The sequence below is a fragment of the Typha latifolia genome, chromosome 2 (assembly GCF_019914945.1).
Source record: "Typha latifolia isolate L0001 chromosome 2, TyphaL0001v2, whole genome shotgun sequence".
Taxonomy (NCBI): Eukaryota; Viridiplantae; Streptophyta; class Magnoliopsida; order Poales; family Typhaceae; genus Typha; species Typha latifolia.
The window spans coordinates 5,091,755-5,193,842 of NC_133087.1; the positions used below are offsets into that span (position 1 = coordinate 5,091,755).

Genomic DNA, 102,088 nt, shown 5'->3' on the forward strand with positions numbered 1-102,088 from the left:
ATTTTAAAAAAATAGTTCACTAATAAAATATTATTAATTTTAGATGAAAAAATCTAATGGTTATAATCTGACGTAAGTTAAATGGAGAATCTGCTCTAAAAAAGCTTGGAATTTCTTTTTCTTTTTTTAAAAAGTTGGACAATATGGAGACTATTGGGTGGAGTTCTCTCATGAGGATGACCATTTCAACTAGAACTTGAATTCCCTGTTTGGGATCACCAAATCGGTGGATTTTAACTGTTCTGAAATTCTAATCTTTTCAAATATGTAGTTTAGAACCACAAAGTGATGAAATTTTAATTAATATCATTGGATTTGAATGGATTTCAATGTATATAGTAAAAGTCCGGTAATTTGAGATCAAATATTAATGGAATTTATTTTGCCATCTAATTTGACTCTTCCAATCTCAAAAATAACACTTAATTATTTTAGATAAACTATTTCAAACATCTAAAGTCATTTTCAAATCAAATTAATTAAATTCCATCCATCACCTGAATTTTTTTTGTTCTTTTCTAGGATCCACTTTTGAGGACTTCCAACTAGGAGAGGAAATAGTTTTCTTGCAACAGTCCTTGGCCTGGAGGCCTGTGAATGTGATTGATGCTAGATATATTGTTGATTTGTGCGGAAGCTTATGTGATTGTAGTCTATTTTTATGAGAAGAGTTTAGTGATAGATTCCTGTTTTGGTTGGTTGGTTTTATATGAGACATTTATGTGAGTTCATAGATTATCTACTCTTGGTATTTGATTTTGAGTTGGATCTAATAATCTCCGGTGAGTTTTTCCCTAAAGGCCTAAAGGAGATATTTTTGCACAAATTTTGTATTTCTTTTTATTCTTTATCTTTTTATGTAATTTTGCTCCTATCATGCAACATCTAACTTATTGCGCTGAGAGATTAGTCCTCCTTAAATACAATGCCACTATGTTCAATACTCGTCTTTAACATAAAATGAGGAGACCTTCTCATTCTTCCCTTCTATGCTTCTCTCTGTGCCGCCATCATTAGTATTCTCCTTCTTCTCCCTCTCCTTGTAAGAGGTCTTCCTCTCTTTTGCTCCTTCTCTTCTTCCCTCTTTCTCTCTAGTTGGCCGGAGTTCGACAATGGGTGGGTGCTTGAGCAAATCCCCACCGTTAAGGCCACTAATTCGGCTGCTTAGGGCTCCTGGCCCAACTAGTAATTATTACCACATACATTAGGGCCATAGGCCCAGTTTTGCATATTACTAATATACTATAGCCCAAAGTCTCACAAATAGCAGTGACTTACCCTTTCGATCTATCGTCTAATCCAACATTAAAAAAAAAATCCTTTCTATTCCCCAATAATAATTCATTCATGTTAACACAGGCCTGCTCTCCTCCCTCCCCATCATTCTTGGATACATTGCTACATGAGTGTGTTATTATACGGGTTGTTGCTTCGAGCTCTCTTGTGCATGTATTCTTTTGTGCCCATTGAACTTAATGCCATGTCACTTTTTTACTTTTATTTAATGTGTGTTATATCCAAAATTATGGGAGCTTGTCCATTAGGTCATCACCCTACCTCCCCTCCCTTATTTGTTGTTGAGCATTATACTTGTACTTAAAACATTTTCCTTTCTTTTGTTATGATGTTATTGAGTGAAAAAGAAAAAGAAAAGACTAATCTTATGTTCTTTAGCAACGGCAAGCAATTGATATAAATATATATATATATATATATATATAAGCAAGTTTATGTAAATCGAATCATCTAAAAACAAGAGTCAAAAGAATAAGAACATTTTTAAGAACCAATACCCGCTCATGACTACAAAAGGACCAAACTAATTCAATCCTCGGTCAAGCTTGGCTACTACCAAGAAGAACATCCTTGTACGGAGTAGCGACGGGAGGTGTGGCGGCGCCGGCCGCCGCCGTACTCTCCTCCTCGTTCCTCCTACTCCTGCTGCCTTCCAAGATCAGGGGAACTTGGCCTTCCCTTTCTATTTCTAACCTCTCCTGTGCTCTTCCTCGGAGCTTCTCGAGCTGCGTGCCATCCATTTGCTGCATCTTGAATACCTTAACCAGATTCAAAAATCCTCCTACAAAGAATAGGAGGCTTCCTGACAGACAAAACCAAGCCCAATTCTTCCCCTGCATGGACTTACATTTGAATTAGTCACATCATTACAAGTATAATCAGCAACAAAGTTTAAGACAATGGACCAAGCATCGTAGGTTCCTACTAACCCTTCGTCTATAGCTGTAAATGATATAATAAAAATCAATTAAAAGATGTCTGAATTCAATAAATTGAGGCTCTAGTACAATAATACAACCAATTAGGCTACTATGTATCATGTTGACTTACTAGTATCTTGATGCTAGAATGGGCCGACCCATAGATATCGATCCTATTATGAATTCCAGCAACCAAGAAGAGCAAGCTGCCCATTAGCAATGGGATCTGCACACTCTTTTGTAGGATCTGTACATGACCATTGGCACTCTCGTAGATCTGGCACACATTGTGGATCGACCCAACTAGCCATAACACTGGTCCTGCGATCATCAGGTTGAGCCCATGCTTCTCCAATCTGTAACGATATCCTCTCTCCATCTGCAACATCCAAAGTGAAATAACTATAAGACTATAAGATACATTAATTATAATATGTAGAAGTAAGCGTATCCAAACCTGGATCTCGAAGAAGAGGATGGCAACAAATGTGAGAACAGTCCCAACGCTCTGCACGACCGGAACGGCGAACTCGACGAGTGCAAGCTGGGCGTCGAACTCGACCAAGGCCAAGCAGTAGTCCACCGCAGCCAAGTGGGCGAAGAGGTCATGAACGTTCACAACTAGAAGTAATAGCAATCCTATCAGCACAAGGGCGAGGCCAGACTTCTCGTGTAGATGGATAGGCGAGAGCTGAGCTGCAAAGCCACCGATTAGGAGAATGGAGGCCAAGAGGTAGAGGCCGGAGTTGATGTACTCCCACCTATTACGAGCTGGGTATGGGCCATAACTACGAGCTTCTCGAGCAGTGGCAAGCTTAACCATGGTGTATATGGAAGGATTAGACGATGGATCTTTGAGAGATGGAGAGGGATTTGGATTGCTGAGAGGAAGTAATTGAAGGGAAAAAGGAGAGAGAGAGCGAGAAGAGAGGTGGGGGACAGTGGCGTGGCAGGTAGAGAGGGAGAAGTGGGGAGAGAGGGAGAGAGAAGGGGAAGTGTGGGGGTCGCTACGTGGCTACGTGCATGGGTATCCAGGTAGTATACCAGTATCTGATATATGGCTGTGGTTTTTTTTCTTTGTATTTTTTTACGATCCCAGAAATATAATAAACAGTTAAGAATTAAACATTTTCTCAAAGCTTTAATATATAGATTTAGTCTAATTCTATGTGTACTTATAAATATATGTGTACGTGTGTATATATGACTTAACTGACTCAAAAGTGATTCTACTCTTAATGGAACCCGTAGATGTAGCTTGATCGAAAGTAGTTTTAAGTGATTTAAACAAATTGCCACTGGAATAGGTGGGTTAAAAGAACTCATATTATATTATAGTGTTATTGTTTCAAATTTTATGACACTAAAATTTTTGAAGGAAAAGAAAATATACTATCTTCCACGGTTATAAAAATTTCCTTTAAAATCAAAAGCTAAACACGGGAGAAAGTTAGAAGGAAATGATCCAGTCCAAGTACAATCATAATCTATAACTTTATCTTTTAGCAAGTTAATTAGCAATGCAATTAACCCCTCTAAAGATATAAATAATTTTATAATTTTAAAAATTGCTAGTTAGTATTTCTATATCATCAATAAGAACATGAACTGTTCAAAAAATCTTTAGCTTTGCTTTTAAGCAATTCACCGGTAGGAGAGAGAGTCAGATCGACGATAATATTGAAGATGCTCTCGTTTTGAAAGAAGGATAGTGTCTTATGAGCTTTTGTAATTAATAACAATAGATAGAAGTCACACCTTAACCTTGCATAGTTAAGCTATCGAAATAGAAAATCAGCCCCTTTGATCTCATCATTGTTGATTGACGAAGGATCCATTAGTTTTAGCTTTAAATCAACTTGGGGATGGTGGTTGTGACACTGATTTAATTACCCTTTTATTAACTTATCTTAAATAGCCCTCTAAATTATAAAGCCTAATGAGTCATAATCTTGCACATCCTACATTTCTATAATTTATACATAGGGCCGGAGCTTCAAAATTCTTACATTTTACCACTAGGATACCATCTTAATGAGGACTGTAAAAAGGTCATGGCATAGAAAATTTTGGTATGACTTTTTTTTAAGTAAACAATAAAATCGATGCCATGAGTTTGAATCCCCCCACCGACATTAGGGATACTAACTATTTCGTGGATTTTTCATATGAATATTATATGCATATTATTTGGGTTCATTAAACCCATATTATCCATCTCTTACTCGTATTTCTCCTTTCTTTCTCTCGCCTATTTCAACTTGTATGCACCCTTATTGGAGAGCACACCACACATCCTCAACTATGAATATTCTCCAACGAGGTTTTCCCCTAAGGTTCTTAATACTTGCAAGTTAAGATGAGACGGGGACGAAGAGATGAGAGATGCTAAAAAGAAAGGAACACAAGTAATTAAGATGAAAAATGGATGAGGGAGGGGAGATAGTGGTCCATAGAAGAGGAAAGAGAAAAGTGAGTTAGGTTGAGGGTGGAGTTAGGAGATAGAGGAGGGGTGGAGTTGATCATTGGGCCTAACTTGTCTAAGCCCAGTAAATTTTAATCAGGCTAAGTCAAGCTCGAGATCGTGTTGGGCCCGACGCAAAAGCCCTCCTATGGCTCGGTCTATTATGCCCATCTATTTTTATATATTTTTTAGTTTCATATTAGATATTTAATTTATTAGTAACTACTATATAAGTATGTTCATATGAAAGTTAAGTAAATTATTTTCATAGAGACCTATTATGCCCAGCTCTATAAGATAGACCTTTTTTTTCAAACCTAGCCTCCTACGTTAGTGAGCGATAATATACTATAATATTTTAGCCCGGCCCGAGTCAAGTGATTACTAGGCCGAGCTATAAAAAAATATTTAAGCTCGGTTGGCCCAAAAAACCCAGACCGGAGTAACATTCTTGGCATGGGTTATAAACATATACTTAAATCCAATTGGCTCGAAAAGCGGTGCTGGGTAACACGTGACTTTATTTGAATGAGTTGCTTAGTCTATAGTTAATTTAATTTATTTACATAGTAATTATGGATTATAAAAATTATAATATGGTATCTTTGATGTATTAGATCTATATTGAATGATAAACATCACAAGATACGATAAAAATGATAATAAAATAAAATATATTAGTATTTTTTTATCAATTAAAAAAAAGTACTATTCTTTGTCCGCAACTGGATCAAATATCATGCCAATGTACTGCAAAAGAGCTATCACTAGTAATCCCAAGCTTTTCTAGCGACTACTAGAAAATTTGAAGCCACAAATCTTCACCCGGAAATGTCTAACATCACACTATAAGACACTCCTCTACAACTATTCTATTATTTACGATGTACTCTTTTTTTCTTCTAATGAATTGCTAATGTACTTCAAGAAAGGCTGCGGTACGTACTACCTAAAATAAAAATAAAAACCCAAATCTTCTACCCATCGCAAGGAAATTTTGAAGCCACATAAAGTTTCTAAGCCTTAGCTACAAGAAAAATATGGCCTTCATAAACTACAAGCCTTAGGAACCATTTCCATCCGCAAAAAGACCATCTCATCCTGCTGATCAACTTGTCGAGCTCCCAGTTGCTCCTACCCCCACCCTCTTTCCACGCAATCCTATTGAAAAGCTTCAAGAATCCACGGAACCCAGTCGAAACCAATGTCTCTCCATTGATTTCTTGAAGACCCAACTCCCATTTCTTGTAGAATTATGCCATGGAGGTCCTTAATGCAGCAGGCGTGACTCCAGTCGCACTCCACAAGGCCACCTTCTCCTCTGAGAGGAGAACAGAACCCAGAAAGCTCTTTCCTTTCCGGTTCCCGAGGCCTTCTACTTCCAGCGTGCAAGTTCCGGCCTTCGCTGCTCTCTCCTCGGCTCTTGCTCTTGCTAATGGTGCCCTGGCCAAGGCTTTAACCTATGAGGAAGCTCTGGAGCAAAGTGCAAGCGGTGATTACTCATCGGAAGGCTCTCTGGACTTCGATATCGGGCAGTTCTTTGATGGGTTCGTGAAATTTGCATTGGAGAATCCTCTGGTCGTCGGCGGAGGGGCTGCGGTGGCGGTAGTTCCTCTACTTCTATCTCAAATTCTACAAAAGCCGAAGCCTTGGGGAGCTGGCTCTGCGAGAAATGCTTACGCCAAGTTATCTGAGGATGCCGAGGCCCAATTGCTTGATATAAGAGAAGGGAGGGACTTTAAGGAGGTGGGTAGCCCGGATGTTCGATCATTGAAGAAGAAGGCGGTTTCTATTACCTATAGAGGGGACGACAAGCAAGGGTTCTTAAAGAAACTTGCTCTGAAGTTTAAGGATCCTGGGAGTACTACATTGTTCATTCTTGACAAGTAAGTACCTGAGATGGTTGTCATTGAATCACAATTCATTTGATTCCTTTCTGTCCTTGTGAGATAAAATAGACTAGGGTAGATAATTCATAAACTGCAATTTAACAAAGTTAATGCCTTGTTCTAAGAATGTTCTTTCTTGCACAATTTTCCAAGAGTGGGAACTTCTTCTTTTTCTTTTCTTACAGTGGATCTACATTTTTGCAGCGTAACGAGACATTTGGGTTGATATAAGCAATGCATACCAATTTTAGGTAGTGTTATTATGTGCATTGTAGTGTGTAAATTTGTCAAAGCATCCAAAAGTTCTAGGAATTTAAATTGCCGTGGCAAAATATTGTTACCTAGTATTCCTGAAAACTGAACAAATATCTTTTGATTATGAATCAAGTTAAATCACCAACTCTTGTCTTTCCTGTTATTTCCACTTCCAATACATTTCAGCATTTGCATATAATTCTCTGTTGTTTCTTTAACAATATAATGGCAGTAAGCATATTTCTCCATCCAAACATTTACTAGCTATAACCTTGACTTTTCTGATACACTTTAAGTGCTAGTGCACATGAAATCCTTTACCGACAGTTTTATTCTAAATTCATTATGATGATAAAACAGGTTTGATGGAAACTCTGAATTTGTCGCTGAACTCGTCACCGCCAATGGTTTCAAGGGTGCTTTTGCTATCAAGGATGGTGCAGAGGGAACTCGAGGATGGATGGTCCTTATTTCATAGTGCTTCTTTTAGTGTGTGATTTACACGCTTCATTCAATTTATGACCTACCGAAATCTTACTATGCGAAGTTATTCCTTTGCAGAATAGTGGGCTTCCTTGGTCTCCACCTAAGAAGGCTCTGAATGTTGATGGTTTAAAGGATGTAATTACAGGCACATTTGGAGTAAGTTTGCCTGGTGTTGTTCTTAGTTCAGTTCATTTATCTGATTTTCTATATTAGAGCTTCTCATCTTCCAATTCTTTTTGAAACCATTAATATACTATTTCTTTTGTATTTGTTTTTCTCACCTATTTATGTTCAACAAATAATGTATATATTAATATTAAACATTTAGCTTTGAAATCCGAAATGTGTGCTTGGTAATGTGATATTTTATTATGTCATTACCCACATAGTAATTAATTATCTATTTACAGGAGAGTTCAGATGGTTTGCCTGTTACACTTGGATTAGCAGCAGCTGCTGGTTTAAGTATATTTGCATTTGCAGAGGTAATTAGCAATTTCCATACTGATATTGTAGGTAACAGCAGGAACTATTTAGACACTGTGATCCACTAATACAAAAGTCTGATGCAGATAGAGACTGTGCTCCAGCTTCTAGGATCGGCAGCTATTATTCAGCTAGTCACAAAAAAAGTCTTGTTTGCTGAAGTTAGTATCTGACACTCTGTGAATGAAATCCTCTATTTCCTCAGCAGTAGTTAGTAATGAGCAGTGATCCTCTAATTATGATTTCTTACTCCTGTTTATTCTGCTGGCAGGATCGAAAGGTAACTCTCCAACAGGTCGATGAGTTCTTGAACAACAAGATTGCTCCTAAAGAACTTGTTGATGAGATAAAGGTATTTCTCTTCTTGTTGTTATGAGGCCATCCGAATTAACCCTTCTGCTTTTACAGATGAATCACATGTTCTGATCAATTAAGTCGCACCAGCAATCTGTGGACTGGAACTATATACTTATATACTAATTGCTACATGACATATACAAGCTGATCTGTTAATTTTTGAACTGTGTCGTCATTTTCCAATATTGTTTAGCATTTCTTGGAAAGAAATTATGTCACATCAGTAATATTTGATCATAGCAGCTGAGGGATGAAAATCTATCTAAATTAAGCTATTAATTTTTTTATACTAGACTAGAATTGCATGTGCATGTTCTTTAGATATCAAATAGATTTGGCAAAGGGTAATACATCTTTTTCTGCTGTAGTGGTTAACTGATATGTTGATAAATTAACTTTAGATGATTGGCAAGGCTTTCCTACCTGCACCTAGTAGTGTCAAGACTCTACCAGCCCCAGCAGAAGGAAAGTCAGATGCTTCTACGCTCTCTGCACCAGTACAGAAAGCTGATGTGGTACTTGAAACTAAACCTGACCTGAAAGAGGAGAAAGTCGCCGATCCTCCTGCACAAGTCAATTCAGTTCCCAAAACAGAAGTCAGCAATGGAATACCCAGAGCTCTTTCGCCTTTCCCTTATGTAAGCCTCAGCCCTATTCCGCAACTTTACATCCTTATGTTCCCATTCAGCCTATTTATCTTCTTATTGAAGCCATATGCATCTTTATCTGAGATAGAGAGTACAAACTGCTCGTCATAATAATAAAGACACTTCATTGGCTTGCACAAATTTTTTTCCAGGTTAAGCATTTCTGAATGTAAATTATTAAACACACCCAAATTTGATGACAAATAGAAGAAAGACAAGAAAAAGAAACTGCAAATTTGTTTTAAATTGGTAGAAGGATCTTTTGTCATCTCATATTTTGCAATAGGAATAAGAGAAACAAGGAATTTCAGTTTAGTGTTAGAAATAAAGAATTGCCATCTTTATTTATTACAGATTTTTTGCTTGCACTTTCTAGTTTCTTGCTTTTTTATAATGCTGCAATTTTTCATTAAATTTTGTTTTCTCTTACTATTTGTGCATTCATTTATCTGTGCAGTATCCAGATTTTAAACCTCCATCCTCCCCTTCTCCATCACCACCATAGACACTTTCCTGCACCACGCAGAACTTGCTGGCTTGTCATTCTTGCACTGGGGTGCCAAGTAGGATGCCATTCAGCCGCATTTGCACAAGAAGAGTATGAGAATGCCAGAAAATACTGATATTTTTACAAGAGATGGTCTCTTCAAATCTGTAGAACTTACAGGTCTTCTGTATTTGAGTAAATTCTAGTGTGACTATATATTTTGTTTCTCTGCCAGGATTGGAACTCTGATTCATTTTTTCCCTACATTTTGATCATGTAAATCTGGAATTCACATCAATAAAGCTCTGCACTTGCACTTCTTTGTTTGTTCCATCAGCATATATGAATCTGAATACAAAACACTTACTAGCTACATTTAATTTCATCTAACACGATTACGTAGTTCATCACTGGTTGTCATCTGTGCCAAGTGCGTTCTTTTTTTATGGAAAGGGAAGGATCTAAGTTCAGCTCTAAACTTCAAGATTTTGTTCAGTAACATGAATCTCAATCCACTCTTCTCCAAATCCATTCTATTGTGTTGTTCATGAGATTACTTTCTTTCCCTGTAGATGCAGTACAGAACCAATTGAAGGAGACCTATGGGGCTACCAAGGAGATTGGGTGCCTGCAAACAAAGAAACAAGATCATTAGTGCCATAAATGTTGTCTCTCATGTTTACGGTGCATAAATTTAGATTACAAACTGCGAGGAATAGATCCCTCTCCAGAAGTCCATATGCCATCCACAGAGAGCTGGTTAAGAAGGAGAAGAAAGATAAGTAGAATGGCATGAACTCCACGCTTTTGGTCTTTATCACTCGCTTCTGCGATTTTAGGGCATCAGTTGGAAGAAGTTCTTAGTCATACACATATATTCATACTCAGAGCTAATGTTGTTAAGAAAGGACAATGTTCTTAACCACAAGGACATGAGAAAAGAACCCACCACAGCTACTAATGGAGAACTGTACATGGATATAGAGGCCACTAAGCCAATGCTGCCAACAAATACTTTGCGTTGATGATGATCATGCAACGCAGTGCTTGAGACAAGTGCAGTTGTACTGAACACTACTAATGCTGCCGCCATCATCAGAATAACTAACTTCTGCACCAGATGAGGGAAATAACAAATTGATAGTGATAACTATTCAGCTTAGCAAACAAATCAGAGTTCTTTCTTTTTCATTAAAAACGATGCTATTCATGTGTACTTCAAATTGGAGGCTTCATGATAATTGCAGGTGAAACTAAAGTGATGATCAATATTGCAAGTCAGTGGAAAATGTCATTAGGATATATCAATTGATATGAATGGCTAAAAAAGATTCCATATAGAACACACAATTTGAATTTGTTGATACTGAATGTACTCTTCATAAATATGCTTATCCTATCAAGTCTACTAGTTTTGAATACTTAGTTTGCGACAGGCTGATCAAAATTCCCAGACAAAACTATTTTCTGTGTTCAATCTATTCGTTAGGTTGATGCTTGTTGCTTAATTTTTGAAATGTCTTTCTTTCTGTAGTGTTCTTTTCAGTGCTAACTACATGAAGGCATTTACAGAAATATAGCAGAAGGCTAAAAGGTAAAATAGCAAGCTTGCCTTTTGTACTGGCAGTGCAAACGATATGTATATGCCAATGAATGAGGTCTCAAGAAGTATCCCTAAGCCATTGATGGTAACTACAGGAAGGTTTTCCCATTGGCAGCTTACTACTGGCAGACCATACCAGGTATACAAGAGGCAATTTAATAGAGCTACGGCGTAAGGAATGCAAGAGAATTCTTCTGTGCTTCCCTTCTTTATCACCCTTTTGAAAGTTAATCTGAGGAAGAATATTGTAAATGGTAATTTGGTTATATGATCAAAGCTTTCTACTTATTGCAGGAGAAAAACTAAAAAAGAAGAAGAAAGGATGAGTACATGGGTGCTGCATAAAGGAGCAAAGAAGCTGCATTTCCTGCAAAATCATTCAGGTAACTAACTATCAGAAGAAAAAAAAAAATGTTCTAATTTGTACTCTTTTTCTACAAAATGCAGAAGAGAAAATTACCCATTATTCCTACGATTATATGAATAGTATCAACCATCCTTTTTTTCCTCAAGAATGCTTCTTTCGCCTGGTATAATGCTGCATGAGTTACATGATATGATGCTATTTATAGTGGCCACAGAGTGGATTAGTAAAATGTAAGAGAATGAGAATTTAGTTGCAGTAGCATGATCAGCAGCATATGGTTTCATACAACCAGGAAGATCTTTAAATTAATATAGTTGGAGATCCACTTAGTGCCCTCTTCCTATTAAATAATACACATTTTCTAAGCATGCCAAGAATATTTCTCTTTAAGTGTTTTAGGTTCTTCTTTTGTTTGCAACTTGTTACATATGACTTCCACTAAAACAAAAGTTCCACTGTTTTCAACCGAGATAACCATGAAAACCCTTTAATCTATTGTTAAGTCTCATTGATTCTGCTGGAAGACTAGATTACAGATATGAATTGTGGGTCCTAATCTATTAAGAAATTGTTCTAAGTGGATGTATGATGTTGGTAGGACATGATAAAACTATTGAGATGTAAAGAGTTGGGTTGGTAGAGGTTAGTGATTGGGAAAACCATGAAAGTAGAGATGAAAAGGGAAGTAACCTATCTAATTTATTTGGTTATCCATGAAATCCATGTGAACAAGTAAACTGCCCTTAACATGAATTTCATCTGCCACATCTACATTATCACCAACTGTTAAGTACTTGAAATGCATAGGATTAGAAAGGTAGATTGTCCTTTTCGCATGATCATTTACTTAACTTGGGGTTTTGGTCAAGCTTGATAAGAATCTAATTAGTTAGATACGTATTGTTATTACCATCAACATAAATCTCTTCCTTGTATTTCTTTTATCCTCTTATGGTGAGCAGTGGATCTTAGAGTCACGTTATGTAATTACATCAAACTTTATGCATTATTTAACTAAATGACAAAGTCGTCAGTGACTTTTTATCCTCCACTTTGGCATCTACAAGTGAAAAGTTCTCCAAAATTGGACCTACTTTTCAAATACCAACCTATCAAAACAACCTTGGTAAAGTTCTTTAAAAGATCTAAGAGCCAATAAAATATTTATTTGGATCCACATCACACCACTAACTCAAGCAAATTCCATCTTAGTTAATTAGAAATGCTGAGACTGCAGGCAATCTTCTTTAGGAATAAAATGATATCCATAGGTGGTAAAATTTAGTGGATACCTCTTTGACTTTTCCACAAAAGAACTCTACTTTCTTCATTTCTAAACCCAACAAATAGAATTCTTAAAAAAAATATTATAATTTTTCATATCAGATGAAAAGAGCTAATATTAATATAAACTATTTTATTGTTTAGTTGAATGCTAATATAAAAAGTAACAGTTACATTTAATGTAATATAGCTTTGATATTAAAGTAACAAAATATAGTAAATTTGCATTGATAATTTATGAAATTTTAAATCAAATGATGAAAAATATCATTGATTTGATATAAAATAGTAGTAATTAGGTGTTGTCTAATTTAACGACAAAATAATAATTTTAGATTTTTATTAAACTAATTTTTAAAAGTTGTAGTATACTATAAAATAAGTTAAGTTATTATTTAATTATCACACCAGAATAAGCTTACTATTCGGCCTTTGCCAGAATTGGTTTTCTATTATCTTAGACATGCATGCTATCTCCTAATTTTCTTTAATTTCAACTTACTTTTTGTATTTTAAACTTAAAACATTTAACTCGTGTGTATGTGTATATATATATAGTCAACACTAAATTGCAACCGTTATGATGATTTTAGACCAATTTGGATAAGAGTTAGATGAAAAAATTAGGTACACCTCCTGTCAACTGAGATAGGATTGCTCATAGAGATGCATGCCTACAGCCTACAGCCTACCTCAAAATTTAGACAGAGAACGGACAAAATCTCTATCCCAATTGCACATCACTGCCTAAAGACATTACAAGAAACAAAAAGACTAATCTCACCAAAAAAAAAAAATTAAAATTAAAATAAAAGAAAGAAAGAAAGAAAGAAAGAAAGAGTGGGTTGATCTTTTATCCAGATAACTGATGAGCTTGATGTCATTTCTTCTTCTTCTTCTCAGTAAAACCTTCTCCATTTCTCATTATCCAAAACCTCTCTATTTCCTCTGGCTTCCGCCCTGGGATGCGTCCTGCAATTAATGCCCACCTGAGAAGGAACACATAGTTCATATGAATTCCTTTGTGTTCAACTGCATAGGAGTAGTAATAAATACTTGCAATCTAATGCCACCTCTATCTGTTTTCCCAGGTGGAAACACTCGTAGTTGATCAAGGGATTTCTTTTATTTGCATATAACTTGTTTTTTGGGGTAGAAATAGCAATAGTAAAAGACAACAAAGTCGTTGTGATTTTCTAACGAGAATATTAGTATATTTTCTAAGTTTTTAAGTCAAATAGTTATCGTAGTTAAGAAGACAATAGAAACACTACCGGTGATTTATTTATTTTTACAATGGAATAAGTTTTCATGTGAATGTAATTCCTAAATAGCCCAGATCATAGAAACATGATATTTTTAACTTATGTTAAATTAAATTTAACTAAAACCGAACTTAGATTTTGAAGAGGACTATTTTGACTTGAAAAAGTATTTTAAATAGTGCAAAAGCTATATTATCTAATGTCGTAGTACGAACGAAAAAAAACACTCTAAACCTTAATATGTTTATTAACTTTAACCACAACCTATTTAGAATTTCCATGAACATTTTCTGTTAAAATTAATCACACTGGCAATTTAAAAAAAGTCAAAAGTTTTGGCGGTAATAAGCATATTATGAAAAAAAAAAAATAGTAACAATTATATATAAAAAATAATAATTACACTTAGCTCCTAAACATTTTTACTAAACTCAAAAAAATAGATATATAAAATAATAACTATATAGAATCTCTAAACTAAGAAATTTTTTCAGAACAAAAGATTTTATGTGGTGAAGAAAAAAAAATCACTGTGGATGTATACTAAAACAAGCGATAGCTAGATCACGGGTCTAGATATACTTAACTCACAAAAAAAAAAAAGAACATTAAAAAAACACTATCAGTTTAGGTGTTCTCCTAAACCACTACTACTTACCTCACTTAACCATCGTTAAGAAACGTGTTAAGCTTATCCGAGGTACTTAAACAGAGGTAGATAATGATAATTACCTGTCACCAACTAGCCGATACATTCTATAGATGAGGTCTTCTTCTTGCTCTGTCATGTTAATGATCTCCCATTCGATGCTACTAACCTCTTCTGCACATCATGCAACACATGGTTAATTAAAAAACCACAAATTAGAGATTAACAAAACACTAAAAACTCCTCTAAACTCAATTAAGAAGGTAGCCTTAGCCTCCCATACCTTCGGAGTCATAGCCGCATAACTTGCGGTGTTTCCTCCTCGGCTCTTCCATATGTATCACAAAGAGCCCTGGGAGAGAGGGAGAGAGGGAGAGAGGGAGAGAGGGAGAGAGGGAGAGAGGGAGAGGGAGGAAGACGAGTTTGATAGAGAGAAGAAGGGTTAAGTGGGAGTTAAGGAAAGAGGAAGGGAGGAAATGGGATTTAAAGAGGCAAGTTTGGTGGGAAGTGAAAAGTCGTATAAAAGAACGGCAGGTGAAGAGAGAGGGTAGACCAGAAGCCAAAGCCTGAAGGTCTGACGAGTTGTTTCGAGTTCCGGACCCAAAGGCAGACTGACTCTCTTGGAAGTATATCCAAACGCCAACAAAACCCACCACTTATACGAACCAACCGATCAAGTCCACCCCCGGATGCACCAACTGCCTCCATCCTTGGTCCCTTTGCAGAAAAACCCCTATATAATAGCATCCTTTTACTAAAAATATCAAAAAAGCCCGTGAGAATTAATGTTTTTTAAATTTCGAAAGATACCCTCACCTTCTTATTATGCACAGGGCACAGGGCACAGGGCACAGGGCACAGGGCACAGGGCACAGGGCATAAGGCCCCCCCCCTTTCTAAGTGGGGGGGCCTATTTTTCAATTAACATATGATTTAGTTTTACGAAGAATATTCTTGGTGGATACATTCTCATTTAAGGAGATGACTCAAACGAATTTTTGCCCTAAAAATATTCTCTCTCTCTCTCTCTCTCTCTCTACGTACTCTAAGTGCACGAGATTTGAGATAGAGAGAGAGAGAGAGCGCGCGAATTTTAGTGGTCGTACGTTCATATATTGGTGTGTCTGAAGACAGACACTGTAAGGTGCACGAGATTTTTTAGGTGACGGACATTTCTATAGGTAGCTAACCATGAGACCAGGATTTTTCCTATGCCATCTCTTTTTTAAGGTTAGCAACGTTGGAAAGAATAATGAAAAAAAAAAAAAAATTTTAAAGAAAGGTGGCGGTCAACGGTCAACGGTCAACGGTCAACAGTCTTTTATTGAGGCCCGGTTTGCTTTTTGAGTTTAGGGAAACTGAGAAACTCTTAAATTAGTTTAGTAATTAAATATTTTTTTATATCTCTGATTAAATTAAGACTAACTAATTAAGTTTAGAACTTAGTCTCAAACTCCATAATTTTTTTTTTATTGATGACATGTCTCTCAAGGTAAGGTAGGGTGAGACTTTTTATAAGATAGAAGTCTAGAATTCAGTGAGTAAAGGAGAGGTTTTATAAAATAAAAATAAAAAAAAACTATTTGGAAGTGTTAGATATGTGAAGAATAAAAACTCAGTAGACATTTCGAGTCAGAATTCCAAGTGTTAGATAAATCATTTTCTGAGGAAGTAAAACCGGTCGTATGGCCGATAAATCCCTCGACTCAAGTGGCCTTTAATGAGATTTTATTAATATTTTGGAGATCTGATTAAGTCAGTGAGATTATTTGAACCTTGGTACGATGGAAGTATAAAACTTTATTGTTCGAACTATGTTATGATTTGTCTAATCCTCAAAAAGCTAGATGCTGAGAAGATCGGTGAATATAGGCTTATAAATCTCATTAGTTGTTGTAGCTTCAAAATTTTAAATGAAGGGTTTAACAAACAAGTATAATGTAATAGTGTGATTGATAAAAAAACTGGCATTGCTTGTACTGTTTTTATTACAAATACATACATCTTGGACTGTATAGCTACTGCTCATGAAGTGTCATTTCATGCCAAGAAATGGAAAAGAGAAAGGCTGATGTTAAAATTAGACTTTGAGAAGACTTATGATAATGTTTGATAAGATTATCTTACTGAAACGTTAAGGGGGTGAGAAGGCTATCTTTTCTAGCTCTATTGCTCTAAATTTTAATGGAAACTTAGAAAACTATTTTAAACGCAGAAAAGGCTTGCGGTGAGTCGACACAAACATGCACCTTTTCTATTTGTTATTCCAACCGATAGGTTTAAAACAATGCTGGAGAAAGCTAAACATAATGGTCTAATTGCTGGGCCAAGTGATGATATTCTAAATGGAAGCCAATAATCAATTTTACAATATGAAGATGATACATTATTGGGCTATCCTCAAATATCTGTTCTATTGTTTTAACATATTTCAAGTCTGAGGATTAACTTTAATAAGATTTCTCTAGTGTATCTTGGGAGTATTGCATAAAAAATAAAATGCAAGTGGTGATGATATCATTTAAATTTGTAAGAAATGAATGTGGAAACTTAGGGAAGAGAGGCGTGAGAGGGCATTCACCTACCCACATATTCTTCTAAAACTTAATGTTTTTACATCACCCACATTTTACAATCGTCAGATCTAATGGAGTGCCCCATTTGAAAGATCCCTCTCTAGAAAGGTGATATTTAATAATTGAAACTCGATCTCTCTTTTTTTAATCTCTATAGTATCTTCTGCACACAATGTCTGTCTAGATTCTTTTATTAAAAGAGAGAAGTTTCCATCACTACTCTGCGAAAAGAGCTAATCTTTTGTTGCATATTTTCCTTGCACTTGAATACAGAAAAATCTTTCTTTCAGTAAATTTTTGCGAAAATAAAAGCATTGATATTTTGTAGGAAATTCTATATCTAAAGATGCACCTCTCGCTAAATTTTTGTTATTATATGATATATCCAGAGCCTCATATCTGGAGCAAATTGCTTTATCTTATAGTCTGTATATCTATCTTATAGTATTCATTTTTTTTTTTCACTAGATTTACAGTATCATCATAATAAATTAAATTATTTTCATATAGTAAGGTTGTAATCAAATTTTCAATAAGCAAATTGCTTTATCCTCATCACATCTAAATTTTATAAATCTGTATCTTAATTTAATTATTTTTACGCTCAGTCAGAGAAGTACCTTCCTTAGACTGGAAATGAATGAAAAAGTTTCTTCATTCAGATAAAATAGAGAGATTAGCACAAACAGAAAGAGAAAATACAATATCTATGTAGTTTGGTGATTAGCCTACATAACAGATGGTGCAAGGATTAATCCACTAAGAAGTTTCAAAGTTAAACGAGATTATAAATCCCAAATCTCTCTCTCCCTCTCTCTCTCTCTCCCTCTACCCCTTTTAATAAACAAAAGCAACAAAGAACACAGATGTCTGCTTCGATGAGAATGATTCACACGAGGCTTCTGGCTGCCGTACGTGCTAAGCTTATTATTAATCCCATTTCCTAATTGGGTTAGTCTTTTATAACGGTATCTCGGTAATCTAATAGGTCTAGTATCTAATAAGATTTAATCCAATAAAGAAAAGAACTAATCCAACTTAGGACTAGAAATTTTTATGTGTTTGGTTGATGAGAAGCGGTGAAAGAAAAAATTGTGAAAGTTTTTAGTAAATGTACTTCTAATAAGTAATTATAACTTATTAGTGTTTAGTAAATATTAAAATTATTTATTAAAATGAGTAGTTATTATAACTAATGATAATATTAATTAATATAAAAAGGTGGAAAGTATAATTATCTATTCTTAGAATAGAAAGTGAAACGAGACAAGTTTGTGATTTTCGAGAAGTAAATAGTTTTTTACTCTATTTTTTGAATCCAAACACTACGGTGAACTTTACAAACAAATTATCACTTTTTTTCTTTATTTTTTATTAATTAAGTTATATCGCAACGCCTTAATATTATTATCTAATTAAATATAAATGTATACTCAATATATTTTTAATGGATCCTTGCTTTTGTTATATATAATACACCAATATAAATGACAAAAAATATGGATAAGATGGGTCTTGATGAAAAAAAATCTCGATGAGATTTGGACTCATGAACTCCGTCTGGTAGGGATCAAAGCCAGTTTGGAGAGATGTCTCGTCAAGCTATATTTAATCACTATTTTTTATGTAGCAAAGGGCACCACCAATATACCAACTACTGGTATGTGGCTCAAATTTAGTACCGATGAGTCGAGAAAATTAAGGGGCTGAATTTATGGTTCGGCAATTTAATTGTTCTCCTATCTACTCATACCTCAATACTAGTAACTGAAGCAACGATTGTGCACAAGGCTCTCACCTTCTTTTAGAATAAGAATTTTCTCAATGTTATCGTTAAAACTAATTCGTTCTTGCTGGTCAACTGCTTAGCAGTAGGGTCAAAGACTCCTTAAACCGTTTAGGTCCTTATTGATGATATAAAATCCTAACTAGCAATTTTTAAAATTGTAAAATTATTCATGTCCTTAGAGAGGCCAATCGGACTGCTGACTGACTTACTAACTAAGGTAGAACTATAGGTTATAATTGCACCTGGACTAGGTCTTTTTCTTCTGATCTTTTATAATCTTTAGCTTCTGGTTCTAATGAAGCTTTTTGTAGAAGTTAATAAGTATCTCTCATAAAGAAAAATACATATTCTCTCATCTTCTCTCGGAATGGAACACCTCCAGTCAAATCAAAGAATGAAAAAGAATAACCTAAACAATAGATACAGCGACAAATCAATATTCATTGATTCATTAAATTAGTATCAATTTGATATTTACGTAGCAAAGGATCCCATCAATATACCAACTATTGCCCATTAATTTTCTTCCAATGCAGAACACGTCCGATTAGTATCATACAAAGAAATAAAATCGACACTACTCTTAGGGATTAAACAAAAAGGAGTGTCACATAAAGGGAGTTACGTACGTACTAATGCATGGTGTCATGCTCTGAGTCAATTACTTGGAGTAAAAAGCAAATCAAACTCCTGATCAGTTGCCTAGTTGAAGCTCGTGATATATGGACTATATATAATGCCCATGTACACACTGGGCTCAATTCAGGTCTGGATAAGTAGATATAAATGCCTCTCACAATATTCTCCTCGATTCTGCAGCATTATTCATTACATATAACTTTATTGTGAAAAGGCTGAGATAGCTGTCAGGAATTAATGTTGCTGATGCTGTGCCTGCAAGTATGTTTACGAGAAGGTCTGCTGGATTTCTTGTACGAGTTCTTCCAGACTTATTTTGCACTCTATTCCTATCTGTGAAACAAATGAAAGAAAACAAATAGTCTTAATCATATGAATATCGACACTAATAAAAATAAAGTAGTTGTTGATAAACATATAAGAAAATAAATAGTCTTAATCATATGAATAACCAAATACAAGACGATACCGAAGAATGGCATAATTGATGTACCTTCTGATCGTGTTGAATACGATCAAAGTATAAGAAGCAAGCTTCCAGGAAGACCATCAGTCTCAACATGCAATATTCTCAAGTACCATCACATGTTTCATAGGAAAAAAAAGTACCAGCACATGATATAAGTACTTTTTGGTAGGTGAGATTTCTGATTAATTCTAGTTGCATGTAACAAGTTCATTGAACAGCACAAGTTCTCATTATAATTAATTAATGTCAAGTATCTGAGATTTAAAAGGGTATAGACTTTACCACTAAATAATTTTCCAAGTGCATGAGTACATAGCTGCCAATCAAGGGATTTGTGAAGCTAGAATGTAGTAAAATCCAGGGACTTTTACATAATAGATATTTCACACTTCAAAATTCTCGAGAGAATAATATATTAGTTATTTATTAATGTTTGTTAACTTTAATAATAATCTGTTAGAAATATTTAATTAAAAACTAATCTAATGACACTTCTAAAGAGCCACAAAATTTTAACACCAATTATGATATTTTTAAAGAATGTAATGATAATTATTACACTTTGAATATTTTCAGTTCAATTATGTAAGGAAAACCCTAAAATCTATACTTCATATATATTCTTCTTATATTATTCTGCCGCGAGAAAAGCTAGGTTTATCGAGCTCGCCTTGTTTAAACCCTTAATATAGTAACTTTGTGAATGCTATTTCCTGCTAGAATCTAGTAGGTATTTGAGTCTAGTGTTCATAACTGTAAGGGAAAAAGAATGAAAAGAATCATAGAAGAGAAGTAACAGCAGAAAGAATCCAGAGAGAAAAAAAGGAGAAGATAGGTATGTTATATACCTTAATGGTGAAGCAGTACATCATAGTATCGTCAACAGTATTGATGCTCAGATGAAGTATTTCCAGGTCAAGTTTTTCAAGAACAGCAGCCATCTTCACAACTTGGCCAGCGGTGCGATTCGACACGGTCTCCAATACGACGTTCGACCCAGAGAACTTCACCTTCACATCTAATGGCGACTTGGAATTATCCATGGAAGTAGAGGATTCAAGAGAAGTTGTCATTGTGGGATACAAGTGACTTTGATGCATCATTCTTGGCTTGTAAGGGCTCCTTTGCTGTGGAGTTCTTGGGCTAATTGGCGAAGTAGTCAGTCTTGGACTCAAAGGTAGTGGCTTTGGGCTCAGTGGTGGTCTAGGACTACTCGATGCTGCAGCTCTTGGGCTAAGTACTTCGCTATAAGCTTTTCTTTGCTTCTTGGCCTCTAATGACTGTAGAACTTGTTGCAACTCCTTGATGTAATCAACTACTCCTCCTATGATGGATGCTTGATCTCCCTGAAAGCAAACAAGCCATTTAGAAGATTGAAATCAACGAACTAATTCAATAAGCCTATAAACCATATAATCAAATATGTAATCCAAGTGTTTGACGAAATGCCCTACTCGTTTGACGTAAAAGTTTGGCATCAGTGAGCGTAGCACCACAAGATGCTCGTTCATTTGCTTCCTCCGGCTGCGCTCCACCGCGATGTGTGTCGTCTTGTTGTGCTGCCCTAACACCGCTCGTTCCGACGAAGCCGAGCACTTGGTCTTCTTTCGCTGTCGGCCGTCGTCTTCGCCGGGCTCATGATCGATCTCACGAGTCCTCTTGATCCCTAGGTGTGCAGGTGTGGCATCTTCCCATGATTCCAAGAGGGTGAAGAGATCATCTTGAGAGGTGGGTCGGCTCAAATTTGACGGTCTAAAATGTGGGTTCTCGAAGAGGATCGATAGGCCGTCTCCTCCCATGTTACTAGAAAAACTAAGAGTAAGTTGCTAAACTTCTAGCTGTATAGCGAAAGGATAGTAAAAATTAAGTGAGAAGGAGTAAGGAGAGGAGAGAAGAAAACGACCGTTGGAGCTCATGAAACGAGCAGATAGATAGATAGATAGATAGATAGATAGCTCATGAAGACTTGGCGATGAATATTATATTATTTTGGGGCCTTCGCGTCGGCGCCGATGCTTAAATGGCGAGAGTTCTTGCCACCGCACACGTGGCGTTTCCGGCTGACAAAATAACGAACATTATTTGGCACACAATGTAGAAATTTAATAATGGTTTTTTAATGTCCTCCGCAATCCCTTATTTATATATATACTATTCACTTTATGTAGAGTATCTCTTAAAATATTTGTTTCTGCATATATGCCTATGAAAACTAAACAACAATTACATTTTAAATCTATTTAATAGTTAAAAAGATTAAAAAAAACTCAATCTTTTTTAATGATTGTTCAAAAATAAACAATATGCTTTCAAGGGTATTTAGGTAAATGGCAAATTTGTAGATGTATATATAAGCAAATAAGTAGCTTTTATTACATTTTTTGACACTTTTTTTTTTTAAAAGTCCGTAAATTGATCATATCATTCAATTCAGACAACCGATTATAAGTGACACAAAGAAAGTGACACAAAGAGATAAAAAGAGAAATATGACAAAAGCCTAAGGAATAAGCTCTATACTTGGCTGTATTACAAACTGAACAATAATTAAAGTAGGTATCTAAGTAAGCACTCAAGTATAATAATACAGAGGAGATAGAGCAAACGCTCTAGAAGCAAGTCTCCCGCTTTTAGAGTTTAGTGATTTTAACAACAAATCACTTAGAAGACCCTATTTGAGAAATCTTGATAAACTAATAAGAACTTAAAGCAAAGAAAAAGAAAGGAAAAAAATGGAGAGTGGTGGAGGGTAGTTGATATGCCTAATACATCATTGATACAACCTCTTAGGGTAATTAATCTTAGAAAAAGAAAACAACCCTAATGCGGCAAAACCATGGCAAATCTAGGCCACCGACGAAGCTTGAAGCGGGGTTGCAGAGTTGGAGGAGGCATAGTGGAACTAGAAGCTGCAGAGCAAGAAACAGTGGAGCAAGAAGCAACGTGGCTAATTAGAAGGCAAAGCGGCAAGCTGGAAGCAGGGTAGAAGCAGCTATTACGAGTGGGGAGAGGCCAGGATCCGACGAGATCCACAATACTCGGCCCAGTCCATGGCAACAAGGAGGGCTGAGGGGGGGATCAAGGCCATATCAACGATGCTAGGCTTCGGCAGTGGTGACGCGAACGACCAGCGAGGGATTCAAGGTGAGAAGGTTGTCTGCAAGTGGTGGAAACGGGGGCGAAAAGGGGTAGGGTGAGAGAGGGAAGAAGAGAGAAAGAGCGGAGGGGAGCTAGCAAACCACTTTAAAGGGAGAGAATAGTTCTCCTCTCCGCGTAGCGCTTAGCTAAGTGGAGGGGAGAGGAGATACACTGACGGTGACGATGGAGAAGCCCTCTTGGTGAGAGGAGAAGCCCACAAAAGGAGAGAGAACCACTCTTCCTTTCGCCTAGGTGGAGGGGAGAGGAGATAAAGGCCATGGGAGGCGACGGAGATTTGACGAGGGAAGAGGAAAGCACCAAACCCTAGCAGAAGACTCTGCTAAAGCCGACGCTCCTTTAAACTATCACTTTTATCATTTCACTCTTCAAATGAAGTACCTAAGTGTATTACTAAAACTCTCCATTAATATTCTATTAGTGTAGAAACCACTAATAGAGAAGATGGAAGAATACAAAAGGAAGACAAAAATATTTTTATCTATTGATTTAGTTACTTAAATTTTTTTAATTATTTCTTAAGGAATTTTTTAAATAAAATACTAACTGAGGGTGCTTAATGATACCCTGAGGTGTTCATTACAAATTCTATGAAATACGAGCAAGATCCTATTGCAAATAGTGGAAATAGAGGGTTTAACTTTCAAAACCGCTTAAATTGTAGGGTAGTATATGCAAATATGTATGTATCTCCCTAACACCTCTGCTTCTCATTTAAAGTGATCAGCCGTCATCTTCCAACGCAACTTCGTCCGGTCCCTCCTCTCCCCCTCCATTGAATTTGACATTAACGTATCTCAACTACTATGATGGCTTCTCCGTATCATTGTCGTGAATAATTATAAAAGATGCCGGTACCTTCGTTCTCGCCAATGGCTCATACGATCCTGACAACTTAATTGCTATAATATCTCCGGATCCATGCATGGAAAATAATCAATAGGGTCATGCATTTTATAGGAGTTTCAGGACAGCAACTAGCTAGATTCTTTTAAAAAAAATATTTCTCAATGACCTCGTGGCATTGAGAATATCATAGGATTATGCAGGTTTAAAGGTAAAAAAAGAAGAAGAAAAAACTGATTGATTGAGCATATCATAGGGTTTATCTTTGGTCAAATTAATGAACTGCAACTGTGATACCGATTGTTGACAAGGGAGTTTAATATTGGTTCAAAAAGAATCCTAAAGAGATTCTAACTTCAATTAATCTGTCAGCTTAATAAGAAGAACAATTCAAACTAGCCTAAAACCTAATCAATAACAGCGACCACTTGTTTGTAACGTATAATGCTAGCATTAATTGACATGCATTTGTAATGTACAGCATTATATATTTTCTCATGGGCCTCATTAATATCACTCGGTGAGCAAGACGTTATTGATGTCATCCCCAAGGCATTAAATGGCACCACGAAAGAGGTATGAGTATTAGTGTATGTCACAGAGGGAGAGAGATAAGCTATGAATCTTAGAGACAAGGCCCATCGAATACAAACACAGACAGGTTCTGAATTCTGAATCCCACCTTAAATGGGAAGAAGAGAAGGGAAGAGAGATTGGATCAATGAGTAGGGAATTGTGCGTCTGTGGATCTTGGATTCATAGGGCCCTCCTAAACTTGATGGCTGCCTGCTGGTTTTCGCTGCTTTGAGTGGTTGCTCTGTTCTCTCATATGTATATTGCTGAGTGTTCCTTGTCTTCTCTCTCTTAGATCTTTATTTTTTTTAATAGATTATAAACTCAATAGAATAATTACAAGACAAAGAGTTTAGTCTTTCTCGATATATAAATAATAATTTAAATTTTAGGTATATTAAAAAATACTTTTCCTTTTAAATTTACGAATCCAACTCCTCATTCTTCGGGTAGATTTGTTAGAAGAACTGGCCTCTGTTTTTTTGTAACCCTAAAAGTTAATTTCTAATATAATTTTTTTTCTAAATATATAAGGAGGTGATTAAAAATAAATGAATAATACTAGTAAAAAGGAGCAAATTTGCAAATATCCAAAACGTAGGTGGCGTATTGCGAAAAAAGAAATAGTCTAGCAGAGAGAAACAAATGGGACATAGGGGGCCACGACCCCCTCGCTCAGAGCTTTTATTATTTTAAGTCGGCCAACCTTTTTTTTTCACGTGTTTAATTAACTTTAACATTTTAATATGAGTCTAGATAATAAAAAAAAAAAAAAAGCTGAGTAGAACAATAATTATCAAAAATAAAAATAAGTAATTAATCCAGTCTGCCACTTATATAAATAATTAAAATATTAAAAAAATACTAAGTATGTGAAAAAAATTATAAGGCTTAATTACACTTTACTCCTATGTACTTTGCCCCAGCATCATTATTTTCCTATATTAAAAAAGTGTATAAATATCAAAAGACGCCATTAATAAATATCTTAAAATTATATTTTTATTTTTCTGTAGTTTGAGAAAATATTAGGTTTTATAAGATAATAAATTAAAATTTATCTATCTACTCTTAGACAGTATTGATTGGAGATTATAAGAATAATTCTTAATTCACAATGAAAAACACTACTCTTTCTACTTAGAAGCTACTTGAGAAAAGATGGGACCAAGAAGTTTAGAGCTTAGGAGAAGAAGATGGCTTAGGAAAGAACAGGGCAAGGCTTTCTTTAAGTTCACTCTTAGGAATGAGAACTTTAAAAGAGTAATTTAGTCTATACGAGAATAACTTATCATTCACGTTTTTGGCACGCGATTTTTAATTCACGGAAGGCTAATAAATTGATTTAATTATAGTTTTTTAAAAATTTAAAAAGTTATTTGTATGCTTTTATAATACAAGGTTAGTCAGCAAAATAGTATTTGGTCAAAGTGCAGATGATAAAATATAATTAAGATAAAATTTAATCGTGTTGATCTAATTAATGATTTATATTTAAAAATAATTGAATCAACTTCTTTAAACCAAACTACTAAATTTCTTATCTAATTTAAAATTCTCGTATAACTCGCTGACGCTACTATTAATTTGATAACTCACCTAGTCTATTATTTAAATTTTAAAGTGTACTAAACTCGTAATAAAAATTGAGGAGGGCTAATTTGGTCAAAAGATCCCCATCTCTCTCAATAAACATGGTAGGAATAAGTGAGGTGGGGTCTATATTATTATATTCCAAAACCTGAGCCAGGCCTGTCCTTTGATTTGACAAGCCATCATGTACTTGTGAAAGTAATTTAATGCAATTAAGAGGCATTCCCAGTGAGCTATTATTCACTTATTCAGGGTCTGTACAATAGTTCTTGAGCAAACTAGACATCCTTATTTTATTCCTTTTATTTTCCTATTTACAGTGGAATATAATTCGAAATTTCAATATGAAACTTATTGCATTCCGTACCATCAGCAAATTTAATGATATAAGATGCTGATTCAATGACTTATATAATAATTTTAAGTTGTTTAAAGTATTAGGATTTTTTTTTAATATATAAGCTAATCTTTTATTCCATTTTATATTTAAAAGTCGATGAATTAGAAAATTTAACTTCTAAGATTTAGTAATTTTCTTTCGTTTTTAAATTTTTATATAAATTATTGACGGAGAATAACTTATATTTAAAGTCGACAAAACACACGTAAAAAATAGCAGCAGACTTAAAATAGTCAAATCAAACAAGTTATTTAACTTTGTAATTGTCATCCAAACGTTTAGACAATCTATATTCATCAAGTCCTAAATCATGACTATTATACAGTTAAATTAAAATTAAATATACCACCTAAATAAGAATATTGATGAGGGTGTTAAGGTGTGGAGACGAATCAGACTCATCTCAGTTGGTAATTCGAATAATCCTTCTAGACGTTTGAACGAAACCTAATGTAGTATATTTTTGGATAAGTTTACTGTACCAAGTGTTCCAACAGGCATCTAGACATTCAAATAATGAAAATTCCAGAGAATTAATAAATATGTTCAAATGGAGTACTTTGATTTCCAGATAGCTGTCGTTCTAGAATTGTTTGAGGGGGATTAGAACATTCTAAGGACGTTCAAATCCTAACGAGTTATTTTAGGTTTTCTTGAAAGACCTATATAAGGTTTGCATCGTATCTCTAAGGTGGTGTATTTGTGTAGAAATATTGTAAAAGACCTGGAGAGTTTGTAGAGAGAGAGAAAAGAGACGAAGAATACCAAGTTGTTAGCTTGGGTTGAAAGAGTTCTACTAGTACTCATCACATTCACATTTATTATTGTTATTGCTATGTACGTAGTACATTTTACTCATCTGGGGAATTTACAAGGACACTACAGAGTCTACAGATGCCTTTGATCATGCCTTGAGTGAGTAGAACAAGCCCTGGCTCATTAATCTTTTATTAGATTTCTTTTGTTTTCAAGTAGTTAATAAACCAACGGCCCAATAAAACTTTGGCCCATACAAATCGCATTGACATACAATGCCACCATTATTTACAAAGTTTCCTTCGTTATAGTACTCTACAAAAGCCACAGCGTTACAAACCAAACATTATAACATTTGAAGTTTAATAACCCAATTCACATATTAACTTCTACCAGAGTTTACTTGAGAGAGACGATAGAGATGGCTTAACAAAACCACTCTGAAAGTATATATATCCTATTAACCCCACATCCTATGTACGTAAAACTTTCATACTCGGATCCATCTCAAGCTACTTTGGCCCCCACCAACTACTCCAACCCGGAGGAACCGGCACCATTTACGTAACTCTAATAGCTACAATTCAAACTCCCCTCATTTGAAGCAACCCCACCACCATAGCCAACTAATCTAATGGAGAACTCCACTCCCAATCGCATCACAACACAACCTTGAGCTGCACCACGGTGTTGGAGCTCGTAAACCGCTCCGACACGGTCCTCCTCACGACCGAGCTAATCTCCGGTGAGCCCTTTTCCGATGCCTCCGGTATCGAAGATAGACCACCCAAACTCGTACATGCACCATAGCCATACCCACCGATGTTGTGATCACTGATATAAGGTGGAAATGACTTGGCACGCTTAGGCTTTAAGCGTAACATCATGTGTAAGAGTCTGTGCAGTGCACTGGATAGTTTGGAGCGCTTCTTTGCGGCGTCGGAATAAGTCGGCAGAGACGGCTCGGATAAATGAGGCATGGATAGAGATCTCGTAGAGGCGATAGCGGAGTCGAGCTGGCTCTCGAAGGAGTCGAGCTCGAAGGAGTCGTAGAGAGAGCTACCGCAGTCCCATATAAGGGTGTTCTTTTGGACGGGATTGAAATCTTTCTGCATGCTGACTTATTCCTGCACAGATTAAGAATAGAGAAGAATAGAAAGGATGAGAGGAGAGGAAGAGAAGTATATGGGTGGGTGTAGTAGAAGAAGCTTTACAAGTGGACGGATGCGAGTTAAGACGCGTTTGTAATGGTAAAGAAGCATCACGACGATTGCACCACCACCGTTGAAATAGTGGCTAGCTAGTGTGGAAAGGAAGGCGATAGGATGAGTTGAAATGGTGAATGTATTTATTAGGGTTACACCTACTTGTTTGGTGGTTGAGTGGATAAGTTCGTTAGTTGTTGGTTTTAGATCTAAAAAGAATTGGAGGTTGTAACTACTTGAACACGTTGACTAATATTTTTTTGTGATCATTTTTTTTTTGTTGAAAAGCTGGCTATATTAGACTGACCTATTCGCCCGCGGGGATCACGGCCTCCTCCAAAACGAGGTTACATAATTCCACGGGGATAGAGTCCGTCGGCCCCACCCGAGCGGCCCCCAGACCCCACTTACCACATTTGGCCGCCCAGTCGGCCACTTTATTCCCTTCTCGCCTTACATGTCTCAGGCGACAACTTACAAAAGAGCTGAGTAATGCGCTGCACTCAGCAACTAAACCCCTAATTTCCCAAGGGCAACTGACTCTATTCTGCATGATCCTAACTAATTCTAATGAGTCGGATTCAACTTCCACCTTGGTGTAGCCTGCCGCAAGTCACAGTCCCAACCGGAGGGCGTGCCCCTCGGTTCGTAGCGGCGACTCACCCACAGATGGTTCCCATGCTGCTGCGACCAGGGTACCGTCTGCAGCCCTTATTACCGCTCCCGCCCCTCCGAGACGATCCTTCCCGGAGAATGCACCATCCACATTGACCTTGATCCACCCTTCCGCTGGGTGTGTCCACCTTGCCTCCTGCAGCCTCACAAGAGTGGACCTTGGGCGCCCTTCCTTTGCATAGTCCTTAGCAAGTTGGACAGCTCTCCGGACTAGCATGTCAACGTGCATCTCGGCGCCGCCAAAAACCCTAGCATTTCGCAGCTTCCACAGCAACCACAACGTGGACGCTATTTTTGCCTTGCATTCCTCGTTTTCCTTCAGATCAGCGGACCATGACTTGGTGATCCAGTCTGATGTCAGCGTGGATGGCCACTCGTCACCCCATCCTTGGCTTGTTGCCAGCGTTCGCCAGATTTCTTAAGGGTGTTGACCAGCTGTTCTGCATCCGGGTTACGTGCAAACAGAGTGTTCCACTGGTTGCAGGAATCCGATCCAGCCACATCCCTAACGGTGGATGTTTTGATCGCCAATTACCAAGCAGTTGTAGGAAATTCCTGCACTAGGGACTGCAGAAAATATGCACCCTGTTTCATACAATGTGTTGCTTGAGTTTAAGTAGCTAGCTATTTTCATACAATGTGTTGCTTGAGTTTAAGTGAGCCAGCTGCACCTGGAGGTCGACTCCCGGGAGCTCGCAGAATTCCTGCGAAGAGAGAAGAGCCCTCCGTGGTGTATTAGGAACATCACTGATGAATGCCATAGCCTGCTTAGGGAGTGTAGGGAGTGGAATGTATTAAATGTATTCAGAGAGGCAAATAGGGCGGCCGACTAGGCAGCTAACCGGGGGAAGGTGGCAGGGTCCTCAGGTGGGTTGGACCTGGCTAGGTCGTTTCCCTCAAATCTTTGTAACATTTTGGGCCCGGACAACCCGGGCTAGCTTGCTAGCTCAGGTCGGGCCAGCTGAATGAAGCTTGCTAATTTCAAAAAAAAAAAAAAAAAAAAAAAGCTAGCTATTTGCAAGTGGGTGAACAAGGATAAGTCGGAGCTATTCTTGCCGGGTTGGCTACGGTAAGATTTGGTGGAGCATATGTGCGCCACCCTCGGGCTTAGAAGTTGTTGTACACTTACCCAGGTGTGCAAATCTCAGGCCGGCATATCAGAGTAGATGAACATTGAGGGCCGGTGGAACGTGTTAGCAAGAAACTAGGGGGTGGAAATGCAACTTTTTGTTCATGGTCGGCAGGCTAATATTGATAAAGTCCACCCTAGTCACTATCCCGATCTACTGGATGGGTGTACATGACTCTCGGGCATTGAGGCTATCTCCAAATTAGACAAGAATTTTCTATGGAGCAATGAGAAGGGACGCCTCCACCTCCTAAGCTAGGACGTGCTCACCAGTCGTACTAAGTAGGGTGGTCTAGGGGTTTAAAGGCCGAAGGTGACTCGCACTACTCTCATGGGGAAGCTTGTTCTCAGGGTACTCAATGGTAATGGAACCCATGTGGGTGAGGATCCTAAGAAGCAAGTATGAGATTTTGGATCCCTGGTACACCAACAGCTCGTGGATGTGGAGGACCCTTAGTAGAGCTACGAACTGCATGAAATTGGGCTGTAGAAAATTGGTAAGAGATCGACGGCCGGACCACGCGTGCTTCTACTGAGCCATGGGTCTCCTCAATACCTTGGTGAATGCAGCCTAGAGAAATCCATCCGACCCTGCTTGATGAAACCCTACTGGTTGCGGACCTTACCTCTAGCAGCCAATGGCGGACAGATAGGTTATTAAGCGCAGGGGGTTTTGTCCTAGCTTTTGAGGTTGCAGCGCTCCCTTTGGAAGATGCCACCACTTTTGATTAATGGATATTGTGGCCTCACCCAAAGGGAAGGCATGTAGCTAGCTTGATTTATAGGTTTCTTCTCCCCTCAAATGGGTACTCGTGGGTTGGTTGGAGGGATCTTTGGAAGATCCATGTCACCCCTAGGGTTCAAATGTTCTGTTAAACTAGCCTAAAGTCGGAGTCCAACCTCGGCATACCTTGCCAACCTTAACATGGGTATTTGAAGACTGTTGCAGCCTATGTTGGCTTGGTAGTGAGACGGCTGCTCATCTCCTTTTCTTGTGCCATTTTAGCCGGGAGGTATGGGTGCAGGTGGACACGACACTGGGGTGCTCCATGGCGTTAGCCACCTTGGTGGACATTGGCTCGTCGGGCACTCCATCTTGCCGAGGAGTATGATAGAGTGGAGAGCAGACCATCTCCTCAGTGTCATACCATCCAAGTTAAAAAAATCTAGACACGGGTATTTATTTAAACCCTAGATAATAATATCAACTCTTTGTTTAAATAAATACAAAATAAATATAAAAAAGTAAAGCAAAGATGAACACAAAGATAGATTTTTATGTTAAAATCGGATCAAAACGAATAATTAAACTTGTAGCAGTTATAAGATTAACTTACAAAACAAACCATCGATCCTCATGACTTTATTTCTCTTAGTCTTACTCGCTAGATCCGCGATTCATTGCTTCCTGTGATTGATTTCTAATCTCAGTAACCCTCGAGATTGATATTTCGTCTAGATAACTCTTAAGACGAAAGCTTAGTGCGTTGTAGAAAAGACGGATCTTGTTGGTGAAAAGATGTTGTAACTCTAAGAACTCTTTATCAAAGCAAATCACCAACCCTTCTAGGGTTAGAGCATCCCAATATTTATATAGGTTAACAAGATAATGCAAAATCTAAGTCAAAATAGAACTATCGGAAGTCCAAACACTTGCATATTATGTGGGGTATGGTTAACTAGTCTATCTTAATCTAAGTTTGGCTACAGCTTCCTTCTCCAAAAAAAAAAAAAAAAAAAAAAAAAAAAAAAAAAAAAAACTATGTGTAAGTTTTTATTAGTGGTAATAGAGTTACGGTCTAACCTAATTCAATGGTATTTGTATTGAGCTTTGCTTGATTTGAATTTAACCCTTGAACCATGATTTAGTTAGTTTAAAACTATGGTTTTGGTTGCGAATAGATTAAGAGTATAATGATTACTTTTAATGCGATATAAAAAAAATAAAAAGATATTAATTTTGAAGAGAAATAGATGATATGTAAAATAAATAGACCAAAAAGTCTTTTGACTTTGATGACGGTGCTCATTTAACAAACTAAATATCAAAAATAGTGCTCACCATGGTTTTGCTGGTGCCGTCGGATTTACAAGCTTGTGTGGTTGTAAGTTTGCAACCATCTTTCTATGTATTGGTTGTTAATATTTTTTTGTTTTTGTTTTCTGAAGCTACCAAATACTGTAAATTTAGAGTACGAGCTTATAGTCTTTTAAGCCCAAATGCGCCATTGGAAATGCGGGTAAGTTATTTCAGGGGTAAATTTGAAATCCATTTGAATTCAAACTTAGATTTTCTTTATTGGAGAGTGAATTTAGTTAGAGATAATCTAGAATAGTAGTATAATAATTATTTTTGATGTGTCATAAAATTTTAAAAAATTATAAATGATAAATAGAAATTGAATCAAATACTCTTAATTTGACATATAAATTTAAATTTAAATACTATATTTATTATAGGTACGGATACATACTGATAAGTGTGTAAAGAGATAGAGGGAAATAGATGAAAAAAAATGAGGGCGAGAAAATTGACCAGAAATTTTTAGTTTGTGAAATAAGTGTTTAGGTAAAAGTTGTGAGAGAGAGAATTTTAAAATAATTCTAGTCAGATCAATAAAATTATAATTGGATTTACCAATGTAATAATTTTAGCGAATTTCTACTGTAGAGTATGAATAATTTGATGATTTTTTTAATTAGAATAGTATCTGTAATCTAAATTAAAGAAAAAGATAATCATTGAAAGTAACACAATTTGAAATATTATGTCGGAGAAAAAAAAGTAGTGTTCATCGCGTCACCGAACAAACCGCGACAGAGAAGAGAGGGGTTCGAGGGGGATGCCGGACCAGCAGATGACCAAACCGGCGGCGAAGGAGCCGCCACCACCAAAACCTTCTCCGCCGCCTTCGTCGTTTGCCTCGGCCGAGGCGGCGGCGAGGAATCGGGCCCACTACCCAAACCCACCTGATCTGGTATATCCCGACGTGGCGACGCTTCGCGACCAATGGCGTTTCGCCATCCGGCAGTATAGCCGCTGGTACTCGCAAGCGTGGGGCACCGCCATCCTTGCCGGGGTCTCCTTCTTCGCCCTCGGGTGGCTCATCAAGGGCTCCAACCCACTCCCTTCTCGGTCGGAGCACCACGAGGAGAAGACGCCTCACGCCGACGCCGCGGGAAACGAAAGGTAACAGCTCAAATCTTGATCGATTTCTTTAATTTTGCGTTTTATTGCTGTTTGCGTCAAAAGAAAAAAAGGGATCTTGGACGAATTGTTGCTGTTTGCGTCTATAAAAGATGGAATCTTGGTTTGAGATTATTTCATTTGTGGTCATTTACTTGTAATTTTTTATTTATTGATATTCTTTTCTTTGGTCTTTGGAGGGTATTGTTAGAACATAACATATTAGAATTACCGTTTAATTAAAATCCAGTGGAATTTTTGGAGCATAAAATATTAAAACCACTCTCTATCAGCTGAAGCTTGTAGAGAAGATGGTGAGTTCACAATGGAAACCTTATTAAGGAGTGCAAGAACTGATAAATCTTGATTGAGAACTATTTTCTAGCATTAAATAGTGATGATGGAGCTCCAAGAAAGAGCTGGCCGAGGTATGGTCTTAATCTGAAGGGTGACAAAAGATAAGGAAGAACTGATCTAGAGAGTAGACTGATACTTTGCAGAGTGGCTAAATATTTCTCGTTCCCTACTAATTTGACATGCATAGTTATCATAATCGGACCGGATATTAACATGGTCAGAGGTCGGGTCATTGGGTTATTAGTTTAACCATCACCCGGTCGGATTACTGATTTTTTTAAATATTTAAATAATATATAGATAGTTCTATATAATTCTAAAAAAAAAATCTATGGAAGTAGTATAATTGTACGTATATCCTTAAAATATATGATATCAAAGTTACTTTCAAATTAAGTCTAGAAAAGATAAAAATATTATTAACTAAGAGAAATACTTGAAAACTAAAATAAGGATATTTTTTCTTTTTTTACATTCAAATTATTCAAATTTTAATGAAAGTTTATTCCAAAGACTATTCATATAAAAAATAAGGATTTTAAAATATATATAGTTAAAAACTATGAATTTTGAGCAATATACATATAAATATGAGCTTTAGAGGGACATATAAGCAAATATCTACCTTTTTAAGGGTATATATGTAAAAAAACTAATTTTATAATACAATTGTATTATAAACTAAATATTTTTAATTTTTAGGACTAGAATACCATTAGGATATAGAATAGAATAATTAAATATTAAGGATGATTGAGTAATTTTGTGAAAATATTTGACCCGACTGATTCACCAAAAAATAGCTAGGTTGCACAGGTTACTGGTTCAACCACTAGGTTTGTCTATTTTTAATTTTTAGGACTAGAATACCATTAGGATATAGAATAGAATAATTAAATATTAAGGATGATTGAGTCATTTTATGAAAATACTTGACCCGGCTGATTCACCAAAAACCAGCTGGATTGCACGAGTCATTGGTTCAACCGCTAGGTTTGTCGGTTTTGCCCGGGTCGATTGCTTATTCGGTCTAATAATAAAACCGAACCATCCGACCACTCGGTCCCGTCTGGCTCGGTTCTGATAAAGATAATGGGTTATACTTACAATTATAGAGTCGTACATCAAAACAATTCTCAATTCGGCTTGAGAATATTACGATAAAAATGAGTACTAGTTGGAGCATCTTAGTTATGTTGAAAGCTGAGGTTTCCAGTTAGTTAGATTATATTACTAAGATTTGTTTAAAATACTGGACTTTCAAAATAGTGTTATCTAGAACATAAGTAGTTTTCTTGTAACTTCATTTTAAGCTCTAGTACTACGTGACCAATATACAATCTGCTTAAAGAACAATAGGGGATAGGCTTTTTACTACTTGTATCAATCTTCAGTTTCTATGGGAAATTATTGGTTAATCTCTGGCTAAGAGAGGTAGCGTAAGTTCCTCTTGGAACATTTGATACTTGAGTAGTTGAATTCTACAGACCTCCTTACGTTTTGGTGAATTGTGATTGCCCTGTCTACTCAAGGTGGATCATGTTGCTCATAAGCTAATCATTTTAGATGCAGTAAGCAGTAACAATAATGAGTGGATTTTTAAACAAGGTTTAAGTGCAGGAGTATATATTAGGTCCTAGCCTCCTAGGGGTACGAATCTGTGTATGTGACTGTAAAGGACACGAGGTATTCTATATTGCAACTGTGTACCATGTTTTAAAAATCGGTCGAAATTGATTCATTTCAGGCAAGATGGATCAATTTAACTAACTAGTTTCAGCCTGCTACAGTTAGTTTTAGTTGAATGGGAAAAACTTACCTGACAACCTGACAACAGTTTAATTGTTGTCAGGTTGAGTAATGGTTCTATCTTGTCCCATTTTTAACCCTTTTGACCTGATCATTAGCTCATCACCACCAAAATATTAAGTTTTGGGTAGTAAGATATTGTCAAAAAGAAAAAGATGTACTGTACAGGGCAACTCTCCCTCCCGATCCTAAGTTGTGAATAGCTAAAGGATAGTTACACTAAGATCTTCTGAACTATTTATATTTCCATATGCGCCCCCTCATCTCTCTCACTCTCTAAAATAGAAACATGCACACAGTTTTCTGAACTATTTATATGAGCCCATTGTTTGCCCACAAATGTTTATCTTAGGCGAATTTCATATGCGATATAACCACATGATGGGTACCTAAGCAATTTATCCATTGACCTAATGTTTGTAGCAGGACATAAGCCAAATAAGTCTACAATATAGATATCTAGGTACTAAACATTCTAGTAACTTTCTGTGTTGGTTAAGTCCCTGTAAAAATGATAAATAAGTGAGTTACTATAACAGTTCAGTTATCTAAATATTTTTTATGCGTCATGTGATATCTTTGTTTTCCCATTTTTCTGGCACTGTAAAAGCATGTTGATGTTTTACATGTATGCAACACAACGGGCTCCATTTGGGAAGGAATCCATACTTCGTTTCAAAACCAGCACTTGGGAAACATCTTTGTGTGTTTATTAGCAATAGGGATCCATTAGGCTGTAATGAAATATGAGGTATATTTCATGGTAGAAATCAAGGTTCGAAAAATCTAAATTAGAATCGGAATCAGCTTTCAGAAAAAAACGATACGTATCGGTCATATCAGTTGCCTGGATCGAATCAAACTGTTTAATTACGTAAAATTCTAAATATTATTTAAAAATAAAAAAAAAACTTCTAAAAATTTATTAAAAAGTTTACTAAAAATAAAAAAATAAAGAAAGAAAACTATGGTGCAATAAAAATTGGAAAAAAGAAGAGATTAGAAAGAGAGTGAGGGGAAGAAAATTAAACAAAAAAAAGAAAAACCATAGTGCTGGGAAGAAGAAGAAGAAGAAGAATAAGAAGAAGAAAAAAGAAAAAGGAGAGATGGAATAAATAAAAAAAATTGAGAGAAAAATAAATTAAAAAATTATATACCAGAGTTCGCGGAATTTGCCAGAGTTAGATCTCTTCGTAAGAGAAACAATGGTTATATGGTAAGGAGAGAAAAAAAAAAGTGAAAAAAAAGAAAGTAAGAAAGAGTGAAAAGAAAGAGTGAGTGAGAGAGAGAGAGTTCGGATCATGCTTGGATCGTTATCGAGTTCGGCCGATCCAGCGAAGCATGGTAGAAATGTGCATAAATCTTCCAATTAGATTCCAAGATAACCGATTGCATCAATCATTGTGTCCTATACATATCGTATCATCTTCAAGATTTTCTGCAAGATTTTTACTATTGAATCATATTGACTATAGCATAATCTTTGGTGGTGATTTATATTGATTTTGCTTTATATGAGAACGTGATTTTGCATATTTCTAGGAAAGTTAACATGAGAATGTGCTTTTGTGATAATCTACCATTTTACAAATTAAACAAGGAATTTTTTTAATTCGCCTCACCTTTTTGCTTTATTTTCGTTTCGACCCCTCCTTGTTTTGCCTGTCAAAATTGATCCCTGTTTTTTTACATTTGTTATCTATTAAACCTCCTGCCGTTAGTTTTAGTCATGGAGACTAACTAGACTTCAAGTTAAACTAACCCACGATGCTCAAATTACTAGTATACCCTTAGATATTCATATCCATACCCATTAGTAAACCCAATCTGTTTAATAAAGTAGAAAGAAGCTCTCAAGTCCTTCCCCATCCAGCTGTTCTCCTCTCAAAACCCCATTTTTCCCAAACCCAATAAAAGCAGCAGTCATCCCAAAACCCCATTTTTTCATTTCATGAATGAGATAGAAGCCAAGGAAAAAACTAACTTTAGTAGAATACTAATGTAGAACCCACCTTTAAAAGAGAAATTTCAATTTTACAAGGTGGGAAAATGATCTTCTTCTTATTTTCCTTAAAGAGAGAAAATAGCAGAGATGACCCATGGTATGGGTGAAAAATTAGGACCATTATATTAGTAAAGTATGATGAGCATTTTTGACATTTTAGGAAGTTATATTTAAAAACAAAAAAATATTCAAAAATAGTATTTCGTCTTGTTCCGTCGAGTTAAAGCTAACGTGGGGGCTTATCTAAAGACTTATAATAAAAAGAATGATCGATTTAGATAGGCAAAAAAAGGAGGGGTCGAAACAGAAATAAGGCAAAAAGGAGAGAACGAATTAAAATTTTTCGTAGAAATAAATATTTTCTCTATTCCAATTTCGGCCTATATTTCTAGCCTCTTTGAAGGGCAAGAAACATTCTATCTTTGGACTTGCATCATTTTTGGAAGTTTCTCTTTGAAATTTCCAACTATCAAAAAATCATTAAGCATTTCTCAAAGCTAAAAGATTAAACCAGAAATAGAATGCTTATTGTGGAAGGGATTCTTATCTATGTATTTCCATCTCTCTTTATTAAATCAGCTACTTGTTTGAACTTTCTTTTGTTTTCTGCAGAGCTCATCCATTTGTGATGTTTATTGCTTGCGTATCCTAGATAAATATTCCATAAGTATGATGGTCTATATTAAGATTTTTTTTTTCAATGGCCAATTTTTACCTTCATTTAATTCAACTGATATTAAATCAAAGTACTGGTTGGTTTGTTGGTAATCAAATGTGGTGTCTGCCTTACAAGGAAAAGAAATCATTTTTTATTTATTGATGGTCTCTGAATATGGGTAGATAAATTTTGATCAGTAAGCAGGAAATTCTAAAGAGACTTTAGGAGATTCACATGTGACATATTATCTTGCTGCTATGTAAGTTGTTAATAACAAGAAAATGACTTCTATGTTGCCATGTTTTTGTTATTTCTATCACGATGTATAGAAGTCCATTCTGCATGCTTGAAAGTCTGAGTTCTTGGGTATGTTTGCATAAAGTTCATAACTTGGATTGAAATATTACTATCATCAATTTTGCACTTCCTTTAGATACTGAAATACTTATTTTTCATATAGGTAATCGGTAATCGGTATGTCCACAAGCATATTTTACAAAGAGGAGTACTGGCTGAAGTGGATCAGAGAGAAGTTGGAGGGACACAAGTTGAACTGCTGTAGAAAAATGTATATATTTGAGCAATCTTAACTAACATAACAAGACTGCTTGGAAACATGACTCGTTTTTTTTTTTTTTTTCTGTTTCTTCCTTGCAATAAATTTTTTACATTTTACATTGTGGTCTTTTTCTCCTTGCCAACTTGCATAGGTGGTCCAAAATATGTAAGGTATCACAAATATATATTTGCTTACTGAGGAATCAATCATGGATTCAGAGACATCAATTTACTTACTAAGTCACATAAAGAAGCCTCAGGATAAAAGCTGTTACAAAGAAACTATTAAGCATCAAGACAGATTGGAAAAAAGAAGTTACGCATCATTAGATCTTGGCTCCAATTCAGCAGCCACAAAAGACTATCTAATTCTAAATGTTACAAGAAGCAGTCAGATGCCAAGGTGAGTTCAACAGAAACTGATTGAACTGCACAAGCTCATGACACATTGTTGGAAGTCATGCTGTTAGACATAGAAACTGTTTTGTTGTATTCCTCCATCTCCCTTTTGTAAGCTGCCATGCTTTGAGCAGCCTTGTCATTCCAGATTTGCTTCTCAGTGTCGCTTAATTCCTACGAAAAACAATATGAAATGTTATCAGGAATATAACAGAAGAAAAATCTTGTGCAGAGTGAACAAGGAAATGAACAGAAAATTGTTAATACCTTCCATTTGACTGAGATAAGAGCATTTAGTGTGGAATTGCAAATGCCCGACCGCTCCTCTGCCAGTTGTTTTCTTGCTTCTTTGCTGAAATGTGATAGAAGTAACGACCACTTAGTTTTAATTCTTGCACAGAAGAACCCACTTCGAAACACCATCCAAATTTTACCTGAAGAGAAAGAAAGAAGAGGCTGGCTTCTTTGGTTTGTTTGGGTCCACGTTCTGTTCTTCCTTCTGCTTCTTCTTCTGGCGATTTTCTTTTGTTTTCTGATTCAGAAAAGCCATTGAATTTTGCATTAGAAATGGATTTAGAGAACCCAGTAAGTAAATCAATGGATGCCCAAGTTTTCTTATGCACCTTAATTATGTTCTCTGTCTTCTCCTTCTTCTTAAGCAACTGAAGAGCTTCCTGCTTCATAACTTTCTTCTGTTCCTCCTCTTCCTTCTCCACGGTTGCAGCTTCCTAGATCAAATTTCAGCTTTACAGTTAAATTTCAATCAAGTAAATAACTTTAATTCTAAAGAGACAGTTGAAGAATTTCTTGCCTCAAGCTTCTTCTGCTTGTAAATTTCCATTTGTCTGGAATACTCTTCCTTCTGCTCCTTAGCAATCTGCAAGAAGGCATAACAAAACTTCAGCAAATAACCAAGTGGCAGTGCTCCCTTGTACAACTGCAACAGGAAAGAGTAGCATCTTTTTACCTCTTCATAATGTGCTTTCTGTTCTTCTGTCATGTTCTTCCATTCCTCTCCTGCTATCTTAGCAATCTGTAAGGTAGAAGGAAACAGGAATTTAGTATATCAATATGTCTGTTAAGTTCTAGCAACAATGATTATTCTGGATTCTTTTACCTCAAGAATATTGTTGCTTTCTTTGAGCAAAGTTGTGCGGCGTTCTTTTGAGAACAGGAAGAAAGCAGACATAGGCTGCTTTGGCTTCAGAGGATCCTTCTCCTTCCTGAATATAAGAGTAAGAAATTTGTATCATTTGTCTGAAGGGCATGAAGAATCCTATAACTCGTAAAATTTTGTTTAAAAAAAATTTTACTTTGATTTCTTGTTCCCACTGTCAGCTTCCTGTTTGAACTGCAGATACTGTTCTAAGAGCTCCATTGCAGTCCTCTGCATCTGCTCTTCCTCGAGAAGCTTCATCGCCACATTCTCGCGCTTCTCCTGCCCAACGATCTGCAAGTAAGCTTCCTTCTCTTGCTGGTACTTCTCTTCGTAAGGCTTCCTCTCTTCAGCACCCAGGGTCTTCCACTTCGCCCCGAGGGCATTCGAGGTTTCTATGAAATCTGCATCTGGGTTCTCTTTTTTCATCTGAAACAAGAAAAAACCCACATCAAAATTTGAACAACCCCTTGGCTTAAAGGCAAGAAAATCCACACAGTTTCTTCTCCATTTACCTCGTTCCACTGATCTTTGCACCAGAGTATGTACGCTGGAAGCGGCTTCTTCCTCTCATGGCCATTCTTGTTCTTGTTCTTCTTCGCTTTTCCTTCTTGCTCTTTCTCTCTTAGAGACATAAGAAGAGGAAGGCTCTGCAATCGCAAAGATAAAGAAAGAAATAAGAATATAATATAAATTTACCCAAATATACGAAAAAGAAGACAATATAAGAGTAAAGAAAAATATACCACTGTGGGCTTAAACTCCTTTATCTTTTGCATCTTCTTGAGCTCCCCTTGAAGCCTTTCTTGTTCCTTCCCTCGGTTCTCTATTTCTTCCTCTTTCTCCTTGAGCATCTCATCCCTTTGCTTCAGGAGCTCCTCGGCGTTCGCCTTCTCGAGCTGGAGTTGCTCTAACCTCGCTTGCAAGTTGAGCAGCTCATCAGCGAAGGAGGTATCGGCGGCGGAAGCCGGAGCTTTGTTTTTAGAGACTACTCTCTTGGGTTTCTTAGGGGAAAGGATGGCTGCGAGGTCGCTCGCCTTCTCAGAGGAGACCTTCCCGGCCGAGATGTTCGTGTCGTTGTCGGAGACGGCATTGAGAGCCTTCCGCCCTCTTCCTTTCTTGGTCACTGCTGCCATGGCTGGTTGAGGGGAGGAGATAGAGAATAAAGAGGAGGGGTTTTATGTTTGTTGAAGAAGGTGAAGAGGTAAGTTTTATAAGTGGGGGAATTGGATGTCAACGGTAACATTTTTTTCAAATTTCAAACGGCCAAGAATTATAGAACAAATTTAAGGATTGGGTTTGAGTTCCGTTAACCGTTGGGGAGTCCAGTGGTTTGGTGAGATGTACCCGCCTAGTAAAGAAAGAAAATTCTAATGAATGAATATATGCCAATTCAAAGTCTATGCCACAAAATTAAAAAAAAAAAAAATCTTATTTCCCGGGTCTATCTAGTAAAAAAAAAGGTTAACAAGGTATATGTAAAAAATGGTAATAATTTGAGGGGCTAAGTATAATTATCTTATTAATAAAAAGCTGAAAATTATCTCTACACTGAATAAATTTTTATTGACTACTCTAAAAGCATAACATGTCGCCTCACAAGTCAAAACCTAATAAGATTCGAAAACTCTGCTTTTCTAATATATTAACTCACTAATTCCTCTAAAAATACAAGTTATCAGATGTTTCATATTTTAAATGAAAAATGAATTTGATAGGATTCTCAAATCTGATTTAATTTATATGCTAACAAATAAGTCTAGGGGTATAATTATTTTAAAATTCAGTGTTGTGGGATTAGATCTCAACTTGTGCACTTAAATTAATCTCATTTGAAATTTTAATTCAAAAATACTCATACGATATAGTTTGTTTTAACTAATTGAGTATCATTGAGTAATTGTCCCGAGTTAGGCACTTTAACAATCTAATCGTAGTTGTCAGTTCATCCCAGCTCGCGGTCTTCGCCAAGGCTGCCCGTTATCCCCTTTCTAATTCGTTATCGGATCAAATCTCCTATAAATCTTTCTATGCGACGCCTAAAAGCTCAAACGGTGCAGAGGCATTAAGTCGATCAGAGGAGGCCCGTTTTAACGCAACTTCTATTTGATGACCTTTTCCTCTTCAACAAGGCCACTGCAGTAGAGACGGCTCATTTAAACACCATTCTAGTTAGGGGTGGCAATAGGGTCGGGTTAGCCGGGTTCGGGTCGGGTCATATTCGGGTCGGGTTAAGATAGTACTAACACGAACACGACCCGTTTAATAAACGAGTCAATTTTTCTAAACACGAATACGACCCGTTTATTAAGCAGGTAACACGACACAACCCGTATAACCCATTTAATAAATAAATTATATTTTTTATATAACCCGTTTAATAAATATATTATATTTTGTATTCAACTCATCTAACCACCTGTTTAACAAATACAACCCATTTAAATTTACATCCATTTAACCCGTTTAGAGTTAATCGGCATAATACATCACCCATAGAGATAAACTATCACAAATTTACACAAATCCAGCATAATTAACAATATTGTAGGAAAATTTAGTAAAAATAAATTCAAATTGTCTCAAGCTTCAACATTGGTGTTGACAAAGCAGCAGCGGTGGAGGCAAGGCTCTAGGAGCTGGCTCCCATGGCGCGAGCTCCGGATCTGCCAAGGAAGACGAGGTGGTCGGTGCGGCTAGGGACGGAGAGGCGGTTGGAGGAGAGTGAACGCAGCAAAGAGAGGAGAGGAGGGCAGGCGGAGAGGAGAGGAGGGCAGGCGGAGACGAGGAAGGGGATGGAGGCATTGTGGCAAGCAGATACAAGGACGGAGGCATCGCGGCAGACGGTTGTGGCAAGCGGAGAAAGAGCTGGGCGATAGGCGGAGATTGTAGCATGGCGGCAGGCGGAGACTGCAGCACCGCGAAAAGCGAAGACAGGGAGAGGAGGAGAGGAGATGCGGCAAGCGGAGAAAGAGAGCGGGGGCGGAAGGCGGAGGTTGCAACACGGCGGCAGGCGGAGACTGCAGCATCGCGAAAAGTGAAGACAGGGAGAGACTCGGCGGTGGGCGGTAGTCGAAGACAGAGAGAGGAGACGGCAGGCAGAGATGCAGGAGATGGGGAGTGCAGATGGCAAGCGGAGACGCGGGAGACACGGGAGACGCGGAGTGGAGACAGCAGGAGGCAGGCGGAGATGCGGGAGGCAGCAAGCGAAGACGCGGTGGCAAACGATCGCCGCTGGAGAGAGAGATTAGAGATGGGGGCAAAAAATTTGGAAAGGCAGAGGCGACTGGAGGAGTGGAGAGTGGAGAGTGGAGAGGGTTAGCCGGTTAGGTTACTTTATAATATATATATATATATATTTGAGAGAGAGAGGGTTAGGTTATATATATATATATATATTATATATAAACGGGTTGGCGGGTTGACCCGATCCAACTCGACCCGACCCGTATAATTAAACGGGTCAAACGGGTTAGTTGTATAAACCCGAACACAATCCGTTTATTAAACGGGTTAGGCGGGTTGACCCGTTTATGACCCGAACCCGATTATACTAAACCCAAACCCGATTAAATGCCGAGTTATCGTGTCGAGTTATCGAGTCGGGTCAAATTTTGCCGCCCCTAATTCTAGTCAAGTATGGTGAACTCCCAGGACAGAAATTAAACCTGGAAAAATCAGCCATCATATTTAGCAGGCATGCTTCCTCTCAAAGTAGAGTCGAGGTCACGCAACTATTGAAGGCTAGACCCTTAGCTTGAGGCGACAAGCATCTGCGTAGCCCGCTCTGGTCTCAGCGATCAAATTTCAAGCTCTTTCCTTTGCTTTGGATAAGGCCGTAACCAAGTTTGTTGGTTGAAAATTGCAAATCCTGTCCCAATCTAGAAGAACGATAATGCTTAAATCGATTCTAAGTTCTAAACCAGTGTTCTTCATGGTGGCTACTACATTTCCTAAAGCTCTCTCAAGGAAAATCACTTTAGTTCTGTCAAATTTCTGGTGGACGCATGGAAAAGGCTCTCATTCTTTCCATCTTAAACGGTGGGAGCTTCTGTGTAGATACCTCTCGCGGCAGGTTGGGGTTCAGGAACTTAGAGATCGTAAACAAGAGCTTAATACTCAAACTTGGTTGGACGCTATTAACAGAACCAAACAGCTTGTGGGTGAGACTCCTCAAAGCAAGATATTTTCCAAATTGCTCCTTTTGGGAAGCAAATACACCAAGCTGAGCATCCTGACATCGTTGGCCATCCAAAGCATCAAAGATGAGCTTAGACACTCTTTAGGAGGTGGGCGAGGGAGACACTATACACCCCTGTTCGGATCCTTGGCTCCCTCTAGCCTGGTGCAACATACCCCCTTAGAGTACCGACCGGGCAAAGCTATCTTCCTAAAACACTGTAGCAGTGCTCTACATGGAGAATCTTTAGCTCTTTTGGAGTTAATAAAGGAGGTGAAGAGAATAGTCAGGGAAAAGAAATCTTGCTTTTCTCGGACTATCAAAAGTTGGTATGCATGGTTGGGGGAACGAGTAAAGTTGATGACGACTAGTTAGTTGCTCCCATAATTAGAGAATATCCATGCATTCTATTTGATACCCCTAGTCTAAATGTTTGTTACACCGGTAGAAACAACAATTTTATTACTAATCGACTAGCATCTTACGTATGTCAAGAAAGTTTGTAAGGAGTGGGTTAATCACCTCCCTGATTTTCACTGTAATATTTTCTCTGATTAAATCAATAAGTCTGTTCAACCTCCCTCTCTAAAAGAAAAAAAAAAAAAAAAAAAAAAATCCAACCTAGGATCTTCCAAATCGTAGAGAAATTGTAAAAGAAATTTATTTCCACAGGATGAAGTAAAGACCATATCTAATTTCTTGATGCAGTCATATAGATGTGTAACTTTGTATCGCTGTATAAGCATATGCATAAATATTACGAAGATTGATGAAAAAAATCGACCCAAAATATAAGATTTGAAAGAGTTATTTAAGGAGGTTCTTAACCTAATCATAGGGAGTCATTTTGATTATTCTTGGAGAGACTTTTGATTTGATTATTGTTGGAGAGATTTTTGAAAATTAATGACAGATTCGGAAAGAACAGGATGAATCATTTTTTATCCAACGTATCTACATCAAATTCAAAAGAACTTTATCTCAAAAGTCACTGAGATAGAATAATTAACCTAAAGAGTCACCCTACTTGATTATCCAAAAATAGAAAAAGAAAGAGAAGTCAGGGAACAGATTGCGAAAAATAATGAAACATAGAATCTAGAGAACAAGACCTTATAAGACAATTAGTAAATCTATTTTAAAACTGCTACAATTTTACCTAAGGTTTGTATTTGTGATTGTCTCTCTACACTATACTTTACATTTTATTACTAATAGCATACCGTAAATCCTATCTTCTAGCACGTATCCAGAATTTTTCAAGATGGAAATAAAAAGAATTGTCTAAAACTCCTTTGGCACGGCTTGCCCTGCGACCCTATCTTCGAGTTATGAGCAAATGTGAGCTAGCCCTGCAACAAAACCGAGTTTTCAACCTCACCTTACATCCAGATTTAGCAAATTTAAAGGTATCCCATTTGAGAATTGAATCAAATTCAAGCTATATTGACCATTCTAATACGCCACAGAGCCAAAAGTGGAGGTTATATATTGACCAAATCTGTGTATTTTAAGAATACTTGAACCTTAGAAGAGGTATGTTAGAGAATCACTACCAGTTCAGTCTTCCTTCTTTAATTTCCTAACTGTAAGTTCTATGTGCTGTAGCTAATAAATCTTGAGCAATTCAACAAAGCAACATTATGAGATATTAGCAATCATCAGCAGTTACATTGCAGTAAAGGAATTCTCCAGGGAATCAAATTCTTATAGATCAGAAAGGTTAACAACTCATACTAACATACTCACTTGGGAGTAAACTTAGACGGAACAAATGCGCACAATTTATAAACAAACCACTGCTTTTCGCCTCAAGTATACAACAAAAGCACTGCAAAAGATTTAAGCAGATGCAGAATAAGAAAACTTTAGCAGAAGCAAATGCAGACCATGAGAGAATATCGCCTTCCCTTGCCTGTAACAAACAGAGCTAGACTTCCCAGAAGTGCAGTAACAGCATGGGTGCAAAAAGTTTTCTTTTTGTCTCCACAACCTTCAGTGTACTGATAGATAAACATAAGTGCAGTCACTTGGCACTATGCAACGACTCTTGGAACCCGCATGCCAAATCCATGTTTCATTCTCTCAACACTGTTCGAGGAGTTGATCATTAGAACATTTATATACATGCTAAACCTATAAAAACAGCTCATTTAAATGAACAGTTGAGTAGAAAAATTAAGTTAAAACCATGTGAATATGCCAGTAGATCTACTAATCTACTGGTCCAGATCTTGCAGCCTTCCTGTCTTGACATGTAATAAATAGTTCATCGGACTAGAAAATTTTCAGTAACATATTCAAACATCCTTAAGAACTAATTTATATGGTTGGAAAAGTGCTAATACTGATAACTACAATACTTGAATAACTAATTGTAAATTTAGTATGTGTGCTGGCATTGTGTCTTTCTTGTGTATAACTCGTTAATGTGTCTTACCTATCTCATTGATGGGCCAGTTTGATATGTTCACCAGATACTCAAGGGAAGCAAATCAGCAGACTATGCAACACATTGTAGCATAGAATTATTAATTCACAGCTTCTACTTGGTCCTAGTTAAAGTTAATTTATGAGATAACTGCTGCTAGGAGTGATTCATATGAGATTGGAATAGAAAAATACAAGTAAATGCAGCTACTTTAGTAGGAAGAACAGAACTACTGTTTCATCAAAAAAGAAAACAAAGTAGCATGCATAAAGAAATTGTGGCACTCACGTTGGTGCAAGCTTGCCAAGACTATCCAGTTCTTCTCCAGAAACCTCATCCCAAACTTTCCCAGAGATTTCAATTCTATATGATTGACCAGGAGTATCTGGGAGACCTCGACCAACAAGTAGATCAAGATCTTTCTGATGAAGCTCTCTTCCATTAACGAGAACACCAGTATTCCCACCAGAGCAATTCATGGGCATAGGATAATTCAACTCATCAATAAATGGCTGCAAAATGGAGTTTCATCAGAAAGTATGATCATGCAATGGCACATATTTAACTAAATTAAGTGCACTCGCTCTTACTGGAATTATGCCAAGACAGTAGTGGCCCATAACACCCCAGAATCCAGCACGGTAGTCATACCTAAATAAGACAACAGAGAAAACATGAAACAAATATGCTCAAAAAAGGAATGCCACTTAGTAGTTCGTTCAATAGATTACTGTGTACATCTGGATAGCAGCTAAATCAATGTCAAATGTGACTTGTGAGGACTCCGCAGTTCCTAAATTTTTTTTTAACTAGATAGCAGCATGTCCTGCATTAGGGTTCTCTTTTGCAAATATTAAGTTGTCTTCAGTAACCATTAGACCATTAGACAGTAATTAACCATAAACTCTAGTTGAAGTGTATGCATAAAAAAATTGAGGTGAAGAGTATGCAGCAGTAAAAAATAACTAACCAATATTCTCCAGGATAGATAGGCCCAGCTTGCTTTTCTGCCTTCTTAGCTACACGATCAGGAATAGAATAACCATTAACAAAAATTCTTGGTCTGCCATTTCCATTTGAATGGTTAAATCTGGGGAAATCTTTAAAGCTCTTTTTGATAAGGTTGCTGAGGAACGAATCGCCTCCCTTTGTTGTCCTAGGTTGATCTTCGTCCATTTCAAATGAATCTTGTGATAATCCAGGATCTGGGTACTCATCAGATGAGAAGTCCATCTCAGTTGCCACTGGTACATCTCTGACTGAGTTCTGCTTGAAATTTTCAGTCAACACGATCTTCTCTTGCTCAGACCGATTACTTCTGCTTCCTTTTCCAGAACCAATAGTCAGTTGGTCAGAGAGTGAATATCCAAAGTGTTCACGAAGTGGTAAACTTGGGATACGGGAGATTACTTCAGATTCTGGAGGAATCTCTGAGGACCTGTAAACATCTTTCTGAGAATTTGCACTATCCAGGCTCTCTGCATGTCTGGACATGCTAGATGATGAAGAAAGGCCTTGCATTTTCTCTGTATCACTTAAATTTAATTGCTGCTCCTTTTCTAGCAGTTCATGATTACTGCTAGAAAAATTATAAGGTGGAAGCAGCTTCTCATCCATACTCAGCACATCATTATCCATGCTGCCATTGGAATTGTCATTTTTCCCTGTAGAACTATGTGAGATTGCTGCAGGTGCAGAAATGTCTAATCTACTTCCATCAAGTTTGACCAAGATTGCATGTGAGCATGACCCACAACGCATCTTAAATTGGTTGTTCTCCAGCAAGGAAGATTTTTCTGGTAGCTGCAACAATTCAGAACAATTATAGCATATAGTAAAAGGAGCCGCATTAGCAATTGGCTGACAAGTACGCCCCATTGTCTTGCTGAACATGGTCCTTCGGTGATCCTGGGGGAAAGTAGCATTTGTCTTTTTTGGAATATAACCTTGTGGACCAAAGATTGAGGGACCATTCATGGGGTACATCTGATGATTGTTCATAAGACATGGAGCCCTTCGATGATTGAAAACTGTTGATGCACTTTGCACAGGCATGGAGAATTCTCTATGATAGCAATACAAACATGAACAGGCAGGCTGATGGTAGAAACCTTCATGATGATAAGATACGAGAGGATCAGGATCAAGATGTCCATAAAAGTAGTTGTTCAATTGCCTCTGTGCATGAGTAGGAGGATGAAGGGGGACTGCTCTCCCGTGTGTAAATAGTTCCCCATATCCAGGAATCTCATGTTGTGCAGGCATGGAAGGATAAAAGTTCGGCAGGCTTGCACTATGTCCATTAAATGGTGTTGGAGATCGCTGAGAAGTATTTCTGTTCAAAAACGACGACCCCTGTGGCAACCAATTAACTCGATCACGAGGGCTGTGGGAACTTGAAGGGGTTGTCACTCCATTCGCCGGAACACTTGCATTTGGTTTGTCCCTGACCTCACAGGATCGCTGTACCTGATCCCGCAACTCATCGAGCATTCTCAGAAGCTCTGCTCGGTCTTGTTCAAGATGCCCAACTCTGGTCGGCCCATCCATATTTCTCTTGTCATCATGCTCCCCGATGGCTTGTTTATATCTTGAATTCAGATGGAAGTCAGATGGGCCTTCATCAGGGTTGGAAAAATGTCGAATGTCTTCATTTGTTCTGTTTTGCACATCAATGGGTGATCTTGTTTCTCCTTTCTCTTCTCCAGCATTCATCTTCCCCAAATCATTAAAATTGTTGCTGGCGTTACTAATGGGCGCTTTTGAGACACGCCTATATTTAGCCTCCCTCCTCTCAATACAATTTTCTCGGAAAAGATCGTCCAGCTTTGAGGAGCTGGGCTGCTTCAGAACAGCAACGTCTTCACTTTCGGGGACAGAATTATTAAGGGAAATTGCAGCTATATCTGGAAGAGATCTCTCTTCTCTCCTATGTTCGACTCTATCAACTTCTGGATTAGTTCCCTTTTTTGCCTCGGAAATCACTCCCTTCTTCTCAGAGCCATTCTCCAAAACCTCGAGGTAGTTTACATTTTCTCCATCGGATTTCTCCGGCGAAGCCTCAGCCTCGGAGACTAGAGTTTCCTTTCTTGCTGCAAAATTGCCGAGAAATTACTTTAGTTCCTACTGCCTAATTAATTAATGAAAGAAGAAAGCTCAACAAAATTGATTGTTTTCTCAACTGACATCTAACATTTGTCGTTTAAGTACCTAAATAGGACTCAGAATAGTAGGATTAAGAACAATATGAATCATGGAAACAAAAAAGCTTTCTTTATTTCAAATGGCGCCGCAAAAATTGTTAGAAAAGAATGGTACATCAAAAAAGATCGATTTTTCCAAATGAAAACCAAAATCTAGGACCAAATCACCAAAAACTCGCAAAAGAACGAAATCATAAACAGTAGAATCAAAGAAACATAACGATAGTTAGGAAAAAGCTTCCTTGTTCAAATTGAGCCGCTAAAATTTCTATAAAAGTGCAACAAAATCCAAAAATTCGTGCTCCAAATAACCAGAACAAAAAAAAAAAAAAAGAAACAAAGATCAAGAAGCACGCACTTGGGTTGCCTTGAAGAGTAGCGCCACAGCCTCCACAAAGATAAACCGAGAAATTGGGCAGCTCGGGGAGAAGCTTCTCACACTTGGGGCACCTCACTACTCTAATCTTCGCCTTTCCTCCCTCCTCCGCCATCGTTTCCAGAAGAGAACCCCACTAATCCTTTTAACGGGTGACGATCAAACCACCCTTAAAATTCTTGTCCTCTACCACTCCTGGGTACTACTGACTGCCCTTGTCACTTCAAGAGGAACCGATGCGAACAAATTCTCGCATTTCCTTCTCCCTCTTTATTCTGTCACGCATCCGGCATTAGAGGAGAGAGACTGTACGGAAAAGGAGGCAGAAGAGAGAGAAAGGGGAGGGAGGGAGGGAGAGAGAGAGAGAAAAGGCGGGCTGTTGACAGACGTTGGGAGTAATCATAAGGGCTAAAGAGACGGGGTTTCTGCGCAGCAACTGAGGCGTTTTTATCCTTAAGAGTTGTTTTACTCGGCGACTAAATCGGGGAATAGGGTCCCGTACTAGGGAGGCAAAAGTTAATCACCCGATTAATTCGACGAGATTATCTGACTAACAGGTTATAAAGAGTCAATCTTCCTCACCTCGTTATTAAACCGATTGTATTCTATAGTTTATTATTACTTCAATTTTTTTTAAATAAAATGTATCACTCGATAATCCGTATAATAATCTGTTTAATAAATTAAATTCATATTTAAAATTTCAGACTCATTTAATAAATAAATCGTGTTTAAACTTTCTTTCTTTTTAAAAAAATAAAAAGAGAGAAGAAATGAGCTGGATGTGCTACTAAGCCTACTACTGCTCGCCAGCCCAACGGGCAAGGCGGAGTGCTCGCGAGTTAGTCGGCGATCTCTTTTGCTCCTTATCTTTTTCTTTTGTCGCATTTAATCCTATATTCCCGTAGTCTCGCTTTTGCCCTCCCCGTCCAAAAAGCAAAGGGGAGAGGGACCAAAACAAAAGCGCGGTTTCTTGCGAATCGCAGCATCCCACCTACGACGATTCGGCGGGATAACTCCCCTAATTAAAGCAGTGGGCCCCCAAAACCCAGGCATAGGCCCAGGTTTCGCTTTTTAGGAAAAGGGTTAGTGGTGGCAAACCAAAAAGACCAAATCGCCCTTCTTCCTATTCAAGAATCGCCATGTCGGAGGGGGTTATTTTGGGCATTGTGAGGGAGGCCAGGGAGAAAGAGGACATGGCGTTGCTTTTGTGCTCTTTTTCTTTTCTTCTTTCTTTAATATTAGACGTGCTCGAGGAGGACCGAGGAGTACGCTGGTGGGAAGTGCAGGGCACGTGATCGGTAGAGTGAGTTTGGAGAATGCGGCCATGCACAGTGCGGAGTTGTACCACTCCAAATTAAAAGTGAAAGACTGTTTGTTATACACTCTCTATCTATCGATCATGCATCACGATTGTATGCCACTATTCGTATGATCAGTTGTAATAAATGCAATTCATGTGTACCTCAAAGGGTTAGGACTTAGGAAGATGCCATGCCAGGTATTGAGATTCGCGCTCATGTTTTGTCGTCCAATGCCACCTCAGGTATAACATTTATGCTCAGTATCACATTATACTTTTCTTTTTTAATTTTTAAAAGAAAAACATACTATTCCATGTCAGAATATTATATATATAATAACTTGTTTTTTTTTAAGAGAAGTACAAATTCAATGGTGTGTTAGTTTGGTGTGTAGACTGTAGTGGAGACGAGGGTGTTACACCATTTGTTTTAGAAGCTTAAATCAGTAGATAGAATGAAGTGAATAGATCTTCTCCTATAGAGTGAAAAAAAACTGTGATTTTGAAGAAGCTCCATTGTGCTGAACTAAATACATGAAAGCAATACAATTAATTGCTCAGAATTAATCTTTCCTGGATGATGTTTATACGCAGATGCCCGGTTCTCCAGTCAAAAGAAAAAGTGGAAAAAGAAGAATAAAGTGTGGGCTCCAACCTTAGATAATCACATTGCAAATGCACCAGTAGAATTTGACAGCAGAGTGCCTGGTAGAGGAGTAGTTGATCCAAATAGCCTTTACAAAAAAGCTGGCCACTATTACCTCATCTTTTGTCAGGAGCTGAGTCTTTCCTCTTTCCCTAACTCTGCTCGAAATAGAAGAGGAGGGCCAGGAGGCAATTGAATGAGATCTACGTGGGGGGAATTCGGAATTCCATCACGTAAAAGGAAAAGTTCCAATAATCCTGCACGGATAACAAGGCAATGTTGGTCTTAAAAGAGTTAAAGGGAGATGAGATATAGCCAAAGTATCCTTTGTCACCTTTAGCTTTGGCTGCAGCTTTGTTAAAAGCCATTGTTAGACTGCTAGCTTTCAAGGCTGTGGAAGATGAGGTTGACCCACTTCTTTATTACCCTCAGTCCATTGATAAAAGAGATGGTAGCTTTACGGGCATGTCTTTGTGGTGATGCCTAATGGAAGTTTCGAAGTAAACAACCAGGAAGTTTACCTCTTTCTAAGTTGATCTTCCTAGTAACTACTACAAAGAGATGTGTGAAATTAACTTTGATCTTAACTAGGCAGTTAATGGTACTAGAGATCAAATGGCCAATCTATGGTTCCTTAATGATCTCTAGATTTGACAAGATCTAACGTTTTTATGGTATCAGTAGACTAGCTGGCTGCACTTATTCTTTAGACTAGTTAGCTTTGATCCATTGGAGTGCAATTAAGAGAGTACTGATCAAATATCTCAAAGTTAGCATAGACTGTGGACTAGACTGTTAAAAATGAAATTTGTTAGTCACAGTGGAATTAAAATAAAATTTTGAATTGATAGATAAGACAAGGTGCTCGTAGTTTTTATTTAGCTAAATAATTTTCTCACTAAGATATAAATAAACTCTTGAAGTTCTATCTTCGGAATATAATGTCTGTACTATAAGTCTTTAAAGATTGTATTTCTAAAAATTTTGGGACCAATCATCAACTCAACGATAAAAGTGATTAAAATAAATAATTTTGTACGAAGGAAAGAGAAATCAATGAGTATGTGTTATTATTCTTTTTTAGATACTCTCTTCTTTATTTACAAAACTTTAGAGATGAAATATAATAAAAAAATCGTAATACGACACATGTCATCATCCGGAATGATATTTTTGGAACCATTTTTCTAATAAAGAGATTGTTTTTACAATATACATTCAAACCGACTTCAACCATTAGATAAAATTTACTCTTGAGAAAAATTTGTTCCAATAGCTCGTTCGAATAGAATCAGATCTTGTTCAAATAAATTTCCAACAAATTTCCTATAATACTACTTTCTAATAAAAATATCTCTTTTATACATATTTTGTTAAAAGATAATAAATGATGCTAGGAATAGATCCTCCTTCGCACACAAGATGGATTTCCTAATAGGATGTAAAGTTACATTCAGTTACCAAGAAGATCATATGATTAACTTTAACCCCAAGTAATTAATGTGGAGAAAATTATTTACTAGATTGGTGGCTTGTGACTTGGCTCAGCGGTTTAGTTCATTTTATGACTCGGTGATATGATTATTTTAGAGAAGTAGCTTGGCAGTGTGGCGATTTGAAGCATTGTCTTAACAGTGTTTAATTATGAGACATACTATATTAATTAAGTGCCTATGTATTTAGAGAGATTAACTCCTTGTCTAACTTATATTTATCGTTAGGGCATAAAAAAAATTACTTTAAGTTAAAGATCCTTCTAGGAATGTGAGACTGAAACCTATTTGGAGAGTTCCCAATCTATGCAAATCCAATCTAGTTATCTAATAAACTTGTAAGAACGGGCTATAAGAGTAGTTGCAAAAAAAATGCTGAAATGGATTAGAGGATGATCGTATGCTATAAGACCAATAGAGTGGAAAATCTGCTGCAGCAAACCTGACAGTGCTCACTCCTTTGCTCCAAAAACTTCAGCAGCAGCATTAGTCTAAGAGAGTCCTTGATAGATGGAAATGCCGCAGTCAGAAATATATCAAGAGTTCGACGATATGAAATTTATCATGCATGCTGTAGTTTGAGAAAGGACCTTGAAAATATGATAACTTTATTTTTGTAGCGTTTGTACAGCAGGAGAAAATTTTCACAATAGAAGTGTTACATTAAGTAATTGTATCTTGGTACCTCTCTCACAAGTATAGTTACAAGAACTATGCTAGCTCTGAATCTGATGCATGCCCAGTTAACCTTCGAAGTCCTCGACTCACCCGAATCCGGTTCTCAGAGTTGATCCTCAGAGTGCGCCCCTGGAGTGTTCGCTGCAGTGGTCTTATTGTTCCAGCTTTCTGAAGATCTCCTGCAATATAAAGTAGAGGAGACGTGCATTATACCTTGGTTGAAAATTTTCTCTGAGCAATTGTAACTGTTGAGTATATAATGCCCCTTACAGTTTCAGAAGATTAGATTTCAGGAATTTTCTGGTGGATCACCACAGATGACATTTACTAGGTATCATCATATTGCAGCATTTCAGGACTAACTAAAGATTAATGTGATAGTTGCTGATGATATCCTAATTTACACAGAAAAAAGGAACATTTGTATAGAAGGATTAGTTCAGTTTAGTATGGCAAACATTTGAAAGGCTTCTTTGATCTGATTACAACATTCTTGGTTGCAGACTTTAGTACCCAAATTAGTATCTTTGGAGACTAATCCAATCTAAAACAAGAACGATAACTTATTGAATTAGTTTATAAGTAAATCATTGACACTATGCATACAAAAACAGGCATATCAAGTTTCACTTCAAGAAGTAAGCAGTATTTTCACCTCCCCTATTGCCCACATACCATTTTGCTTTTTGGCTTTTGAATCCATCTTCTTGGGAGTTGCTTTCTTCCTATTCTCAGAAGTAACACGAGGCGATGACGCCTTGGAAGAAGCCGCAGGAGAAGATAAAGAGTCCTCCTGAATCAAGAACAATCCATTATCATCTCCACATATTGATGCCTCCTCACTTCCTGACTCAGAACTTCTCTCCCTGAGGTTTAAACTAGTCCTGTCCCTCTCTGTAAGTCTATAAACAAACATCTGAAAGGGGATCTCAGAGACCTTAAGAGCCTCTGTCGTTGTCCATGTTGCGAATATCTTTGAAAGGCTCGTATCAAGATCAAAGTAGTCCACTGGTGGAGTCGGTGTATCAGGCTGGTTGTGATCTGGGTTCAGGACTAATAGGCGTTTGATATACCGCAGCATTCTGCATATAGCAGAGAAGGTCGGGCGATGAGAAGGATCGGTCTGCCAGCATCTTCTTATGAGGTTTGTGAGGTACTTTGGAGATGGAAATGGAAACAATGGCCTCTCACCTCCCCTTATGTTTCTACTTGTCTTGTCCTCTTGAAGGATATCTTCTTCGAACGGTATCTTCCCTGTCAGTAGCTCGTAACATATCATCGCGAAGCTGTACACATCTGCTTTCTCAGTGAATTTGGAAATACTAGTGTCTGGTGATTGCTCTTGCTCAGCGAGTACCTCAGGTGCATACCATATGCATGGATGATTCCGAGTTGTTTGATTTGTCGATGCTGTCACGTTCTTCGCACCCGAAAACTTTAAAACCTTGATCTTAACATGCAAATATCCTTCATTCGTAGCATTCCTCGACTTCACAAGAATATTGGAAGGATTCAGATCTCCATGATAAATCTTCCGAGAGTGAAGATATTCCATTCCTCTCGCAATTTGTATCATTGTGTCCACTGCCACCAGAAGAGTAAACGGAAGCCGCTTTTTCGCAGAACACATCTCTTTGATATAACTGGAAAGAGCTTTGTTCATGAGCTCCGTGACCAGAAAGCACTCCTTTCGCTCTTCGTCAAAGAATGCATACATGACTTGCATTACATTTGGGTGCCTGAGTGAAGATAGGAGACATATGTCTCTTGTCAACTGTTCAATATTCTCAACAACGACGAAATGTTTAAGATAAAAACTCTCCCCCATCCACTGGATCTCCTTGCAATGGCTTCCGTTCCCTAAACGCCGCTTCACTCGGTAGTCCTTCGAGCTAACCAAAACCGAACTCGGAAGTATCTTCTTCCCCTTTGGAGCTAGGAGAAGCTCATCAAGCTGACTTTCTTGTTCAGACGCAATACCAGATACAGTTTCAGATAGAATCCATTGGTCCTCCTTCCAAACACTATCCAATCTACTGCACATCTCTTTGGAAACCAAGTACTGCCCTCCAAACTTCTGCTGAAAAAGTTGACGATCCAACCAATCTCGGTCGTACTTCTTCGTGAATACCAACTTTTTATTTTGGATCGCCTCTTGGTCAAAACCGGAGGAGATCTCGCCAACACTCTCGATGGCCTCGAGCACGACAGGGAGACACCATAACAAGTTGTGCAGATGGAAATCGACGCAGTCGGTGCTCTGATTGAGAGAGATGGCTTTGGCCCACCAATCCTTTGTTTCCAAGCATCGCCTGATGTATTGCTCACCTTCTCTGAAGATCCTGCAAAGCTCTCTTAGTGGAACCTCGAGCGCATTCCATTTCGTGGATTTCTCGTTGAACTTGAGATTCTGCTGCATCTCCTCTGCGATTCCCTCGAACGCGAGGCAAAAAGATTCCACCAAGAGAAGACACTGGCATCGGTTGATTCTTATATTATCCTGGAACACCATCAAAGCATTGAGGCTGCCTAAAACCTCTGCAATCTGCCGGAACTGCTCCATTGCGAAGAGAGGGATATCTTTCTACCTATCTGAGATTAAAGAAGGCAAATTGAGTGCAGGAGAAAGAGTGGCAATCGGAATCGTGCAGTAAAGTTGGAGATGGATCAAATTGGTTGGTGGTGAAGGGAGTGCTAATTTTGGAAAGAGATTAGGTCAAAGGTTCTATTGACCACAATTACTAGTTACTATTCTTGGATGGAGGAACCGGCTATGCGTTGTTTTGCGGTTGGGAAACAAGCAAAGGTCTTTCCGGGGATTTCGAATTTTTGAATCTTTGTTTCAACGGCTATAAAGTCCTACTCAGTGAAAAGTGGACTATGGCCACAATACTATAATTCCCCTCATCTGGGTAGATGTGTTCGTTGTGCCCTAACACCTTATTTAAACAGCTAGGTCAAAGGTTCTATTGACCACAATTACTAGTTACTATTCTTGGATGGAGGAACCGGCTATGCGTTGTTTTGCGGTTGGGAAACAAGCAAAGGTCTTCTCGGGGATTTCGAATTTTTGAATCTTTGTTTCAACGGCTATAAAGTCCTACTCAGTGAAAAGTGTACTATGGCCACAATACTATAATTCCCCTCATCTGGGTAGATGTGTTCGTTGTGCCCTAACACCTTATTTAAACGGCTAAGCTTCACCCTGGATCCAACCCTAGCTCGAAACAGTAATATAGATGAGCAAGACATTTGCCCATCCAACTCGTTATGCCCGCTTATAGCCCGGCTTACTATGCTCTCTCATATCCTGGCTCATCAACGTCTTTACTATTATTTTTTCTTCCTACGCCCACTCTCCTTTCTATGTCTCTCCCTCTCCCTCTCTTACCACCGTCCTCCTCCCCTCCAGCTACCACCACCAACTCGTACTTCTCCTCCACCCACTACCTCTTACCCTTCATCCTCCTTCTTACCACCATAATTACAACCGGCACCACTCCTCCTATTCCCATCTCTCTTTTTTTTTTTTCTTTTTTCCTAAAATTTATTAAACTATGCAAACATACAATAAATTAAGCCAATTCGAAGAAAAATAGCCTCATAGGATCCATTTTTTAATTTCTACGTACTGAAATTTATATAGTATATATATATATAATAAATGTTCTACTCATTTAGAAGCGTGATTGGGTTGTAGAATTATATAAGAGGAGATAAGTCATCCCAAAGTTTATCCCAAGATAGCATATCCTATATTCCTATAAGATTATTAATTCTATATTACAAATTTAGTTTATTATTTATTTTATACTACTAGGTCTATATATGGATATCTAAATAAAATTATATTATTATCTTTGATAAAAACTATTAATGTTAATGACTATTTTAAACTATTATTGATTATCTCAAACTTAAATTATATCACTAAATAACATTAAATTATATCATAGTTAATTACCAAAATTATTTCCGTTCAATTCAAAACAATCAGAAATAAAACCAAAAGTAATAAATTAATATAAGGTATAATAATAGAAAAATAAAAAATGTAAACGTTTTTCAATATAAGCCTTAAATAAATTTCAAACATAAAATACTAATGAAAAGATAAAAAAAAAATTAGTAAGTAACATTGTTAGTTTGTTATAGATCCTTATTTCTCCTCCACTCTGGTGGGATGTTAATATATCCTATTTTAAGAGATATAATATTAAATTAAGACTCTTAATCTTATCTATTAATTTTGTATTAAATATGAGATTATATGAGATCAGCAAAGTCTTAAAAATAAATGCATCATAGAAGTATATAAAAAGTAACGTATGGAGCTAAAGCAGCACCGACACGGTCAAAGAGAGGTCTTTTTGACAAATGCACTTCATCGGACGTAGTTTTAGAAAATCTTATTTATAATGCTAATTAGAAATTCCATTATTACGAGATTAGCCATTATACGAAAAATCCCACGGTATATTTTCCCGATCCTCTCGTATTCTCGATACGACCGTCTTTTCTTCCCACTATCCCATCTTGCTATTTCTTTTCCTCTTTCCGAAATTTTGTTTCCGAAGAGGAAAAGGAATAGAAGGATGCACTGGTACTTCGTTGCTGCGCTTCTCACTCTCCTCACCAGTTCCCAGGTTTGCACGAAACCCTAGCCTCTGATTTCTTCCTCCGTTCTCTTAGATTTTGCCCAGAATACGATCTTATGTTAAGGAGCTCTCCAGATCCATCCTTGACTCGGCGTTGAGACGATGGGATCGTTGATGGAATTCATGAAACCACCCGTCTGTGATCGAAGAAGTAGAACTTAGTTCTCCATTTTAGTGTTTCTTGCTCTGTTGTTATGTTTACACTGATGATCTGAAAGAGTGAACCTTAGATACTGGGAAACTTCGTGTCGTTGATTGATGCTACTGTGGTTGAAATTTATTTGGCAATTTCTAGAGAGATGCATTAGTGGTGAGCCATAGATTGTGACTTAGACGCTTAGATAATAATGCTTACCGAGATTACCAAACGATGATAGGAAAGAAATGGATATAAACCTGAGTTAAATAAAATGATGATCGAAGCCAGATCACCCCAACCAAATACTTTGAAAATTTTATTTTCAGTAAATGGAGGGCGGATGGTTGAAATTGAAAGTGGAAAATAAGGGTATCATCTCCCAACCAAATACTCTAATTTAGTTTAAGAAAATGAAGGATGTATGGTCAAATTTCAAAGGGAGAAATAAAGCAATGTTGGGGATCACAAACGATTCATTTTCAAAAAAGTATTGTACCCTTTTGTCAAAAGCTGTTAGGTTAACTTGGCCAAGGCATTATCTGAATCAAGATAATGGGGTTTGGTTCAGAAATGGTAAAACAGTAGGTCTGTACTAGAATTAGTTAATAATGTGGGAGCATGAAAGCAAATTTTCAAAAATTTTGTTATCAAAGTTAAAAACAAATCTAGCCAACTGGGATGGTTGATTTGCGGGAGTTGGAATATATGCTCGTAAAACATACATAATGGTAGTTTTGAAAACCATTTGATTCCTTCGCATGCAGTTATGAGTGCATGAACTAATGCTTAGGTATTACTGTGTTACACCATCCGAAATTCCATGTTACTATTTAGTATGGCACTAGACAAAGTGATAATACCTATGCTTTTTAAGTGGATTTGTTTAAATCACTGCCCTTTTGTATTTCTGTGCTATAAAATATCTCATCATGTAAAGAATGCCAATGGGCTGATCCCTTGATAATCAAATGGAAGTCCATATATAAACACTGGCTAGGAAAAAGTAGGGAAATTTCTTTCTTCCAACATAAAAAGGAACTTAGTGTTGACTTTAAAATAACGCATATATTTTATCAAGTTTTGTGAATAATTGCAAGGGAATAATTCATGTATAATTTGTGACAAGAGGGTAGGGCTTATTGGGCTGTAAGGCAATGCAGAGGACTAAAACAGTGAGGTTGATTGGTGGAGCTTGTGCCACCTTGTACAAAAGGCTCTCTGCATTTTTACTTCTGCTATTGTAGAAGTCCCAGTCACGTGAGCTCTCCTTGTTTGCCTAGAGTCCCGCAAGAGAAGTGGGTCATGTTGGTAGGTTTTGAGGACGTGATTAAATTATATAGCACCACATGGTAGGATGTTTAAAACTCTTTTTCACTCTACACTCACTAGATTATATGTTGACTTGACTTCAAACCTTGAATACTCCGTGATATCTGTGGAGTTTGTTGGAGGAAGTGGCTGCTTCCTTTGAAGCATTCTGCACTTTTTTCTGATACTTCTTGGTATGTAAAGTGCTTACATTCTCCATTCTCCATTTTTAGTTACTTCTGGTTTAAAGTAAAAGGAAGATGCAACTTTCCATGGGAGAACCTTTTTATAATTAGTTTATTTTATTTCCTGGCTATCATCTTGTTTATTACGACATTTCATTAGCTATCTTTCTGGACAAAGTCAATTCTTTCACCTTCATGTTGGGAAAGAGGAATTGTCAAAATTAGTAGTACTACTTGATACTTGATTTAATTGTTTTGGTTGCAGTTCCCCCTCACCATTCATGAGAATACTAATTCTTATTGCAGTTGTGGTTTCATATTTCATTTTTTTTCAGAAAGTGTTTGATTATTATGTTGCCAATATTTTATTTGCTTGAGTTGTGGCCATTGAGAGTTTGATACTATCATCTATGCAATTTTTGTATGATATCTTTCTTTCTGTTTCTGTTGCTCAGAATTGCTAATGTTTATGCGGACTTAATTTGTAAATTTCTTGATTGGTGCAACTCAGAGTAACTTGATTTACATGCCAGGGAATTTTGACTACACTTTCACAAAGTAATGGCAGATACAAATATGATTATGCAACCATTCCATTTCTTGCAGAAATCTTTAAGGTATTTTCTCAGTGAGGATTCTTCTTTGTCTGCTAGTTGCTACTGATTCATGGATTTAAGTTAAATTTAATTGACTTCATCATCTTGACAATGAATCCATGTGATCCTTAAATTGAACTGTCTGGGAATTCCATTATTTCTTCCTAAGAACGTATTACGAGTTTACAACACTTCAATTGATCATCTTGACAATAAATCCATGTGAACCCTATATTGAACTGTCTGGGAATTCTATTATTCTTCCTAAGAACGTATTACAAGTTTATAGCACTTAAATTGCATCATTGTACTTGTGACATTGTTATTTCTTTCTCTGGAGTGCAGCTTTTGGTATCCAGTTTCTTTCTTTGGAAAGAGTCCCAGTCATCGTCTCCTCCGAGAATGACTACAGAGTGGAAAAGTGTGCGGCTATTTCCCATCCCCTCTATCATATATCTTGTCCACAACAATGTACAGTTTGCTACCTTAACCTATGTTGATCCATCTACATATCAGATAATGGGAAATCTGAAAATTGTCACAACTGGCATTTTGTTCAGGTTGGATCATTGATTTGATGATTTCTTTATATTGATCAGTTAATGCAATATACCTCTATTATCTCAAGATAATAGAACCACTAATTTCTTTACTGCATTGACTTTATTTTTATGCATTATTGATTCTTTAAGTTAATAGTCAGATGTATGCACTGTAATATCCCCAAGAATAAACTGGTTGAATCTAGTTTAGAGAAAATCAATTAATTGGAAAAGCAAGCTTGATTTTTCCAGTTTACTCAAGGATTGGGACTTCCTTTCCTGGCTTAAGTTGGACGTCGATTTGTAGAAAATTCCAACTAGGCCGGCCAAATCGTTCATATGGCCATTCTGACATACCACAGCACTCTCAATAATATCTTTCTCATTCTTCTAATTTACAGACTTTTGAATATATATAGATATGAATGTATTTCTCTTTTCTTCTGCAGAGGCAGACAAATGCACGCATTTAACTAAGCATATGAAAAAAAGTACAGAGGCACTTTACACTGTGAACAAGAAAAGGGGAAAAAACTACAAGAGGATTTGATCATGTGTCCTGCATACATAATAAGAATCCACCGACCTGATTCTTGTTACAATACCTAGCAGACTTAGAAATCAACATTGAATGTCCAACTATTTCCTCAATCAGCCATCTAGATTTTCAACTTTTCATGGAAAAGAGGCATTTACTAAACCTTCACACCTTATTCTGTCATAAATGACCATGTCATGCTTTAGAAGGTTATTAGACATTATAATTGTGCAAATTGTAGACTATGATGTTATAGATTCTGAATCTTGGTACTTCCTGATATTGACAGTTATAGGCTTTTGGCTCAAACAGTTTGAAGTTTTATTCAATATTTTTTACAGAACATATCGCTCTGTTTTGCTTTTTCTTGCTAGAACAATGTTGACTCGTAATTATGTATATCATCAAGTTGCTGCTGTTGTTTTTGTCATCCCAATATCTATCTTACCAATCTGATGTGTTGTACTTGTATATTCCATAAGCTAAAGTATATGTAGTAGACCGATATTATAATTATCCAATTATTTTTGAGTAATAGTTACTTTTTGTTTTGATATTATAGGCTGTTTTTAAAAAGGAAGTTGTCAAATCTACAGTGGATGGCGATTGTGTTGTTAGCTGTTGGAACAACAACTAGCCAGGTTCCTTTGTCATTAGAAAACTTTTTGCTGTTGTTACTATGAAAGGAGCTTGTGCCTTTGAATTATCGGATCTTGATCCTAGCATGTTTTGGATTGATAACCATTTGCTAAGCATATAACCTATTAAATATCGAATCAATCTGTGATAGTTCTGCTGTTATTTTGGGCAATTTTTTTTTGAGGAAAATTGACATATTTTACTTGACTATTATGTATACTACATGCAGACCTGCTCCATTTACCTTTTCTGAACTAGTGATGGGACGATTGGTACTTAGGCAACTAGAAATTTTAAAATAGTTGTCTATGCTCATATAGCATGAATTTTGCCATATGCAACACCAAATTTGAAACACCCGCCAACACACGTGTCTCCCATGTGGGTGGAACCCACGTGGTTTTCACGTAACCTGTTGGTCAAGTTTCTACACAATAACAAGATAAAAATTCTACATTTCTACAAATAATTCAACAAAAGAGATCCAAAATACCACTGGTCGCAACAAGCCCCCAAAATACATATCTATATATAATAAATAGGGTAAATACCTGCGTACCGCAATGAAATAGAAAAAAAAGATTATGAGCAACTTTTCATCAGCTCCTTCTTGGACTCGGGGTCAACCACTAATCTGAAAAATATTTTCACCAAAGGTGGTGAGCACAAAGCCCAGCAAGTATACTCCTCTACAGTCTAAAAGTAGTATAAGGAAGGATGTCACCAAAATATGCATGTATAACATTATGATCATGATAATGTATCCATACAACATGTCTATTATGTCCATATCTACAACTCACATATAATAATAAAGGAATACATGATATGCATCGTTTAAACCATCAAATCTTTGCTCTCATGCTCCCACAGATAGACTTGATCAAAAGGCCTAGCCCGCTTGTGCCCAGCTCGGCCCGGACCTGGTTTAGGCCTGGCCCAGCTTGAGCCTGAACTACCCATGGGCGGCACGGGCCAGCCCTTTGCCCGTTTGACCCAACCCGGAAGCCCGTCCGTTTGGCCCGCAACTAGGCCCGCCCGTTCTGCTACAGTAAAAACCAACGGAAATTTTGGTACTGTACCATTTTGCATTATTTAAGCACACCTTTACAATTTTTTAATTTATTATTATTATTATTTTTTAAATGGAGGAACATAAATATTTTTTTTAAATAAGCTAATAGTAAAAAATTCTAAAAATAGCTAAAATGTGGGTTGGGCCGAATGATTGGTGGATCGGGCCAGCCTGGCCCGACCGGCTAGCCCAATCTCTTATGGGCCAACGGGCGATAACGGGCTAGACTATTCTAGCCCAGTCCAAACCTGGCCCGACCCGAGTGATTGGTAGGTCGGGACGTGAACAAATATTTAAGCCCGGTTGGCCCGAAAAGCCCGGCCCAGCCCGAGTGATTGGTGGGTCGGGCTGTGAACAAATATTTAAGCCTAGTTGGCCCGAAAAACTCAGCCCGATGATCATGTCTACCCACAGAGTCATAGCTATAAATCATCATGATATGCTCATCGAGCTATTCACATCATAAATACATGCTCACTAATCATCTCATACATTGCGGAGGGATAGACATCTAGCGGTACTATCGCCCGTACATACCTGGCGATACTGTATATAACTGGTTGTACTGTGGCCAACAGACTAAGGACCCCAGTCGTAAGCCCATATCTCCCTCTCCACAATCACCACCACCCGCAGCGGGATAGTCAAGAGCACAGCTCAACAACAGACGCTCGGACCCTGCGTCATTGGGTACTGCTAGGTCTAAGACTCCTACCTCCCAATATAGTTTCATATCACCAGTGTTTAGTCTCTGACAGAGCAGTGTGATCGCCTGAATGTCACTCACTCAGGCTAACGACCTCAGGCGTGGACCATTTACTCATAAGCACCATACAATGAACTCTACCTTTAACCTCGGGTTGAGTTAGTAAAGGGCATTGCCTAGTCCGAACTTAACTACGTGGTAATACATGCAAGTAGTGCAATGATCACATCATCAATCATATGTCATGTACATTAAAGTTATCATACTTATGTATGCACTAACAATTCGTAAATAACCATGAAGCAGTAAGTAAATATGATAATGTTGATCAGTAATTAAATTATTTGCACACATGTGATTTGTATATCATGAATTCATAAACTCAACAACACATTAATATTACACTATTCTTAGACTACAGAGGATTTACTTGCCTGACTAGTTTCCAAGTTAATCAACTTCAATCGCGCCACGGATCATCCTTGCGTAGCACAGAGTCCACATCGGTAATGAAAGTAATAAAATATGAGCATAACAATTCTACCACTAATTAATTAAATAACCCTACTGACATCCGATATAGGTTTGAGTAGGTCCATCCGAAAATCCTTACCTTTATTAATTCAATAGAGTGGGTATATTAATTATAACGATTTGACGCACCATTAACGGTTATTAATATAATTTTCATCATATTTACTGTTTCACTAGTTATTGTCAATTCGAAGTAAATAAAATATACCTCATTGGGTTAATTTACTTTATTGAATATATCCGCACATCTAATATGGTTATCAAACTCCAATTATAATTAAATTCCCATTAAAAGCAAATTCATAGTGGTACTCTCATCTATTGCCTCATTTATTAATATTAATTTATGGCAATTACTATATCATCTAATAATATTATTTCTTATCAATAATTAATATTAAGGCTCAAGTTTGCCAACAATAAATAAACAACATGACTTAAGTAATTTCAAATGATTCAAGAGTAATTACTCTACTTGGGCTACCTCAAAGCCCAAGAGTCCAACACAAGTCCATCAGATTGGGCCCAAAGCCCTAAAGGAACTAACATTGTAATGCCTAGAAGCCTCTTGGGTTAGGCTGCAGCCCAACCCAAACAACTTGGGCTGGGTTGGGCTGCTTGCAGCCCAATCCACCACTTGGGTTGGGCCGCACCCAACCCAAGCCCGAGATGGGCTGGGCCGCACCCAACCCAACCTCACAGCCAATCTCCCATCCTCACCCGAGGCATGCTGGGAAGGAAGGGAGGGGCTGCCAGCGATTGCCGACACCGATAGTCGGCCATTCACCACCTAGCCCTTCTCTCTGGCCGGGGGAAAAGGCACACGAGGTGCCAACCGGTGAGGAAGCACGATTGACAGGATGGGGAGAGGTGAAGCTGTCGGGGCCGGCGTGGGAAGGCACGAAGCCACCGGCCGGCCAATCACCCGACAAGGCCGACGATGAGGAAGAAGGGAGGGAGAAAGCACTAACAAAATTAATAACCCAAATTAATCTTGTGAGCTGGAAGGAGACTTACCGACGAGTTGGACCATGGGATCGATGGGCTCCGATGGCGCTCCGGCGAGATAGGAGGAAGAAGGGGAAAAATAGTGGCTGCGGGGGAAGAAAAGAAGAGAAAGAAAAGAAGAAGAAGAAGAAAGAAAAGAAGAGAAGAAAGGGGAAAGGGGTAAGGCAGCGCATGTGCTCGGCACGTGCGCTCACATTTTTTTTTTTTTTTGGAACGGGATGTTACAAAATTGCTTCTCTAGTATATAGAAATTGAATTTGTTTGGCCTATTTTGCATTTTCCCCACTCTTTCGTACAATATTGGATGAAGCAATAGTCAATGTCCAAAAACTGTGTACTCTGTAATGAATGCTATATTCTTTTATCTTTGAATATAATTTCAAACTATTGAACCATATTGCACAAGAATGTTTCACTAAATATTTGAAGTAAAAAGAGAAAATCTCAACGATTGCCCGCTTTCGACAATATTATTACTGATTCACAGGTCAATGCTGTTTACAGTGTATGCTGGGTTCAGAGCTTGGGCGAAACTGTACTATAGAATTAGAATTATATATATATATATTAGCCACCTTTCTTCTCTGAAAACTTATTTCTCTATAGCAGCATACTATTAGACAGAACAAGGACCATTGACAAACAAGTTACCTTCATAAGAAGTTAAAAACCAAAGCATCATGTAATGTCAATGCCCATTGTTGCTTATACTAGAAACCTGTCCACTCTTCCTTGGTAGGATCATTTAATTGAATGTTATTTCAGAGAACACATATTATGGAATCAAATTTAGAAGTTCTCTTTTATTCACCTGCTTTGCGAGAATGGCTTGACCGCTTGACTATTTTGTTTTCATTTTCAGAAGGAAAAATGTTTTCATTTGTCATACCATGATTAGCAGATAGCCAGATATGCGATTGCAATTACCTTTTCGAATGTTTTTGGAACTTGCAAGTAAAAAAAGTCAAGTTTAGAACGAGATTTGTTTTCCTCTACTTGTTACAGGTGAAAGGATGTGGAGAGAAGTCGTGTGATTCCCTGTTCTCTGCTCCTATACAGGGTTATTTGCTGGGACTATTGTCTGCCTGCCTTTCAGCCCTAGCTGGTGTCTACACAGAATACCTAATGAAGAAGAACAATGATAGTTTATACTGGCAGAATTTGCAATTATATACGTAGGTCTTTCTATCTGCTTCTTGTACTTTGACATCATCACTAACTTCTTTTTCTAGGCATTGGAATGTAGGGTTTGAGTCGTGAACATTATGAGATAATTATAATAAATCCTGATCTTAAAAATGCTCTCAGGTGTGGTTCTATCTTCAACATGGCATGGCTTATATTCGGTGATTTTAAAGGTGGATTTGAGAATGGACCATGGTGGCAGCGACTATTTAATGGGTATTCTGTCACAACATGGATGGTTGTATTAAATTTAGGATCTACTGGCTTGCTAGTCTCATGGTTGATGAAATATGCAGACAACATTGTGAAGGTTAGTCTACATTTTTTGTTAATTAGTAATGACTTATTTTAAGACATTCTCCTTACAGCTTTATGAGTTGCTATATCATTCATATGTTTATGAGTTTCCCTGGAGTGTGCTCTTGTTGCTATTATACCAGACACAATTTGATGATCTTCCTAAAAGTATATGATCATCTAGTTGGTCGCACTGCTGAATATGGATATACTTGAATGCAGCTGGTTGCCTATCTTAAATTCTAGAGTTCCTTTTAGACTGAATTTGCTTATTACATATCTAAATAGAATTGTCAACTTATGTTCCTAATTGTTACCTTATATTCCTCTGAGCTTCATTTCTCCTGATAATTCCCCCCTAAATTCTTTTGATAATATATCAGCAGAATATGTTTAGTAAAGGAAGCAACAAGAGCAATTTTCAAACTCATTAATCTTCTGTCTTAAGTTTTAACCACAGTATCATATTTTTGGAGTGTGTTCCAATAAGTATGTTTACAGTAATCTGCCTAGATGGGATGGCCCTACGGTTTTCCAATATAACCCTTTTGTTTTCCTTCTTCAGTGGCAAGAACTCCCAAAGCTTACAAAGGATATCTTATCATTTGTAAATTAATGGAAGTCTTTCTTATAAATCAAGTTCTTTTAGTGAAATATCTGTAGTATTTGGCTATTTGCATTGAAAAAAAATAGAAGTTAGCTTAGTCTTTCCTTCATGACAGTATTGACATGCCGGATCTTACTCTCCTATGTAATCCTTTGGCATACTTATATTCCGTGAATGTGAAGTCTTGACTCCCATTGTGAACTTTCTCATATGGAATTCAACTAACCTCAACTATCCTTACTTCCAGGTGTACTCAACTTCAATGGCATTGCTGCTTACGATGGTTATATCAATATACCTGTTCAATTTCAAGCCCACTATTCAGGTAGTTATTGCGTTTTCAGGTTCTCCCTGAATTCTATGATTCAAATGTCAATATAGTTGTTTATACTGTTTCTACTCGGTGATAAAGATGTCTCTTATTTCCTGTTCTGTTTCCACTTCTTTTGCAGCTTTTCTTGGGCATTATTATCTGTATGATTTCCTTGCATATGTACTTTGCTCCTGTGCATATGCTTGTGGATTTGCCAGCAACATCGAAGGGACCATCTGGTAGTTTAACTGAAATTTCTGTTAGATGAGCTGTGGATTCATGATATATTCCCTGCTACAAATTTGTAAATTTAAGTAACAGATATCTTCTACATTGTTCACCTTTTGGAATCATAAGAATGGAATAGGGAGATAATGTAGTTCGTAATATCAGATTTGATACAGAATAGGTGACTTCATAGGGGAGTTTCTATCCTGCAAACATGAAGCTCCTGTAGAGTGGACAACACTGCGATTGATATCAGCTATACCAATTCGAGAAGGATGATAGTCTGGCTATTACGAAGGATTGCTGCAGAAGTTGAGTTGAAACCTTTTTTGTTCCTCGTTGTCATTGATTTACATGTATGCTTTCAATTTTCAACAGATCTTCTTTGAGCAAATTGTTGATTGATGTCCATCGATTTCATTGTTTATGATATAGTATCAATAATTAGACCTCTGGACATCATATTGGCATGCCAAGGAAGGCATGAGTCAATAGATTTTCTTTTGCTACCCATCGATCCAATCCACCTGAATTTGGCTTGGGGCATATTTTTCTCTCTTATGCTTGATGTTGTTCGACATGTTTGACAAATGGACATGCATGCTTCTCAGAAGATGCTTAATGATCACAACAAAATTGTACTTAGAATAATTAATAATTCTTCTTGTTTGTCAACTTATTATCTTTTGTAGTTTACCTCTAGGTTATCATCGAGGGTTATTTTGCGCACAACCTATTCTCGACCAAGTACACGTGAACAGACCTCTTATTGATCATGGCGTCTAAACTTGATCAAAGCTTGGGTGGTTAATTATGATTTGAGTTAAATTTCAAGCCTATTTCATTTCAAGCTTGAAGCTATTCTCTCACCAAGCTTGATTTGTCTGCTTTCATCATGGAAAATATTCTGGATTTAGAATGGGCACACAAGTTTAATCTTAAATTCTAGTTATACAGAAATTTACAGGTTAATCTCTAACTTTTGGGTTGGTGTAGTCCTTTGATTACCACCTTTTTAAGTTTCAATGAAACAGGAGCTGCAGCCTACTTGATCAAAAAAATTACAGGAATTTTGTATTTATAATTATTTTAACTCATCTGAATGTAGGGTCTAATGATCGAACATCTAGGATGTGTGAGAATAAAGACAAAATGTGCGGTGGTTTTGATAAATTTTTCAAGAAGAGATAACAAGATTGAAAAAGAAGTGTCAATCAAATTCAAGATTTCTCGGATGTCAGCCTAAACTGCTTGAAGAAGCTAATCTCGAACTATGATTATCTTCAAGAAAAATAGGGCCAATGCTGATTAGTGATTACTTGCTCAAGAAACAGGAAAATTTTGCAGTCTCGGTGCAGATAGGAGATAATATTAACGTATCAAAAAATATAAAGAAACTGACAATTGCCTGCCCCAAACTTACCAGGGCAAGAAACAAGGCCATCAAAAGAGTTTACTACTATGCCACCGCACCTATCCGCTCGAACATTTCCAGAAAATTCCCCTCTTATCTCACAACTAGTCCTAAATCCTAATGTGAGACGAGATTACCTGAGAAAGTACCAGAATGCTTCATCGGAAGACTCTTTCAGAGAACATGTACAGATTGGATGAGAAGAAATACTCTGGAAGAACAAAACAAACACACATAGTACCGGTAAGGCAGAACTAATTTATGAACTGCTATAAGCTAGAAGAAATATAGAGTAGAGAGATACATCGACCAACCAGAGTAAGCTCAAAACTGGCTTCTGTCAGTGACTTTTCTGATAGTGTTACGGACCTGCATTTGTTTGATGAACCATCCAGTCGCAGCATCTGGCAACCATCTGATCAACTCACGAGCTATCTTGAACTTGATCAACTCCGAGTAGCATCAGCGAATAGGTTAATTTGATCTGAATATTCAGAATACAAAAAGATATCATGGTTATGATATATAAAGCAAACCCAGTAAAAAAGTTGGCCTAATTCCCTAAGTATTCACAAAAGTTCTTCAAAGTAACCGTGTATTCACAGGAACGAATATTTACAATATTGTTTGTCAAAACAACATAACCTACATAACCTACATATAAGCACCTAAGGTTTACTATACTGGGCACTTCATAGCACACACCGCCCACACTTCTTTCCCCGCTTATTTATTTCATAACTGGGGACTTATATGAATTACATACAAGTTCTAGCCAACACAGATAAAGAATGAGGAAAAGTTGCTTCCTCATTTAGACACGAAGGAGTTACCAAACGAGAAACATGAAGAAACAGCGAGAATGAGACGACATTTGCCAGAAACAAATGAAACAAAAGGCAGGGAGATACACAAAGCATTTTTCTTCAGTGTTCTACAGCCACTTCCGAGGCAAAGGATAGGTCATTATTCCCTGCTTAGATGTACTACTACCTTCACCTTGGCCTCCAGTGTGGGTTCGAGGACTTCCGCTGCTAGCTAGCTGTGCCATCAAACTTCCTCCATGCACCCTACCTTCTGGAAGAGAAACCAAAGTAGAATGTGGAGTACTCGCAGGATGCATCCATTTGGTCTTGTCAAATCCAGTCCAACCTAAGAGATTGTCCCTGCCATTTCCCACATTTGCAAGTGGATTTTCCTGAACAACAACCTCTTTCATCTTCTCAGAATTACTAGGTGGTGCAAACTCAATCATGCCAGTCCTCAGTGTGTATCCTCCATGGACACAATGGTCTCCTACCGATGCAGTATGTGCGGTACAAAGGCCAATTTTCCCCGTAGCAAACCGATCACAAGGAGGGTGGCCAGCACCAAGATATGATCCTAGTTGTCCCCAGGAGCAACGTTTGCCTCCTCCATGTGCCTTGCAGAAATCAGTGCTCCCTTGTGCGCTCTTGCCACACCCCTCGAACTTACAACGCTTTCCCCCACCATGACGGACACAGAAATTTGTCCGGCCTCTTGCACTCCTAGTGCACTCTGGTGCAGCGCACCTCTTGCCACCACCATGAGCTACACAAAACTGAGTTCCACCATGAACACTCTTTGTGCAACCATCTGGGAATGAGCAACGCTTCCCTCCACCATGCCCCTTGCAGAAGGGTGTGCTTCCTTCAGCCCCCTTGGTGCAACCAAAAAAGGTACATCTCTTTCCTCCACCATGTGCCTTGCAATACAATGTGCTGCCCTGAGCACCCTTTGTGCACTCAGGATATTGGCAGCGCCGGCCACCTCCATGAGAGATACATAGGCCAGAATGTCCTTCTGCACTCTTTTTACAGCCCTCTCTCCGGCACCTCTTGCCTCCACCATGCCTGATGCAACGACCAGATTTTCCTCGTGCAGCTTTAGCGCAGCCTTCAAAGCTGCAGCGACGACCACCGCCATGAGCTATACAGTAATTAGTGCGGCCTTCAGCACTCTTTGTGCATCCAAGGTGCTGGCATCGTCTACCACCTCCATGGGCTTTACAGAAGATGGTCTTGCCCTCAGCTCCCTTGCTGCATCCTTCTTTTTGGCACCTCCGCCCCCCACCATGAGCTATGCAGAGTCTAGAAGCACCTCTGGCTCCTTTTCTACATCCTTGGAACTGACAGGTTTTGCTACTGCTACGCTGCTGCGGACAAGCAACCCTGGAAGTAGAAGCAACTGGATGTTTCTGTGTTTGCACCGTTTTTGGTATGAGATCTGAAACTTGAGGCTGATTGGAACTGCACTGAATCATATGCTTAGTAGCAAAATCAATGTTCATTTCTGATGCATACAGATATGGTAATAGATTGCTCCCACGTTTCCAACGAGAAGATGTTGACCCTTCATCAACAATTGGCACTGAAACAAAATTCATTGATGTCTCCAAAATATCATGGTATTGGGTTGATGCTGGAAAAGCATTAGTAACAGTAGATTTAGATGGGCCAACAGATAGACTTAACTGAAGGTCACACTTAGGTTCACTTTCCAATTCCTTTGGAGCAGCAACAAAATGTTTATTTGAGCTAGGAGCATTTTCATTGCCAAGACTAAGCTGAAACTTCAAATCAAGATCCATAGTAGACCCATTACCAGTTTCCTTAGCTGAAGACATGGAGCAAGCTGTAGCTGAGTTCTGCTTACTGCTATCAGAGGAATTCGACGAACAGCCCAAACCCAGTGACAATGAAGCGTTTATTAGAGATTCACCTCCAATGAAATCACCCCACTTCCTCTTTGTCCCTTTTGTGGGGAAGCTGCACAAATTGGAGGTGAGTAGGGAACCACGTCGTACAGTTTTATCGGCTTGATATCCAGCCACCGTTGTAATTGTGCTGCAACTTCCAAAAGCAATTGAAGAAGATATATTGGCAGAAAATCTCACTTTTCCTGCTCTGTTGTCCATGAATAGCTTGAAATTCAAACCAAATATTTTTGCCAAGTACCAGTAGCCTGACTTCTGGGTTGGACAAAATTAGCAAAACTAAGCTAAGGTTAAGTCTTCCTTGCAGAAGTCCTTCCCACCTCCACTGAAAACTCCAAAGGTATCACAAAGATTCATTTGCATGAAATCATTGTACTATACACTGCTGGGAGAAAAAAGACTACAACTGGAAAGATCAGCAACCACTAGTGCCACCACACAAAGTTAACGCAGACATCTCCTACAGTAAATTTATAGAAATAAGCATATGACATAGAGAAACCAAGGAAATCAACATGAAACTAAATAATGCATAGGACAACTGCATGCTCCATGAAAAATGAAAAGGTCTTAATTATGTCTGAAAACAAACTTGACATTTCAAAAAGGAAAGGAGAATGAATTAAGTACTTGAAAAAGTCTAAGGATTTTGAAAACTTAGACAAGCTTGGGAACTCTGAACTTTGTGTGTGCTCTATATGCATGGCCATCTTCATTAAAAGTAGACAGTATAAATATTATCTCATGACAACATGTGAAACATCAGGAAGTACAAAGCAATATACTAGCCTATAAAAAGCTGATGATTACAGATTACCATGCACAGAGGTGGTAATAATGTATTAATGACTAATGTAATACACAAGAGCAGTGAAAATACATATACAAATTAGAACCACACAAGATCATAAGGTGATGATCTGAGAGGTAAATATTTCATGCAATGACTAAGGAAAAACAAAAGTCATGCAAAAGCCTGTAAACCAAGCAAGGACCATAAAAGTCATACTAAAGAGGGCAACTTAACTAGCCCCAACAGGGTGGCTAACAATTTAGAATACACAGCAATTATAAGAACATATACAAAACATGAGGACAGTCTGTATAGACGAAATTGGTTGATCATATGTCTATAAACTTCATCTTGTTTAGTCTTTATATGTCAATCAAACTCTTTTAACCACTGAACTGGATATAAGGTCCCAAGGAATTTAATTCAAATAGTTTATGGAAAATAAGTCTGTCCTGTATAGCTCATAACAATTAGCTCAGCATTAACAAACCAATCATAACAGCCTGTGAGCAGCAGTTTTCCTTATTGAATTAGCTCACTAAAGTTCACAAATATTGAATAATATATTGAACTTAAGACTTGCCACATATCCAAAAGGTCGTCGGTTCTAGTCTTGGAAGCAATCTCCTTAAATGAAGGTAATACTTTAGCTACATTTATGATGTCCCCTCCCTAGGTCCGCCTCTGTTGGGATGCCCTTTATTCTTGGAAACAATCTCTTCAGAAATGAATTAAGGTTGCTTACATCCTCCTCCCCTTGTACTGTGTCACGTTGGTGCAAATGTAATGCTTGCCCCATGTATCCAAGAGGTTAAGTTACAGAAACAACATTCTTAAAATAAGAGTAAGGCTTACATATCCCCTCCCCAACCGCTGCATAAGAAAGAGCTTCATACATTGGACACCCTTTTTATTTTTTGTGCCCAATATGAGGGTATCACATAGTATGATATTCAAGACTTATATCATGCATTCTGATAGCATGTAGCATTGCTTCAAGTCACAGAAACCTATGCTCCAATAATGAAATAAGGCTTGCGTACATGTAGTTCTCTTTGATCAATGGAATTCAAGATTAATTGAACTTAACACAAGTCAAGAAAAGATAAACCTTAAATCATCTTTAAATCAACTAATTCAAAGAGATACTAATCCATATTTCCAGTTGGATACTAGCAAGTACACAAATATCTTGCTTGCTAGACATCTGTGATGATTTGATCCTATCCGTCCTTCCCATGTAAAAAACCATCACATAAACATGGATTCAAAGTTTCAAACAGCTCCACTGTTTCCTTCTCAACAACACAGAGGAAGCAAAACTAAAAGAAAGAAGACTAAATGAGTAATTGTGACAATTATCATGCAGTAACGAACAATTTGCTGAAAAACGAGCAAAAAATGGTGCACTTTTATCCTACAAGGGAGGAGAAATTTGTTTCAAGTGTTCTTCTCAAATCCTACTTTGTTGGGTTGTGAAATTTGCCAAATAGACTTGCTTTCATGTTGATGTAATACTTTGATACTGTTGAAAAATATTCTGGCTTTATCAGGCAAAAAACCATTGAAGCATAACAGCAGGAAAAGTTTGGTAGCATTATAAGTAGATTTAAACAAAATTAGTCCAAAAGAAAACAGATAAAGACATACTAACAAAATGATGCATATAAATCTTTTGACAAATTATAGAAGACTCAAATTCCAAACAGGAAAAAATGAAAAGTAAAAAGGGGCATTATATGGACAATTAAATTCCCTGCCCGAACTCAAAGTTGTCCTGTTCTATTTCAATGTTCCAATTGGGAAATGAAAGATTAACACTGCACCACTTAGTTAATTGCTATCAGATACGTAGACATAACACAAAATATACAGACCACAGTACCTTCATTTAACCACAGAAACTAAAATCAACAATAGTAAAACAGCAACTGGAGAGGACTTAACATATAGTACGACAGCATACAAGCAAAGCAGATAACTATAACCATATATGCGCTAGAAGCAAAACACACCTGAGCACACTGTGGATATTGAAAACAAAGCCAACCAACTGATGAGGAGATTTATTGTACATGGAACAACAAGACAGTTAGAATTTCAAAAATCTTTACACTGCTATATATAATATAACAGTAACATAATCTTTTACACAGTATTTGCTCCAAATAAACCAAATTATTAGATCATATCCTTTAATTAATCATGCAAGTACTTTAAAAGGCAATCCAACAACAAAAGATACTTCTTTTCGCAAAAGGCATCAGATCAACAGCCACAAGTACCAACATATACCTCACTCCCGAACCTAGACCATCAGATATTCTAAAATCTCCAATCAATTGAAAATAAATAAATAAAATATCGAGAGAAGAAGGTTGTTCCACGTTCCAGCAACAAAGAACACTCATTTCCGCTACGAATAATTCGATACTGTTCGTATTTCCAAATCTCGAACCACAAGAGTTTAAAAGCACACGAATCTTAAGAAAACAATAGAAAATTATGTATAGACCGATTACTTTTCACTTTAACGAAGGGTTCCACACCTAATAACCAACAACAATGAAATATCCTGCTCTATGGGTACAAAGCAAGCAAAACAACATAAGGAATCACTATATCCCTTTGGATAAAAAGATAAATCGGGAGGAAAGATCAAACGAAAGAAGGCCCCAGTATACAAGAGAGAGACAAACGCCGCACCTAGATCGAGGATTCCAAAGAACAAGGGAATCCATTTAAGATCCCAAGACCGCGATGGAGAATAGGGATAGTGTTTCTCTCTCCCTCTCTCTCTCTCTCTCTCTCTCTCTCTCTCTCTGTGTGTGTTGGAAGAGGCGACGAGAAAGCAAGGGGTGCCTCGGACGCGAGAAGAGGACGAAGTGGACGACAAGAGGTTGATAAAAACGGGGAAATTTGCATACCACCACCTAAATTATGGTCTTATTGTGTCGAGATAATTGCAGAATAACCACTACCTTGAAGGCATATTTGCAGAAAAGCACCTAATACTTGCAGAACATCCCTGTCGACATATTTGCAACAAACTCCTCCCAGAAGTTATATTTCGCGAAACAGAACCAACCATTCATAAACGAAATTGAGCCATTTTACTCACGAAAAATCGAGTAGACTGACAATATTAATTATAACAAAGTGAGGAGTCTTTCTACAAAGTGTCAAAAAAAAGGCGTTTCTCCGCAATAAAGCTAAACTGGTTGATGGGGGGGATATGCAAAAGGCCCACAAAAAGAAAGAAAAAGATCGAAGCCGAGAGGTGAGGAGAGGAGGGGAATCTGGCGCACGTTAGAGTTAGAGTTAGCGGCGCAGGATACGGGAGTGGCGATGCGGTCCGGTTGTGGGTGGAGGGATGCCACGTACGAGTGTGCTGGAGATTGGGATGCGCGGGTCCCACAAATATTTGGGGGCAAGATTCTTCTGTTGATTCCTAGTATCTGATTAATTCGCACCATAGATTATGATGTATGATATCTCCACGAAATAAGAGTGATTTGGATCAAAAATGCTTTTATTCTATTTATTTATTTTTTTAACTTTGAACTCACTCTATTTTTTTAATAAGAGATTTTTATAAATCACGACTTACATTTTATTTATTTTGTTATTCACAACACGTCTTTGAGGATTTTATAACCCCACCCCTCATTTTACCCTATAATTTTTATTTAACACTCTGACGTCATTTTGACTAACTAATATCAATCAAAATTACTAAAATACATTTATCATTCCCTCTTATTTTCTTTATCCCTTCACCATCTTCTCCACCTACCTCCTCCTACGCCACTATCTTTCATCGTCTTACCCCCCTCCCTCCTCCTTTTCTTCTTTTTCTTCTTCTTTTCTAGAAAGAGAAAAAGAGGACAAAGAAAATAAGGATAATTTAATTATTTATAAATTATTTTCTATCATATAATATAATATTTTTTTTTTAATACCGTCTAAGTTAACACAAGGTATTAAATGAGAATTATAAAGGAAAATGAGGGGTTAGATTACAAAATCCTCAAAAACCAGATGCGAATTATAAAATAGGTAAAATTTATGGTGTAATTTATAAAAATCTTTTTAAATAAAAAATAATTTTATTAATTAACTGCCAAAGTTAAAAAGAGCCTTGTTGAGATCATAAGCGAGTAATTTTAAATTAGGAGCAGAGTAGGCCCTCAATCTGAGTGCAACCATAGCCCTAATAATGCCCCCAAGTTCGCAAATGTGAGAAATTTTATGTTATTAATATTTCTAAAGGTAAACATAAATATTAGGTATCGTAAATTACATCGCCCACTTCATGGGATTGAAATTATCTATGATATTGATCAAAATATGAGAGCCAGTTTCAATCATCAGACAGTAAATCTCCATGTCCTCTAAAACATGTAAGTCTTCGCAGACAACGGTAGCTTCAGTAGTAAAAATAGACTGAAATCTGAAGCATCCTAGCTAGGAAACTTAAACCACTAACCTTGTTACCTCCTATGAACTTAGGCATGAACATTTATCTTCATTTAATTCGGATTGACTTTATTTCTATCTTTGCACTATTCTATTAATTTTATCTTAGGAAGATGTGAACAGCAATAAATATTTGCTCATCTCTCACATTTATTTTATGTAATACATACAATACCCTCATATGGCTCCGAGGAAAATTAAAAGAAAATAGTAGGAAAAGTAAACCTATCATTCACTCAATTGGAATCTTGTAGTAGTGACCAAGCATATTCTAAGGTACTTTGGATGTCAAAGATCAGCCTGATGGATAGTTTAAGCATCTCCTCTGATTTAAGTACTTTAATTATTCATTAATTAATTAACTTAAAGTTAGATTCTTACAAGTAAAAGAAGTATAATTAAGAGGGGTTAGGTTTTAGGTGCTTTTATTCTTCTACATCCTTAGAATATTTTATGTATGTCTTAAATTAACAAAACTTGATGGATTTGGTGTCAAACCCATTAGACTACTCTTCTATATTTTTTACTTTAATTGAATCGAGATGGTGATGGAAAATGAAATTGGTTTTTTTAATTAATAAAAGAAAAGGGTCATTAGAGTTTTCAAAGGACAATTTCAAGATAGACAAATTAGTTAAAGTGTTAAGAAGTAGGTGATTGATGGACTATCATATAGTATTTAAGTATTATTATTATTATTATTTTCTTAAGTCAGACAAGCAGAGAAGTCTATGTGCTCCTCAATTAAGATCTAAACTAATCTATTATGAGGAAAAATGCGTGACTACAAATAGAACAATGGATAATTAAACAAAAATATATAAATAAATTCATCAAAAAAAAAAAAAAAAAAAAGACCGGAAGTGAATACTTATGACGTTCCAATTTAACCAGTGTTTCTAAAATTTGAATCCGAGAATATTATACATATGTAAGGTGTATCTTATTAATCATAAGATTGCACAAATATTGTGAAAATTAAATTATTAATATACTGTGAATATATTCGTAACATTTTATCCTGCTTGAAAATTCTAAGTTATTACATAAAGTTTCTTGCAGAAAGTCTATTTCCATAGATTATGAGCATGCAAGTTAAAATGCTAACTTTTCCGATATGTAAATTAAATAACTGAATCATTTATTCTAAAAAACATATCATAATAAGCTCAAGTCATACATATATAGCGGTCTAGAAGAATATCTACTAAATGTCAACCCTAATATTTATTGAGGTAATCGAATTTATGATCTATGTTATGGGCTGACAGGACTCAACATCATTTTCAGAGAACATCAAAGCAAATTCCTCCGAGAAATATTCATGGAATATTATTCCACCCACTACTTACTGAAAAGATCACTCTTGTGGATATTTCCCATATTTCCTTGGAATCCTTTTTGGAAGGTGCTACCTTCCTTCCCATGAATTGAACAATTTCTATCTTGAAAAATAAAAAATAAAATCAAAAGACTAATGCATGCATGCAATTGCATTAAGGAGGCCACTTAGATAGCAACATTGCATGAGCTTGCCATGATGTTGCCATGATAATTACAAGAAGATAAAATTAATCTAGTCTTCGTAGACTACTAGCATATATCTTGTAAATTTGTTTGTAGAAAAATTAGTCTTAGTATTACCTTTTAATCGCGAGGGATAATGACAGTCTATTACCTAATCTAACATTAAAGAAAAAACCAATATTGACCAGTATCTAAGTCTAGCAAGCAAGCGAGTATAGAATCTGTGTTTAATGGAGTCTACCTTAAAATTTATTAAATCAATTAAACTTTTTTTAGAATAAATTCCTGCCATTTCATTTTAATCTTGCATATAATTTTTTGATAATTAGTTTCAAGATGTAATTAAGTAAAAATAGAGAGTTAATTACACCTAAACCAGTCGATCATGTGATATTATTTTTTATTACATAGCTAAGGGCTTATATGTAAATGGGCAATAGTCTGGGGTGCTATATGAGAGATTGCATACTAGAGCAGTTAAGAATGATAAGAACAAAGTACCTATCTCTATTATATTTTAAAAATGAGACCACATTGACGAAGTAACTTTGACTGCTTATATATTTCGAGATGCCGAGGATACACGTGGAATATAATAAATGTAGAGATTAAGATGGTCTTAGTCTTGTTTAACTATGTGTTGTGGACTAATGAACTTTTGTTTGTCTTTTAGAGGGAAGAGAGGAGCATAAGACGCGACGTGGGGCCCTGACAAGTGCTCCTCTGTAGGGCCCACGAAAGCTGACGTGGTCTTCTCGTGTACTTTGTTTAACTAACACGAAATCACGGTTAGATGCGATTAACAACAACGTATCTAGCATTGTAATTGACCATGGCAGACAGAGAAAGATCTAATATATTTTTGAGCAGGTGATGTTCCCTTAACCACTTATAAGCAAGGTAGAACTTTGAAATATGGGGATAATTGCATCTAGATGGTATCATGAGCTAATGCCTAATTTCACGTATACCTTCTAATATATAATGAAAGAGGAGGATGATAGCAACTAAGAATATATAATGATCTATTACATTGTGTCAACCAATCATTTGAACTTTAATGAATCTTTATATACTCTGCAATCTGCATGCAGGGAAAAGAAAAAGAAAAAAGAGAGGCTATACTGGAGCATACGGGTAGAAGCAAAACTTTGGTTGCTCAACAATTCCTTCCACTAACAAAGAGAAAGCATCACATATCAAAAAATAAGAGTACATGCAGCTACATGACATACACGGGAACAACCTGAATAGGATGTCCGTTTGACCAGAGAAGAGAAACCAATAATATGGTAAAATGAACCTTCAACCATTCTTGTAAACTGGCAAGCGGTTGGCGCAGTAGTAGCTTCGAGTGACATCAAGGCGTGAGTCTTACAATCGCCCTATGCAGGGACTGTCTCAGGCATCGTCTCGGCCGGAAAGTCTTGATATCCAGTGATGCCTGTGATCCGTATCCGTGTGTTTGGCTGCAAATAGACCCAGGAACTTCAATAGAATGTTTTACATCATGACATCACAAAATGAACGAACCAGAGTTTCAGGAGAACTCTCCTATAATGAGAATAATATATTGACAAATAATGTAAACAAGTACCTGTCGGTGTCCAATTGTCCTCCGGTAGTTCTTCTTCTTCTTGTACTTGAAGATTATCACTTTTTTATCCAGTCCCTGTGTGAGAATTGTCAGAAAAACAACAATGTCAAGCAGTTAATTGCAAGTAGGATTCTTCAAGAAATTGGAAGAGGAATACCTGTTCTTCAACAACTGCATGTACAGCGGCATTCGTTACAACTGGCTGTCCAATATATGCCTTTGTTCTAGTTCCAACCAGTAATACCTTGCTCAATATAATCTGTTGCATTATGGAGTCAAATGGGTTATGACATTTACGAGTTAGCAGGCAATACTTCGACTATATCAGGCAGAAATAAACCAATATATGTTCTATGGAGATCATAAGATGTTATAGTTACTGCTTGGAGATTGACGGTCAAAACGAGATTGATAGTCAAATGAAATAACGTAAGGCATTCCTGTAGGAGCCATAAACAGCAAGGATGGCCGTGCCGATTACCAACTGGCACGACACAACACAGCGCGTGCCGCAAGAGGGGGAGAAAAAAAAAAAAGGGGAGACTACTCACCTTCACCTTTTGCCGCTCATCATCACCGAGCTCAACCGTGAGGTCAACGGTGAGCAGTGAAACCGCTAGGAAGGGTGCCACATGGCACCCTTCATGCCACATGCCGGTATGCTACCGACACGTCGTGTGCAAGTCGGCACGATCATTGTTGGTAAAATGTATGGATCTTGATTGTGCAACATTGTAATGCTTTACTAAAAAATACACTAATATTGTGTGACATCATAGACTGGAAATATTAGATTCTTTTAGTTAAATCTGAATTTCTTTTAGGAAATGCATGCAGATTGTACTATTGTCAATATTGCATCTGTTATCTTGACATTAAAAGGATAAAGGTTGGTGATAGGTGCCTAGGTGGTCATATGAATCTCACAGCATCTCTAAGAGAGGCAAGAGAATTAGACTATAAGAATGATTTGAAACACGGTAATAGAATCCTTCAAATTAGGTTTTCCTGAATATTGCGTGAACCAAATTCTCAAGTATTTAGTCAGAAGCATGATCATAATCCTCGCCATATTCTATAGCAATAGTAATAGGCGTTATTATAAATATATGAGTGATATGGACTTGTGTCAAAGGATATAAATATAATAATTCATTCCATGATACAGCAATTTAAGAGGCATGAGAATTAGACTAATAAGGATGGATGATTGACAGGAACAGCATAACAGAATCTTTCAGATTAGGTTTTTCTAGAAAAGGACTACCGTATATTGGATTACACTGATGGATATTGTGTGAACCAAAATCTCAAGTATTTAGTCAGTAGCGTAATCATAATCCTCGCCATAGTCCTATAGCAATAGTGATAGGCACTATTATGAATATATGAGTAATGTGGACTTGAATCAATGGATAAAAATATAATGATTCATACCGTTGATACAGCAATTTAAGTATGCTTTAAATAAATTTTCTTCTTGTTTATTTATATTGAGCCCACATCCAACTCAAAGAGAGAATCATGATATGATTCACAAACTACTCGAACAAAAATTTAGATAAAAAATAGTACCATTCAATTAATCAATAGAATGCTAAGTGCTAAAGTATCTTGAAGCCATTTAAAAATCTTATACAGCTAGACAATATTTAGCATTTAAACTTAAGAATAGCTTACTTGAACTATCTCAATATAACTTTTCAAAACATGAAATGAAGTAGAAGTTAGATCAAAAGGTTTTAACAAATAACAAAATGATTCATACTGATGAATAAAATGATCAAGTAACAAAGATTCATACTGATGAAAATAGCTAGGATAGAATCATGTGACAAGTTATTAGTATATTAGCTTATGTCCTTTGCCTATTTCTTGCAGCAAGAATTCACTCTCGGGAATGATTTTATGTCAAGAAAGTTAAAGTATTCTCAATCAAAAATAGAACATCATACTTGCAAGTAATGATGTAAAAGGTTCAGTGCTTCCGTCAGCTGGGTTGGATACTGGGGCATAATTATTGTGGAGTTTTCTCTTACCTCAGCGTAGATATATTTTATAACCTAGGGCATTAAGAACATGGATTTCTCTCTAGAATCTTGAATTGGTGTAAATAATTCTTTTGGTCATATACTAATCATATCAGTAGAGTTGGCAACCAATTGTCCACAACATATTGATCCCAGCCAACTTATCCAACAAGGTTAAGAAAATAGTCAGGAAGCTACTTTGAGTGATATGAGACTGGAGAACTCGACATGTCTAAGCAAGAGTCGACATTACACAGTTATGAGCCAGCTAACTTTTCTCAATGTATGGAATAAGGATGCTGAACAATAATTTAGCCATTAGACGTCTACTAAGTACATTGCATCTCTAATAGAGTTTATGCTAATACTTGAACTGTGCCTTTTCCTCTTAATTTTGTCTTCAGAAGTACATTTCATTTTAATATATCATAATCTTAAACTGAGACTGCATCACTCGGGAAAATTATGCTGCAGAACTGAATCAACATTTGAGCAACACCTGTTTCATTAAACACTTGTTAGGGAGAAATTAGCCCTAAGTAGTCAGGCTATCAACCAACAATTACATCATGCCCAAACAATGTGATACGGGATCCGTTGGCGAGGTTTTAATTCATAATATCTCATTATTTGGATTTAGATAACCAATTAACCCAAAAGCATAAGAAGTTATGTAGTGAACCAACAATATTAATCATGCTTTAAACAACATTCATATATGTTGTAAGGAACTTCTGTGGGAGATTCAAAATTAACAGTAAAAGACAATTGCACAACATAAACAAAACAAGGAAATATAGCAGATGCCTAACCTTATCATTCACATTGGCACCTTTCAACCTTTGTGTATAAATATATCGTCCAGGAAACACAATGTACTGTCGTGAACCTATCTGAAATTAAAAGAAAAGAAGAAGAAAAATATTCTTGAAATCCGCCACAGATGAGAAAAATTCATGATGGAACACAAGAATAGAATCATAAAAAAACCAAATTCCCAAAGAGCCAGATGCAAAATGCCAGCTTTGAGCTCACCATGACCACCGCGAAGACGTCTTCACCCTTGGCCGCCTCACTCGAAGCGGCTATCTGGGCTTCGACGGGCTCCGGCAACTGGGCCTCGACGGGCTCCAAAACTTCCTCGGTAGCAGCGGAGAGCTTCCATTTGCGGGAATGGAGAGGGGACGGGGAGGGGAGGGGAGCAGTGGAGAGGAGAGAGGGGGAAGGAGACGAGGAGTGGTGAGAGGGAAGAGAGGAGAAGGGTCGAGGCTTGTGGAGCAAAGGTAGAGTTAAGGTTTGCTTGGGGAGAGAGAGGTGGGTCGAGGAGAGCGCGGTAGCCACAGTGGAAGCCATGGCTGGGTTTCTTTTTCTCCTCCTTTCCGGTGGTGGATTGCGGGATAATATGGATAGCGTTTTGGATAGAGGACCAGGGGAAACAACGGTTCGGATCCCAATCGGGTCATTACGGTGCCCGCGTTTTGAATCCGATAGGGGCCATACCACTGAAATCTTTTATTAAATTACTAGAATAACCAATATGTCCCTCAAAATATATAAATTCAACATTTCAAAACTATTATCCCGTTAATTAAATAAAACTGATAACAGATAAAACTAAATTTAGATTAATAGAATATAATTTTACTCTTATATAACTTATTTAAAATAATTCTAAATCCGTAAAATGTTACCAATATCATAGTACAAGAAATAAAAATTCTTATTTTCTTTGTAGAAAAAAAGTGATAAATATTTTACACCCGTAAGAAATAATGGTACTTTATTATTTATATATATTTTTATTTTAATAAAAATATGTTAGAAATATTCTATAAATATTCTATATATATATCATGAAAGGTAAACTATTTTGGCAAACATACCAAAAGATAAAAATAAATAAAAATAAAAATATATCAAAAGTGGCGCATAAAATGAGTATCCAAAGTAAATAACAACTAACATCTTAACAAAATTAACTTGGGCCTGTGGCCCAGCCCATCTCGGCCCAGTAGCCTGCCTACATCTAGTGGAAACTTGGTTCTAAGCAATCTCAAACGTATGAATTTGTAAACTTTTATACAAAGCATTTAGATACGAAGACTACTGTTATTATATATTAGGGTTAAATACATTTTAAACTCATGTACTTGTGCCTAAAATTATTTTATCAAATCAGTTCATGTATTTATAACTAAAGTGAGACTAATAATTTTTTTTTTTATCAAAACTAACAAAGCACACCCAAAAAATTTTAAAAATTAAATAGAGCGCTGAAATTCATTCAATTTTTAATTTTTAATAGATCAAAATATCATTCTACTTGTATATAAGTATTTTTTTTCTCACTTTTTAAATTGTGTCAAATATATATTTTATTAAATTTGAGTTTTTATAAAGTTTAATAGTTATATTAGAAACAAGGATAAATATAGATTAAGAAAAATCAGATAAAAAATTGATTTATTTTATCTACTACACACAAAGGAGTATTTTACTACAAGAGGAGAGTAAAATAATTTTAGACATAAAGTAAAATAGTATTTAACTCTATATATTAAGTACTGGAACTCTGAATAATAGTAGGTGATTGGTGGCCCGGAATTGACGCCGGTGGCAAAGCCCACGGCCCAGTCTCTGGGCTTAAGAAGCACACGTGCGGGGGGCAGGTGAAGAATGGGCCGTACAGGATGTTGGGTTGAGGGCCCAGCCGTACTTTTCTAGAAGTCGTGAGATCAAATCAAGATCAAATCCACTGGGTCACCGAAGCTTGCTGGATTGGACATCATTATATCTTTTCATTCACTCCCCCCCCTCTCTCCTCGCTTTGATATGACTTGATTTGAAATATATATATATATATATATATATATATATATTATTAAAAAAAATAAAAATTAGACGTCTTATATGGCACGAATATTAAAGGCTCTTTTTTAGTAATTTGTGCAAAGAACTATTTAGAAAAGAAGGGTAAAAGTGGTTAAGTGGGGTTTAATTAGAGTGGAGAGATGACCACACAAACGTCATCCCCCTTTGGGTGGGGTTTTAGATTTTTTATTTTTATAGTCCATTGGTTCAGAGTTCAGACTTAACTTAGATTGTGGCCTCGGAAACATAACTCTCGAGTACATGCCATGTCTCCTTCCTCTTTTACCACTCTCTGAAATCAACTCCCCCACTTCAATTATCTCAACCACCGAGCGCGAGGTGGCTTCCTCCTTTCTTACCACTTTTACCCGGCTTCTATATTTTCTTTTTCTTTTTATTTTATATGCAGATTTTTTATTTATTTATTTATGGGACTATTGCCTATTTTTGTATTTTTATATCTGTACACACTGATCTTCTAAATTGCACAAAAAATCTCTTATTTTAGAGAAAAAAATAAGTAAAGTATTAAAGATAAAACAGTCTTTTTTTTTCATGTGTAATTATCTTTAAAAAAAGTATTAATAAAAATAAAGTTTAGGAGATCTCAGTGTAATTAATCCTATTGTTAGCCTATATTCTCAAGAGTATATAAGTTTTTTTCTAGTGAAAAAAAATTTCAAGATGGTTTGAGTATATATATATATATATATATATATATATATATATTGCTCAAAAAATATTCTATCAAAATTTCTAAAAGCTATGATATGTTGATAACTTTTCTTTTTAAATAGTTAGAAAATTAGTTAGAAGAGGGAAAATTTGTATTTATGCCTCAAAAATTAGGGAGCAGATTTATAAAAATATAAATAACTAATAAAGTGTATCATTGAAATAAGTCTAATATTGCTCTCGGCCTACGGTGCCATAATCTAATTAGTTAGATTAATTCTAACCAGCTAGAGTTTTGAAAGTGTCTCATGTTTTTTTAGTGCGAATATAGATTTTCTACTTAGTTAGAGGATGGTTATAGTCTTAGTGAGAAGTGGCTACGAAAAGTGTTCGATAAGGTAACTAGAAAATAAGTCAAATAGGCGAAAGCAGCTGATCGAACTAGCTTAAGATATGGCCAAGAGATAGGTTAAATAGGCAAAATCTTTGCACAATTCAGACTTTAGAACTTTGGGTTGGTTTAAGCTCTTAGAGGTGCAGTCTGGGGCTAAAATTTGGTATGAAAATGAGTTAGGCTCTTAAGTTAGAGATTAGCTCAGGTTTAAATAAGTTTGAGCTACCTTTTTTTTTTTGATATAGAGTTTGAGCTACCTTGTGAGTTGGGTTGAGGTTGGAGATGTGATGACTTAGCATAAATTATTTTAAAACTAAGCTAGCCATATATGCGGCGGCTGAGCCAAATGTGAGCCGAGCTCAAGCTGGCTATATTATTTTAACAACAGTCTTGTGAAACACAGAGTTGAATAATATAGAGAGGAGTATCCCAGAATGCAAAAAAATAAGCTAGATAAACGATAAGGCGACTCAACTGCACAATGGGAAAGACAATAAAAACCCTGCGACCCATCTGCTTGTGTTTTTAGAGCAATATAACACAGACACCTCTGCTTACCTTTTTTTGTTAGTATGTTTTAATATCTACCATGCGACGATGATACGTTTGATATCGACTTCATAGTTCATATCTCTTTGCCCCCCTTTCTTGGTAACAAATCTATGCCCCCAACCATTAGCTTCTATGTTGGTCTTAATGGCAAATATCTTTCTCTCCCCATCCCCATCCCCATCCCCATCCCCATCCCCATCCCCATTGAATCCTGTCCATCATCAAGATACATGCATGTATGGGGGTGTTCCCCATTGGCCATTGGGTTTCTCGAGTGATGGGCTGTGGCACTCTCCACCTTTCATACTTTGCAATGATTCTTTTCATTGTGATGGGCTTTTCTCTTTACTTATAGAGTTCACATTTACACATGCTTTGTACCTTCTTCGTTAATGGTTGTAACATTGCACCCACTACCCTTGGGACTGTTGCATATATTTCCTTCATGAAGTTAACCAATTATGGAAGATAACATATTAATTAAGCATTGAGGAATATTAGCCACCATCATATTACTTTTAATGCCTTGAAAACTCTCTAAGCTAACTTTAATTATTGAGGGGGTATTAAGGGCATTTTGTAATTTGTAGTTAATTATACTAAAAGAACTGACATGAGAATGTTTTTGATGTATTCAAGATAAAACTACATGAGTCAAAAATAATAAATATTTGTTTGGTAGGGTATTAATAATAATAAAGATAAAATATTAAGGTATTCTAATCCTATTCCTTTTTATGCTATAATAAATAAGAAGAATTGTTCCCATCCCTATCCCTATTAGCACTGACAATGCCATTAGAATTATTTAAGTGTAGAGAGTGAAGCGTGTCTGAGAGGCAATAGGCTTAGGCTAAAAAGGAACTGAGTGGATTAGTGGAAAAGCCACTACTTAATAATGAGCCTTTCCTGTTTGAATGCCACATTTGATGGTCTCTGATCAACCTTAATGCAATAACTCATGAATTAAGCGTAATGGTGGTTGAAATGGTTATCTTTGTTGTACACTTAATTTTGTCTCCATTTTATATTTAACGATTAGTTAACGCTTAAGCCTAATGGCATGCTTGAAAAACAACATTATATCAATATATAATATATATTTTAGAATTCAGGGAGTCTTCTTTGTTGCATGATTCATGCATCTTTCTTTGTGAATATTCTTGATATTGTAGGGCCAAAAATCCAATTTCAATAGCTAATCACATTATGCTTGGTGCATTAACATAGTTATTTTTCCTATAAAGTGTGTATGTTGTTTTGTTACATGGGCTCTACCTACCTCTGGGGGATGAGCCATTTTGTTATGCACTAATAAAATTCTAATTTGAGTAAGAGAAAACTTAAATGAATTATTTAACGGTTTAAATTTTTGTGTTAATTGGTCATTTAATATGTTTATGGATGCCATAGATTTTCTTAGATGAGATAATTTTTCATATAAATCTTTAATATTTTTTTTTAAATATTAACTCATTTTTTGTATTTAATTTAAATACATAAAAATTATATTTGAAACAATAGATAGGGTTCAAAATAAATACACGTGCTCTGATATCATATCAACTTACTAATTACTCGAAAACTTAAGTCGACAAGAGAAACATAAATTTTCATATTTTAACAATTTAAAAATATTTGCTTTGACAATACTCATACTTATGCCCCTTCTTGAGCCCTACCCTACCATAGTGATGACATTTGTTGCTCTCTTACACATGCTTGGAATGATATCACCGTGCATGGAAAAAGGTTTGCAAGGCACCAAGACACACTCATGAGCATATATGGGGCTAGTAGAAGAAACCATACACAAATATGCACCAAGTTACAAGAGTTGGTACGTACCTAAAGTATGACAAACACTCATTGCCACTCTAAAACCCATCTGCCCCCCTGATCTCTAACTCCTCCTATCTAATAAGTCTCTCTCTTCTCTCTCATTCCTCAACTATTGATGAACAGTAGAAGGACCCAAGAAAGCAGAGAGGAAGAAAGAAACCCACTGTGGTGAAAGAGCAGCCTCTCATGGGTGATGAGTGTGATGCATGAGGAGGATATGGGAGAAGGGCATGTTATGATGTAAACAAATAAACGTGAGCCACCTAATTTGAGGAATTGATGAGTAGTAGCAATGGTAGTTGTGGCCATATATCATATGTAGGTTAGGTAAAGGGTGGTGGTGCCCCCTCCACCAATCAAAAAAGGAACCCAATCCAACCAACTCCCTAGCCCCACTTTTGCCCGTCCAAAAAGGGGTGGAGAACATTAGGATACATTCATACCCCACCTCTCTCTAGCTTGCTTGCTTGCTGACTTTTATCTATCTATATATATATATATATATTCCTTTCTTTTTTGTTTTAATAGATTAGAAGTCTATATGTTATATTTGAAAAAAGTTTGTAGATTGAGAGAAAATCTGAAGTCAAAACCATCCTCAGCCAGACCTTTCACAACCACCAAACTTCTCTACGAGATTATATATCTTCCATGGACTTCTGGGACCGTCCGAGGAAGATGAATTGAGCAAAGCGGGTTGGAACAAGCTTTCATATTAGGTCTCTACTATAGTGACAATTGAGTGCTTGCTTGTAGTTTACTCAAAAGAGAGCAGAACTTGGTCTAACTCTTTAACTTTCTCATGTTCAGTTTAATTAGTAAAATGTACAAAAGGTAACAGTTTTTGTGGCCTTTATGAGTGCACCGCACCCTAAAAAAGAGCTAATTGGTTTCAAGGTGCATATAAAGGTGTACCCTAAATGTACCTCTATATGTACCTCTATTTGTTGAAACTGATATCTATAAAGCCAAAACATTGTACAATAATAACAGTCGCAGATTATTTCAAACTAAATCATAGTAATCATATATTCTAATATTATATACATCCTCCAAGCTACCGATCTAATTTTTCGTTGCAAAAAGTTCTCCACCGCATGGTACAATAATTAGCACTAATTCATGAGTTCACATAAAAAACTTAACGAGATAAGGTTCTCATCTCTAAACCCTATGCCCTCGTTTGGTTTGAGGCTAAGCTCCGAACTCGATTAGTTAGTCTTAGTTTTTGAAAAGTAAACTTGATTAGATATGAAAATGATAAAAAGATATTTGGTTACTGAACCATTTTAGGGGTCTCTGAACTAGTTCAGAAATGGTCCATGTGTGAGCGCTAGCATGTTGGACTTTCGTGCTGAGCTAGGTGGGCAAAGACCTAGCACATTACCATCTTGGGCTCAATCGGGTGGCCAAACTAGTCTCAGCCCTGAGAGAGTCTTTGCTCTTCATAAGACTAGGCAGGTTCCGGCTAAACCTAAGAGAGTTGGGCCCAATGATCAATTCAACACTCAAGTTTAATCTATTACTCTTAATCAAGCCTTTTGATAATTTTTCTTCGAATCATCCACTAGCCTCAATAGATTCTTTCTTTAAATATCATCAATTGCTCTTCATAAGCACTACAAATGCACTTGTCTAAGCTCCATGTCTAAGCTCCATTCGCTAATTCTAAGCACGTTTATCCTAAAACAAGACGTTTACTTTATTGAGTATAATCGAGCTTGTACACCAAATCCGTGCTTGAGCTGTGCTCCACTAGTCACACCACTCTATGACTATCATGTTTACCGTGACTCTTCTAAAAGAGCATGCATGTCTATTACAACCACCATATTGGTTGCACCAAATTGCTTTGATTAGTCTAGGATTGTCGAATCATCAACTCTGATACTATTTGTTGGGGGCAATAAGGGAGTCATAGTCTATGTAAAATATGATTTGACACAAACATTAGAAGTTATTAGATGAAGGCCCAAATATTTATATAAATCTTTTCACTTTTTCTCTCTTTCTAACACATTTGACACTCGACAATCTCCACCTTCGCATATGAATCCAACACCAACAGCTCTCCGTCGAGTGTAATCTACTACTCTTATCTAAGCCTTGTGCCCAAATTTTCTTCCAGTCACCCATCGGTCTTAAGAGTTCGTCTCTTTCAATTCTATCAATTGCTCTTCACAAGTCACCGTGAACCTACTAATTTGAGCTTCATGTGCTAATTCTCCTCACCTTTGTCCTAAATCTCTACCAGTTGCACCACTTTGCAACTATCACGGTATCATGACTCTTCTAGAAGAGCCTACATTTCTATTAGAGTCACCAAATTGCCTTGTGTAGTCTATGATTACCGAACCATCAACTCTGGTACCATTTGTTAGGAATATAAGAGAGTCATAGTCTAAGTGAAATAAAGTTTGACACAAATCTTAATCGAACTCAACCCAAAAGCATAAGCTATTAAGTAAAAACCCAAATATTTATATAAACTCTTTCACCTTTTTATACTCTTTTTAATGTGGGACTATGTCACCCTCACATGTGATGCTCAACAATACGTTGTAGGCTCAATAATATTACACTAAAATAGATAGATAATTATCATGTCTTTTTTTTCTGATAAATTGTATATTAATAATGTGTATATTTGAAGTCATTCTAGATAGTAGAAAAAAAAAAGCTTTATCAAAACATCACAATCTTTTATCATTCCATGCCATAGTCTTGTGTAGTAAGATGTTGTTTGCACGCTTCCAATCCTTCAATATTTCATTCCAAACACCAGTTGATTTATAATTTAAAGAAATAATGAAAACACAATTAATTACCTTGTAATTAACTTTTTTTTATATATTATATCTGGTCTATAGCTATGATGCACTACCAATAAAGAAAAACCATAATATAAAAGAGATTAGATATTTTAAGCGAAATAGGCGGATTATAGAAGATGTGTATGTGTCAAAAAGGAGGATTACTTTTGATGATCAAAGGTCTCGGAGACACTACAATTGGTAGAGAAGATGATGCTCATTTAACATGATAAGCGTTTAAAATTATTTGCGTGGTCGGAGGCTTGTTAGTGAAAGGAGAGCAAGGGGAATTAGGATTTGCCGTTGAATATATTTGTAGTTTTGGACAGAGGAGAGAGGACATGAATAAGATTATAAAATGAAAAGTAAGTGCATATCATTTTAGCTCTATTTATTTTAATCTTCCATCTTATACCCATTTTGTTTTTTTTTTTTCTCCTCAATTTTTAAACTTGATTAAAGATAAATTACAGGCCTCGTAAGCCAGCAATTAATTATATTTTGCTTTTGTAATTTTTTTAAAAGCTGGTTTGAAGGCTCAATTTTTAGGGTTTGGGTTTGTTTGGGGTTTTGCGGGCGTATAAATGCAAGCTTGCCTTATAAGCCAGTGATTGTATTTTAAATTTATTTGCAGTCTTTTGTATTTGTATTTAAACTGGTATGTGGACTTGTAACCTTGCAACTGGCTTATAATTCCTCAACCGATCTGTAAGCTCTCTCAACTGACTTTGTAAGCCAACAAGCAATCATGTTTTAAGCTGGTTAAAAGCATTTTATTTAAAGTAAAATTTGCATTAACACTCTATCTTTTAATAAAATTATTATTTATATCTATATTTTTACTATTTAAAAATCGAGCTTTATAATTTAGTAAATATGTACAGAAAATATTATGTTGTTAGATCGGTTAGTTAAAACTTAACTAAATCTCTAAGTTTAGTTAACTATACTTAAAAAAATTATCAAATAAATTATACTAAGAGTATTTTAGTCATTTTAAAAATAAAATATCTCTATTTCTTAACGAAATATTATCACGGTGTTAGTTTCAAATCTAACCCAGGATATTTTCTGCATATGTTCGTTAAATTAAAGTGTTTGATTTATAAATTAATAAAATATAGGACGTAAACTATAATTATGTTATAAAATAGGGTGTTGTATACAAATTTCTTTTATTTTAAACTAATTTGAGGCTCGTAAACCAGCAAGCAAGTAGCGACTAAGAAAACTGTATGTTTTAAGGTTGATTGTAGGTTTACAGGCTTACAACCGCATTGGTATAAGCCATTTCGTTTTATTAGTTGAGTTTATTATTATTATAGTTATTAGTTATGCTTACTTTTTATATAGTCCATCGGTCATAAATAAAGACTACTAGCAGAATAAGAGAGAAGACATTCTTTTAAGTTTCGATCCGTTTTTAATTTTCCGTTTGCTCTCTCAACCGGAATCAAACACGACCTTGGTAATTTTGAGATTTTAATTTATCACTTTTTAGATGAGGGAAATAAAAAGTTTTCACCTTTTTCTTTTTTTTCCAGCTGTAAGAGGGGAAGGGCACGACTTTGCGAGAACATCGAGCTTTTATTCTTCCACAATAAATGAGCGGTTCAGGGGAGGTAGCCATCACTTCCTTAATAAATGAGCCCAAAGAAGCTTAGGCGTCAAAGAGCAACAGCTATATATATTACTAGCCTTCACCCAAAAACTCCTCTCTCCTCTCTCCTCTCTCCTCTCTCCTCTCTCCTCTCTAAAACCGCCTTCCCTGACCTCTCTGCCTCCTCTGTCGTTTGGGAACTATATATTGCCTCCAAACCAACCCTACTGTTTCATCTATCCATCTCTGAATACTTTCTTTGAGAGCAAAAGGGCCTTATACTTGGTTGTTTTGCCAATCTACTGCTTAAAATCTGAAGGAGTAGACGATTTTGGAGGTACCCATTTGGTTCTTCTTTTTTTTGGTTTCTTTTTGCTTGGTGTGGTGGGATTTGTGTAGAATGGGCCTCTTTTGTTGACACCCACATGCCCTGGCGACCATCTTCGTGCTAAATCAGGCGTTCTTTTTTAATGGATATCGAGAACCCAAATGTTTTATGAAGGGACATAGGGGTTTCTGATTGAGGAAAAGGGGGAAGGGGAGCAAAACGTTTGGATTTTTGGTGTGTTCCTTTCTGTGTGCGCTGCTATTGAGGTAGAAGAAAGGAAATCGTCTCTCATTCTCTAATGTTACTAAAGATTATTTTTTTTACTTCTTAATTTGTGGTGCTAGCGAGGTTGGTGTGGGGGTGCTATCTTGTTTTTTTTTTTAATATAATCTTTTCTTATTCGTCTGAAACAATAATGGGTCTTGGCCTCTTGGACGTATATATTAAATGCGAAAAGGTCAGCGTTAGCATTTTGCAGCTTTTTATCGATTGAGTGGTGTTTCTAAGCTTTTTCTGCTTTTTTTCCTGTCACGTCTTGAGGTGTGTTTTTAGATGTTGGATTTTATTCCAATGTGAATGATTTCGACTTTCTAGTTTGATGATATTTTAGATGTAACAGTTATTTTAGAGGGTGTTTGTTCGGTTATGGAGGTAGTGGTTTCATTTTATTACTGTTGATTTCTCCCATTAGTATGAATGCTTCAGTGTTTGTTATATGTGATGATCTTATTTCAGTTGCTTTAGGGGGGTGTTTAATCCTTTATTTCCTTGTCTTTTATTTTATTACGTTTCTTGTCGTAGTGTTCTGCCCATATCTTTGTCCTCTTTAAAATTTTTGTTTTCTATCATTCCTTTTTTTTATTGGCATTACATGAATGAAGTTTTATATGGTTTCAGTAGCTTGGATGTTCGATTTATGATTCTGTCATTTACTTTGAAGATCTAGATATAAACCCATTTGCTGATATTTGAGTGCAGCTTTGATTCTGGTGGTTTTTTTTACCCTTTTCCTTTTGTTTCCTTGTTGCATCTTCACCATTTCATCACATTCTTTCAGGTTGCTACTTTTGTTTCTGCTGGACAATCTTATCTTCCTAATGGAAAGTGAGGAGTGGGAATTCTATCCTGCTGTCTCCCATGGAGGTGAGGTTGCAGCATATAGGTTAGTTTCTGAGGACAGTGATGACCAGGATGGAGGCACATCAGTTTCCTTGGATACCATTCTGCCTGATGACCTCCTAGAAAAAGTCCTTTCCTCTCTGCCCATTGTGAGTATAATTAGATCAGGGTCTGTGTGCAAAAGATGGTATGAAGCCGTGCATTCTGGGAGGTATACATGGAGCAACATGGTACCACAGAAGCCATGGTACTTCATGTTCACTTGCAGCGAGGAAGCCGTGTCTGGTTACGCTTATGACCCAAGTCTTCGGAAATGGTATGGGTTTGATTTCCCTTGCATTGAGAAGAGCAACTGGTCTACCTCTTCTTCCTGTGGATTGGTATGTTTGATGGATAGCGAGAATAGAAGCCGGATCTTTGTGTGTAACCCAATCACCAGAGACTGGAGGAGGCTTCTTGATGCTCCTGGTGGAAAGTCACCAGATTACAGTGCGCTTGCTGTATCTGTGAATAGGAAATCCCACAATTACAGTGTAGTTGTGGCAAAATGTAAGCAAGTGCCTGAAGAATATTACCAGTGGAACTTCTCTATCCATATTTATGAGTCAGATGGCGCATCATGGGTCACTCCCTACAATGACATTCTAGTAGGGTGGAGAGGAGGCGATGAATGTGTTATTTGTGATGGAGTTCTGTACTACTTAATTTATTCTACTGGTGTTCTGGGGAGTATTGAGCCCCGCCATTGTCTTGTAATGTATGATCTCTCAACCAGGCCGGCTCACACATCTCTGATGAATATGGCAATACCAGTGCCATGCTCTCTTACCTGCGGCCGGCTGATGAACCTTAAAGATAGGCTTGTTATGGTTGGTGGCATTGGGAAGCAAGATCGGCCTGGTATTATTAAAGGGATTGGCATTTGGGAGCTTCATAGAAAGGACTGGCGTGAGGTTGCTCGAATGCCTCATAAATTTTTTCAAGGATTTGGAGAGTTCGACGATGTTTTTGCAAGCAGTGGTACTGACGATCTGATTTACATACAAAGTTATGGATCCCCCGCTCTTCTCACTTTCGACATGAGCCAAAAACTGTGGAAGTGGGCTGCAAAAAGCCCGGTGATGAAGAGATTTCCCCTCCAGCTATTCACTGGTTTCTGTTTTGAGCCGAGACTGGAAATTGCTTCCTAGTTCTTTGTTTCCAGGAAATCACATTTACTTTTCTTTTTGGAGCCATTGAAGAATGAATCTGTGGAACACCATGAATACAAGAGAATAGTTCAATTTACAGAGAACCATTTTGTTGCTGGGTATATCTTTTTCTTTTGTTTTCCAAAATGTCGGGTTGATAATTTATATAGGTGTTTTGGAGGGTTGATCCATAGAAGTAAAAGTTGAGCTTGATGGCTCATGTTTCCTGAGAGGTCCATACCTTCGTTGTTTTTTTCCTGTTACAAAGTTATGTTTCTTTTGCTCTCTTAACTTAAAGCTTCTTCTTTTACATTACAATACTCCCTTCATTCCATCGATCCTTATGATTTGGTTGTATTCCTTTTGCTGTCTTCTTTTACTTTTAGGACATTTACGATTTACTTTACCTACTTTCTTGCACATTATGTAAGTGTACTGGTTCTTCTTAAGTACCAGTTCTTTTTACTGACTAATTGGGGTCACATTTATCCACAAGATCGTCGCTTTGCGCTCCGATCTTTTTCATTAGGTTTCGAACTTATTTCGTGCAAATCCAAATCAAATAGAATTCAAAGTTTACAGTCATATATAGGTATTGTTTCTATCTAGCTCCATCCTTAGATTGGCCTGATTTTGTGGATATTGATAATGTTCCATGGACTTGTGTCAGCTGTATAGTTAACTGAGATTAAAATTTTCTCAACTTACTAGTTAGAATCTTGCTTGAAGTCATTTGTTTAAATTACTAATTTTTTTTTATCAATCTTCAAGATGATATGCTATGAGAAAATTTTCCTTTGATTATATTTCTTCTTTTATTTTTTAGCCTTGTGCCAGAGGAGAAGTGATCAGGCTTGTGTACCCTACAGGAGTAAAATGGGTCTTCTTGCCATCATCTGATCAGCAGCACTCATCTGTGGTTTTGGTTTTGTTCTTGACAGTGACAAGTTGTAGTAATATCTGCAGTGTTGGATAGCGTTGGTGCTCCCTGTGACTCCTCTACAGCTCCCCCCACTTCTCTGCAGGAAGAAGAGGTGTCAGCTTGGTGGCTAATGCCAGGCCAGGCCAGGCCATGCCATGCCCATTGTCTTTGTAGTAGACCCAAAGGTCTTCTTCTGCAGCTTGGTTTGCTGCCTTTGCTTTGTGAGCAGCCTTTAAGAGCTCGGGCATGTTTTGGTTCCAGTTTGGAGGCAGAGTTAATAAGAAGGCCTGTCTTTGATTAAAAGCTGTGCTGTCTCAGTTGTGTGCAATCTTTGAAGCACAAATCTTTGTGCTGTCATTGTTTGCAGATGCTCACTTCATTTATTAAAGTAGCATAAGCTAATCATATGTCATTTTCTTTAGGTATGTATGCTCCTTTGCTTTGGTGCTTTGGTGCTTTGGTGCTTTGGTGTGTTGTCTTATGTTGTCCCTTTCACTGTCTCACAGCTAAGGTTGGATGGTGTTGGTGGTTATAAATACTGTTGCCTTCTCAGATAGCATTAGACCTACCCTTGATGTTAACCATCAGGCTTGGAAGATGCCTTCTGACAAAAGAATGGTGTGTCTTTATATGCTATTTTTTAATTCTCTCTCAATTTACTCTTTTATCAACCTAATGTTAATTTATGGCAGACTTTAACACGCCACTCTCCCTCTCTTCTCTCTCTTTTTTTTTAAAGAACAGAGAAAATTGTACATGAAAAGTTCTGGAGCTTGACTTGTTCATTTTTGCACGTTTGCCCTAAAAAGTATCTTATTTTCTCCTATGTGGATACATGTAACATATCTCTTAAATCCAAAGAAGCTACCAAACTCAAATCTCTTCACCAAGCTTATTTTTATGGTACATATTGATCTTCTAAGATTTGAGAAATCTCTCACCCCTCTAACTATGTTACCATAATATGTCAAACTTTTCAATCCTTTTTTATTCTTAAAATAAGGGTAAAATAGTTCCCTAAAATTGATCGCTATCACTCACATATCATTCTTAACGGATAACAGATAACTAATTGAAGAGACATTTTCAGAGGTTTTTCAAAGTTAAGGGCAATTAATATGTCACGAAAAATAAATGAGAATATCTACGTAGAAAAATGCAAAACCTAACTCTCATGTTAAGGGCAATCAATAAATGTAATTGTCCCTTGAGCTTTGATTTTCTTTTTGAGGAGAATTTGTACTTTACCCTCCTATAGGCCAATTTGGCCTAAATATAGGAAACCTAACTCTCATGTGGTGAGACCTTCCATCCTATTTGATGGTAGCAAAACTATTGGTCAACTTCTCTTGCCATAAGACTATATTTATATGTCCATAACTTATACTTGCTACTTCTCATTTTCTCTCAATAAGACAAATGAAATCCAAAGAAGCTACCAAACTCAAATCTCTTCACCAACAAGCATGTCTACTTTTCTTTCATCAAACAATGGAGGACAACCACATTTTACGCATTTCGTGGAGAGCGAGAACCTCTGAGGACTACTGGCAATATGGGTCCAAAGTTGTAAGGTTTTGTAATTAACAATGTGTTTAAATATTTTTAAACTGTATAAAATATTTTTAAATTGTGTGAAAATATCTATAATCTTTGTATAAACATATACACAAGTCTTATGAAGGTTTACAAATAAATTTAAAATAAAGATATACTTTATTCTAATCACTTTGAAAATGCTTCAAATAAAAAAACTAAAGTTAGAATTTTTTGTGCTCATGTTTGAAGAATGGTTCTAACTATTTTGGGAATAAAAATGACTAAAATGTGTTTTCCCATGATAATGCATTCGAAAGCACTAAATGTGGATTGAGTGCATAGAGGTAGGGACTTTTCTATTTACAAACTTTAAATGAAAGGTAGTTTGGACTATTCTTAGAGGACATATATAAAAGTTTTTGACCCGTAGCATTCTATAACAAAAGAACCAAATGCACATGCTAGGCACATGTGTGACCTTCACTTCTACCTTCTTTTTTTTTCTCTTCTCTTCTCACGCAGTCGCTCTCTTTCCCTCTTTTTTCTCACTATAATGAAATATCACAGGGGCACCGCTGAAGCAAGTCAACCTCATTTTTTGAATTGTTGATGAATGTAGAGATAGTGATATTATTTCAATTCTTGTATTTCGGTCTTATCACAGAGTTGGTAGGCTGGTGACCTCGTGTCGATGCTTTATCTTGTGAAGTTCTTCATATTGGTAGCCTTCGTAGTTCTTTCTGCCCTTAGGAGAGGTTACACAAAATAGTTACTCTTATCGGGCCTTCAAGGATATGAACATGAAGGAGGAGTTTTCTTTTCAAATATCTTGAGGCTAAAATTTACTCTAAAAGGCTTCTTATTGAAGATCATGAAGATATTTTAGGTAAATTGAAGATAGTAGCTAGCTGAACATGCTCCATGCTTGTTTAAGACGGACACATCACCCTCATTAACTCTCTTTTAAATCCGATGCATGTTCATTTCCTTTCTTCTTCTTGGACTCACGTTTCTCGCGATAGGATTGCTAAATTTTTTAGAATGTTTTTTTTTTTTTTGGATAAAAGAAGAGGGTTTCAAGGTTTACACCTAGTTGGTTGGGACACTACCACCCACCTCTAGCACGATGGTGATTTAGTCATCCGTGATATTGAAATTATTTGAATCTCTATTATAGATAAATATCCATGCCCTGAATTCCTAATCCGCAATATTGAAATTATTTGAATCTCTATTATAAATAAATATCCATGCCCTAAATTCTTAATCGATACTGATATTGGACAAGTATGACTCTCCACACCATTGAAATGCTCGGCCACACTGTTGTGCTTGGAGTTGGCGTATGATTTTAAGCTTGCTTATGGCCATCAGGGAAGGTGTAACATCCCTTAAAAAAAATTGGAGCACACGTGCACCCCCCCCCTCTCTCTCTCTCCCTCCCCCTCTCTTTCTTCTTCTCTCTTCCTTCTTCTTTTCTTCCTTCTCCCCGCTAACTATCTTTTTCCCTTTCTAGGATGCTGGAGCATCGCCGAGCTCACCGATCCCAGGGATCGAAGCGTCAGAGCTCACTCTCTCGTTAGATAACTTTAATTTTAAAATGTGTTATTTGATCCCCTTGTGGTCTTGCTGGGGATTCGATTGGCCGGCAGCCTCGTGCCTTGCCGCACCGGCCCCGTATGCTTTCCCTCATATTTTCGAAGTTACAACTAGTATCAGAAAAACGATGTCAAGTAAGTGAAACTTGTATAATCTTGAAATAGTATAAATAATGCAAAATCTTACCTTATGACATCATCGTATCCATATCATGTATGTGCATACGTTTTCTTACAGTTAGTAATGCATATCGTGTATATTAATTTTATTTGATATACAATAAGATTACGTGTATTATGATTTCTATACATATATGTTGGCCATGATCATGTGTAATAGATACATGATAATGATGTATATTGCATTATGCTTGTTGTTTTGTATAATACAATGATATTTGCACATGTCTACGATCATAAAAAGGATCACTTCTGCGCCTTGACAATACCCAACACCTCCCTAACCAGGATTAGGGGCGAATGATATTATTATATTTATATATTTGGGCCCACGCTTGAGGTTTTAGTATGTTGATTATAGACAATTAGGCAGCCATTTCGTCGGATGATGAACAATTTACTATCAATTGACGAGAGTCAAACCCTTTAGGGTATTTAACTTAGAAAGTGAAAAGTAGGATGAAGTAGACCTAACGGTACCCAATGACGCAAGGTGAGGACACTCATAAGTGATGGCTCATGATTTTTGCACGGTAGTGTGGTGATGTAGAGTTGATAACTTGGATGGTAGTATTGTTGTGCGATACTACCTTAAGTGATGGGCTTACGACTGAGATCTTTAGTTTGTAG

At 36.9% G+C, this 102,088-nt stretch overlaps 14 protein-coding genes across 25 annotated transcripts; 4 read left to right on the forward strand and 10 right to left on the reverse strand.

The window, feature by feature from the left end:
• Positions 1-1,835: 1,835 nt before the first annotated feature.
• LOC140781410 (uncharacterized) lies at positions 1,836-3,039 on the reverse strand. Its single transcript, XM_073127358.1, has 3 exons — positions 2,674-3,039; positions 2,347-2,595; positions 1,836-2,129 (listed from the first exon to the last, which is right to left on the reverse strand). Exons 1-3 carry the CDS (start codon positions 3,037-3,039, stop codon positions 1,836-1,838), a joined length of 909 nt encoding a protein of 302 aa, XP_072983459.1.
• A 2,624-nt stretch (positions 3,040-5,663) lies between these two features.
• On the forward strand, positions 5,664-9,607 carry LOC140782883 (rhodanese-like domain-containing protein 4, chloroplastic). Its single transcript, XM_073129732.1, has 8 exons — positions 5,664-6,566; positions 7,185-7,287; positions 7,386-7,466; positions 7,721-7,795; positions 7,883-7,957; positions 8,068-8,148; positions 8,555-8,791; positions 9,258-9,607. Exons 1-8 carry the CDS (start codon positions 5,941-5,943, stop codon positions 9,303-9,305), a joined length of 1,326 nt encoding a protein of 441 aa, XP_072985833.1. The 5' UTR covers positions 5,664-5,940; the 3' UTR covers positions 9,306-9,607.
• Positions 9,608-9,669: 62 nt separating this feature from the next.
• On the reverse strand, positions 9,670-11,354 carry LOC140781411 (bidirectional sugar transporter SWEET3b). Its single transcript, XM_073127360.1, is given in 6 exon segments — positions 9,670-9,915; positions 9,995-10,114; positions 10,237-10,398; positions 10,900-11,122; positions 11,221-11,257; positions 11,351-11,354. Coding segments are annotated over 6 exon segments (792 nt in total).
• A 1,771-nt stretch (positions 11,355-13,125) lies between these two features.
• LOC140782211 (transcription factor TRY) lies at positions 13,126-15,051 on the reverse strand. Its single transcript, XM_073128677.1, has 3 exons — positions 14,739-15,051; positions 14,539-14,629; positions 13,126-13,530 (listed from the first exon to the last, which is right to left on the reverse strand). The coding sequence occupies exons 1-3, from the start codon at positions 14,788-14,790 to the stop codon at positions 13,422-13,424; spliced, it is 252 nt and encodes an 83-aa protein (XP_072984778.1). The 5' UTR covers positions 14,791-15,051; the 3' UTR covers positions 13,126-13,421.
• A 4,260-nt stretch (positions 15,052-19,311) lies between these two features.
• Positions 19,312-21,886, reverse strand: LOC140782277 (transcription factor MUTE-like). The gene is made up of 3 exons (XM_073128761.1): positions 21,383-21,886; positions 20,777-21,274; positions 19,312-19,792 (listed from the first exon to the last, which is right to left on the reverse strand). The coding sequence occupies exons 1-3, from the start codon at positions 21,725-21,727 to the stop codon at positions 19,727-19,729; spliced, it is 909 nt and encodes a 302-aa protein (XP_072984862.1). The 5' UTR covers positions 21,728-21,886; the 3' UTR covers positions 19,312-19,726.
• A 5,653-nt stretch (positions 21,887-27,539) lies between these two features.
• LOC140782295 (uncharacterized) lies at positions 27,540-28,527 on the reverse strand. Its single transcript, XM_073128786.1, has one exon. The coding sequence runs from the start codon at positions 28,365-28,367 to the stop codon at positions 27,912-27,914; it is 456 nt and encodes a 151-aa protein (XP_072984887.1). The 5' UTR covers positions 28,368-28,527; the 3' UTR covers positions 27,540-27,911.
• Positions 28,528-33,014: 4,487 nt separating this feature from the next.
• Positions 33,015-38,952, forward strand: LOC140782158 (uncharacterized). The gene is made up of 2 exons (XM_073128593.1): positions 33,015-33,451; positions 38,738-38,952. The coding sequence occupies exons 1-2, from the start codon at positions 33,105-33,107 to the stop codon at positions 38,739-38,741; spliced, it is 351 nt and encodes a 116-aa protein (XP_072984694.1). The 5' UTR covers positions 33,015-33,104; the 3' UTR covers positions 38,742-38,952.
• A 93-nt stretch (positions 38,953-39,045) lies between these two features.
• LOC140782157 (high mobility group B protein 6-like) lies at positions 39,046-41,574 on the reverse strand. Its single transcript, XM_073128591.1, has 10 exons — positions 41,137-41,574; positions 40,906-41,040; positions 40,548-40,819; positions 40,352-40,457; positions 40,202-40,267; positions 40,046-40,111; positions 39,858-39,962; positions 39,669-39,766; positions 39,502-39,586; positions 39,046-39,408 (listed from the first exon to the last, which is right to left on the reverse strand). Exons 1-10 carry the CDS (start codon positions 41,524-41,526, stop codon positions 39,274-39,276), a joined length of 1,458 nt encoding a protein of 485 aa, XP_072984692.1. The 5' UTR covers positions 41,527-41,574; the 3' UTR covers positions 39,046-39,273.
• A 4,645-nt stretch (positions 41,575-46,219) lies between these two features.
• LOC140782738 (uncharacterized) lies at positions 46,220-50,998 on the reverse strand. Its single transcript, XM_073129471.1, has 5 exons — positions 50,563-50,998; positions 47,972-50,093; positions 47,592-47,652; positions 47,290-47,513; positions 46,220-46,661 (listed from the first exon to the last, which is right to left on the reverse strand). Exons 1-5 carry the CDS (start codon positions 50,693-50,695, stop codon positions 46,607-46,609), a joined length of 2,595 nt encoding a protein of 864 aa, XP_072985572.1. The 5' UTR covers positions 50,696-50,998; the 3' UTR covers positions 46,220-46,606.
• A 3,466-nt stretch (positions 50,999-54,464) lies between these two features.
• On the reverse strand, positions 54,465-57,673 carry LOC140781204 (uncharacterized). Of its 3 annotated transcripts, none has more exons than XM_073127085.1 (3): positions 55,376-57,673; positions 54,708-54,879; positions 54,465-54,524 (listed from the first exon to the last, which is right to left on the reverse strand). In XM_073127085.1, the coding sequence occupies exons 1-2, from the start codon at positions 57,261-57,263 to the stop codon at positions 54,734-54,736; spliced, it is 2,034 nt and encodes a 677-aa protein (XP_072983186.1). In that variant the 5' UTR covers positions 57,264-57,673; the 3' UTR covers positions 54,465-54,524; positions 54,708-54,733. The 3 variants fall into 3 exon arrangements, with proteins under 3 accessions (XP_072983186.1, XP_072983189.1, XP_072983187.1); XM_073127088.1 differs by having other exon boundaries at positions 54,489-54,513; XM_073127086.1 differs by lacking the exon at positions 54,465-54,524 and having other exon boundaries at positions 54,600-54,879.
• Positions 57,674-59,189: 1,516 nt separating this feature from the next.
• Positions 59,190-69,769, forward strand: LOC140782847 (CMP-sialic acid transporter 1). Of its 2 annotated transcripts, XM_073129666.1 has the most exons (9): positions 59,217-59,346; positions 59,434-59,509; positions 61,524-61,607; positions 61,932-62,146; positions 63,229-63,307; positions 67,634-67,803; positions 67,937-68,123; positions 68,965-69,042; positions 69,170-69,769. In XM_073129666.1, the coding sequence occupies exons 4-9, from the start codon at positions 61,989-61,991 to the stop codon at positions 69,296-69,298; spliced, it is 801 nt and encodes a 266-aa protein (XP_072985767.1). In that variant the 5' UTR covers positions 59,217-59,346; positions 59,434-59,509; positions 61,524-61,607; positions 61,932-61,988; the 3' UTR covers positions 69,299-69,769. The 2 variants fall into 2 exon arrangements, with proteins under 2 accessions (XP_072985768.1, XP_072985767.1); XM_073129667.1 differs by lacking the exon at positions 59,434-59,509 and having other exon boundaries at positions 59,190-59,346.
• Positions 69,770-70,597: 828 nt separating this feature from the next.
• On the reverse strand, positions 70,598-77,123 carry LOC140782439 (uncharacterized). 6 transcript variants are annotated; one of them, XR_012107878.1, is made up of 4 exons: positions 76,909-77,086; positions 71,666-73,869; positions 71,042-71,156; positions 70,598-70,883 (listed from the first exon to the last, which is right to left on the reverse strand). XR_012107878.1 is itself a non-coding variant. In XM_073128996.1 (3 exons), the coding sequence occupies exons 2-3, from the start codon at positions 73,608-73,610 to the stop codon at positions 71,119-71,121; spliced, it is 1,983 nt and encodes a 660-aa protein (XP_072985097.1). In that variant the 5' UTR covers positions 73,611-73,869; positions 76,909-77,086; the 3' UTR covers positions 70,598-71,118. The 6 variants fall into 6 exon arrangements, 3 of the variants coding, with proteins under 3 accessions (XP_072985097.1, XP_072985096.1, XP_072985095.1); XR_012107876.1 differs by having other exon boundaries at positions 70,987-71,156; XR_012107877.1 differs by having other exon boundaries at positions 70,977-71,156.
• Positions 77,124-81,378: 4,255 nt separating this feature from the next.
• Positions 81,379-85,221, reverse strand: LOC140782936 (large ribosomal subunit protein bL21c). The gene is made up of 5 exons (XM_073129826.1): positions 84,871-85,221; positions 84,648-84,728; positions 81,963-82,064; positions 81,806-81,880; positions 81,379-81,677 (listed from the first exon to the last, which is right to left on the reverse strand). The coding sequence occupies exons 1-5, from the start codon at positions 85,186-85,188 to the stop codon at positions 81,594-81,596; spliced, it is 660 nt and encodes a 219-aa protein (XP_072985927.1). The 5' UTR covers positions 85,189-85,221; the 3' UTR covers positions 81,379-81,593.
• A 9,410-nt stretch (positions 85,222-94,631) lies between these two features.
• On the forward strand, positions 94,632-98,566 carry LOC140780941 (F-box/kelch-repeat protein At3g61590-like). Of its 4 annotated transcripts, none has more exons than XR_012107607.1 (2): positions 94,632-97,338; positions 98,046-98,566. XR_012107607.1 is itself a non-coding variant. In XM_073126666.1 (2 exons), the coding sequence occupies exon 2, from the start codon at positions 96,008-96,010 to the stop codon at positions 97,217-97,219; it is 1,212 nt and encodes a 403-aa protein (XP_072982767.1). In that variant the 5' UTR covers positions 94,632-95,176; positions 95,968-96,007; the 3' UTR covers positions 97,220-97,457. The 4 variants fall into 4 exon arrangements, 3 of the variants coding, with proteins under 3 accessions (XP_072982767.1, XP_072982769.1, XP_072982768.1); XM_073126666.1 differs by lacking the exon at positions 98,046-98,566 and having other exon boundaries at positions 94,632-95,176; positions 95,968-97,457; XM_073126668.1 differs by lacking the exon at positions 98,046-98,566 and having other exon boundaries at positions 94,632-94,919; positions 95,040-97,457.
• Positions 98,567-102,088: the final 3,522 nt, after the last annotated feature.

What these genes read in the sequence shown, in the direction of transcription:
- LOC140781410 (XM_073127358.1), bottom strand. Translation starts at nt 3,039, where the DNA reads ATGGTTAAGCTTGCCACTGCTCGAGAAGCTCGTAGTTATGGCCCATAC. An exon ending in TCCTCTTCTTCGAGATCCAG is followed by an intron (nt 2,596 to 2,673) that starts GTTTGGATACGC and finishes TGGATGTTGCAG; the next exon opens with ATGGAGAGAGGATATCGTTA. An exon ending in ATTCTAGCATCAAGATACTA is followed by an intron (nt 2,130 to 2,346) that starts GTAAGTCAACAT and finishes AAGTCCATGCAG; the next exon opens with GGGAAGAATTGGGCTTGGTT.
- LOC140782883 (XM_073129732.1), top strand. Translation starts at nt 5,941, where the DNA reads ATGGAGGTCCTTAATGCAGCAGGCGTGACTCCAGTCGCACTCCACAAG. An exon ending in ACATTGTTCATTCTTGACAA is followed by an intron (nt 6,567 to 7,184) that starts GTAAGTACCTGA and finishes ATGATAAAACAG; the next exon opens with GTTTGATGGAAACTCTGAAT. An exon ending in AAAAAGTCTTGTTTGCTGAA is followed by an intron (nt 7,958 to 8,067) that starts GTTAGTATCTGA and finishes TTCTGCTGGCAG; the next exon opens with GATCGAAAGGTAACTCTCCA.
- LOC140782211 (XM_073128677.1), bottom strand. Translation starts at nt 14,790, where the DNA reads ATGGAAGAGCCGAGGAGGAAACACCGCAAGTTATGCGGCTATGACTCC. An exon ending in ATGCGGCTATGACTCCGAAG is followed by an intron (nt 14,630 to 14,738) that starts GTATGGGAGGCT and finishes CATGATGTGCAG; the next exon opens with AAGAGGTTAGTAGCATCGAA. An exon ending in TATCGGCTAGTTGGTGACAG is followed by an intron (nt 13,531 to 14,538) that starts GTAATTATCATT and finishes GTTCCTTCTCAG; the next exon opens with GTGGGCATTAATTGCAGGAC.
- LOC140782277 (XM_073128761.1), bottom strand. Translation starts at nt 21,727, where the DNA reads ATGGGAGGAGACGGCCTATCGATCCTCTTCGAGAACCCACATTTTAGA. An exon ending in CAAACTTTTACGTCAAACGA is followed by an intron (nt 21,275 to 21,382) that starts GTAGGGCATTTC and finishes GTTTGCTTTCAG; the next exon opens with GGAGATCAAGCATCCATCAT. An exon ending in TGTACTGCTTCACCATTAAG is followed by an intron (nt 19,793 to 20,776) that starts GTATATAACATA and finishes TTTGTTTCACAG; the next exon opens with ATAGGAATAGAGTGCAAAAT.
- LOC140782295 (XM_073128786.1), bottom strand. Translation starts at nt 28,367, where the DNA reads ATGCAGAAAGATTTCAATCCCGTCCAAAAGAACACCCTTATATGGGAC.
- LOC140782158 (XM_073128593.1), top strand. Translation starts at nt 33,105, where the DNA reads ATGCCGGACCAGCAGATGACCAAACCGGCGGCGAAGGAGCCGCCACCA.
- LOC140782157 (XM_073128591.1), bottom strand. Translation starts at nt 41,526, where the DNA reads ATGGCAGCAGTGACCAAGAAAGGAAGAGGGCGGAAGGCTCTCAATGCC. An exon ending in AAAGCAACAATATTCTTGAG is followed by an intron (nt 40,268 to 40,351) that starts GTAAAAGAATCC and finishes TCTACCTTACAG; the next exon opens with ATTGCTAAGATAGCAGGAGA. An exon ending in TCTTCTTTCTTTCTCTTCAG is followed by an intron (nt 39,587 to 39,668) that starts GTAAAATTTGGA and finishes ATCACATTTCAG; the next exon opens with CAAAGAAGCAAGAAAACAAC.
- LOC140782738 (XM_073129471.1), bottom strand. Translation starts at nt 50,695, where the DNA reads ATGGCGGAGGAGGGAGGAAAGGCGAAGATTAGAGTAGTGAGGTGCCCC. An exon ending in TACTCTTCAAGGCAACCCAA is followed by an intron (nt 50,094 to 50,562) that starts GTGCGTGCTTCT and finishes GCAATTTTGCAG; the next exon opens with CAAGAAAGGAAACTCTAGTC. An exon ending in CTTGGCAAGCTTGCACCAAC is followed by an intron (nt 46,662 to 47,289) that starts GTGAGTGCCACA and finishes CTCCTCGAACAG; the next exon opens with TGTTGAGAGAATGAAACATG.
- LOC140781204 (XM_073127085.1), bottom strand. Translation starts at nt 57,263, where the DNA reads ATGGAGCAGTTCCGGCAGATTGCAGAGGTTTTAGGCAGCCTCAATGCT. An exon ending in AAAAGCCAAAAAGCAAAATG is followed by an intron (nt 54,880 to 55,375) that starts GTATGTGGGCAA and finishes TTTATATTGCAG; the next exon opens with GAGATCTTCAGAAAGCTGGA.
- LOC140782847 (XM_073129667.1), top strand. Translation starts at nt 59,296, where the DNA reads ATGCACTGGTACTTCGTTGCTGCGCTTCTCACTCTCCTCACCAGTTCC. An exon ending in CTCTCCTCACCAGTTCCCAG is followed by an intron (nt 59,347 to 61,523) that starts GTTTGCACGAAA and finishes TTTACATGCCAG; the next exon opens with GGAATTTTGACTACACTTTC. An exon ending in ATTTCAAGCCCACTATTCAG is followed by an intron (nt 69,043 to 69,169) that starts GTAGTTATTGCG and finishes CTTCTTTTGCAG; the next exon opens with CTTTTCTTGGGCATTATTAT.
- LOC140782439 (XM_073128994.1), bottom strand. Translation starts at nt 73,610, where the DNA reads ATGGACAACAGAGCAGGAAAAGTGAGATTTTCTGCCAATATATCTTCT.
- LOC140782936 (XM_073129826.1), bottom strand. Translation starts at nt 85,188, where the DNA reads ATGGCTTCCACTGTGGCTACCGCGCTCTCCTCGACCCACCTCTCTCTC. An exon ending in ATGCAGTTGTTGAAGAACAG is followed by an intron (nt 81,881 to 81,962) that starts GTATTCCTCTTC and finishes ATTCTCACACAG; the next exon opens with GGACTGGATAAAAAAGTGAT. An exon ending in GGACAATTGGACACCGACAG is followed by an intron (nt 81,678 to 81,805) that starts GTACTTGTTTAC and finishes GTCTATTTGCAG; the next exon opens with CCAAACACACGGATACGGAT.
- LOC140780941 (XM_073126666.1), top strand. Translation starts at nt 96,008, where the DNA reads ATGGAAAGTGAGGAGTGGGAATTCTATCCTGCTGTCTCCCATGGAGGT.